General features: G+C 49.6%; 2 protein-coding genes and 2 long non-coding RNA genes across 9 annotated transcripts; 2 read left to right on the top strand and 2 right to left on the bottom strand.

The window, feature by feature from the left end:
- The first annotated feature begins 34,845 nt into the window (after positions 1 to 34,845).
- Positions 34,846 to 38,111, top strand: LOC125753494 (zinc finger protein 831-like). Its single transcript, XM_049100343.1, has 3 exons — positions 34,846 to 35,053; positions 35,871 to 36,016; positions 36,749 to 38,111. The coding sequence occupies exons 2-3, from the start codon at positions 35,918 to 35,920 to the stop codon at positions 37,586 to 37,588; spliced, it is 939 nt and encodes a 312-aa protein (XP_048956300.1). The 5' UTR covers positions 34,846 to 35,053; positions 35,871 to 35,917; the 3' UTR covers positions 37,589 to 38,111.
- Positions 38,112 to 56,483: 18,372 nt separating this feature from the next.
- LOC125753495 (uncharacterized) lies at positions 56,484 to 60,590 on the bottom strand. Its single transcript, XR_007405474.1, has 2 exons — positions 59,829 to 60,590; positions 56,484 to 57,614 (listed from the first exon to the last, which is right to left on the bottom strand). It is a non-coding gene; the product is annotated as an uncharacterized LOC125753495 (long non-coding RNA).
- Positions 60,591 to 72,535: 11,945 nt separating this feature from the next.
- EDN3 (endothelin 3) lies at positions 72,536 to 102,746 on the top strand. 6 transcript variants are annotated; one of them, XM_025470570.3, is made up of 6 exons: positions 72,536 to 72,677; positions 78,924 to 79,079; positions 82,122 to 82,410; positions 97,569 to 97,742; positions 98,706 to 98,783; positions 101,091 to 102,746. In XM_025470570.3, exons 2-6 carry the CDS (start codon positions 79,073 to 79,075, stop codon positions 101,125 to 101,127), a joined length of 585 nt encoding a protein of 194 aa, XP_025326355.1. In that variant the 5' UTR covers positions 72,536 to 72,677; positions 78,924 to 79,072; the 3' UTR covers positions 101,128 to 102,746. The 6 variants fall into 6 exon arrangements, with proteins under 6 accessions (XP_025326355.1, XP_025326356.1, XP_035561705.1 ...); XM_025470571.3 differs by lacking the exon at positions 72,536 to 72,677 and adding an exon at positions 72,947 to 73,006; XM_035705812.2 differs by lacking the exon at positions 72,536 to 72,677 and having other exon boundaries at positions 78,261 to 79,079.
- Positions 73,437 to 80,096, bottom strand: LOC118352216 (uncharacterized). Its single transcript, XR_004808996.2, has 3 exons — positions 79,818 to 80,096; positions 79,119 to 79,255; positions 73,437 to 76,276 (listed from the first exon to the last, which is right to left on the bottom strand). It is a non-coding gene; the product is annotated as an uncharacterized LOC118352216 (long non-coding RNA).
- Positions 102,747 to 142,195: the final 39,449 nt, after the last annotated feature.

The raw sequence follows: 142,195 nt of genomic DNA on the forward strand, positions 1-142,195 counted from the left end.
TTGCATTTCAAGTGAGACTTTCTAGTCCCTGGGAGCTTAAGACCCATGAGCAATGCAGCCCTGTTACCGTTTTCCCAATATCACAGTTACTGACCCTGGGGTGCAAAAAAGAATCTCATAATTAGGTTTGCCCTAATTTTGTGTTTATATGCACATCCCTTTCTCTCTGGCCAATGACATATCAGGTTTTATTTTTTTATTCCTGAAATTCTTTGTATTAAAAAGACCTGCTCCATTAACTGAGACCTGTTCTATTTACTCTGATACCAGGATACATTAAAACATTCCATGGTATAAAGAGTGTTCTTATAGATTTCCTTAGAAATGCGTTTTTGCAGAACTGAATAGAGAACATTGATGTGGTTAAGGTTAATTATTCAGGTTTGGCTGGGCACATTGGCAGTCGTGCCACTTCTGCCGGTACACAGGCTAAAATTGGGACACTGAAGAGGAGCTGAGTGTGGCCCTGTGCCCGGATGACGCATCCGAAGTCATATTGATTGAGGGGGATGTTTTATTGAACGATAGGAACTATACTGTGTTTATGGTTTTGCAATTTCCTGCAGCTGGCATGGCTTGAAACAGTAAACACGGTGAAGTTCGGGGCCATGTTTCACAGTGAGATTTTAGAAACTCTCCCAGCAAACTAGTGATAAAGGGACTCTTCATGTCCTTTGCATCTGGAGAAACGAAGACCCAGAGAGGCGTCAGCGACTTGCCCAGGGCTGCCTGTGTAATAAAGTTGATGGTCAGCAGTGTTCCCTAAATTCACATAATTCATGTGCCACCTCTAGAAATGTTGCATCTGCATGTCACCTGTGTGAATGTTTGCTCATGTTATCCTTTAAACTCACTCACCAAAAACGCAAATACATTTATTTTAAAGAGAAACTGTTTCTCCCTGCGGAAAATGGAAAGCCAACATCACGTGCCATTAAGAGAGTGCCACAGGATAAAAACACTCTAATGTTCTATGGTAAATAAATTCTAGCTCCAGTCTGCTGTGGGCAGAAGGCCAGGAGCCCTAGGAAGACCCTCTGTTGGAAAGAGTGGGAAGTCTTGAGGTGCATTAGAGGTCCATTAGCACCCAGTTGAGATTTTCTTCTTTCCTTGATGAGAGGGATTACAAGGACACTGCTCTTTCACTGTGTGATGTAGTTTTATTTATTTCACTCTAAACTGTGAATTGCCTTTCCCTGAGACTTTGCTGGCTGCCACACCCTTTTCTTGACAAAAGGAAGGACCCCCATCTGTTTGTGTTGTCCTAATCTAGTGTTTCTTTAACTTTTATAAGGCCTTGACCTATATAAGATTTAAACTCTGCATTCACCAGAGTCAGCTGCAGAGACCATGGGATGACCTTCTGCACAGACCCTCCTTGAAGCCCCTCCCTTCTCTGCCTCATTGGGGGTGTGGAGCAGGGGCTGCCAGGGACCTCCCAGGCAGCTTCAAACTCTGCATTTCTGACATTTCCAGACAGTGGCCCTGCTGCTGTGGCGCTGTCTGCTGAGGGAGAAGTGGCAAGAAAGGCCCGGGAGGCCAGGTGCCAGGAGAGGACATGGGAGAGGCTGGGTGCCCTTCAGGGCTTTGCAGACATTCAGGAGGAGATTGACCTTGCTTCTGAAGAAGATGGGGACCCGCCGAACAATTTGGGTGCCAGGAGGAGGGCAGCGGGGAGACCGTTCAGTGGAGGCGTTAAAAAGATCACTCCAGGCGCATAGATTGTGGCAGATGGGGCAGACATCAGGAGACTGATTGGAAGGCCCTGGAGACAGGCTGGGTACGTTTGTGTTTAAAAAATCTTGGGAAAATTGATGCTCCATCTAGAGGTATAAAATAGTGAATTATTAGTTTTTAATTATGTATGTAACCATGAATGATACTTCCTTTAATGCATCAAAGTACAGTAGATAAGGCTGATGTTTTCTTTGACCACCACCCCTATTCCCAGTACCCCCTCAGATAAAACTGCCTTTGGGAATTCATCTGCCAGATGCTTATCTGTACGCGTGCGTGCGTGCATATTTAATGTGACTGGCACATGCACATCTCATTGTGCAACTTGCTGCTTGCTTTACTCAACCACGTTTCATAGTTTTCTACACTGTTCATAAATACAGAGACCTATCTCAATCTTGCAGATAGAAACAGAGCCTCTCTGGGTAGGAGTACTCTTGAGTTACAGAGCTGTTCTAACTGGGGAGTCTGGCATTGCCAGCATTTCACTGTTGCGTCCTGCTCCTGGGATCCACTGTTCAGACTCCTTGGTCTGAGCAGAGGGTTTCTCCAGGGAGACCTGAGAAGAGGGCTCATTGGGTCTCTGGCTGCCATGTTGCACATTTTTGATAGATCTCTCTGAATTGTGTCCCAGTTTACATTCCCAGCTCTAGCATTTTAGAGTACATCTTCTTTTCCCTGATCTTCTCCCACTTAAAAAAAAAAAAGACCTTCAGATGGGTTGAAGATGCCACTTCCAGTGCCTGTGGACAGCATGACCTTCCAGCCCAACCCCACAGCCCACTAGGGGGCCATTGCCCAGACAGACCACGTGGAAGGCTGGCCTTATCCAGTGTGGAAAAACATGGAGGGATGACAAGACTGTTTTTGTTTTTGTTTTGTTTTAAATCACAGAGAAGTGAGTTTCTCTTGACCAAACTTTAAGTCCACTGGGTACAATTTGATGTTCTCTTCCCATATTAATAGATTTGTTCCTCAGTCAAGGCACGACGTCTCAGTCTGCTCTGAGAGAGTCCATCACTGCAGAGGACACAAAGCCATGCAGGACTTCCTCTGTGCCTAGCCAATTCATTAGACCCGGTTAGCAATTTGCGGAAGAGATTAATTGATTTGCAGGCTGCTGAGCCCCACGTGTTATTCAGCTACCTCCTAGAAAGCTCAGGCCACCCGGGAGCTCAAGAGAGCAAACAGTAATATGTAAAGGCTTTAGTGAGAGGCCGAGCAGTATCTTCGCTCTGCATTATAAACAGAAGGCAGAGAGATGGATTTCTTCATCCTTTCTGGTTTAGTGTGGGATTTGGGGCCACAGTCCAGACTCCCAGGATAAAATGAGAAGGCTCACAGAGCTATGTCTGCCAATATGATAGCAATGTTTCTCTTTGCAAGCTTTTATTACCCCAAACAGATACCCTGGTTGCCTTATTCTGAAATGTTGCCACTGGAGGTGGAGCTCTACACTCTGCATGTGGTGGTAAGAAGGACGGACTCTGGGTGTGGGGAAAAGGGGACACCGTTGAAACTGGCCCGAACCAAAACCTTTGTTATCTCATGTAATACAATGGCTGCTGGCTTGGCCGAGTCCTGAGGTATGGGTGATGCCATCCGGATGTTGTTTCCCTCCACCCCCGGCCCCTCTTTCCTTTGGGTTATCAGCTGCAGCTCCTCTGGGACTTGCCCAGTCTGTCCACATTCTGCCTGACTCATAGCCAAAGTCCCAGTCTGGATTTTGCTGGCCTGCTTGGGGCCATGTGTCTCTCCTGAGCTAATCACTGGGGATTCAAGTGACCAGGTCTGAGCCATGTACCCGACCTTGTGGAGAGGGATGGATAGGGGCCTTCTTTGCCACAGCAGTTAAGGGTCAAGGAGAGCTGGTTTCTCCAAAGAAGAGGGGGCAAGGCAGGTAAACTGTACAGATATCCAGATTATGTCTTCCTCATGGTTTGATGCAGTTCAGCATATGCTTGTGAGCAGTTGAGTTGCCTTATGCCCCTTGAGAGGGGAGAGGAGGAAGATGACGTGTGCCTTCTTCTCAAGGAGCTTAGGGACTATTTGGTGGACGGAGGTACCTTTGTGGCATAGATTAGAGTCACACAGCCTGAGGTTCACATGCAATTACTGGGGCCTGCTCTGTGCCAGGCAGTGTGTGGGAGCAGGAAGAGAGGCAAATAAGAACATGACGCGGCCCTTGTCCTTAGGGAGAGCCTAGTCTGGCAGAGGGAGCCGACACAGACTGGTAAACAAGTCATTACAAATGCAATGCGGTAAGCTCGCTGATATGATTAAGCTTCCAAATGAGGGACTCTGACAAGGCCGGCTGGAGCGAGAAGGGAGAGTAGGCTAGCATAAACAGGAACATAATGAGGAGGGGCCGCCACACTTCCGACGCCCATCCTGAAGGCCCCCACTGCAGAAGGGAGTGATGGCAGCATGCAGCAGATCCAAAAGGCTGGCACTCTCTGTCATCCCTTTTTTCCTCCTTGGATCATAAAGAAATTTTGCCATATACACTAAACTGCTGGAAATGGAAGTGCACAGCACTTAACTACTATTTACTTATTTATCTAAAATGCTAAGTGTTTCCCTTGGCAGTCACTAATAGATTCCTGTAGAAATGGAGCGACACATTCTGAATTCTGATTTCTGCGCCAACAGAAGATGGGAAGGCAAAAGTGGCTCGTGCACTCATGGCTGATTGAGTCCAGGAGCTGGGAGGGCAGGATGATAGCGTCCTTGAGGGAGAAGTTGAAATATGGGTATTTGAAAGATAAATATGTGTTTATATTGAGAGAGAGAGAGATCTTTAGTCCCAAACTTGAAATGGAAACTGTCCTGCTTTTGAAGGATCTTCTGAAAACCATTCTCAACCTTGAGTTGGAAGAGCCTCTTCTTAGCAGATCCCACAAAAAGGAGTCTGAGTCTTGTTTTAGAATTTTTCATGTGAAATGCTGAAGCCAGTAGCCAGATGGAGTCAGAGGACGAGGCAGAATGAGAAGTGATGGTCTCTGGCATGGCATGGTGTTCAGCAGACCCAGATAGGGGGCGAATTATCAAGGATTCAGAGCTCTCACCCTGTTGCATCTTTCCCTTCCCACCTCCACATTGTACCTGGTCTTCAGGTGGGGCAGGTTTGGGAGACAGGTTTTGGTTTTGGAGACACATGACCCTTAGGAGTAATTCTAACTAAGGCATTTGTGGCAAGTTGAGGCAGAATGGTGACACCAATGGTGAGCCTAGAGGAGAAATAATCCTAAGTGATATGTAGAGTAATGTTAAAATGTATCAGTCATAATGAGAAGGTAATTCTTTTCTTAATTCCCCTTTAAGGCTCTTGAGAAAGTCTTGTTTTGATGCTAATACGTCTTCAATGCCTGCCTAAACCAACTCTTTAGTAATCTCCCTTTTAAATAGAGAGAGGTTGGGCTTCAAATCTAGCTAGAATTTGAGAACACATTTTTGTTTTTATTATATTTATATATACTGGTACCCTTTTATGCCAGACATCTCATCTTACCCAACTGCCTTGTACAAAATACCTTAGAAGGCCAGTAATTGCAATACCCTCCTCTTAGCCTTTATTAGGCCAAAACTAATACAGGGGAAGAAATTTGAGTTTTGGATTCAGAAGAATTTGTTTGAGTCCTTCTTAGGCAAGGACTCATCCCTTCTCTTTGCTTCAGATCCTCATCTATAAAATGGGGTTGTAGGGATCCCTGGGTGGCGCCGCGGTTTGGCGCCTGCCTTTGGCCCAGGGCGCGATCCTGGAGACCCCGGATTGAGTCCCATGTCGGGCTCTTGGTGCATGGAGCCTGCTTCTCCCTCTGCCTGTGTCTCTGCCTCTCTCTCTCTCTCCCTCTGTTACTATCATAAATAAATAAAAATTTAAAAAAAAATGGGGTTGTAGATAGATATCAGAGGTGTTTACCTGTACTGATTCATTTAACCTGACCCTTGAAAGCCCCACAAAGCTGGTCTAGGAATCTGCCCACAGGGCTGTTGAGAGGCTCAAGCTATGTGAGATGGTGAGTAGAAAGGTGCTTTATCAACCATAAAGGACTTTGTAGGTGTGGTGGCTCTTACGATTGATGGGACTGTGTCCCAAATTTCTACCCCAGGTCTGGAGAAGACTCTGCAAGTCACATGAGTCAATGAATGGTGAATTTCGTTGGTATTGGGGAGATATGTGGGGGCACTTTATGCTACATGGTTGCATAGGTGTTCCCCCCAACTCCCAGGTGAGACCCTTGAAGGTAGAAAAGAGAAAAGGATCAGAATAACCCTCTGTGCCCTGGCCATATACCATCTCCCTGACAGCCACCCCCCAGCTCTACTTAGGGGTGCTGCTTTCCTCTGAAGAAGTGCATCCACACTGGCCTTCACCCCAACATTGGATGCTAGCAGGGAGCACAGGAAATCTGCTCCAGCAACAAGCATTGCTTTCTGCTTGAGCATTTGGAGAGTTTCCTCCAAGTGTTTTTCCTCATCTCATTTTCAGTATGGCCCCGTGGGGTCGGGTGGGGGGCGTTGTGGCTGTCCTCCATCCCAGTTAGGAGGCCTGCCCAAGTTCTACATTGAGAACAAGAAATGCATGTTAAGCTCCAAGATTTTTCCTTTGCTAGAACTCTTAATGTTTTGGCTTGTTTATTTCCTTAACTTCTAGAAATGTGAAGAAGTAATTGTCCCTCCATGTAGATGTTAGTGATCATTCTCAGTCACCATCACCTCTCCCTTTCCTGCTACGAGGCACCTGGCGTGCCGGGAATGGACAAAAGCCATTTCTCTAAGTACTCGCATTTGAAATTATTAAGTGTTCATTAAGCACCCCCGGGTGCAAAGCACTCTCGGAGATGTTTGTTTCTCAATTTTCTATAATTTCCTTATTTTTTTTTTCCCCTAGCTAAAGGCAGATTGAAAAATGAACTCAGAGCATTTGAGTCTCTGAATCATAGTTAATGTGCGACGCCCCCTCCCTTAACTGCGCTGTTTTCCTTCTGCCTCCTCTTGTCTCCTTTGATTTCTTATGAATCCGATAAAGTTCTTATTCTTTTTAACCCCTACTCAGGGACTGGAACTTTTGCTTTTACTCTTGACTACCTGCCAGGGAGAAATGGGTGCAGAAGTGCCCCCGAGCAGCCCCTGCCCCCAACTATGGGTGAGACCAGTGAAAAATCAGGGAGGCGACACTGGCAGCCTTGGATGGGCATTCTAGGCTGCAGGGGCTCCCTGCGGTCTGAGCCCTGGTGCAGGATGAGCTCAGCTAATCTCCTGCTTCTGCACTCCCTCAGCTGCACCCCCAGGCCGACCCCCCACTGATTGGCATTAGAGGGCAGAGGGCACTGTGTCCTTATGTGGACCCTTCTAGAAGGAACAAGAAAGCCCAAAGCCCCCCCTCCTCTCCACCCTCTCGGCTACGTGATTCGGGTTCTTACATGAGCAGAGAGAAAGGCTCTGTTTTTTCTTTTTCTTTCTTTTTTTTCTTTTGACAACAACCTCACATAACCTCAAAAGTTACCCATGAATTTACCAAAACTTTTTATGAAACTATTTTAACCTCTGGTGGGGGTTAAAAAACAAGCTCTGCGAATTTATTACCCGGAAAAAGCGAAGCACGACTTTTTTTATTTGATGTTAAACTGTCTTCCAAACTTCAAGGGAGCCCCCTAGTGCTGGTCTGCGAGGAACAGGAGACATAGCAAACATTTGCAGTTCTGCTTCTGCCCTGGCTCCTGATCACACTCAGGTGCGGGTCTGGACACAGACCGGACCTTGCTTCACGAGGGTGGGGGGCACACAGGGAGCTGCTTTGAATACGAGGGGGGGCCCCTCAGCACAAATTCGTCTCATGCTCTTAGGAGTTTAGGTGGCTGAACTAACATGCAAGGCAAAAGGGAGAGGAGAGTTTAGAGACAGGGAGCCTTGGTGCTTCTGGAAACAGGCTGGATCCTTGCTGGAGAAAGACTCCTGCTATTGTCAGAGCAGGAAGACCCCTCCTCTATGCAGTTCCATTGCTTGCACTTAAATGCTGTCCGTGTGTGCAAGAACAAGAACGATGACAAACGAGAAGAGGCAGAAAGAAGCCCCAGCTGAGAGCAGGAGAGTCGGAGAGGGGAGGAAAGGGGGAACATGAGAAGATGGGAGCAAGAGATGGGAAGGACCACGCCAGGCGCTCAAGGACCTTGTCGGGGCTCAAGGACCATCCTGAGGCATGTGATATGGAATCCAGGATTCTGTTGGGGGCTCAGGCTCCCTGTCTTTGTACATGGAGCAGAACCTCCGAAGCTCTCTGTGCCAAGTAGGAGATGTTTCTATCCTCCAACTAGAAAACATACCAGCTCTCTTTCATGTTGTTGTCCACGTTTTTAAAAGCACATGCAAAAATGTTAAAAGCAAACCTAAAACAGACATGCAGGAAAGGAGAGAGGCTGTGGCGGGCTGCCAGCAGGGGCCACAGAGCCATAGGAATCAGGAGGCCGGCCTGCGCTGGTGGGGAGGGGGGGGCTGCTGACACACCCTGGCTCATGTCTGTGGCACTGCCCGCCCAACACGGCGTCTGGTCTAGGGGGTGGGTCTTAGCTCCTCTGCACTTCAGTTTACCTATCTGTAACCTGAAGCTGATAATAGCAGTAACTATTTTGAGTTTGTTTGCCATTGAGTTCCCATTTGTATCATATATATAACTTAACATATAATAATTATAATTTATAACTTAATCAGATCTAATTTAAAATGGAGCTGTATGGTGAGCATGCCAGCTCATTGTTATTAGTCTATCTTTATAGAGAAGCCAGAGACACAGAATTTTCCATTAAAGAAAATCTCCCAATTTTTATCTGATAGTAATGAATTCACATTCAGACACACATATGTGCACAGTGGTCTGGACCCCAAATGCAGTGGGTCATTTGAGACCTTTACCTTACAGGCTGCCAGGAGGAACAGGGAGAGGAGGGAGGAAGGGAGGGTGCTGGCTGCTGTCTACCACCCTGGACATCCAGGGCACTTGAGCCAAATGCTGAACCTAGTGTGGTCATGCTTCTATTGCGGTGAATGGATTTTGGGGAAGTGGACCCACTCCGCTCGCCCTGGGGAAAATATGGAGGACACACACTGTGAGTACAAGAGCACAAGGAAATCTTCAGGAGCCTATGGCCATGTGATGGCATGACCTCCTATCTTTGTCCCTAGAGACTGTACTCTTTCCTTCTGATGTGTGTTTTTTGCCCCCAGACATCTTGGTGCTTCAAGGCTTGTCTCGGCCTCCGTCAGTGGCATCCGTTCCCAGGCTGGCTTCTCTTAAGTTCCAGGGGGCAACACTCTCCTGCACCATTAATGGAGAATATGAGGGCTGCCCCTTCTGCCTGTGGTCACCTCTGGCTTTCCTTTGTCCCTTCCTGCCCCAGTAATGGGGCCTATCACCCATGTACTCTTGCTACACTGTCATCGTGATGAGTCTGGCTGCTCTCTGTGCCTGGCCTGGCCCTGGCAGAGGCAGCTCCCTTCACTCGGCCGTCCATTCGCTCATGGCTGTTTACTGAGCATCTACTGTGCATCCAATATTGTTTCCTGAAGGGCAGATCGAGCACACTTCACTGCATTCCCGCTGTCTCCTAAAGTGTTGAGACTTTCAAACTTTCCCAAGTTGAATAGAGAAAACAACAGAAATTGCATGCTACAGTGATTCCAAAAAGCATTCTAGTGAGCACTACTGAGAACCAAGGACATGCATTCCCATTTATCTTCGTTCAACTGGATTAAATGTAATATGTTATTGGTTTTTAAAAATCCACATATTAGTGGTTCAAAAGAAATTGGTTTTGTATGTTTTAATATGAAAACAATTATTTTCCTTTTAAAACTGCTTCCTGCATCTGCTGGGCTCCCCACCCTTTCCACCCTGTAGACCACTGTACACTGTTCAGGGGAGGGGGGATTTATTTCCACTTATTAATTTTAATCTTCTTTGCCTTTTAAAGTCTGTGTTGTCTTTATTTTCAACTAATTTGGAGTCATTTAAGTAGCATTTTATTCTAGATCAATGCATATTTTTTTTTGTTTAAGAAACAGGGAACATTATTAGTGAGTTCTAAGTAATTCTACATTAATGCTAAGAAAACCTGCTTAGCCTGGTTTGTGCCAGAGTCTCCTTGAGGAGGAAGAGGCTCTTTCTGATTTTGTGTTTGCCTGTCCTCACCCCTTCTTGGATGTGCCTCAGCTGGCGTAGCACCACTTGCTTTGGTCCTGACACCTTGAGGCTCTTGATGCTTCTGAGGACACAGGACATATTTCTTCTTTGCTTCCAGTCTTGCCACTCAATAAATTTGAGGAGTCACGAAGCAGTCATCTGTGTAGTTAGATAAGGAAGAAAATGATGATTTCTCTATTATTTTGCTTAGAAGAATGGGAAACTAGATTAATCAATGTCTGTTGGAAATGTCTCTTTATAAAAGAAACTGGCTTCTTTCATCAAAGTCATGATTGCGGCTCTTATGCAAACACATTAGATGTTTTTCCAGGGGCTGAGAGCAGACAATCAAGGTTTGAATTTTAAATCTGTCATTAGGTAACGTTAAGTAAATCTGTAATCCCACCTCTAATATGGTTAAGAGGGTGTTCGGGGTCAGCAGGTATTCACGGCACCCGTCCCTCTCATTCTTAGGGGCACAAGGAAGGTGGGTGAGTCTGTATAAGGCAGGGGGACGTTTTGGTATGGGTCACAGTTCTTGGTGATAAAGGACTGAAATCCTAACTCAGAAAGGTTTAAGCATCAAGAAGAATTTGCTTGCTCATGTAATACAAAGCCCTTGGTAGCCTTGGCTGGGACTCAAGTGATATCACCAGGGCTCTGATTCTCCATCTTCCTATCTGAGTTGGCTTTCCTCTGGGTTGCTTTCATCCCATTTCATCCCATTTGCTGGCCCTCCGGGGCCCTAGCTGACATCCTACCCACTTAGCACTTGTGTTAGAAAAAGAGCAGTCAGACTGAAGTCCTGGCATGACTCTAATTTAGTGAGGTTTGGGTTACATGCCTGGCCTTGAACCTTCTGTTTGGCCGGATGGGTAGAACAGGCCTGTACTTGGAGATGGGAGAGGTGATCATAGGCCAGCCAATTTATTGAGATGGGATGTTCCCAAAGGAGAATTAAGGTGGCTGGCTGGCTGCTGAAGTCAGGATGACAGGTGTTCATCATAGCTTCTCTTGCTTCCTCGGTGTGGGAGGTCAGAACTGGGAGGTCAGGTTCGTTTTGCATGCAGGATGCTGCAAGTTAATGGTTGTGGAGGCTGTAGCGGGGGCTGTTGGTGGCCTGCCCGGGTCCCCTTTCAGGCCAGGCACTGCCCCCCACAACCTATCCCGACATGCTGCTGCCCGCTCTTGTCTGTGCCCTTCTCCAAAGGATTGCCCTTGGCTGATGGGACTGCCTTGCCATCAACAAGCCCGTGGCACTGACTGAGGGGGCCAGACCACCCAGCCCTTGGTCCCTGGCTGGGACACTCAGTGTGATGCAGTTCACACTATGGGTTCAGGCAGAGGCTAGGCTTCTCCAGAAATCACATTTCTGTCCAGCATCTTCCTGCCTCTCCAGCTTCTATCAAGTTTCTCCTTGGAGCACCCTCTGAATACATGACTAACACAAGAACCCAGGATAGCAGCTCCCCACTGCTTTAATGCCCCGAGGTAAGGCTACCCTGTTTTCTCAACACAAAGATCAAAAGGAGTTTGGGGGCCAACCTGAGATACAGTAAGAAAAAATATAGATGAAACAGGTAATTTCTCCTTATGATACTCAATTGAAATCAACTGGCATATGCCCCTTTAAGTCACCCATGATGTGAATTATTTAGCAATCTTGTGTCTTCTCCCATTTCACGAAGCCATTCTAGCCAGACTTTTGGTGTTCGTCTTTGCATGGCCTTTGTCACCACGAGAGCCACCTGCCTGAGTCAGGAAGAGTTTCCAGAGCACAGCACCTGCACTTTCACCTGGGCACCTTGAGACTTGGCACTTCTGGAATCTAAGTGCGATGCCATCACAGCAGTCTACCCAGGGCCCCTTTCATTTCCTCTGGCAGATGCCTGTTTGCAGTTTGCACCAAATCAACATGGCCCTGCTTTGCTTTTCAAGGCAGTCCTCAAGAGACTTATTTACAACAATTTCCAGTACTTACAACTGTGTCCTAAGTGCCCAGGAATAATGACTAGATTTTTGTTAAATTCCCTACTCCCATGGCCTTTTTCAACACCAATTTTATCAGGTGCTTCTGTCAGTAACCCAAACCACCATGGACTGGCATGGTGTCAGGCTAGTGTGCCTTCCTCAACTGTATTTTGTAATTCAAAATGAAGTAACTGGGCAAGTTCCTCCTAGTGGGAGAATTCATAAGGATTTGATCATTAGGCGGCTCCATCTTTTCTGAAAGGTGAACTGGGGGGGCAGCCTCTTCTAGTCAGGCCTGTGCAGTCCTTAGCATAACGTGCCCTCTGCATCTTTGGAAAGGGGCTAAAGTGGGACCAGCGAGTGTTGCTTAACTCGGATGTGACATTCTGAAAGCACAGTATCTCACTACAAACAGATACAGAAGAAGACCCAACATCTGAGTGATGAGTCAGGCGGACGGGGATGTTCGCAGCAACGCTAGCTTCCCATGCGCTATTATGAAGAGCCCCTCGCTTTAGCCTTCTCTAGTGTGAACATCTCTACTCCAAAACTCTGGGTCTGCTCAGCGCTTGGTCACATGGTGATTTGCTCAAAAAGTCTTATGGTATCTAGTAACCATCATAGGAATAATCATAGCTTGTATCATTGGGGCACTAACCATGGACTAGTATTATTCTGAGCCATTTTATCATCTCTTGGAAACTTCTGGACAGAAACACAGGTGCTATAATTATCCTCATTTCACAGATGAGGACGAAATAGGCACAGAGTCAGTAACTAACTGACTGGCTGGTGGTCATACATCAAACAAGGAGCAGGAATATAGGTGGTCTGACCCCGTCCCAGGTCATGAACTCCTATGCCGCTAATTCCAGACCTCACTAGTTATCATTGAAAGCCCCAAAGTATAGCATGTTTACCTCTGATTTATAAACAAATATTCTGAAAGAATTTTAGTTATCAAAAAATGTGTATCAGTTGTAAATATATACATATATCTTATTTTTTCACTTAGTTATGCATCTTTTAAAAAATTTTTCGGTTTTTAGGTAGTTAACATACGGTGCAATATTGGTTTCTGGAATAGAATTCATGATTCATTGCTTTACATACAACACCCAGTGCTCATCACAAGTACTCTCCTTAATCTCCATTCTCCATTTAGCCCACCTTCTGCCCCACTTCCCTCTATCAACCCGCAGTTTGTTCTCTATCATTAAAAGTCTTATCTGATTTGTTTCCATTTCTCTCCCCCCTCCATGTTTGTCTGTTTTGTTTCTTAAGTTCCACATACAAATGAAATTATATGTATTTGTCTTTCTCTAACTTATTTTACTTATTATAATATATTCTAGCTCCATCTGTGTTGTTGCAAATGGCAAAATCTCATTCTTTTTGATGGCTGGGTAATATTCCACTGTGTATATATACCACAACTTCTTTATCCATTCATCACTTAATGGACATTTTGGCTCTCTCCATAATTTGGCTATTGTAGATAATGCAGCTATAAACATTAGGGTGCATGTGTCCCTTCGATATCTGTTTTTTGTATCCTTTGGGTAGATACCTAATAGTGCAATTGCTGGATTGTAGGGTATTTTTTTTTTTAAAGATTTTATTTATTTATTTATTCATGAAAGACTGAGAGACAGAGAGAGCCAGAAACAAAGGCAGAGGGAGAAGCAGGCTCCATGCACCGGGAGCCCGATGTGGGATTCGATCCCGGGTCTCCAGGATCGCGCCCTGGGTCAAAGGCAGGAGCCAAACCTCTGCGCCACCCAGGGATCCCATTGTAGGGTATTTTTATCTATTTTTATCCTTTTAAAAAAAAGATTTTATTTATTCATAGAGACAGAGAGAAGGAGAGGCAGAGACACAGGCAGAGGAAGAAGCAGGCATCATGCAGAGAGCCTGATGTGGGACTCGATCCAGGGTCTCCAGGATCACGCCCTGGGCTGCAGGCGGCGCCAAACCACTGCGCCACTGGGGCTGCCCATCTATTTTTATCCTATATCAGAGGTAACCATGCATATATTTACTATACAGCAGTAGCTAACTTATGGTCAAATATATGTTTACCTATGATTTAAATTAGCTATTGCTATGTAACAAAGCACCCTAAATTCAGTGGCTCATAGCAATAAGTAGTTATTGTTGTCTGTGAGTCCTTGGGTTAGCTGGGCATTCTGCTGACTTGAGCCAGCTCGGCCAACCTTGCTGAGTTTGCTCACACATCTGTGGCATTAGCTGGGGGGATGGCTTGTGTAGGAGGGTTTCACTCACATGCATGGAAGTTGGCTGGGTGTCAGCATGGGGAATGAGAGTGAAGGAAAGAGTATGTTTTCCAACATGCATTGATTTCAGAAAGAGAGCAGATTCACACCAACCTCTTGGGGCCTAGGTTTGCAACAGGCACATTACTTCTTTTGTATCCTACCAGCCAAGGAGAATCACAAGACCAACCTAGATTCAAGGGTGAGGAAATTGACCCCTTGGGCTCCCATGAGAGACCTTAAAAATCATATTGCAAAGGGTGTGGATACAGGAAATGGTGAAGAATTAGGCTGTTTTTTTGTTTGTTTTGTTATCGGCTTTCTATTTAGGACACATGTAGCAATTTAGAACACATTTGTCAGGAGCTCTTTAAAAAAATGGTTCATCTTTTCATATAACACATAGGCTAAGGATAGGTGGTCTGGGCTCGTACAGCTGGCCAGGGAATTCACCAGTTACTCAGGATCCTTCTGTTTTTCTGCCCTGCCGTCCCTACCCTGTGCTTTTATTCGGTTGGTAGCAGGATCTCTGCACTCCCTGCAGCCCTCAGGATTGCATTACAGGCAGGGAAAGGGTTTTAAAGCCCAAGAGGAAATGCTTTTGCCAAGCTTTCTTGAGGGCTGTTGACAGTCCCTACTTCCATCTCATTGTCTACGGCTGGGTGGGTCACTGGTCCATCCCTGGCTGCAGGGGGTCCAGAAAAAGAGTATTTTAGAGGTGCACTAAACATTTTTTGGGTTCCATTGGTAAGAGAAAATGGAGAATAATAGTGGATAGACAACTGGCAGTGCCTGCCCCACAAGTGATACCAGCGTTCCGTCTGAGGCGGTAATATAGAGTTTATTTAAAAAAAATAATCTAGTTTAAGTGAAAGAGGGAGTTGACTAAACATTTTTATGTAATCAACAGTGTAGATTGGGAGTCTGTAAACTTTTCTCTATAAAAGGCTGAATAAATTATTTTTTGTAATTTAAAAAAATTTTGCTAGCCATACAAGCCCTGTTGCAACTATCTAGCTCTGCCATTATAGGGCAGAAACAGCCTTAGACCTTAGGCCAATACCTGGATGTGGCTGTGTTCTGATCCAACTTTAGTTATAAAAATAAGTGGAGGGCCAAACTGACTGCAGGCTGTAGTTAGCTGCCCCCTGGTCCAGATAATTTGCAGATACGGCAAAAACAATTAAGTCTTAATACTTTCTGCAGTCAGCAGACGTCGCAGATTCACCAAGGTTTTATGTGGCAATCACAGTTTAGACTTTTGCTCTCCCTCTGCCTGTATCTCTGCCCATCTCTCCCCGCCCCCCTCTCTGTGTCTCATGAATAAGTACATAAAATCTTTAAAAAATAAAAAAAAAGACGCCTGGGTGGCTCAGCGATTGAGCATCTGCCTTTGGCTCAGAGCATGATCCCAGTTCCGGTTTCGAGTCCTGCATTGGGCTCCCTGTGAGGAGCCTGCTTCTCCTTCTGCTTGTGTCTCTGCCTCTCTCTGTGTGTATCTCTCATGAATAAATAAATAAAATCTTTAAAAAAATAGTTTAAACTTTTGCACTAGTGTTTTCCATTACCATGGTATTAAACACAATAAAGCTTTGCTTCTCTCATGAATATTGAAAGTAAAAATTATTTTAAAAGATACATAGCTTATTTCTCTCTAAGACAACCATCTATGTAGGTAGTCTGATCTAGTATGGTGGCTCTATGGTGTGGTAGAGACCCAGATTCCTGCTGTCTTCTTGCTCTGTTCTCCTCACCATAGGTTTTCTTTGTGCTGTGGTGTAGGATGGCTGCTGCAGCTCTTGCCATTAGGTCTGCATCCAGCCAACAGAAAAAGGAAAAGAGGAAAGAGAAGGTATCTACCCTTCTTTAAAGGACATGCCTTGCAAATTTCATAGGTCACATCCTCTCACATCTCTTTGGCCAGAACTTAATTACCTGGTCATACATGTTTGCAAGAAAAATAGAAATACAGTTTTTAAGAGAGCAGCAGTGTGCCTCAGCTAGAAAGTGGGTTCTTGTTACTAAGAAAAAGGACCAGAAATAAGGAGGCAAGTCACATGCTCTGCTACATGAGCTAGATACACAGGCTGAAAGTCCAAAAATATTTTCCTTTTAAAGAGAAATTTCAGTTAACATTCATGCAGTGATGTCATTTTCCACATTCTATTGACATAGTCGGATTTCCGTCTGTGCTCTGACCATGTGCCTCTTTAGGCAGTAGTAAAATCTTGTTCGTGAGTGTCTTCTCTATCACAATAATGAGTCGAAAAAAGAACTACAGATAGAACTTGGAAATGCTCATTAGAGGAGAGCATGTTTTTATCTGTTTATCTGCAGAAGGTGAAGGATCCCACTTCAAGAGTCTTGTTACTATACAGCCATGTGCATGTTTACAAGCTTGGGGACGTGCCTTCCTTTCCTGAGTATACACATTTGGATACCTCTGTTTTGAACCCTTTTGCCTGCACCCCCCTTGCCCTCTGATTGTAAAACAAGGAACATGTTTTCTTCCTTGGTCCCCAAGATTCCAGGCACCGAACCTGATGGTGGCTGGTTTTATCCTTGTCAGTTCCATTCAGTCCTTGCCGCTTCCCACCATCGCCCACTGAAGAAATCTCAAATTATATGGTGAGCTTCAGCAGTAGCTCCCGGTAGTGGAAACACCTTGCTGTTATTTATACAGAACAAGGCGTGAGCCTGTCATAACTGCATGAGAGTGTCCCATTATCTGTACACATTCTACCGTTCCTTCCTGGTGCCCCCACCAATTACCCAGGGAGAGCTCACGGGTATACTTGTATACCCTCTAAGAGAAAATTAATATCACGTGTAACTGAGAGCAGAGAAATGCTGTGGAGCTGGCTCATAACCGAGGATGCTGTGCTTCCCCTCATGGTGAAGCTCCTTGTGGCAACATGGCTGAAAACACAGATACCTTTCATCATCATCTTCAGATTCCCTTCAGACATAGGGCCTGTCACCTTCAAAATTCAGATTTAACTGTTAAAGAGCAGTACCCCTTTAAAGAAAAACCCTTGATGAATGCAAATTGACACTAAATGGAGTTTAAGAAAATGATCAGGGTTTTTAAATATGATTATAATCAGTGAGAATAGTAGAGCAGAGTCAGATCATTATTGATCTCACTCGTGGGGGTGGGAGGGAAGAACTGCTGTGAATTAATCAGACGAGATTTTCTGGAAAGCCTGTCCAACTGTGAGTCCTCCCTGGGGTCCACCTCCACCGTAGGACCTTCCCTCTGCCCCCCCAGGACGTTGGATACTTCGTTATCGCTTGATGAGCTTCCCCCAGGATCTGCAGTCCCATCAAAGGGGAAAGTCTCTGTGCAGGATTATATTTGTGATCTGGAGGAATGAGGTGGAAAAGCAGCATATGGTTTGAGTTTGGAGCCCCTCTGGTGCTGTGGGGAGTGCGTGCAGAGCGAGGACACAAGCGCCAGCACCAGAATTAAGGGGGCCTGAGGTGGCATCTGTCCATACACTGGACAACAGGAGAGCCACACAGCAAAAACCAAACCCAAACCAAACCACACCAAATAAAAACCTAATCTAATCAGGAAATAGCCAAGAATTTCAATTCTACTAAAACAGAGGCCTTGAAAACCATCCTTTCAGAGGACGAGTGGCTACCCATGCCTCTTCCCGATCCTGATCCCTCTGGTTCAGTAACCGTTGAAGTACCACGTGCCCCTGTGGGGACAGGGGTTGGATGAAAAGTTTATTTATCACATCTAAGTCACTCCTCTGCCCCAAAGATGTGACAGGAGTCGAGGAGACACTCTGTCAAGCCCCTCTCCGATGCTCCTGAGGATCAAAACTGACCACTGCTGTCCTTGTGTGCTGGCTGTTAAGGTGATAATCCCTCTCTCTGGAAGTGTGTGTGTGTGTGTGTGTGCGCGCGCGCGCGCGCGTGCACGCACTCTCACACACGCATGAGTCTTAAACCCCCCACTCCACTCCCACCTTTGGAAAGGAATAAGAAGAAGACAACCCAGATCACCATCCCACCCTCACTGTCACCTTATCATGAGCAGCTCTCCATGCTGCGGGCTCTCCAGTCCTTCCTAAGGTCAGCCAGGGGCCTCGGGGTCCCTTGGGAATTAGAGGGTACAGAGGTATATGGCTCCTCTGCTTCTTCTGCACCTCACTTCCTTTCACATCAGGCTTCATGAGACTCAATTTTTCAGCTCTTCTGCCCTTCAGGCACTTTTCTGTGGGCTTTTGTCAGTGCTGATGCCAAGAACGGCTTCATAACAAGCCAGGAAGAACTTCTCCCATAACCCTCACAGTGTGTGACCCACGTGGACACTCAGAGGGCCCTACCCTGGGACCCAGGCTCTGCAGTGAGGCTCAAAGGCTCAATCCTATGGAACAAGAGCCCGCATTTTCATTTGCATGAGGCCTGCAAATATGGTAGTTTGGACAGCACGGTGGCCCGAATTCTGCTGAGGAAAGTGGCTGTACAGGAAAATGGGGCAAGGCATATGTGAGCTTCAGGGTCCATTTTGGAGGAAGGAGGCTCTCATGGTCACATCTCAGAGGAGCTTGTGACTTGTACAAGCCCTGGAGAGTGAGGGAGAAGGTGTGGGCTTCCAGAAGGTTCTCAGCTTTTGTCTAGGTCTTGAGACATCTAGAGCAATGGAAGGGAAAGACCACCCTTCTGCCATAAAGCTCTGCCCCCAGGAGACAAGTGTGCACAGTTCTTCAGATAGCATCTGGCACACTGACCTTTTCTCTTTTCCCCAGTAAACCATTTATTTTTTATTTTTTATTTTTTTTTACCATCCATTTATTTTAGAATAGTTTCAGATTTAAGAAAAGTTGTAAGGATCATTCAGAGAGTTCCTTAGAGCCCACACCCAGTTTCCCCTGTTTTAACGTATGGCATATTTGTGATAATTAGTGATCTGATAACTATGGGTAAAGAATTACTAACTAAATTGTATAGTTTATTCAGGTTTTCCTATTTTTTTTTCCTCATGTTCTTTTTCTGAACCCGGATCCCACCCAGGCACCCCATGGCATTTATCATCATGTCTCCTTAGGCTCCCTTTGGCTATAACAGTCTCCCAGACCCTCTTTGTATTTGATGACCTTAGCAGTTTGGAGGAGGACTGGCTGGGTATATTGTAGGATGTCCCTCTATTGAGGTGTCTGTTTTTCCCATGATTAGATTGAGGGGATGGTTTGGGGAGCGAGACTCCAGGGGGAACGTGCCTTCTTGACACATCGTATCAGAGGGTGCATGCTCTTGGCATGACTCACTGAAGCTGATGTTGACCTTGACTATCTGTCTGAGGTCTGTCAAGCTCTCCGCTGCAAGGTCACCTGGCCTCTATGCCCAACCTTCGACTGTGTGCCTTCAGGAATTTGGCTTCTCTCTCTCTCATTCCACCATTTTTCCATGGGTTTCCTTTGGTGGCACGACTCTGCCCTCTGCCCTCAAGAGTCTCCGCATTCACCAGATTCTGTCTCCTGTGATGCATGATGTAATTAGGATTCCTGGAACAAAAATAACCCAGAGCTGCCCTGAAAGACCCAAGTTCACGTAGTCTTTACCTGAACCCAAACGTATTGGAAAAGTAAATTACTTTTATTTTCCTTGAAAATATTGAATGGGAACTGCATTAAAATCCTCACTGAGAAAACATACTCAAGACTTATAATCAGAGGAGACATACTAACTACAAAATAAATCACCATAGAGTACGTTTCTACACTGAAACCTACTTTAAATTTTATTTACCCTGTGCTATTTCATAGGCTTCCATTTCTGCGCCTTGAATTTATTAGCGGGTGGGCAGAGCCTTCTCAGCCTCAGTGACCTTCATGATCATGGAGCACATGCGCCTGATTCTGTTCCAGGGAGTACTAGGCAGCCACATAGAGCGATGTTCAGTGAAAAAAAATGGAGCGCCTTGGGTCCTTATGTTTGGGGAAGAAATATTTCTGAGGTAAATAGACTAATTTTTTAAAATAGAATTTTTGAAGGCTGTTTTTGCATAGTGAGGTTAAACTGTCTGGAACAGACCAGAAGGCTATGGGATACAGATTTTTCAGCTTAGCTGTCCATCAGCCCCTTACTTTCTGTCTGTGTACTGTGGCCTTCTGGGTCCATTTGAAGTCCTCGTGAATTCATCCCTCCTTCCAGGCCTGCCCTTCAGGTCCCTGAAGCATCATGAGGTTTTCGAGCAGTGGCTTCATGTCTTTCTCTGCTGTACCTAACCATGGGACAAATCCAGAAGTGAACACTTGGATCAGACATTTCATCATGTCCTTTTGCTTCCTTTTCCCTCCTCAAGCAGGCACAGGAGAGGAAATGAATACCCAGGCGTTTTCCTGGGGTGCTTGGTTTGCCCCTTCAGTGAGCCCTCCTTGGGGGCAGAGTCCCCTCCTCTAGATGTGACTTATTTTCTTATGAGCCCTTTGCCCTCAGGGGAAAAGAGATGTTCCTGGCAGAGAAAAGCCAACTCTTGTCCTTTACTGAAAGTAGATGCCATTGGTGAGTTTACCAATAAGAGCCGGTTTGTACTATTTTCCCTTCTGGCTTAAAAAGGAGAATAAAGGAGGGAGGTTACTCCCCCCCCTCCCCCACCGGGTGTTAAAGCTCTTGTGGGAGAAGTTAGGAGCATGACCTCACTCTCATTTAGAAAGCGTCCCTGCACCTGCCTGTCCTGGAGTGCGGCCACCTGGCTGGGAACTCTAGAATACCTTTCTACAGAATGCTGTTATCTGCATCATGCCATTTCTGCTCTGCTCATCCTTCTTTCTCGCGACTGTTAGAGCCCAGCCATGGTTTTTCACCCAGAAAAAATCTTCCCAATAACCATTGTACTTGACGGCTTTTCTAGTGGCTGTGGGTTAGGGGACCTTCTGGGGAGGAAGATGAATAGCTTGGGGACCTTGGAAATACAGGAATGGGAGAAATAATGAGATCAGATGGACTAATAATTTTCCAAAATAGACTGAAGGTGTTTTTCCCGTGGTGGTGTTAAAATATTCTTAAAAATGGGGGGGGGGGGGGCTGCAGGATGCTTGGCTCTCTCTCCTTGCTTTGCCTTTGGGCCGGGCTGTTGAACGTTCTAGACCTGTAAGTAGTTTCTCCATCAAGAGTAGTTGGGGCTGGGCTGCCTGGGGGGGGCGGGGGGGGGTGTTCAGTCAGTTAAGCGTCTGCCTTCGGCTCAGGTCCAGATCCCCAGGTCCTGGGATCCAGCCCCACATTGGGCTCCCTGCTCAGCGTGGGGATCCTGCTTCTCCTTCTCCTGCTCCCTTTCCTCCTATTCCCCCTCCCCCGCTCATGCTCGCTCTCTCTCTCTCTCTCTCTCTCTCTCTCTAATAAATAAAAATCTTCTTTTTTTTAAAGAGCAGTTGAGGCCATCTGATTGTAAGGGCATCCATGAGGTGCCCTGTCATGAGATGTTTTGCTTGATAATAATTGCTCAGTCCAGACCCTGTTAATCCAGTCGCCCCTGGATTAACAGTGTGCGGTATCTGGAGCTGGTCAGGGGAAGAGGTGGCTTCCCAACCCAGCACCTTCAGTGAGATGATATTTCTGGGCACAGCCAGCCCCCAACTAGCTCTCCCTTTCCCTACACATTACGGTATGGGGGACAGAATTAGCAAATGGAAACACAGAGCACCCAGCTAAAGTTGAATTTCAATGAGAGACTCCTAACTCCGGGAAATGAACGAAGGGTCGCTGGAGGGGTGGTGGGTGGTGGGATGGGATTACTGGGTGATGGGCATAAAGGAGGGCAGGTGGTGAGGTAAGCGTTGGGTGTTACACTTTATGTTGGCAAATTGAATTTAAATATTAAAAATAAATTTGAATTTCAGACAATGAGTATATTTTTTCAGCAGAAGTATGTCCCAAACATGGCATAAGACATACTTAGGCTAAAAATTATCCATTGCTGAACTGAGATTCAGATTTAACTGGGCATCCATATTTTCTCTGGCAACCTTTTCCTAAGACCCTCAGAACACTCTTTCTGGCTTAGGCCTCCTTGGGGGACTCCATGTATTTCAAAATTTACCCTCAACTTTCTTTCAAGTTTGATTCCACTTCTGAATCATGATCACATGGGGGTTCCTGCTCATTCCCACCCTGTCTGCGTGGAGCCCTTCTTATAGCTATGCTGATTTTGGGGTGGTAGAACTCCTACTTGATTATCTCCTCTGAGGGGTGGGAGGCTGGTTCTAATCCTGGGCATCCAGACCCTCTGGAAGCCCCCATAATCAATCTATTTTGATCCCTCTCCACTTCTTCATTCTTGGAGTGTCTCTGCTGGTCTTCTCTCTGGGTCCTTGGCCTCCTAGCCACACACCCCGACCAGAGGACAGATAGGTGGAGGGGTCTTCCCCAGCCTTTCCCCATTTCTTTACCACCTTCACTTCATTTCTTTACAAAAGCTAAAGCATGGAAGGAAAGGGGTTAATTTTCTCTTCTTGTTGAAATTTGTGAGGGAGAAAGCATCAAAGCTGTGCTATTCTGGCTCAGAAGATGTACAGGGAAGCCGTAATCGGTGGCGAGCTACGATCTTGTGTACAGGGTAACATTTCTACACCAGAATCTATTTTAAATTTTATTACCTACCTCATGCTATTTCACCTCTTCTTGTCCTCTCCCCCTTGTATTTATTAGAGGCTGGGTATGGATTTCTCTCCCTGAGAGAACTTTCATAATAATGAAGTGTACTTGGCAGCAGCTCACAGTGAATACAGGATTGGAGGGTATTCTGCAAGGAAAATGGATAGCTTTGTTTTCCTCTGCATGAGAGAAATATTTGAAGTGAAATAGACTAATAATTTCTCAAGATGGAAGTTTTGAAGGTTGCTCTTGCATAGAGAAGTTGGAAACTCCTTGAAGGTGATAGTGTGTGGGACATCATAATCCCGTGTGTCTCTTTCCCTGGCAGGCAGCCGGGGGCTCTCTGTCTCTGTGTTACCAGTGTCCTTTGGGGCTGGAGCCCACTTGCCATTTTTCTTCTGCTTTCTCCTCACTGACTTTTTTTTAATTTTCATGAGGGGCCTGAGTGAGCAAGTCTACCAGAACCCGCTCTTGGTGCTTCCAGCCCGCATTCGTTGATGGATGTTCATGCAATTTTCTCATTATTTTCCTGTCAGCATTCACAGAAACAGTGTAAACTACTTTATTTCAAAACCATTATGTTAGTTTACTCCATGATAATTTAAGTTATGTATTCTTTCTCTGATTTGAATTTAGTAATAACATATTTTTAAAGACAAGAGGATTTCCTGAAGGATTTTTCAGGGACAGCGACTACAGTTGCAATTTGCCACACCCCGCCCCCCCCAATCTCCTTTCATTGGACCCTTGATTTCTGTACTTAATTGAATTTTCATCTCATTCTGCATGTATTCTAAACAGACCCTGTGCCTTCTATGGGGAGGAAATTTTGGAGAGCTGATCTTACCAACCTAGCTGTCTTTCCTTCAAGAAAATGAGCAAGTGGACAGCTGTGTGGTGAGGGGTGCCAATGCCCCCACCCAGTGCCTGTCTAGGGCCGCCACTGGGGAGCATTTTGGGAGTTGCTCCAAGGCAGGAGTTCCCACAGATTGTACCCTCTCCCCATAGGGGGTTCACGTGTATTAAATTCTGTTCTTGCTGCACCCCCTCAGCTCCTGTAGGTCATTTGTGCAGAACTGTGAATCTACCTCAAGATTGATCTCCCACTCCCCTCTCTACCCCTTCTCCTGGTAGAATTTCTGTGTGCATGATGTTGTTTACAGTCTTTGCCAGACAAGAGTCGAAGGGCACCTCCCGTTTTCTCTCAGACCATGGATTTCCTTTCCTATATTGCTTTACAGCTGCAAAACAGATGCCTTTAGGTTGGGGTGGTGGTGGTGGTGGTGGTGGTGGTGGTGGTGGTGGTAAGGTAGAAGTCTTCATGAAAGTTATAAAGAGATTTTTGAAATGCCTCAAAGCTTGGACTTTCTAGATGGTTCCACTGTCTACTGCTATTAAAAAATTCTGAAAATACCATTTCTTGATTAGTTGGGGTTAAAAACAATTTCTGGGGCAGTCTTCTCTCTTTTGTATTCCTTTTCTTTCCTCCTGTTGTATTGGTGGTCTTACCCATATTTCCAGGTAGGCTTTTGGTTGCAAGTGTACCTGAGCTTTTGAATTTCCAGACTGATTAAGTTCAGAGAAGGCTAAAGGTGCTACTCTGAATCTGGGAGAGTGTTTCTGAAGTTAAAAAAAAAAAAAAAAAAAAAGTCCTATACCTCAAGTTCCATCTCACAAAAGAGGATTTCTAAAGCTGGTATGAGGATAAAAGAGTGGCTTCATAGAATTCTGTGAGAATTTGGCCCACGTCTTCCTATTGTTCCTCCTTCCCTCTTTGTTGCCCCCCGTCTCAGCTTCCCAGGCACAGGGAGCCTGTGAGTGCCAGTTTCCATAGTCTTTCAAGCAGGGCACAGGTGACTCTTGACATTTCTTTCCCTGCTTGGGGCTGAAAGAACTCATGACCATCCCCCTGTATTTTTGTATCAGAATCCATAGAAACCACGCAGAGGCTTTTGCTCAAAAAACACTACTTGAGCCGCATCGCTGCAGGATTGCAGTTACAGGAATTCTGCTTCTTTTGAGGTGGGGATCTTGAGAAGAGATGAAGCCAGGTTGCAAATATTTCAATGATTAGCATAGTCCACACAGTTGGGGTTCTGACATTATTAAGAAAAGCACACATTTTTGAGTAAACTTTGGTATGAAAGTTTTTAAAGAGTATTTGGGGGTCACTTCTCTCCTTTCCCTTTATCCTAGTCCCCCTGCTCTCAAATAGTATGTAAGAAATGCTATTGAATTTTGTCCGTGTGCAGGACTTTACATTATTGGAATATTTTAAACAGGCTCTCCCACTAGTGTTGTTTAGAAAAAGTATCTGAGTGGAAGAGGGTTTCCAGCTCTCCAAACACTTGCCTTTCCTCAAGAAAGCAAGGAGCACCACACTGGCAGGTGTTCTGAAGTAAGAAATGACCTCAGTGCCACACAAGGTAGCATATCTAAACATGCCATGGAAATAGAAGAGCGTTCCCTCCCCCTCTTTCCCTGGTTTTCTCATCAAATTAAGTTTTATTCGTCTACAATTTAGGATTGAGGGAAGAGCTAGATTCTCCCTGAACATTTATCTTTTCACAGAGACTGGGCTGAGAATGTTTTCTTTCCTAAGGTGATTGGAAAACCAAAATTGATGAGGCCAACTCCAATATTTTCTTTCTTGTCTTTGTTTCTAGTTTGAAATTGGTCCATTTTTCCCCTTTATCAGGATTAATGAAGTAGAAAAGGGAAGATCTTTCTTCCCAGCTATTATCATTGAAATGGATCAATTTCTTCTTTTTAAGGATGCAAATCTTGAGGAAAAATGAGCTCTCTCAAATACCTCAATTATATTTCGAGAAATGGACTGTCTTTTATAGACTCATTCAGTAATGAGTAGCATTGAAAATAATAATTCAAAGAGTAGATACTCTTGATTTCCATCTTGGTACTATAGATTTCAAATGGTATTTCCAATAATTGTATCCCCCCGCCTTCACCTCATTGTCCACATTTGCTCTGTAAATTTTAGGTACTTGATTATGGTCTGGGCATAAACTTTTAACTTAAGGATTGATTTTAAACATGACTTTCCACTAAACATCTTTCAGGGAAAGAAAAATTCTCTGAGAAGAAAATCTTAAATTGATTGCCTTTCATCAAAGAAACAGAAAAGACATGAGTTACCACTAAGAACAGTTAGTTTCTGAAATATATGATTACTAGGAAGAGACAAACTTTCAGAAAACTGCATTAGGAGAGGGAAATACTCAGGCATATCATGAGGTTTTCAGTAAATGTATTTGCCTGTCCCTTGGATGGATCCTTACAGCCACGTTCTCTCTGAAGAACCAGGTTGGGCCTTCTTTGTCATGTTGGCTCCTTCAGTGGTTTTGTGAGGTGACATTTCAGTGGGTCCTTAGACTGGTTGCTCCTGAGACTCAAGCCAAACTAGATGTCCTTGTGGTATGATTCATATCTCATCTCCTTTGTGGCATTTACCACAATACCCATCATTGTGTAATCATGTCCTAATTTTCTTCTCTTCAGCTCCTCATATGCTGCATCAACTAGGTAGAATTGAGCTTCTTCAATCATTGACAATAAACTCGTATTTAATTCCAGGGTGAGGGAGCGCTCTATTCTTTCTCTTTGTCTCATTTACTTTCTTTCTCACTGGAATCTCTTCCTTTGAATTCTGCACATAACTAAGCTTTTAAGTGACTGAAATATCTTAACTAGATTTTTTTTCCACGAACATAGTTTAGGGAAAATGCCTCCAAGGCTAACGTTATCAAAGCAGCTGTCTTTGATTGAAAGAAAAGAAAAGGTAAAGAGAACTTCTCTGACAGGTACTTTCTGAGATAAAAGGTTTACCTAATCGTGTTGAAGAAGTAGAATAGCTAAATATTATGTGAGCATGGTGATGTAATTCTCTGAAATTCAGTAGATTTTGATTTTTTTTCCTTTATTCCTTTTTAGCCTTTAAACTTTTGTTAGTCTCCCATGAGTGGAATGGGAGAGGTGGGGCTCCCTTGGTGTTGGTCGTGCCCTGCTCTCTGTGTCACAGATCACCTCAAAGTGTTTTCCTAAGAGAAACAAAATGGCAGCCTGAACTCCAGGGTTCCCTCATCCACCAACTCCCTCCCTGCCTCTCTGACGAGAGCTAATGGCTCTGTACCATTATTTTTCCTGTCAGAATTAATGGGGAGATATTCTTTTCCTAAAGCCATTAGTTAAGTAATATTGCTTACAGAATTGCTGAAACAGGATAACACCTCCTTCTCCAGGGTGTAAATCTTAAGAAATGATGAGACAATTGCTTAAACACATCAATTATATTCCAAAGCCTGAACTTTTTTCTCTACACTTTCATTTAGAGTTAAGAAACTTTGATAGTAATGGTCCATAAAGTGGATTCTCTTGACTCAATTTTGGCACTAAATAATTCAAATAATATTAGCAATTTTTTGTTCTCCATTTAGTTTCCTTCTTCCCCACAATCTGTCCTCTCTTCATTTTAGAGCTTTCTCTTATTGTCTGAGTATGATTAAAGTTTCAACCTACCAAAAGATTTTAAGCATACTTTCCCACTAAATATGTTTTTTTTGGAGAAAATGGTAAGTGAAGTGTTCTCAAACTGATTGCCTTTCATCAGAGAAAGAGAAGAGAAATTTGAACCATAGAGAAAAGTGATTTTTGAAAAAAAGAGATTGAAAAATGATTACTCAGAAGAGGCGAAATTAAAAAAAAAATTAGGGTAGTGCAGAAATGCTCCAGATCTGGTTAGAGATGGAAAAATGTATTTTTCTCTTCTTTGGTAAGTCTCCCCTGTTCTCTGCCTGAGAAGCAGAACTTTGATTACGCACTGCAGTGTGAGGCTTTAGATCCCTCTCTCAGCACTTGTGTTCTGACCGAACTGACCTGGCCCTTAGCTTTGCCCGAACACGCCGGGCACACCTGGGGGCTTTCCTTATTATGTGCAGTGTGAATTTTGGGGCCAGGGCCATTATTTTTCTCTTATTTTTCTTTCAAATAAATAAAGCAATACCATGCTTATTGCAACAAAGAAAACAACCTCGACATATCCAAGGAGAGCTTGACAGTCCCCAGCCTCTTGGCCCCCTGTGGCTGCCAGAGTTCAGCTCATGTTCCTTGCACAGCTTCCTCTGTGTACATACAAATCTGAACAGATACTTCAGTCTCTTGTTTTTACACAAATAGTCATCCCATTTGTAGAGAACTGCAGTTCTTTTCTTTTTCATCTATCTTACATAAAATTCTAGGCCTATATATTATAGATAGATTCATTGATCGTTTTAATAATGGCATAAAATCCTACCGTATAAATGTACCATAATATTTTTTATTCAACCCCCACCCCCATATCCATGGATGTACCCGTTGATTACTGTCGGTTTTCTACCACAGCCATTGCTGCAGGAAACATTCTGGCTCAATTTTCCAAAACATGGGTCAACATATTTTTTATAATTATATATTTCACTGTATAAGATACTACCAAAGTGCTTTTCAAAAAACACGTTTATTCTTCCACAGTTTTCAGCTTCATTTTTTAGAAGAAACTTTGCTCCTGTAAGAGCGAGGCCTGGGTGAGGCCTAAAGTCTTACCATCACTGTTGGTGCACTTGAACTTTGTAACTAACAAGGAAGGGGTCACAAAGTGACCTCTCCTTGGCCAAATTTGGGCCGTGGGCACATTAGTTGTTGTTTGAAAATTTTTTCATTATCAGTGTTAATAAACAAATGGAATCTAGATTTTGGGTTTCTCTATGCAAATGGACAGATGTGGCAAACTGATCCTTCATAGTCTTAGTTGGCGGAGCTTAGGGTCAGCTGTGCCCTCAAGCCTGGGCATGCTCTCTGCTCACCACAGGCCCCAGCCCCAGGCAGCCTCCTCTCTTGGTGTTGTTTGCCTGGCCTCTGCAGCATTTGAGTTTGTGATGCTTCATTTAAAGCAGGGCATTAGCACTGTGACTCTGCTGACCTGCAGGCCAGGTCCCTCCCTGAGGGGCCATCCTGGTCACTGGCTCCCTGGCCTCTTTCTCCTTGTATGAGATGCCAGGGGCATGCCCCACTCAAGTCAGGAAGACCACGAAAGTCTTGGCACATCACCCCCAGTTAAGAACCTCTGCTTTGGACAGATCACAAAATCCATTTTCCTCGGCCAGTTTTGAGGTCAACTTTTCAAAGCATGGTCAGAGCCATTTTCATTATGTTTCTTTATTCCATAGGCCTGTGTTTCACTTTATGAAGGTACATTGTTAAATTCTCTATACGACCAAGCTTTAAAGTCCCTGAAATGTTTCAAACCAGCCCCATGCACCGAGTTTGGAGAAAATATCTGACAGGAGAAAGTGATCAAAACACGTTCCTTTCATCTCAGGAACAGAAATGTAGAGATGCTGTGATTACAGGTGGTTTCTGAAGTAAAAGCTTTACCTAATTACACACACATAAAAGGTACAATTTCTAACTAGTGTATGAAGAGGCTGAGTAAGTCCCTGAAAGAAAGGTAGATGCAGCCTTTATTCACTGGGCGCCTGGCACTAATTTCTTTCTGTGAGTTCATGGTGGTGCCTTCGCAGGTTCCCCTCCCCTCCTTGTCCTCACCCGGAGGCCCCTCGGAAGGCCATCTGTGTGTCAGGAAGACAGGAGAGCTGGAGAGAGGTCTCTTCAGGGCTCTTCTCCCCCGGTTCCTTCCCTCTCCTCTCTGACAGGAGCTAATGACTTCTCTACATCTTTTCTCATTAGAATTAATAGAGAAGTATTAATTCTTTCCCAAAAGCTATTAGTTAAGTCGTAGTGCTCCAAAATTGCTGAAACAGAATAATTTCTCCTTCATTCTATGGTGTAAATCTTGAGAAAAGATGAGAGGACGTTACGGGTGTATCAGTTATGTCCTAGGGAAGAGACTTGCATTAGACAATTCTCATTTAGCAACAAGAAAATTCCAGAATGATGGTACACGAAGTAGATTGGCTAGGTGCAGCCTTGGCATTAATAATGTTCCACATGGCATTTCTTTTATAATCTTTTTTTCCTTATGTGATTTCATAATCCTATTTTTGCTGTGTGTTGTAAAGTCACGTTCTTGCCTGGACATGATAAAACTTTTAACTGAAAGCAAGTTTTTAAACCATGCTTTCACTAAACAGTTTAGGTGAAGAATTTCCATGTGGGGAGGGTTCTTGTCCTGATTGCCTTTCATCAGATTTATAGACAAGAGGGGTACCTGGGTGGCTCAGTCGGTTAAGCAGCTGACTCTTGGTTTTGGCTCAGGTCATGGTCTCAGGGTCATGAGATCCAGCCCCACATCGGGCTCCATGCTGGGCATGGAGTGTGCTTAAGATTTGCTCTCTTCCTCTGCCCCATCCCCCTTTCAAAAAAAAAAAAAAAAAGATGAAAACTACAAGGAGAAGCAGTTTTTGAAATAAAAGATTTGTTAGTGATTCCTTAGAGGCAGACTCTCACCAGACTGCCTTAGGGTGGCACAGAGGTACTGAGACTTTTCTCCCTGATGACGGTGTCCTTGTGGTCCTCCCTCCCATCCCCTTATCCGTGGAACTCAGGTCTCGAGCTGCCGCCTGCTGGCTTGTGATCACCTTCTGATTAGGATTGCTGCCCCCCAGGCTCTGCCTAAGAGGAGAAGTCGTGCCTTCCATCACCCTCAGCCATGTCTTCTCCCTTCCAGAGACCTTACTAATGAGGCTTGTAGCAGGATTGAGGAAGCAGATGAATTTACTTGCAAAAATATTTTAGCACACTGTCTGGCATGAAGCAGAGCCTTAAAAATTTTGGCTGAGGGATCCCTGGGTGGCGCAGCGGTTTGGCGCCTGCCTTTGGCCCAGGGCGCGATCCCGGAGACCCAGGATCGAATCCCACCCACATCGGGCTCCCGGTGCATGGAGCCTGCTTCTCCCTCTGCCTGTGTCTCTGCCTCTCTCTCTCTCTCTGTGACTATCATAAATAAATAAAAATTAAAAAAAATTAAAAAGAATTTTTGGCTGAATAATCACATGAGTGAATGGTTGAGACTTGGTAGAGAGAGAACCAGCCCCCGCAGGTGGAATGTCCACATGTTCTTGCAGTGTGAATGCTTCTGCTGTCTGCCACAGGTCTCGGTGGGGTCAGGGCCTTGTTTTCACTGTCTCATGGCTCCTTATACTTTTCCTCTCCTAGTGTTTACCACATTTGTTGATAAATTTTCTGCATCATTTTTTGCTTGCTGAATCTCTCCTCCGTTAGACTGTAATTTCTATGAGGGTGTCTGCTTCGTTTGCCACTGAATGAATTGCCTGTGTTCAGCATGGTTCTTGGCATAGGGTATTGGCTGTACTCAGTACTCAGTAAATATGGGCTCAGTGAATAGTTAGTCTTAAAAATATGGGCTCATAAAAGGGCTCAACAAATAGGGACTCAGAAAAACGGGTTCAACAAACATTTGAATAAATGAGCAAACATCTGCCGATATAGTGACTACTATATATAACTATAACTATATATATATAAGTTCTACCCAGCTTGTTTTAAGAAACTACAAATTTTTCTTATTAACACGTTGTGCATCCTTCAATGGCACAGATGCTCCTAAACCATTTAATCTCCAATCAGCTCATAGTCTAGGAGATCACTCTTGTGTTTTTGTTCATGCTTGTAGCTTGCTTAGAAGGCCAACATGGTAGACTCATTTTTACCCCTTCCTTACATATAATTCAGAGTTTGGTCTCCAAATTGATGGAGTTTTTGGTGTATTGGGGCAACCAAAGGAAATGTATCCATTTACATTTTTTTGATAATGATATTTGAGTAATATGTCTATTAGCATTGCACTGAAGAGGTCGACGGTTCTGTGAGTTTCATCAGCCTGCTTCACTCCATTTTCTTTCTAATTATTTTATAGTTTCGGTAGCCTTCTCAAGATGGCTAAATTTGCTACAATGTTTTAAGCAGTCTCTTCCTCTCAGCATGGCTTGGCAATTATTTCTGAGGGAAATTATTAAAAGCACAGACTTTCATCGGGGGAGAACATAATGGCACTCAGAGCTCAGATGAGAAGTAGTTTCTTAAGAAGATTCACGTAACTGTGAAAGAGTGGTCGAATTTCTGAAGATTGTGTGAAGATGGCAGAGTCCATAATTTCTGAAGATGCAGGAAGTGATTCACAGAGTGATGCCGTGCCCTAAACAGGATCACATTCTGTGCTGTAACATTTGGCCAGGGCACTACTTACTTTTTGAAAAGGGCTGTTCACTTAAAAGCGAGTTAGCATCCTTTTTCAATAATCCAAATTAGTTTAACACACTTCAGTGACATTATTTGGGCATTTTTCACAATTATTAAAGATAACTCACTTTTCTCTGTAGACTGTAGGTCAAAAGGAAATTAAATCAATGGATTTTCTCCCTTCATGCTCTCAGATGAGTCAGAAAGTATTGGTCAAATGCGCACATGGCCTTTCCGTTAAGCTTCAAAATCCAAACAACCTGCTGAGAAGACATTTGGCCAATCTGATTATTTTCTCTATACTAATTGGTTTTCCTTCTTCATTGAATTGAATGAATTGTCTGGTTGTTTTGTCACTGTGAGGACACAGCTTAATCCACTTAGAGTGAGGTGCTTGTGCTTGGTAAACCAGGGGGCTATAGAAATGTTTATCATCATTATTATCTTTTGGTGATTTTTTTCGTGGGCAGTGGTTGTGGGGGGAATGAAAATATAGCTGGAATCCATCCATTTTCTCTGTTTTGATGTCCACTGACTTTGCTAACCTTCTCATCTGGCCACTAGATTACCCTGGTAAGCCCCAGTGTCCAGACAGCAGCTCTATACATCTTGAGAAGATGGGGACCCCCTGCCTGAAACAATGGTTTCGTTCCAGTGAATGCAGAATAAAATCTAAGCCCCTTTCCACAGGTACCTGCACACTACAAAATCTGAGCCGCTGCTGGCTTCCTCCCCTTCACTGTGTCTCCTGCCTCCCTGGGGCTCACCGTCCTTCCTCCACAATGAATTTCTACTGGTTCCTCAGTCCCCCACCTCAGGGTCTGTGTATCTGTTCCTCCTTCACCCAGAATGGCGTTCAGGGGCTGGTTCTTTCTCGCCCTGAAAATTTCATTTCAGGTGTTGCTTTTTCAGAGAGGTCTTACTCAGTTGTGGGCAACAGTCACCTGCCTACCACTCTCTGTCCTGTGCGCCTCATTTTCTGTGACTCTCTTTTTGAGCCCCGGCTCACAGTGACTGGAACATGCTCCCTTCCTGTTTACTGTGAGTCTCTGTCATAGCCTCCTGTTGGTATTTACTCTCTGTGACAGCCTCACCCTATGTTCATTTCCTTCCTGACCCCTGGCACAACTGGGAATTATCAGGTGACTGGTCTTCATTTATCTTCCCCATTGAAGCAGAAGCTCTTGAGGGCCAGGGCACCTCTGTCTTGTTCCTCAGTGATTTGGGAGTGAGCAGCATGGTGCCTTGTTTCCGTGAATGGGCCCAAGACATGTTTGTTGAGCAAATGAATGGAATACCAGAAGCCTGCTTCTGTGTCAATATGCTCAAGTGAAAATTGTATTAAAGGAAAAATGACTACTTCCTTTCCCAAACCGTTGCACTTTCCTATAGATTTTCAGAGTTGATTTGCTCAGGATTGATGCACTTTCTAATCTAGTAACCTACCCCTCGAGATATAAGAAGCAGGTCTGTACTTCCTAGTCAGGAGATTGGAAGACTCCTCGCACAGAAGCTGACCGGTCATTGTGAAGACCCAGAAAATTATTTCAGGGTTTCCCACTTAAACATGGCAAACAGATAACCCTGCAGGCTGGCCCTGGTTGACAAAGTGTGCATGTAAAGAGCTCCCAGTCAGTTGTATGGTGCCGGTTTCCTAGATGTGGGCGGATATTTAAGACTGCAGGATACCTCAGGACAGTCTTTAATATGAATGGGGAAGATGAAAACAAATGAGAATGAAAGGAACTTGGAAGAAGGAGAGACCACATAGGGAGAGGCAGATTTTAGCAAGAACAGTGGCTACAAATCATTATTAATATTGCCAGAGACACAATGGAAGATACTGGAGCCATGAAGTAAACAACAGAATACTCTAAAGAGAGAAATAATAATAGGCACTTAGAAATTTAAAACATGATAGCAGAAATAGGAAATTATGAGTTAGAATAGGAAAATCCCAAAAGTAAAATAGAAAGACCAGTAGGAGATAGGAGAGAAAAGATAAGAAAAAGAGGATTAGACGAGAAAGCCCAGTAACTTAGCAAGAGCAGCTCTAGAAAAGCGAAAAGATAAAACAGGAGAATAAATATCAAAGAACTAGCACTATGTTTTCCCCAAACTGAAGGACATGATTCAGATTGAAAGGACACATTGAATGCCCAGACAATGAATGAAAAGAGACCCAGGACCATGGAGATACTGAACAAAGGAGGGCCTGGGTGTTTCCAGAGAGACAAAAAACAGAAAGGTTTTGCCCAAAGGATCATGAATCATAAATCATGTTGGCTCCAGACTTCTTAACAACTAGAACTCAACAGAGCTGTGCCTTTGGTTCTGAAAGCAAATGAATTCTGATTCAGAATGTTACACCCCAACCAAGTGGCAGACTGAAGTCTAAACATTTTTATTTCATGTACCCTTTCTCATGAAGCTGCAGGAAACTGCATTAGGAAAACAAAGAAACAGAATTGGGGGGCTCCAGGAACCCAGGAAGTGAGGAGAAGTGCCACAGTGGGGTGAAGGGGATCCAGGGAACAGTGGGCCACTTGGGGCGGGTCAGAGAATTTCAGGAGAGATCTTTCTAAGGAAAGGAAACGAAACCTTAGACAATTGAGAAGGAGGTGGGAGGATGGTTTTAGGACTAGGTCTACGGACAACCAAGCAAAATTAAAAAACAAGGTAATTACTAACTCCAGGGAAAATAGTGTTGGCCAGAAAGACTGTAGTCACAATCCATTATGCAGTCACAATCCATTATGCAGCTCAGCAGTGAGACATGGTCCTGAACATGTAAACATTGAATAGGCTCCTAAACAAAATTATGACATCATAGTTACATAACTGTTGAGAGGAGACGGAGTGGGAAGTGTGCATAGGTGATGGGTGGGAGGGATGAAGGTCCTGGATCCAGGGGTGCTGGAGAAAGAGGTGAACGCTCCTCCCCCCTCATGAGAAGTCATAGGCTCTCCTCCAAACTGGAAAAAAAAAAATCAAGAAGTAGTGCTATAAGCATGTTATTAAAAGTGAAAGAGATAAATATCAAAAGAATCCAAAGCAGGAAAAGGTGAGTGGGTGGGCAAGCATGCTATTTTTCTTAATAAGTAGAAAGATTCAACTTTTTGAGACTCTGTGCATATGTAACTTTAATCAAAATGAAAGCAAATTTGAAAGTGGATCTCATGCTTTTCTCTGGTGGCACAGCCCTTCTAGAATTTTTTCTGATCTCATCCTATGATGTAATCCATCCTCTGTGCAATTCTGTGGTCCTTCTGACCTGTATCCTAGGCCACTAGGACAGAAGGAGAAGTGAGTGCGGATGAGGCCTGAGGGGAAGCAACTGCTCCCTTGAGAGGGCCTGCTGTTTGGTAGATGGTATCAAGGTTCCATCTTTGCTGCCCTCTCCCTGCCCAGATCACAACAATAACCACCACCAAACAATAGCAACACCAAAACAACCTTGCTTCTTGGTGCCCAAGCTCAATGGAGACAAAACTTCATTTGCCCTAGAGACAGAAATATCTACCCTTGACCCTGGTTGCCTGGCCAGAAAATTCAAGCCAACCTGAAATGAACCTAACCTGGCCTTAATATGGCCAGGAAGATGGCTCTGGTGAAAAACAGCCATGTGAAATTTTTTTTTTTTTAAATGTGTGTAACTTAGGGGTTTTTCTGCCGTGGGAACTGGTTTTACCATTTCTTAGCATAGTGGAGATGTTTTATTGGACTGTGTGAAGTGGTTCAAGGTAAGTGGAGTTCCTGTGCACATTGTGGGAGACATGCGTTAATGAGCTCAGAAATGTGCATGAAAACAAAGTCCTAGGGAACCACCATTTGCTGATGTTACCGCTTCCAGTGTGTATAAATGTGCCTCCCTGTTTTAGGTCTGAATTTGCAAGACAAGCCATCTCGTGCCGCTTCAGAATTGCCTATGGGTTGTGGGCAGAGAGAGGAGGAGGCTGGCCCCAGACAAACCTCGGGAAGCTTCTCTCCCAGCACAAGTTCAAGGGCTGGCAGTGGGATAGACCAGGTAACCATGAAGGTGGGAACTGTGGTTCTGAGCTGTCTCTGTCCATTGGTTGTCTAGATTAATGGCTCTTCTTTGCTTGTTGCAGAACTCACTTCACCACCCAACACACAAAGCCCAATAGGTACACAAACACCTCCAGACATCATGCTCTGAAAGGATAGGATGATCACTAAAAATCCTAAAAACAATTTTAATTTGTACCTGGGTAGGATAGAGATGCTGCTGTGCTGAAGACATCACTGTGACATGATTTCACCACCAGGCAGGACTGCGGGTGGCGTAGGTGCGGGGGTGTGGTGGGGCATGGGGGGTGTGGGTTGAAAAGCACAAAAATGCTAATCCAGACCACACTTCGAAAAATGCTCATCTGGAAAAAGTGAAGTTCAAGGTACTATAAAATAGCACATATACCTCATGAGCAGTGGTAACTTCACATTGGATGCTCAGAAATGGGGAGATAATTGAGTGATTTGGTTTTTCACAAAGCCAGATAAAAACACAGAACAATCTCCGCAACCTATTTTGTGTCAACAAGGAGTTTTACTCAAGTTAATGCACCAATTAGTTATTAATGGGAACTGATTGAGGGCATCCTGTTGAAGTTCACGCTTGGTAAAGAATCATTAAGAACTCAAGACCTAGTTTCATTGAGGACCACATTTCTGACTGCAAGTTTTTTTGTACCAATTAACCTTTTCTCCCCTGTTTGTTTTCCTTTGCACTTTTTTGCAGGAGATTTTTCCAGCTGCCGGTGGGCATGGTGACCGCTGCCCTCAGAGCATTGCTGCTGGGTCAGAACTGTCTGAGCACTCCGACTCTTGCGTGGCAGTAGCTAATGACAGCCTTCTGTGTCAAGGCAGAGGTCTCAGCATGGGATTGCTGGAGACCCAGCCACTGCCCTCCCATGAGCAAGTCTCAGTAGATCTGAAACCGTACATTTTCTCAGATGCTCAAGAGCCTTCTTCCTTTGAGTCCAAAGGAACCTCTCCCTGCCAGGATGTTGTTCCCTGTGTGGCTGCCATTTGTGTTCCGGGGGAGAGAGCAGGTTGCGCAACTCTGGGAATTCACATTGTAGAACCACAAGACCACAGAGCTACAGGGGAGGCTCTGACACAAAGCTCCCCAGATAGAAAAGCTAGAGCAGAGGGCATGTCACCATCAGTCCTTCCAGGGAGACCTTCATCTGGGCAGAGAATTTCAGGTTTGGTTTTGTTGGGGTCAACTGGAAAAACTCGTCTTGAAATACCAGCATCAGGACCAGGCTCAGCTAGTTCATATCAAGAGGAAGGGGAACTCAAGACATTTTTTCCTCCTGGGGGACGGTACGGGTATGGGGAGATGATAATCCCCTGCCCTCCTTTAGGAAATGACAGTGGGAAATGTCAAGGCTCTGGATTAACTGCTGTAAAGGACCGTGTGGTTCCTTCTAACCCAGGGCAGCCCAGAGAATCCCCTGAAGCCTCTTCAAAAACGGTCAAGAGGCGGGGTCTGGAAGGACTGAGAAAACAGACTCGAGTGGAAGTCAGTGACACCAGCAGTGATGATGAAGACCGGTTAGTGATAGAGATGTGACACTTCCGATGCTGGTGGTCGGAGACCAGATACTGTCAGGCTGGCAGGACAGCTGAACTCGATTTCACCAAGTACCTACATATGAGGAAAGCCATTTGGGGATCTTTCCAAGACATCCCCAGCCAACTCCAACCCCCATGTCCCAGATCCCCTCACGGTATACCACGTGCCAGGCAGGGCAAAGGTAGCCATGGAGCCTGGTCTAAGGATGCTTGGCACACAGTGACTGTGCTCGCCTCTCAGCCGCGTCCTCTGCATCGGTCCCCATTACCTCACCCCGTAAGATGGCACTAACCAGGACAGCCACAATCGACATATTTATGAGCAAGTGAACCTGTAGAGTCAAGTGGACCGACTTCCTCCATCAGTAAGCTGAGGGTTTGCTTCAAAGGTGGTAAGCACACTTGGGTAATTGGGGTAGCTTGCAGAGGAGATGGGGTATGAATGTGGGGCAACAAGATGCATCTGCTCATTCTGGAAACAAAATCCAGGTTCATTAAAAACTGCAGTTTGGTTAGAATAACTTGTGTCTTCAGTGGAAGTTGTAAATATACTTCAAAATGCCTATGATCTAGTAAAATGCTGATTATCTTTAAATGTCACACAAATGGCCAGTGCTTACGTATGATCCAACAACATAAGCATGTACTGCTCTTGGGCCCCGTGCCTTTTCTGTTGAGGCCTCTAAAACCCTTGGTTTTTTAGTTCTTGCAAAGGAACGCTGTGTTAAAAGTGAATAGAACAGTCTCTGTAATGAGTCATTTTTTTGAGGGGGAAAAATTCACTTATTTTTCTCTGATTCTTTCTGTCATATTGTGCTCTGAGCAATTTCAATTAGAGGGTTACATTTTAGTAATCTCTACAGCTTAAATTGATGCCTGCTCATCGTGACGGGAGCCTTTTAGATTTCCTCCAGAAGCTTCAAGGATACAAACCTAATTGGAGTTTTGACGCTGTTTTACATCTCAGTAATTTTATTTTGGGGGCTTGGTGTTACTTTGCTGTCAAATTAAATCAGCCTCTGTATTGTGCAAGTCAGAACAGCACAGATCAAATTCCCCCGTATTCCACGCCAATGCGCCCCTGTGCAGAAGAAAATAGCTGAGCCACGTCAGCCAACTGGGTGAGCGAAGCCTCACAGTTACTGTGTTCCTCTCCTCCTTAAATGGGAGAGGAAAAACTTAGATTTACACTCCTGTGTTTCAATAAAACTTTATCCTTGCCTTTGGTATGATTTTGTACAATTTGAAATTTATAGCTGAGCTCTTTTGGCTTAGTGTTTGATGTGATGATGCTCATGTGACATCTTGTACTTCAGAAGCAGCACAGCATGTCACACACGTGAACACACTTTAACACGTCCTTGCCCAGGACCAAGGATGGTCAAGTTTCAAGTATTGTCATGTGAGTTTTCCAATTTTAGAGTTAGTCATAGGAAACTTCAATGGAAGATCAGCTTCCTCTGGTGACTTAGCATATGTCTGTGACCATTTCAGATGTGCTTATAAATATTCAAGTAATTTGAGGCCCAGCCATGTAAAACATAAGAAGGGAGGTAAAAGGATGCTAGGTGTTTACTTTGTGTACTTTTCTTTTTCTCTGTTATGTACTTTCTGAACCAAACAAAAGTGATGTGGTGATTATCTACCCTTTAATGACCAGTGGCCCTGTAATGAGAGAGGAGGTCTAGGAAAGTGGCCAAGTCTTGGAGGGAGAGTGAAGGCTTGACTTTATCCTTACTGAGCTGGGAAATTTTGGGGTAAGACACATGCCCTCTGCACCTCAGTTTCTTCAGCTGAGAATCAGAGTTGGGCCAGAAGAGCTGGATGCATGTCTAGGCTCTAATCCTTGTCAGATGAGCTCCCTCTTCTTTACCTGTGGAGGTGTAGGGGCTTGGAGGTGGCCCCCATGGGGAGGCGTCCCCCACACAAGACATTTCGCCGGGACCTGCAGAGAACCAAAGCATGAACACCTTCCATCAAGTATCGCCATGAAGAATGTGAGCTCAGATAAACTCCATATGATTTTTTTCCCCACAGTTCGAGATTTTGGGGGGTATAATCATCTAGTTTATAAATTTGGCTCATAATAGAAAAAAGCAAAACCAGAACTCTACCTTGTGAGAGGAAAGCAACATGTCTGTAGGCTGAATTGACTGCTTGGTCTGGGGATGCACTGGTTAGGGGAAGAAAACTATCTTCCAGGTACTTCTTTTTTGGTGGTTGCTACGCTGTCAGCAGGATTGCTGATCTAAATCAATAAGTCATAGCTCCAAATAGCACTGACCTCCAGATGGTGGTGGAAGCTCTGTCTTTCTAAGAGCCACTGTTGTTGGTTGCCACATTGCAACCTGGATCCAATATGGTGGAAGACTAATTCTGTCTCTTTGACTTCCTGTGTCTCTTCCCAAGGCGAGCAGGTTGCCAAACCGTCCTATCAGCTGGCCATTTAGCTAGCGGTGGCAATGTTCACAAGTGCACCTTACTTTATATCTGCATGAATTTGTGAAAAGCTATATTACAGTGGATTTTAAAAAGTTTTAAAAAATATTTTGAGTGATTCTAGGGGAGTAGGCTATTGGAAATCCTCCTAAAGTATAATTCTTTTTAAATGGAGAATCCTTTTATAAAGCAACAAATACTCTCTGATTTTATAAATCCTAATTTTCGTATGGGGCTTCTTAAAGAGAAATGCAGTTCTAGGGCTACATTTATCAGGAATCTATAACCCAGTTTGGGCTATTAAAAATAAAATTTCAATATTATCCATTGATAATTGCTGCAGTTTTTACTCTTCAAGTGCACACTGTGTAGTGGTGATGGGAAACATTTATTTCAGAACAAGGCAAACTGGAGTTTACAGAACAGGGATTCCTCTCTCTCCCTTGGGCCGTTAATTTTCTTGTACCTTCAGGTAAAGATCTTAACCAATTGGTGCTCAGTTTCTTGCCCACCAGGGCTGCTGGCATAGACTAAAGTCAAGTGCACTTTGAATTCTTTGCTGTTCTCTCAGGGCAAGGTATACAAGTGCCATGACCTGTAATGCTCAAGGCTCACCAACTGGTTTATCTCTCCAGCTGCACCTGCACCTGGCCAGACATCCCTCATTAAAGATGCATGGAGGAAAGAGGTTTCACCTCCTCCCTTGGCAACCTGTACTGTTAAGTGACTTTTGAAATCACATGGTGTTTAACAACCTGGATCCTCTTTGCTGTAAGGCATGATGGAGGACAGCTCACCCTTCTGTTATGTATATAACCTTTGAGATTCTGGATGAAGCTAGTATCCCTTTGATTCACAACCCTAGAGAACCTGTGGTTCATTTGCCAAGAGATTAACAAAAGATGGGTGAGGGGTGCCTCTGGATTCTAATCAAACCCTGCCAATAGCATGATGGGTAACTGAGGGCAAGTTACACTTTCTCTTCCTAAAATCGCTCTTCTAAGGCTCAGATGAGAAGAGTAGCCTTGCAAGAATGCATTGTGACCACAGTTCTTGGCATGAAAGATGAACGAGTTGCAGCCTTATGCCAAAAAGTATTTCTTTGCATTTACATTCATTACTTAGAATGATCACATTATTCATTTTTTCCCCAGCATAGAAATTTGCATTTTGCACAAAATTTGCCTGGTGCAGCAGATTTTTATAGTTATGGAAACTGTCATCATTATTGGAATGTGCTGCTGCTCAGCTCCCCAGACATAATTTAATATGGTGAGGAGAAAATGGTCTGCCTGGCTCCATGGCGATCAGATTTCTACAACTGCAGCAAACAGAACTTGTGTATTCTTCCTCACTTCAGTTGTGATTCCCATAGTTCTCTTTGGCATTTGAAACACTACATTTCTTGACATTTAAGCACAATTTTGCATCTTTATCTTTCAGAACTCATTAAATATAGGTGTCTGTCAGGACCCAGAAAATCTTGTGTGCTAGATTTGTACCTGTGCAGTTCTCTTCAGCCATGCTTTGTACTTAGCAAGCACATGTATAATTCAATGTGAAGAAATCTAGGAACATTTGAACATACTGCTTCACCACTGGAAGAAAAAAGGAGCCAGGAAAAATAGTCCATCTTTGTCACTTGGAGCCCTAGAGGATGACTCATCTATATGCGGTCAGCTGTTCAGAACTTACTATTTTCTTGATTGTTCATAATCAGGAAAGCTGTTGGCTTCTTGATTGTTTGTTGAAAATTTTCTCCTTCTTTATATGATTAAATTATTTTTGTTTTGATAAAAATAAAATTGAAAAGAAAAATGCCTTGTGTGATTTATTAACATTTTAACCAAAACTATCACAGGAAGTATCCTGTATGAATTCAATATCTGGTTAGTCCAAGTAGTTAATCAGACATCCTGTCTGCCATATTGGTATCCCATTCTACTCAACAAAAGGATTAGTTAGGTAATGGCAAATTACCATATTTTCTTGTGCTGTTTCCATGACCCATGTGTCGCATGTGTCCTTGTCTGCCATATTTTAGACTTCTTAACTTAAAAATGTGTTTTTAAATTCCTAAATGTAGCTAAGTTTTGAAGCCACATGAGGGCACTATCCACAGTGCAATATCCAAAACTTTTCCCCTTAGAACGATGTCTCTTAGATATTTAATATTATTCATTAACAGAGGAAACATTCGTAATTCAAAACAATGCCTCCTCACAAAGATAGTTGATGTATTCTTCATAAGAATAAGTAGACTTATTTTATATACCAATGCAATATTAGTCTTCTACATCTCTACACCTCGTGAAGGCACTTGAAATCAATGGAGACACAATACATGGGGAGAAAAAGTACGAAAGGAAATACAGAAGGCACAGCTATACTTACTGATGGATCTGAGATGCATTTTTGCTAACTCATCAAACTCTAATAAGTTAACCCAGTATTTCCAAACTTCAGTCGTTTGAGAATCATCTTGATGTTTTTTGCCATATGGGTATATTATTTACTTAATACTTTTGTTTAACTCCTCTTGTTTTCCACACACTGTTTAAGAAAATTTTTATTATTGAAATACAGTTGACATGCGATGTTATATTAGTTTTAGGTGTACAACATGGTGATGCAACAGTTTTAAGTAATTCCTAATGTTAAGTGTAGTCACCATCTGTCACCATACAACATTATTACAATATTATTGACTGTATTCCCTATGCTGTATCTTTCATCTCTGTGACTTACTCTTTAATAATTGGAAGTTTGTACCTCGTAATCCCCTTATTTCTCCCATACCCCTACCTACTTCCCCTCTAGCAACTACCAATTTGTTCTCTATATTTAAGAATATCTGTCTGTTTTTGTTTTTTAGATTGTGTATGTAAGTGAAATCATATGGTATTTGTTTTTCTGTGTCTGGCTTATTTCACTTTGCAGTAGATACTCTAGGTACATCCACGTTGTCATGGATAGCAAGATTTCATTCTTTCTTATGGCTGACTAGTATTCCATTGTGTATATGTACTATATCTTCCTTATCATCCTTGTCTTAAAGAAGTGATTATTGCCTTAAATAATATCTGTGAAATATCAGCCTGAATTTGATAGTTTTGTTTATTCTCAGATCTGCATTAAGTAAATTAAACTATTAAGGATTATTCATCCATGGACCAGTTAAATAACGTCTTCACACTGCCAGTGGTATATCCCTCACACTTGCAGAAGCATTAAGTGAATTTGAAAGGTATGTGCATTGTTATTTTCTTTAGTTATTCTGGTTTCTAGTAAGCACAACTGTCTCGCCATTTTTTCTTCAAGCCTAAAGAACTGGTGACCAGAAGTAGAATTGTAGGTTTATCAGATAATTTTCATCAGTCAGACTTTATAGGTGAATAATTAACATTCCAAGTTCAAAGGTTTATCACATCTTTCAGTTGCAAAGGAATAGTCACGTAAATGTCTTGTGATACACATTTTTTGTTCTGGTGGTTGGTTGGTTGGTTGGTTGGTGAGTACCAAATGATATACAGGAAAGCATGGTTAGGGATTCATGCTGAACCACAAGGACTACCACCAATTCTGCTGAAGGACATGATTCCACACTTTTGAAATTGAAGCAAATGGATTTGGTGCCAAGAATCATGGAGAGCAGCTTTCCAGCATCCTGCATGGTTACAGCCTGTTGATCTTTGGGCTGTGGATGTAGAAGGACTTGCTCTGTGGCGTCTAGGAACTTTATTTCCAGCTGTGACTGACATGTGTTTTCAGTCTCCCTCCCAGAGGCAAATTCAACACCCTTTGTGATTGAGCATTTGGTGATTTCTGCCCAGAAGTAAGTGAATTGTTTTTCTGCATAAATGCATGAGTGAATGGATTCCTGTAAGAAATTGGTAGTTTTGTACATATAGCATCTGGGACAGAGTGACCCAGTCCTGTCTGGCCGCAGTGGAGATCTGGTTGTCTTCTGTGTGTATGTAGTGTGAAATGGGGTATAATTCATCAGAAATGAGGCCTCGACTCCATTATAAATGAAAGGCTGGCTATGCAGGCTTGTTTTTTCTAGATGCTAGTGTTCCAGTCAGACGTCTTTACTTTAAGGATTTAAGGAGTCCTCCTTAAAGTAAGATTCCCCCCGCCACCCCTGCCCCACATAGACATAGAGGTCATATGTTGAGGACCTACTCAGAAAGTCCTCTTCTTGTTCAATAAAGGAGTGGAGTGGGCCAGTGAGCTAGGAAATGAGATGGCCACATATATAGCCCAGGAGGGATCTCCTTGGAGCAGGGTCCATGGTGTCTTCATCTGGGTGTTCTCAGCAGCTGGAACAGTGCTTGGCTCCCAGCAGGTATTAATGCACATTTGTTAAGTAAGCGGATGAAGTGGCTTACTGCTAGTCAAGGAGAGGAAAGAAAGACTCCAAGATGAGTGATTGGCCCAACCCCTTACCTCATTATCAGAGATGAACAAAAACACATAGTGAAGTTTCTATCCACCAATTTTGGAGTGTAGCAACACTTATCTCCTCCATCCTGTTTATTTCACCAATATTTACTGAATGTTTAAGTATGTAGTAGGCATGGGAGGACATAAGATTGAAAAAGGATCCATGGAGCTTTTATTTGGGAGGAGGGAGTGTCCATTCATGAACCAACCAGACAGGTATATAAACAATCTAATAATCAGATGGTGCTAAGTTGGTATTAGAGTATCTCACCCTAATTCAAAATGTTTAATGCAAATAAACATTTTTCTCTTACTATCCTCAGTAAAGCAGGAGAAATCATCCTCTATATTAAGATCTATCCCACTTCGTGCCAGCCACCTCAGTTCTCAGAGAATGTTGCAGAGTGATCTCACAAGTCTCATGCTTATATGTTTCCTTACTTTCTTGGTTGCTTCAATTAGTGTCATGGTGTATCCTGATGCAAGCATGGTGACTTCATGTTGATTGACAGGTACCCTAGCACACAGGGATGAATGTCTTTTGGATCTCACAGTAGCAAGTAGGCAGTTTTAGACCTAATTTTCCTTGACAGAAGCCATCAAATATTTGATACCTTGATGATATCAGTCTTGGATTCTTTTTCTCAGAGGTTAAGAGCTCACCATTAAGGGCAGTGGTTCTCAAAAGAGGGTGATTGGACAAAAGGGGAACATTGTACAATGTCTGAAAACAGTTTGGATTTCTCAGCTTGGGGTGAGGGATGCTGCTGGCCTTTGTAGGTGAAGGCCAGGAATGCTGCTCAACATCCTGCAATGCACATCCTGCAGTGTGCATAGGTCAGCCCCATGCAAACGCATCCAGTCCACTAAGCGACTAGCACTGAGGTTGAGAGCCCAGGGCTCAGGAGGTAAGGTTACAATCCACGAGAGACCCAAGAACAGCTCGGTCCTCATACTGGTGATGACCCTGGACCCGAAATAGAGTCCAGGCTCCATGTCCCAGGCCAGCACCCTTTCCACGGCATCACAGGTGCATGAGGACATGCTTCCAGAGTCTGCACACAGTAGGCCATCCCTTGGTTATGGTACAGTTTACCCAGAATCTCATTTGGTTTTTCTACTCTTCATTCCACCTTGAGGAGAAAGAACTAGGACAAGGGAAGGTAAATCCATGCCAACAGGTGTTTGAATGTCGCATAGACATTCAGAAAATATTTCTAGAACGAGAACTTGGATTTTACTGTGAGGGTAAATGCAACCCAAACTCTCATATGGTCTCCTTGGACCTCCAGAGCCAAAAGGAAAGAAAAAGAATGCATACTGATCTAGGCACCAGGAAGTTTTCAGATTTGACTAAGGTGAGCCAGTTTGTTGGCTCGTGCTTTCTTCTGTTTAGGAGGAAACAGAACCAGAGGATTTTGTCCTGGTTTGAGTTGGAGTTAGTTGTAACTAACACCTGGAGTTCAGCCCTGAAGTCCAACATTCTTGCCATGACACAACCACATTCTGCCTCTGAAATTTTCCATTATGTCCTACTATCCTTGCTAAAAGTGCAAAGAAAAGCAGTAAATTGTATAAAGAATCTCTGCCTAAGGCTTTGAAAATATTGATGAATTTCTGGTTACCTGGAAATTACCCAGAAAATTAAATTATCCGGACTACCCCGTTCCCCAGATGTTCTAGTTAATCAAGGCTTGATTGTGTTTGTTTTGCAAAAAGAAAACTTCTGTCCTAAGACATTTAGACTCAAAGAGATGTGAGCAGTGCCTATGTGGTCCTATAATTTATGCACTTGAGTTGCTGTTCCGTGGGCAATTTGGCAGGGATCACAAGCATAGACAAAGAAGATGCTAACAGCAGAAAGACATCACCAGAAAGCCTGTGGAAGACAAACACTTCACATCTTCAATTATAAGACAACCTGATGCAGAGAGAGAATAAATTAATTTAAAAACCTCCTGCACAAAGAAAATAATGGAAAAATACATCACAAGTAGTTATCCCTTTTGTGCTAAAAACAAGTGATTTGAAGAAAATAACTGCATGGGGCCGAATATGTTAGTCTTATTATCTTTTTCTGGTTTTAAATTCTTAGGGGAGAATCAGAACAAGGAAAAAAGAAGCTTTCATTGTTTCAACAAACATCCATTGGGTATTTGGTATGTTGCCAGGCACCAGGCTACACTTTCTGTGAGTTTTTCTACTTTTAAAATCACTTTCAATAGTGTGAAAGTTCTAGATGCCTCATCGCCAATTCCAGTGGTGGTTACAGAAAGGCCATTTCTTCTAAGATTTTTGCCAAAACTGTTATGGTTCAACTTAGAGGTACAGCGGGGGCATATCACCAGGATTTCCCCCACTGGAACCTGAGTTTCAGGGGTTGGCTCCTCCTAGGCTTTGGAGAGCATCCATTTGCAAGGAGAGGTATATGAGAGTTTCAGGTTGGCTTTTCCTGGAAACAGATCCCGAGTTTAGTGTTGGAGGTTGGTTTGGGAGGCCCCTTGGGATGATCGACACCTGTGCAAAGTAGCATAGGGGAGCCGAAAGGGCAGAGGGAGGCATGTACTCTAACTCAAGGACAGCCTTGGCCAATCCATGGATTGTGTTGGAGAAGGGCTGTGCCCCAGGGGAGGCAGCTCTCTGTAGCCCAGGCAGCCCTTGGAGAGACCAGAAGCTAAAAGGCTGCCTGCAGACAGCACTCCCAGAAGCTGGGGCAGCAGCCCTTCACTAGTGGGGTTGGGGATTGAGGTAGCACCTCACAGTGTCTACCCCAGTGAGGCTCCACTGCAGGCCCCTGACCTCCCTCTGTCCTTCCCTCCCTGTCTCTCTCCTTTCCTCTCTTCCTTCCTATGCAGCAAATATGTACTGAGCATCTGCCATCTGCCCAGCACAGCCTGGTAGAGAAACTGTCATTAAACAAAATATTACATATTACTTACAACCTAACAGATGCTAACAAGGGACTATGCAGGTGAAAAAAGAGAAAATAATCTGGGGGAGCCAACAGAATCAGGGAGTCTTTGGGCTGAACTCAGAAGACTGACCTGCCATGAGGGGAACAGTGCTCCTGGTGAAGGATCTCTGAGTTGCAGGAGGAGAGGACAGGTATGGCCTGTGGGCCTTGGGAAGCAGGAATGAAACTGTAGGGCAAGACTGAAATCTGAAGGATTCTACGGGCAGAGTTATGCACAAATTCCAAACCGTGCTTGGGGATCTAGGAAAGTTCTTCTGGGACTGGAAAGCTGGAAATTGGTTTAAAACATGAATGGCAGACCTGCCCAGAAAGTTTGTCTTGTTTTTGAGAATGGGAGGTACCTAAGGTTAAATTAGCTTCTTTCAATGTGTCCCAAGGGGGCACTATGCAGAGCTGTGCAAAATTCCACACAGATCTCTTTAGTTTTTTGTCATCCCATTGAACCTGGCCACTGTAATTTTCACCAACAGACCATCTACATGGGCTAATCTAAGCTATAAAATGAAATACTTAAAGGATCAGTCAACCATGGGATTTGAGAACTACAGTCCGTAAACCTTGTAATGAAGGAGTAGGTGGCTTGAATCGCCTTGCAATTTTTGTGTTCATCTGGTTGAAAAGATGAAAGAAAAAGGTCATTTCAATGTCCAGAAGACTCCAAATGTCTGCCATCCAGTGTTATGTCTTGTGGGACTCATGGAGTAAGCAGTTCCTTTTCTGACTTATGTAGGAACAGAATCGAAATCAAGTAGAATCTGATAAAATTCCAGAAGAGACTCATGTTTGGAATCCGCCTCTCCCTCTCTGTCCCTTGTTCTGTCTTCATGCAGAGAGAATGGTGGAGAAGCATTTGAAAAACAAGCCTATTTTGGGCTTGAGGAAGAAGAGGCTGTAAGGATTTGTGGTCTTGCTCAGGGCTCTCTTGGTGTGCCCCTCTCCTGCCCCATCGGGGCTGCTTTATTGCGTTCAGTAGGCTGAGTCCTTAACATAAAGTTTGAAAAGCTTAACCTTTTCAATTAGTAGCTGAGCTCTCCCCCACAGAGATCATCCAATTAAAAAACCAATTCTTGGGTCAGTGTAGATGAGTTGTCTTTTATTTGGCACTTACAAAAGTGGTCCACACCCGCCAAGGAGCGCATGAGGGGAAAGCACTTCAAAATGCGCTGTCTTCAAAGTGTCAGAAGATCACACGTCAGGGATGGGAGCTTGGGAACAGAAGGTACATATTGGTCTTTAATTAAGGAAACTGTTGAGAATGAGGAACATTTAACTTCTTAAACCACCGATGGCTTCAAGGCAGCGTGGAGCCCCTGGGTAACAAAGATAGGCTTGTTGTCCCAGCTGTCCTGGTACCTGCCTCGGCCTGTGCCGCTGACCCAAAGCTAAACACTGCCCAGCAGGGGGGATTAGAAACGACCCATGGGCTCCTCACACTGTGACAACTCAATTTTCACAAGTGGTCGAGAAAGTAAAGCTGCAGTCCCCTCCCGTGCCGGAGAAGTAAGAGCCCTCCTCCAAAAGAAGCCCGCAGCCTCAGGAACATGCAAGGACAGCGCACAAGGAACGATCAGAGCCTCGTTGTGCAGGTTTCATCACTATTTCATCTGGGGGAGAAAAAAAACTATAGGAGGATGGATGGAGGAAAAAAAAGCCTTAAAGATCGTACTTTGATTTTATAACCAGATTGTTGGAAATTACTGACAGATTGAATAAAATAATATGCTTTGGAGCAGCAGGGAACTTAAAGGTAGAAATCTAATTGACTTCTACCCTAAACCTAGGAGCTGGGGTGGGGGTGGGGGAGGCTATATTATTAATCACCATTGTGGTCACTGCTTGGTGGTTTCCTACGCTGCGGGAGGAAATGTAGCTTTCAATTACATACATATGAATTTCAAATGACTACCTGGTGTACCAGAGAGAGGAATTCATGTGGATGGAGAGCTGTGCCCCATGTGTGTATGCATTTGAGCAGAACCATGCCACCCCGTAAAACGATGCAATTAGGGTATTGGGGGTGAGCACTGTGGAGGTGTAAAGCCCCAACCTCTAGGGGCCCCACCTTGCCAGCCCTCTGCTGAAGCGCATGGTACTTTCCTTCCTGCAAAGCCCTTGCAATGGCCCCGGCCTGAATAGGTTTCAGATCTGCCTTGAATAAGAAATACCCCTGGATGCATTCAGCCATTTTCTACCCTGAAAGTCAGAGAGACAAAAGGCAGATTGTGTCTGACTTTAAATGATATTTCAGGAGTTCACTAATGTCGAGATAAGATGAGGGACAGGAGGAAGGCTTTTCTGAATTAATATGAATTCTTTAGCATCCAAGTTTAGATCCTCTTCTATTAAGCTTCCAGAGTTTTCCTCTGGTATTCAAACAAAATATAAGGTTTTTGTGATGGAGTTATTAGTGTGGATGCTGGTTTCCTTTAACAAGAAAGTCTTTTGCTTCTATAGAGAGTAGGACCACATCCCCAACAGCCTCCCCGCCCCACATTCACCTGGGCTTGATGATGTGCATAGTGAGTAGCTACTGTGAGCCCAGCTGTGGGGGACATCGAAGACTCGGAGATCAAGACAGGCTTGTTCTCATTCTGGAGGATCCTGTCTTAGCCCCGGCACATGGCTGACATGTGGTAGGCTCAAAACAAGGTATGTTCGGTTATACCATGTAAGCTGGGGGGCTCATTTGTGGATTTACTCATATGGCAAGCCTTTCCAGAGGTTCTACCAGGTGTAGAGCCAGGGTCACCTCTGCCTAGTTGATAGATAACATAGAAGACTGCATGAGAAGAAGCTTGACGTCTGGCCTAACACACAGTCTTTGGACTCAGACAAACCTGGGCTAGCGTTTCCCTCTGCTCTGACGCTCTGTCTGGCTTGGAGTCCTCACTCTGTGCCTCAGTATCCCCTTCTATAAACTGGGTCATTTGGAAGCACCATGCATACTGGTTGCATTAGTTGAGCACTTTGCTTGGATTATCAGCAGTTCTGGCCTCCGGACTCCTTGAGGCCCTTAGAAATGATGGAGAGCTCTAAAGAGCTTTTGTTACAAAATCCCTGTTACAGAATAGTGATCAATATTTATTGTATTAGAAATTAACACTGAACACATGCAGAATTATTTATTAACTCATTTAAAAATAGCAATAATAAACCCATTATGCATTTTTAATGGAAACCAGTGATATTTTCCAGAGTATTTAGGGAAAAGAGGGGCATTATTCATCATTTTTGCAGATTTCTTTTAATGTCTGTTGCAATATCACACTCCATGTAATCTCCAGAGAACTCCACTGTGTGGTCCTAACAGAATCTGAGTTTTATTGCTTATTTATATATTCACATACGTGTGTGTGTGTGTGTATGAGAGAGGGAGCACAAGTGGGGCTGGGGAAGGGGCAGAGGGAGAAGCAGACTCCCTGGGAGAAGGGAGCCCGACGGGGCTTGATCCCAGGACTCCAAGATCATGACCTGAGCTGAAGGTAGATGCCCAACCAACCGAGCCACACCCAGGTACCCCTGAATCTTATTGCTAAAATAGGATCAGAGCCTTGAAAGGGCCTGGGGTCCCTAGAACACCCCATAAGGATCACTGTAGGAAGTCATTAGATTTTTGCTGCAACCTTCCAGGGCAAGGGCAATTTTCATCCCCATTCTGCAGATGAGGAAATCGAGGCACAGAAGGGTTAAGAGGCTTGCCTGAGGCCACACAAGTGAAGCAGCAAAGCTGGCATTTACACCCAGCTTTCTGCCTGCAGGGACTTCCCACTACCACCTCTCCGGCAGACAGCCCATAGTGATGCCTGATGCATGATGCTCCAGGGAAACAGGGGCTCTGGGGCAGCCCTGAAGCAGGGTGACCTCCCTCTGAAACACAGAAGATCCCGCCCCAGACCCCAAGAGCCAGTTCATCTCAGTGCTCAGTGGACAGAGGGTGAATACTGGAATCGAGATGGGAGTCTTTGGAAAATTGTAAGATTTGGACCATCCCTGAAACACCTGAATCCTCTCTAGAACATCTCCAGGGATCAGAAGTCGCCCACAGAGGATGAGTCTATCAGATCATCTGGAAAATTCTAGAAATCCTCAGCCATCAGAACAGCTCTCTACCATCATGGGTTACCTGGTGGTGGGGCCAACCCACCATACCTGTTTGTGGAGGATGAATAAGGCAGGCTCATTTAAGGGCCAGTGCAAGAATGTCACATCAGCTCATGTCTCTCATGCTTTGACCAAAAAGGGGGCCGTTGATCCAAGGGCTTGTAGCTGAGGGGATGCTCTGAGGCCAAAACAAATGCAGAAGAATGTTTCTCACGGCCACCCACCCCCGTTTTTTTAAATCTACAGACCATTTATTCTTTATGGCTCAAAATGCCCCAGACTTTGCAACTCACCTGTTTCCATTTGCCAGTTAAAAAGAAAAGACGAGGGAAAAAAACGGCCACATTAGAATTCATGGGAAGAAATAAGATTGTTTTTGAGACACTGGCAACTGGATTTCTTTGTTTTATTAGCATACGTGAATTATTAATTCAGCACAGAAAAAGCATAGATCTTTGTCATATAAAAAATCATCAATACCACAAGGGACCTTCACAACCCAGGATAATAATGATATCTTACTTACATTTGCATAATGCTTTACAATTTACGAGGCCCTGTCATATACCCCATGGATTTAACTTTGATAGCTGCGCGGAATGGAGATTTTGCCCTGGGTGGAACTAGCAGGATAGCACAGGATTTTACTTCATTACTGTCATGCCCCAAATCATGGATAAACACTCCAGATCCGATCTAAGTGCCTGTGGTGGAGAACTCATTAATAGTTAATATTTTTTATTGTATTCTTAAACTCAACGAAACTTTTCAGAACTTGCTTTCCAGAACCAAGAGGTCCAGGCCCAGCTTTGGGGAGTGGTCCAGGTTGAGCCTCCTGAGAGCCTTGTTCTACGAATCCTAACTGGATAGAGCCTTTTGGCAGAACTTGTCCTGGTTCTGTTGGGGCTTTCCCAGTTGAAGTGAGGAAAGCCCAGCGCCAGACCCGCTTGCCTCCTGGGCCCCCTGCACAAGACAACCCCATATGCCCACACATACCCTGAGCCAGCCTCTGCCTTTTCTTCTCTTTGGTTTTGCTCCCAGCTGCTGCTTGCTCAGAACGTAATGTTCCACAAGTGCCCTCGGCCTTACTGACCAGAACGGTCCTCAGAGCCTGAACCCCGAGAACTGCTCTTCTCACCCCCTCCTCTGCTGTATCAGAGCAGTGAGGCAGGAATGGGTGCTTGGAATGGAAACACGCATTCTCTCTGGGGGAGGTCCCCTTAGTGTGGCCTCCTTCTATCACTATAGGAGCAAAAAGGCAACAGAGATGCTGGTTCCTTTCCCACCAACCCACATGACGGTGGCTTTGGCCCATGTCCTTGCTTGGCCAACTGTATGCTCTCAGCCAGGACTCTGAGACTTGAGGGAGACACACACAGTCTCTAGGATGATTAAAGCCTGCCTGCTCGAGATCCAGCATCCAGGTCGTCTCTGTGGCAAGCCCTCTGTGGCTTCTCGGTTCCCTGTGGGCTGGCCTGCTTTCTGAGCCTGATTCCCCAGTTCTGTGAGCTAACCAGTGTCCTTCTGATCAATTTGTTCCATGCTTAAGCTAGCTGGAGTTAGCTTCTGATGCCTGCTACTTGTGCCTACTGTGGCAGATCAAGAACAATAACATTATACCACCCCACCAACTAGCTGTATCTGTTAGTTTATCCATCCATCCAGCCAACCAGCCCTTTATCTCTCTCTCAGTCCTCCCATTTATCTAGCCATATCTTTCTGTCAATCCTCCCTTCCATCTATCCACCCATCTCTCCATCCATCCAGGTATCTTTCTCTTAATTCACCTGCCCATCCCTCCACCCATCTAACTATTTATCTTCTTTTACCACCTTATTGCACTCTGTTTCACTTCGACCCCACTGACCAACATGCAAATGTATTAATCACTTTGTTTGTATTATTTTTAAGATATGTATTATTGGTCTATATGCATGTCTATATGCATACACTCATATAAATACAAATCTTAAGTGTATTGCTCAATAGACTTCACATATGTCTATATTCATAGCCACCACCAGGATCAAGGTACAGAAGACCCCCAGCACCCAGAAGGCTTTCCCATGCTCTTCCCAGTCAATTACTGCCCCACCCTGCATCCCAACGGAACCAGTATTGTAACTTCTATTACAATAAGTAAATGTTGTGCATGTATTTCCAATTTATATAAATGATCTTGTCATATATCTTGTTCTATTTCTTGATTTTTAAAATTAACTCCTATGTTGTTAAGATTCATCCATGTTGCTAGGTATTCACCTTAACCATCACTTTTAACTCATATATTTACTTAATGGGATAGCCCTACCAGCCTATCCCTGTCCACTCTCCAGGTTGCCTCAACTCCCAATGCTGGCACTGTAAATGTCTCCAGTGTGTTTATGCATGGGAATGTACTGGGTTTCTTAGCTGATACTTTAGAAGGTCAGGTTTTAAATCCCAGGGTGGGAAGTTGAGGGTTTACCAGGTGAACGTTTTATATGTGTTATGTCCTTGATACCTTTGCTAAATTTGTCAGTGCCTCCCTCTCCACAGACAAAGTTTTGTTGGGAGATATGGCCATCCTTTCTAGGTGTAAAACCTTCCCCCTCCTCACCCCTGCCATTCAGCAGTCCAGAAAGTCTAAGTAAAGTCTTTGAAGGAAGCCACGGAGACAGAAGCAAGAATGAGAGGACAGCAAAGCTAGTTTGTCCATGGAGTCTTCTGCTGTTTCCCACTATGCTGTATCAGACCAGCAGCCGAGGAACATGGTAGCCCCAGCCCCGGAAGACACAATTTGCCTTTGTTTGGCTTCAGATGAGTTCCATTGGTGAAAGAATTTATGTAGGTTTGTAGATGGGGTGTTGAAGAAACGTGTTTTCCCTGCGGAAACCAAAAGTTTATGGACAAAATAGCCCAAAAGACAAAGACCTTGGAAGCACCCTTCTGCCTGTGAGGCCGCCTGACCCACCCTACGGAGCAGACTTGTTAGGACACAGTAAAGCCTCCTCATCCTGTGCAATTTTGGGAAGATCCGGAAGGTTATACTGAGGTGGATTTAGTCACTGAAGCTGATAGAAAAAGAAAATAAATGAATAAAAGAAAATAATCACTCTCCTCCGGATGTAGCATGAAAAATATCAACATAATCCTGATTTCATAATAATTCAAACCAGATGAAGAGAACTTCTTATCCAACTTCACCCCAATCGCTCTAATTTCTAATCGATTATTGTGGAAATGGCATTTACAGAGTTCAGGAAGCAGAGCAGACTAGGAAAATGTTCCCAGTTTCAAGACACACAGCCTATGGGAGGGAGTGGGGAAGGCGACAGGCCCAGGCTCCAGGGTTAGGCAGGACTGCAGCCAAATCTGTAGTGTGTGTGTGTGTGTGTGTGTGTGTATCAGTCATGCAATTTTAGGCAAATTTCTTACTTGCCCCAAGAGTCAGTTTTCTCATCTGTGAAATGGGGGTAGGAACTGTTCTGCTTCTCAGGGTTAAATGCACAGAAAGTTCTGAATGCTGAGAGATGCCTCAGAAACCAGCACTCACAAGATGCTCACTAAAAATGAGCCGTCTGCTCAGGTGGTAGCCACAAAGAATGGAGCCACAATGAACAACAAAGAGCCACTGAGGTCAGTCCATGGTGTGGTCATTACAGACATTCCTTTTCAAGTAATGTGTCCACTGCTAGATGTTTGTCCTATAAACACATTTATGAGACCACCGATACATTTTTATGAGAAGACAGTGCTGTTTGTGGCCATGACAAAGTGGGAACAACCTACGTGTGCATCAACAGGTCAATGTGAAATAGTAGTACAACCTTTCTGTGGATTTCTACAGCATTAAGAAGGCATAGACGGGTATGACAGGGAGGGATGACCAAGTCCTGAGAAGAAAGGATGTGACACTGTTTATAGGATGCCTGCATTTTCATAAGAATAAGAAAGAAACAGTACCGACATAAAGTTGAGTGCAGAAGAAAATAGAGAAATATGAATCAGACAGTTGATGGTGACTTTCTAAGGGGAAGGTGGCACCATAAATCACATAGTGATTAATTAATTATAGAATTAATTGGCCAATGTGGGTGCCGCGAGGGGGAAAGGGGTTCTGACCAGAAGTTGTGCAAGCCACCTGTAACACCTGCCACCCAGGAGCTGTCCTCCAGGATGTTGAAGAGCGCTCAAGACTACATTGCTGGAGACAAAATTTAAGTTGAGCCCACTGGGTTTGTGTTCCTTTCCTGGAGCCCACCATTTACTGGGATGGTGATTAAAGCCAGGCCTGGATGAGAGAGGTGGGACCTGTTCTATCAGAAGCTCAAGGACAAGAGGCAGTGCTTGGGGACGTAGCCTTGTCCAGGCTCCTCTGGGAGGAAGGGAGTGTGGATGTTGGGAAGGTGGAGCCAGCGGGCTCCATTGCAGCCCACTGCCTATTTGCAGCACTGGAGCCCACGTGCCTGCATGTTATTGAGGGAAATCCAGTGACAGATGAAAGTATTGGAAGAAAGGGTACCTTCCGGGTCCCTGTGGGGGATGCTGGAGGCCACTGAGGACTCAGCAAAGCAGTGGTGTTCTCAAAGAGAGCAGGAGGAAGGGGATGCTGGGTCTGGATTTTGAAAGGGTGCATGTTTCCTTCCTTGCACTGGGGCGAGGGAGCGGTACTTTGAGGAGCCGGCAACGGGAATGTGAGAGAGCGTGATGCTCCAAGACGGAAAGTTTGCTTTTCCTGATTGGAAGCAGCTGTGGGCCTTTGACTCTGTAGAGAGGCAGAAAGTTTGGTGTCTTGATGGTGTTAGAGGTTACTCCAGATAATTTCCTGCTGCCTGGGCCCCACTGAATTGGAACTATTTTTCAACCACTCAGACATCTAAGACTTACAGGATTTCTGAGGAGGTCCCGGAGCATCCCTCTAAATCAATCTTGCAGTATTTTTCCCTGGGAGTGCTTGAACGATTCAATTATTGTGTGAGCCCCCAGCACCCAGACCATGCAGACTCATTCACCGTCTTCCTCTCAGAGCGATTTGGGTTGCTCGTGCTTCCAAGCAGAGAAATTATCCCTTCGAGATCCCCTCCCATGATCTAATTCTCAGGAGCCGTGGGAGGGTCTCTGCAGTGTAAACAGGAGCTTAGAGTAGGGTCTGAGAAGTTGCTAGAATGATAATCAGATTAGGGGACAATGATTTGTAACTCCTCTGGACAATACCTTTGCCCATCCAACTGGGACAATTAATAGCGCCTACATTGAAGGGTTAGATTTTTAGCAAGTTTTCTAATTTAAGTAATTGTTTTAAAAATTTAAAGTTGTTTTAGGTTTACAGAAAAGCTGCAAGGAGGGTACAGAAATTCCTGTAAACTTTTCACCGAATTTCCCCAATTTTTAACATTTCACATTTCCATGGTACATCTAGGATGAGAATGCCAACGTTGGTATGTTACTAGTAACTGAACTCCACTGTTCACTTAGATTTCACCACTTTTCTCCCAGTGTCTCTTTTGAGATACCCAGAACAACACATGACATTTAGTTGCCATGCCTCCTTAGGCTCCTCTGGGTTGTGCCAGTTTCTCAGACTGTATTTGGTTTTGATGACCTTGGTAGTTGTCTGTTGGAGAACAGGTTAGGTGTTTTGTGAAGTTTCCTCCATTTGGGTTCATCTTTTCCTCATGATTAGGCTGTGGTTGCAGGTTTGGGGGAAGAAGACTGCAAAGATGAAGTACCTTTCTCATCCTATCCTCTCAAGAATGCACACCATCGTTTACCTTGATCATACAGGGTCATTTTGAGGATTCAATGAGATGCTTGGAGGAAGCTTAGGAGAATCCCTGGCCTATAGCAGGTGCACAATGATGTTAGACAAATGGATTAATAGTGCAAGTGGTTATTGAGGATTTTCATATTGTCAGGTTGTGTGTCTGTTTCACATAAAGATGAATCAGCCCCTATTCTTGCCCTCTGGGACCCCAAGTCTGGAGTGTGGACAGTGTCCTCCACCCCCAATCCAAAATGCTTTGTTCACTTTGCTTTGTTCAGCTGCTTCCAAATTAGGGCTGTGGCTGCTGGCAGCTGGGGTCTGTGGAAAACCAGAAAAATGAATCAGCACAGTAGTTTCTGGCCTGGGATGAAGAGCCCAACAGACAAAGGGACAGAGGCTCACAGAGCCACAGCTCAGCATGTAGTGGGGACAGTGAGCCTTGAGAAGGGGGAGATTCTTTCTGAACAGCTCCCAGGAGAACCTTGTGGCCAAAAGGAACCCTTGCGGTGGCTTTTCCATGAACTTCCCACGTAACCTCAGAAGGATCCTTCCAAAATGGCCCTCTGTTGGTCTCCTTGTACGTAAAATGGGGACCGCAATAGTTGGTTGGCCTTTCTCACCAGGTTCTCCTTGAGTTCAGTAAATAATATAGATACAAAGACAAAAGAGTCCTAGGCCTCAAAAGCCCCATCTTAGAATACTGTAAGACTCAAAGGTCCAAAACACATCACAGGTGCCTTTAAATAGGAAGTGGAACAAGAATGTAAGGGTCTTGTATTATGGGCTGGATGGACCTCATCTGTCTTTCTGTTATTTTTCTCCACATGCCCCAGGGACGTGGCCACCAGGGTCATCTTTGGGCAGAAAGAACACTACTATGGAGGTTCCTAGCTGCACAAAACGAGACACCTCTCCATCTTTCCCCAGAAATGGGCAATTTTTAAATGACAAACTGTCAGCCAAGTCACAACCTGGTGAGGGGGACCTGAAGAAACTCCATCCATGCACTCTTTCCTGTGGACAATCTTGTGTGAGATGGTTCAACAACTTTGTTTCAAATCTGCAAGCTTGATGGATTTAAGAGGAACATCTAAAAAATCCCCAACACTGGTGTTCTTGGGTTCTGTAGTTGCAGTAAAAGTCCAGCTGTACCCAAATGAGTTTTTAAGTTTTTGGTTGAAGAAGTAGTAGTAATGGACTTGTGTGCGACCTGCCTTTTGCTCTTTGCAAGTATCAGAACATTCTAATTATATTGTCCTAATTGTTAAAGACCTCATGGCACTTTTGAGATCATGGGTAAAAAATGGGTACTAGGGAAAACAAGTTATTTTTTTATTTTTGAGGGCAAGGGGAAGATGCTAGCTTAGCATGAGGCTTAGCACAATCCTTTAGGATTTGTTAATACTCCAGAGCTTACCAGATACCCTCTCAGTACAATGCTGATGGGCAAGGCTGCACAAAACATCTTGAAGTGACATTATCTTGCACAATGTGTGCACTGAAGCTCCAACTAGATATAAATTACATTTATTTTTACCACTCTCTTCTAGGGAAGAGTCCAGACCTCAGAGAGATGTCAACCAGTTCTATAGGAAGTCTGGAAGACAACAGAAAATCGAGGGTCTGCAGGCTCCCCTCTCCCTCACCCCCACTGACAAGAGACAGAAGCTATGCCTGGGTCAGGCAGGTGGCCTCAGAAGGATAAAGCACTTGCAGTGAACATACACTCGACGTTTTGTTTGCAGACATATTGGCCATCTGATCAGAGTTTGTGCGAAGGTACCAACTGCCCTCAGTCCATTAAAGCTCCCAACCAGAGATTTGAGTTACTAGAGCCTTTTCTACCTGAGTGTATCTGAACTGGGTTTTGCCTCTTTTTTTTTTTTTTTTTTTTAAAGATTGTATTTATTCATGGGACACAGAGAGAGAGAGAGAGAGACAGAGACAGAGACACAGGCAGAGGGAGGAGCAGGCTCCATGCAGGAAGCCTGACATGGGACTTGATCCCGGGTCTCCAGGATCACGCCCTGGGCCAAAAGTGGCGCTAAACCACTGAGCCACCTGGGCTGCCCGGTTTTGCCTCTTATAATCTAAAGAGTTCTCTAATTTCTAAACATAGAGCCTGGGGTGCAAAAGAGTGCTCATTAAGGGTTTGTTGTCCAGCTGACTGAATGTTTTCAAATGTGTGGTGTGGTGGAGCAAGGTTTCCCAACCCTGGCATTTGGGGCCAGGTACCTCTTTGTAGGGGCCGCCATGTGCATTATAGGACATTAGCAGCATCCCTGAGCTTCACCCACTCGATGCCATAGCCAACATCCCTCCCCCCAACCTGTGGCAATCAAGTCCTCAGACCCTGCCAGTTGTCCCCCCCCCCGAGGGGGGGGGGCAGTTGCCCCCTACTGAGAACCACCAGTGCAGACAAATCTGCAATACCTCATTCTGAAGAATTTATGAACATCTCCTATAAAAAGTACCACGTGGGTTGAGCAAGGACACGAAACAAAATAAGATGAAATGAATGAAATGTGTTACTTCAGGTTTCGAAGAGGCTTGCCATCTCCAAATGCAGGTGCTGAAGCTGATCCAAGCCATTTACATTCCGGGAGGTCCTGGGAGATAAATCTGTGTCGTTCGCCCGAGGCGGCCCGTCACTACCGCTCACCCGCTGGTCTGCTGGGGACTCATTTAATTTCTTGCCAAACACTCCCTGTCTTGCTCAAATTTACACCCTGTCTCTGTCTTCCTCTCTCTTCATAATGAAGGGGTTTCAAGTGGGTAGAAGTTTGCTTATCATCCTAATCACGCTTATTTATTTACAATGTCAGATTCCCCTCGAGATGACAAATTTGCCTTCTGTCAAAGTTACGCAGCTGAATGTTTATAGCAGATCCTGTAATTAATTGGGTTCTGTCACTAGAATGCATGTGTTCCTTTCCTTTGGTTTGCAGGTGTGAAAAATCTCCGAAACGGTCTTGTAAGGCGAAGCTCCTGCGTGCATCAGCCTGAGGGGACCGGGCCTTGGAGGCCAGCCCTGTGGCCCCTCAGCTCCGTAACTGGCTTCTGGCATCGGGCGGCCAGACCCCTGACGATGCAGTCCCTCTCCTCTGTTGAATCTGGACAGCTTTGAACATTCATTACACCACAGAATTGGTCCCAGCTTATTTCAGAATTATTCTTTCCCAAAGCTTATTTAGACAACCTCTGGCCTGCCATTTGGTTTATGTAAGTATTTTCTCCAGAGACCCATCCATGCCCTGCTTCCCTGGGTGTCTCAAGCTACTTCTAACCGTGAAATCTCATTCACGACTCTATTGTGACACAGAACAAAGGCCCTAAGTCTGCGTGCGACCTCATCAGAGGTAAGAGGCAGCATTGCCTTCAGCCACCCTTTGCCCACAGTGCTTTTCTGTTTCCCAGAAAAGTGTCAGAGTTCCTAACTCTGTTGTGGAAACGCACCCATGGCAAAAACCAAATCAAGGAATCTTATAGTAGATGGCACTCTGCCTCAGTTTTGCCTTTAATTTCATTACCTCTGATTTGCCAATTTTCCTCCCTTAATCCCCTGAGACAAGTTTCCAGGGATTTCCCCCACCGAGATCCCTCCCCAAACACACAGACTTTGGGGAAGGGAGAGGGCAGTGGTCAAGAACTTGTGTCAGGCAATAAGAGGAGATAATCATATATTCCTCAATGGCACAGAAAAAGGTTGAATTCAAATCAATTTAATTAGTCTATGGAAGAAAACAAACTAGCAAGACCAATTGCCCAGTAAAACATGCTAGGTTTTTAAACTGATTTGATCAAATTGATAGATGCTCCAGAGGTCCTACCTGGATGAACTCATATAAACATATATCTAAAAATTGATCTTTTAAAAGAAAACCTAAGAGACTGATACAGAATAAATATTTAAGGTAAACAAACAAACAAAAAAAACCTGTGCAAGTAGCAAATAATCTTGTTTCCTGTCACTGACAACTCTGTAGGGCAATTTACTCTTTATTCTCTCTGAACATCACAAGAATCCTCTAATTTGAAATATTTTCCAAATGTCATTAAATAATGCATCTCTTTTCATTAAATAATGCATCTCTTTCCAAACAAAGCCCAGACTGGAATGGAAGCCTTCATTTATCTAACTATTGGGATCTGACATCAAAATTCCCCTTGGCAGAGAAACTGGTCCAAAAGAGCCTGTTCTGTTAAAAGAACAGGCAAGTTTGAACATTGTAACTCTCGTGACCTCAAAGCAAAGGAGATGAAACGTGCCTGAGAATCTCAGTCACAAACCCACACAGATACTGCTCTTCTCAAGACATGGGGGGCAAGGGGCACACTTCCTCACCTCCGTGTAGAGGGACCCCTCCTCCCGGGGAGCCAGCCTCCAAACATCGTTGAGACAACATAACCCAGGCTTTCAGTGTCCCACCTGGAGGAAGGAAGGGTTCATTCTATAGAAGAATTGTGTCTGGGCCACAGCCACATCTGCATCACCACTGCCCCTCATTTCCAGAGCACCAGTGCTGGCTGTCCAGTCCTGGATTTGAATGCAACCTGCAGCCACACTGGGGTTTCGTGCCTGCTCATGTCATTGTCACATGACTGCCCTTCCCCGTCCTTTCTCTTAGTATTTTTTATAAGGGATTTGGAGCATCTCTTTCCCTCAAAACTTTTATTATCTTGAAGCCTTCACTTCTGTTTTTCCTGAAGTTGCCTTTGGAGAACCTGTAGCCGACCGGGCCCATGGCTGACACTATGGTTACTGTCACATTCCAAGTGTGCCCACTCCATGCTAGGCACCTTGTGGCCAAATTACAGTGGCAACAGGTTGCAGATCCTGTTTCAGGGCCCCTCCCTGGGGTCACACGCTTGGCTTCACCGTCCTTTCAAGAGTGGGTGGGAGAAAGACTCTGAGCAGGTCACTGCAGACCAGCTATGCTTTGTAGAGGAGCTGGGAGGAGGAAGAAATGATGTGCCTTGATTACAATCTTCAAAGACTCATAGGAGTTATGCCCTTCTGGCCTAGCCTAAAGGGTTCTGACCATTTCACTTGGCCACTGCTAGCAAGAGGAACTTTTTTGGGGGGGGGAGGTGATGAGAGCTTTCTCCCCCTCCTTTTAAAAAATGTATTTCTTTAAACTGTGGTAAAAACTACTATCATATAGAATTTATCATTTTTAAGAATACAGTTCAGTGGCAGTTAGTACATTGACATTGCTGTGTGACCATCCCCACCACCCATCTCTGGGACTGTTTCATCTTGCAAAACTGAAACATTAGCTCTCCCTCCTCCCTCCCCCTCCTCCTCAGCATCCCAGTTCCACCACTCCCCTGCCCCCACCCAGGGCACCCACCATTCCATTCCCATCTCCAGGAATTTGACCACTCCAAGTAGTTCATGAGAATGGAATCGTACGGTATTTGCCCTTACATGACTGGCTTGTTTCTCTCAGGGCAAAGTCCTCATAGTTCATCCTCTTGTAGAGGGGTCAGGACCCCCCCACACACACATTAAGGCTGAATAATAATATTCCTTTGTATGTGTAGACCACGTTCCATTCATCTGTTCAGCCATCTGTGGACATTAGGGTTGCTTCCACCGCTTGGCTCTTCTATTGTGAATGGCGTTGCTATGAACGTGGGTGTGCAAATATCTGTGTATATGCCTGCTTCCAATCCTTATTTTCTGTTTTTTTTTTTCTGATAGTAACCATCCTAACGGGCATGAGTTGGTACCTCATGAGTTTGGCTTGTATTTCTCTAATGATTAGTAATGTTGAGCATCTTGGCATGTGCTTATTGATCATTTGGATATTTTCATTGGAGAAATGTCCTTTGCCTATTTTTGAATGTTTGCTTTTTTATTGAGTTTAGGTTTCTCTGCATGTTTTGGATTCACTTGCTTATCAGAGATGTGACTTACAGATATTTCCTCCCGTTTTTCTGTGTTATGTGTTCTGTGTGTTGCCTTTTCACTCTGTTGGTGGTGTCCTTTGACGCACAAATGTTTTTGATTTTGATGAAGTCCAAATTGTCTGCTTTTTCTTTGTTGCCTGATCCTTTGGTGTCATATCCAAGAGATCATTGCCAAACCCAATGCTATGAAGCTTTTCCCTCATATTTTCTTCTAAGAATTTTATAGTTTTAGCTCCTCTGTTTGGGTCTTTGGACCATCTTGAGTTTGTTTTTGTACGTGGTGTTACATAAAGGTCCAACTTTATTCTCTTGCATCCAGTTTTTTCGGGACTGTTGAAAAGATTCTTTTGCCATTAAATAGTTTTAGGACCCTTGCCAAAAGTCATTTGAGTATATATAGGAGTTTCCCCCCCGCCAGACATGCCATTAGTAACTTTTATTGTATTTACACATTATTTGAATTTGCCATGTTTTTATAGCATCTGTGTGATTTGGGTTCTTACTAGCTATTTCACTAGATTATAAATTTCTCCAGAACAGTGCCCAGATTTTCTTATTGTTTTGTGTCCTGGTATTGCCTGGTGGCCTTCTCTTTTACTTATTGGGATTATCTGACCAATGTAGTCAGGTGTGCATATACCTGAGTGACCTGGTGGGTGGATCTACCTTGATCCCTATTTGAAACTCGCTGCTCTTGGGCATGTCTTGCTGCTCTTGGCTCACTTTGCAATATCCTCACGACCTGGTACAGCCAGCCTCCTCCTCTAGGTCTAGAAACACCTTGGTGGTGTCCTGCCTACTGCTTACTTCTCAAGTGTTGAGCAAACAGGTGAGCCAGTGGATAAATGGTGTTGGGAATATGGAAATGGCCCCTGGTCTCTGGACATCCCCCACTATCAGTGGGAGGCCATGGCCTGGTGGGGGTAGCACTTGGACTCTCTTTTCAGTCCCTTCTTCTGAATCTCCTTCCCCTTTCCAGCTTTAGACTGTGGATCACCTCACATCCTAGTCTCTAGGTGTCTTCTCAAATCCACATTTATTTCCAAGGTGAGCTTATCCCCAAAGGTATAAATGCAACTCATCAGCTGACAGCTCCCAAGTTCAAATCTCTAGACCCCCCGCCATCTCCCTTGTAAGACCATGGTTAAGTCTCTGAGCTTTTCTGAACCTCATTTGTTCATCTGTAAAACAGATAAAATGACCTTCCTTACTGCTGTGTATTATGGATACTGCGTGTCAATGTCTGATGTCCAGCAGATACCCAGGAAGTGGAAAGTTTATCTTACTAAGGTTCCACTGTAGGATACTCCAAGATCACTTGTATTATCAGACATCCCTAATAATGAACATGTGGGGATAAAATGAAAGCAAGAATTAAAATAAGGTAGATCCCAGCATCTCTTTAGCTGTTCAGCATGCAGGGAAGGTAGCTCAAAACCACTCCTAGTCTCCTCGAAGTGTGAAGTATTTGTACTGTTTGTACTTTTTCTTGTTAATCTGTTTTTCCAAAGGTTTTCATTTGTCACTTCCTTTTGTCTTCCATCAGTTCAGAACAGGGATGTTAACAGACACCAAGATTATTTCGAGCTGTTAATGGCCGTGGTGTTGAGAGACAGTGCTGGTGAGAATGAGGGGGTCATGGAGCTGATGCCTGGGGCCTGTCTGGGGGGCTTTCAGAAGCAGGCTGAGGCAGCCCAGCCTAGCACTGCACGTCCACTGGTGGGTGTGCGGAGGGTGAGGGAGGCAAGGTTGGAGGAAAGCCCTCTCAGGACTCTGGGTTACAGGTCAGCCTTTGAGAAGAACTTTTCTCTCTTTCATCCCCAAGACTCTTGTCTGGGAAATGTGCTTCGAGTTTGAAGCAGAATTGAGGGGTGGAATAAAAGAGAGGATATGATTGAGCATGAAGCTAAAGGCCTTCTACTATGAGGGCACAGGGGCTGCCCACCCTCCAGTTCCTGCTGCGGACAGGGTGTGAGGCATCCCCTTCACTCAGACAGAACTTCCAGGGTCCAGAGCACTCCCACACCTGCCTGTCCCCCTCAGACGGAGTTTCAGGCCCCAATCTTGGAAGACATTTTGTGTCCTTTCCATTATGCTTCTGCCTCCCTCTTGAGTTCAGAACTGCAGACTCCCTAAGCATGGTTTTGCTCTTCATGGGGCCAGTGACCTGTAGGCAACCTCTGTGCAGTGGTCAGAAGGTTCGTTATAGCCTCACTCTGTCACATGCCTGTGTTGCTTACCCCACTCCACCTCGTCATGGAGGCAGCTCCTCGTCTCATATCCTCATAAGAAGAGGGGACAACAGCACAAGAGGATGGTGGAAGAGAGAGAGAGAAGCCACATGCAAATAACTGGTATTACAGTATGTTATTGGTCACTTTCCTTATTGATGCCATTAGTCTCTTACCATGCCTGCTTTGTAAGTCTTGCTTTATCATAGGTGTGTATGAATGTATGGGAAAAAGCATGGGTAGAGTTTGGTGGTATCTGTATCTGTGGTTTTAGGCATCCACCAGGGGTCTTGGAATGTACCCCCCACAGATAAGGGGAAGATTCCCGTGACACAAAATCCATTTGACTCTGCTCCCAAAACATTTCCTGAATATGATTATGATTCTTTATTCCTGCCACCATGATCCCCTTAAGCCACCAGCATGTCTGTGTGGTCTATACAAGCATCCCAACTGATCTCCCTGCTTGTTCTTGGTCCCATTCTCTACATGCTGCTAGAGGGCCCAGAGGCAGAGCCCAGATCCCCAGAGCATTACTATCAGGCCTTGAAACCTAATGGCATTGGCACTGCTGGATTTCTAACTTGCATGGAGTCAGCAACTCCTGTACTTCTGACCATCTCTCCCTTGTGAAGCAGCAATGTCTACCTTGTGCCTGTCCCACTATTGTATTCAGGGAGCAGGTAAAAAGTTTCCTGGGGGCACCATCCATCTGCAGATGGAAAATTATTTTGCCTCAGGATGGATCATAGCCAACATCTCACCTATCCCTGATTTAGACAATGTAGATTATGAGATTGGGGGCTTTTGAACTGATATGTAGACATAGATATTTAGACATGGAGTTGATGTTGTAATGGGCTGAGACTTTTGGGAATTTTTTTTATAAAGATTTTATTTATTCATGAGAGACAGAGAGAGAGAGAGGGCGGGGGGGGGGGTGCAAAGACACAGGCAGAGGGAGAAGGAGGCTTCATGCAAGGAGCCTGATGTGGGACTTGATCCCAGGACTCCAGGATCAGCCCTAGGCCGAAGGCAGGTGCTAAACCGCTGAGCCACCCAGGGATCCCCACTTTTGGGAATTTGGGTTGCAGAGAGTGTGCTTTGCATGTAGGATGGATGCAAACTGAAAGGTTCATGTCCACATGGAACCTGTGGACATATTTGGAAATAGCCTTATTTGGGAAAAGGATCTTTGAAGATACGATTAAGAGATGAGATCATTCTGGATTAGGGTGGGCCCCAAATCTGATATACTTATAAGAGGAGAGGGAGGAGTGCAGCAGGGAAGAGAAGGGCAGAGTGAGGTTGAGCCTATGAGAGCTATGCTGCCCCAACCTGGAGCTGCCAGCATCTGGAAGGCACCAGAAGGAGTCTCCCCTAGAGCCTTCAGATCTTGATCTCAGACTTCTAACTGTGAGACAATAAATTCCTGTTGTTTTATGCCACTAATTTTGTGGTGACTGGTTACAGCAGCCACAGAAACGTAGTGAACTATCCTCCATCCTTCTGTCCCGCTTTCTGTTTGTCAAATGCCAAGCTTGATTCCACCCCTCTGGAATCTTTGTGCTGGCTCTTCTCTTTCCTGGGATTCCCTTCCCCCAGATCTGTAAATATCTGCCTCTCCCACCATCTGAGGGTCCACCTTGACATCAGCTACCAGAGTGGCCTTTGCCAGCACCAATGTGGATGGCTTCCCTAGCTGCTCAGCACTGCCTCTCAATCCCTTCCAGTTCATTCCAGTCTAATTATGTTCTTCCATGTTCTTGATCTCTTTGTCCTCTGTATTCCCTCAACAGAACCGTAAGCATCTTAAGGGCTGGGACTTTGTTCCTTGGTGCCAAAGACAGTCCCTGTGTCATGGATGGTTGTTAGTAGATTTGCTGAGTGAAGGAATGGATGGATGGATAAAAGGCAGAGAAGGCCTCTGGTCTTGCAGACCTCATATTTTCTCACCTTGTGGACAAAGGGAAAGATGGGGGCTCGAGGCCACCAGCAAGCCTATGACAGTCTTCATAGTGCATCCTCGCGAGGCCCTGGGTGCTGGTAAGACCTCTGCCTATCACCTTTCTGTTCTCTCTTCTTCTAACTAAAGACTCTTTTCCAAGGGTCTGGGGTTCCCATCTTGCTTGATCTTTGGCTGTCTGTGCCCCTGTCGTCCACCAGTGCCTAGAGGCCAACAGCTGGGCCCAGCCAAGCTCACATATCCTTGATCTGCAACTTGCTTTGTCTCGGCCTCTGCCCTTCCCTCTATTGTTTTTCCTTCTCTTCTTTCTAGTCCAGAACATCTTGTTCTGTAAGCCCACAGCAATCAAGGAATATTCTATCCGAGGCAGTGTAGCTCCAAAGTGGATGGATGGGCTGCTGTTAAACACAGATGTGAGTGTTGGATGAACCAACAGGCCCACCAGCTCCAGCAAATAGCATGGCTGTTTGTAAAGAATGTGTATATGGATTTAAGTTATCTGAAGTTGTGACTCACCCACCTTCTATCTCCTGGAGAGACTCCTGTTGGGGAGGAGTTTGAGGGGGCCCTTAGGCCCCCATAGAAAACAGTGGCATTTCAGCTTTCCCCACTGGCCCCTAGCCTTGTGGCTGGGCAGCCTACCTTGCTTCTGAGCAAATGGGGGAATTGAGGAGGAGGTGGCAGCTGGAGATCCCTCATAAGGTCTGGTGGCATCACCAAAGGGTCCTATTGATCCCACCTTGCATGTTCCCAGCCTCTGCTCCCAAGATGGTGAACATGGCAAGTCAGCTCCTGGTAGAAACAGGCTCACAGGTCCCTAAGACCGAAGGATTCCTGCCTTCTTTTCTAGAGAAGGGGCTGGGTCCACTTACCTTTAACATAAACCCTAAATATTAGAGCACATTTCAAAAACCAGTCACTCCTGGTTCCCATATTTGTGGATGTCAGCTCACTTCAGCAAACTCATTTGATGAGCTTTAGTTGGATGCCAACATCAGCCAGGGACTGAGAGAGGCTCAGGATATGAAGGTGATAATGACACAGGCCTCACCTTCAGGGAGCTCCCCTTCTATCACAGGGGACATGTCAGGGCAAGGGCGTGCGATCTCAGACAAGGAAGCATGAGAATGTGATGAGAAACCTGGATGTGGTGTCAGACAGACCTCAATTCTGGCCAGGAAGTCCATTTGTTTTGAGCTTTAAGCCCTAAGGCCAGTTACTTAATCTCTCTGTCTCCGTTCCCCAGATGGTAAAAAGGGATCATAAGGATACTTCCTCCATGGTTGACAGGAAGATTAAATGAGATGAGATGTAGAAAGAGCTTAGTGTGGTGTCTGGCACACAGCAGAGACAATAAACGACAGATTTTAATCATAACAGATGATTTGTATATAATTCTATAGACACTCGCTCACCGGGGTTCGTACCTGGCCATGTGGAGGGTAAACTGCATCCCTCCTGTGTTTGCATCATACTTAGTATTGTGGTGCAAAGCCGCTCCAAATTGCATTTGGGGAGCCAAAAGTAGAAGTCTTGGTTTTGAGATGGACTGTCTTCTGGAATTGTCTCCAGACTGTCTCCGTGGTGTCCCCAAATCTCAAAGCAGACATGGTACATCAAAGTTTTCTACTTTATCGGTAATTCTTACACTTTGCAAAAGAGGACTCTGGGGTTGCTTTATGGTTTGTGTCTGGGAGTGCCTGGCCTCAGGTTCTGTTGCTATGCGGTAGTGAGGAGCCCACATAGGGGGAAGCAAGGTTCACTGGGTGAGGGGAATGGAGGGTGGAGGCAGCACCTCTCCCGGGCAACCGCTTCGTGACACCCAGGCAGCCCTTTGGAATGAACACCCAGCAGGCCAGCCTGGCCACACCCTCACCGATGATCAGCCGGCACCGAGAGGCCTCCAGCCTTTGCCCAGAGGGAGGCTGGGTGGAAATCCCCAGAACGGATGGGGAGACCTGGTTCAGGCAGGTGCTGGCACCAGCTGCGGACCTGCTCATTTGCATGCATTCGCTCTTCCCTGCCCCCACCCTCACCAGCACCAGGGACCTTCTCTGAGCTTTTTCTGATTCCCAGGCATGGTTGGACTGCCCGACCCCACACTTTGAGCTCAGCCTTGCGGTCATTGTCACAGCTGTCACCTTACTTTTGTTGGGCTCATGCTGTCTCCCCTGCTAAAAGATAAGCTGAACCAAAGGGATAGTGTCTATGAGCACAGTGTTTGAGGCCAAGGATGCACTCAGAGTGTGTGATGGATAAACAAGCCTGAGCAAGTTTGGGCCACTCCACTCCTGGGGCTCCAAGGTCACCCTCATCAGCAGCAGCATTGCAGGAAAAATATCACCAACGTAGAGCTGTTGAGTTGAGATGTGTGTACCATTGCATATGTGGTCCTACTTAGAATCCTCCCAACAGCATTGTGAGCCAGCTGAGTGTCACTGTTGTCACCATTTTCCCAAGGTGGATGGAGATTTGGAGAGCTGAACTGGGTGCTCACAGGCAGTGCGTTGAGTGGTATCTGAACCTGAGCTGGGATGCTATGCGGTATTCCCCCTCACCCACAACTCTGCCAAGGGTGTGCTCCATTGGGGCATGGGAGACAGGTTAGGTGGTGCAGGGCCATCGCATTGACACTACTCTCATTGTGGTAAGGCCACTCACTAGTTCTGCCTTGATCCTGATCACCGCCAGGACAGTGGGTCTCTGCAGACAGCATACCTTGAACATTTCCTTAATGATGACTTTTTTTTTTTTTTTTTTTTTTTTTGCATAGAGGGCGAACCGAATGCTGAGAGCCTTTGGCACACAATCATATCTGGCTAGATGATTGATGAGGGTGATCTGCACTTTATTTAATTTTATAGTGACATGGCACATGAAACTGGTTTCCATTTGTATAACTGACATAATCTCTTTCTAAAGCAAAAATTTTGAGGAGAAAAGTTATGGGATAAAAGATACTGAGTAGTGGCAGAGGAGCGCCCAGGCTGAAGGATGTGTGTGAAAGGTCTCCTGCATGGTCTGCAGGCCACGCTCAGATTTGACCTCGCTTTCTCTGAATGCCCATCACCCTACAGGCCGCAGGACCCCACCAGCCCTTCACCACAGCTGTCTGGCTTTGTGCTCCAGCAATTCCCTGCCTTTTCCCTTCATCTCCTGGGTAAATCACCGGTTCCTAAAGTGCAAAGACTGTGTTGCACTTCTGCATGCCTCTAGGCACCGAGCATACTGCTCCCTGGTTCTGGTGATTGATGGTCTCCAATCTTGTGGGCTATGAATTAACCACTTATTCACACATTCGAGGAAAAAAAAGGCCAACATAACTCAGAATTTTCATATTATAAGTATCTCTTGACATCCCAATCCTTCTGGGGCTGTGGTGGCCACAGCAGGGAGTGGGGATGTGTCTACCTCGGGCTGCTAAGGCTAGAGAACATAGGAGGGGATGCAAGCAGTAATGACCTTTCTTGAAAAAGTGAAGTGTGACCAGCTCTGGCAAAATATATACATATTTATATATTAGTTTCTTTGTGAAATAATAACCCAGTAGTGATAGTGATGACAAATTAGAAAATACTGAGGTTGTAAGTGGAAGACACAGACTGGCGCTGCCTTAGGACATAAAGACTTGGTTGTCAGATGCAGGCCTGATTCGGGTGGGGCTTGGTCCAGCACTGTAGATGATGTGACTGTGCACCTGCTTCTCTCTTCTCCATTCTGTCTTCCATGGCATTGCCCTCCACCTTAGTCTCCACAGGGAGGGACGATGGCTTTTCTTTCCAGAAGCCAAGGCAAATGTTGCCTGGCACATCACTGGCTCTGATGGGGTCCTGTGCCCATGCCTGAATAAATTCGAGTAGAAAAGACTGGAATTAAAGTTCTGAGCCTCCCCCCTACCCAGCTGTGTGACCTTTGGCAAGTCATTTCTCTTCCCTGCATCTCATCTGTGCTGTGGGGATGATGACGGTATCCACTGGGTAGGGGTGTTGTGAGATCTAAATGAGAGAATGAAGGGAAGGCGTAAGTATGCCCCTAACATCTACTGTCAGGTCCTGAGACCACTGCAGTGAACAGGGAGACCTGGTCAGTGCCTTCTAGCAATGTCATGGTTGTGGGGGGCAGACACTCACCGGATCATCCCAGAAATAGGCATTTTGTCACAATTCTGAAGAATGCTATAAAGGATCAGTCCTGGTCTTCCCAGCCTGAGAGGCCAGGAGAGCGGCCTTGTTCTGGGGCCCAAGGGAGGTCAGATGACTGTGAAGAGTAACGGATAGGCCAGCCTTTTCGCTGTCCCTGGGCTGTGCCACATTCACCCCACACATGGTTCTCTCTGTCTGGAGCTGGGCCATCTTAGTCGAGTTGGCTTCCTTTAGCCTCTTGGACCTCGGCTAACCTCCCTCTACACTCTGTTCAAAATGGGGCCCCTGGCCCTGCCCTCCTTGTCACTGTCTAGCTCTCCCTTCATGCATTTTTCCTCATAGTCACTTGTCGTAACCCCCAGTCACACTAGTTAATTATTTGTGTTTTTATTGTTTATTGTCCTTCCCGCCAATAGCAAGCATGTGGGCATCAGAGAAGCACGCACCTTTCTCACGGTGCTAGCAGCGGCATGTGGGGTAGCGCCTGGCTCCTGATGGGGGCCCAATGGAAAGTCATTGAGTGAGTAAAGGAACACACTTAGAACCCTTTTAAATGTATTTTCACTGAGCTACTGGTTGACATCTCTGGAAACTAAGAGTTGAATCCTAAGGTTAAAAAAAAAAAAAAAAGTCATGTTATTTCTCTTCCTTTCCCCTGATCCATCAGCACATTCAGGCAGGAGAGCTTGCTGCTCTCCAGCTCTGGGAAGATATCAGGTCAAATCCTGCCCTCTGTGCATTTCTGAATTTGAGTTATGACTTCCAGACTCCACAGCATTGCTCTTTTGTTTAACTGGCGTCCTGCTGAGGGTCTTCTCTTGTCTTTTAGAAAGAAATCTTGCCTACACAAGAAAATGTGGAGCTCATTAAAAACCCAGATTGTGAAACTTCTTTCAGAAGGAAATGCGTCTGTGCTATAACCCAAGAGGTTCTGAGGAATCTCTTCCTTGTCTTCTGAAAGTTCTGGAATTGGGGAATCCTGTGGCCCTTAGGACTCTGTCCTGCCTCTCCCCACTCCTTGACCAGTGCTCCTCCCTCACCCCTCGTTTCTCTCCCGAGTCCGGACGGTCCCCAGGTGTGAGGGAGACCGAGATGAGGAGGAACAGTGAGCGACACACCCCAAAAGGTAGGGTCGGCCAGCCTACACATATATTTTTCCTCTGACCCTAGAAACAAAAGCTTATGTATTTCCATGTAAGGGAATGAAGCTAAAAAAAAAAAGAAAAAGAAAAAAAAAAGGGAATGAAGCTAGCTGTGTGAGGAAACCCTCCACAAACTTCAGTGACAATGAGTCACCTGTGGTCTACAAATTCCTCTGATTTGATTCCCTCAGATTCTGATGCTTTGTGACTTGTTTGGGACCTAAATTCCTATTCTAGTCAGTTAAGGCATATAGATTCCTCAGGAGCAATGTGCCATCTTATACCTGTTGTAGGATTTCAGTCCCTGCCTGTGGTAGGTTTTCACGGGCCCACTTCTTTACAGCTCCCTTACCAGGCCCTCGACCCCATAACCTGGCTGTGCCCCCCAAGGCCCAAGAGCAGAAGTTGCTTTGGCCTCTGGGATGTCCTCAGATGTGGTATGGACAGAGACCTGAGAGGGGTTGGTGTGTTGGGTATTCTCTCTCTGCGACCGTGGAAAGGACACACCTGATGACCTGGGGAGGATGAGAAATGGAGCCAAGCTGAGTCATTTCTTTGTCCCGCCCAAAGTCAACCCAGATCCCCAAACAGCCAGCTGAGTGCCAGCATGTCCAGCAAGACCTCAGAGCTGCCTAGCCAGCAAATGCTCTCGTTTCACTGTCCTTATGATCAGGGGGATGTTTGTGATACAGATAACAAATACACCCCCCCGCCAAAGACTTCTGATCTATCAGGAGAGAAAAGTATCTATACAACAACAACCACAACCACTATGACAGCTGGGTAACATTTATTCAGTGCGTGTTGATTTTGTGTTAGGCCAACATGCAATATTTACCTACATTCTCTCATTTAACCCACACAGTGACCCTAGTAGGTAGTCTACCTACTACCATTACTACCATTATCCCCATTTCAAAGATTTTAAAAAAAGTAAGTCTCAGAGAGGTGAAGTGACTTGGCCAAGATCACTCAGCTAGCAAGGGTTGGGGTAGTCAGGCTTTCTATCCAGGTCCATTTGGCTCCAAAGCCCATGAGTGTTACTGTTATGCTTTACTACAAGTCCACAGAGGCCATAAGCAGTTGTAAGGGGGTCAGAAGGTGTTTCCTTTAAACAAGCAAATTAGGTAGAACTTTCCAGAAGGGGCAGCATTTGGGTTCTGAAGTGGCTTTGGATAGGATTCATGCAGTGAGGTGGAGGGTGGAGGGAATGGAGGAGTGCCTTGATGCATATTTTTATTCTGCAAACAGATCAAGCTAGCATTTGATAGCTTCTGGAACCAAGTTTCCCAAATCCAGGGACTGGTTGCATTTGGTGGACACAGGAACTCACCAGGTTAAGAGCTTTAGCAGGATACAGTTTGTAAAAAAATTTCTGTGATAAGAGTCAAGGCTACTTCACGGTGGCTAAAACCAGCAGGTGTGTTGTGGTGTGTTGACTTAACTTGCTCAAAAGCATCTCTGCCACGAATCTGCTAGGATGCCTGACATTCCCACCTTAGGGAGACGCACAGGTGCCCAGTGAAAGCGCACATGTTGGAGATAAGTGGAGAGGGTGTGTGTGTCTGAGTGGCCTGGGTGGGAGCTCTGGGGGAGGGGGGCGGTGGGAGCGGCTGGGACAGGTATGAGTTGGAGGCATCTGAAGAAAAACCTGAAATGCAGGCCCTGGAGTATAGGACAGATTCCTAAACTAAATCTGCCTCTGCCGAGGGCTGGTGCTGTTGAAGATGGAGTCCCTGTGCACCTCCCTCAGGAACTGGTCCCTCCGTGGTGCGTCACTCGGCCAGACAGCCGCGAGGCTCCGGGCTGGCATCCCATCTGATGGCCGTCTAACGTGCCGCTTCAAGGTTGGCACAACCCTTCCTTCCCTCCACACTGCACCGTATCTGCTGGCACAAGAAATGGTTTAGAAAGAGCACTCATGTCTTGTCTGCTAAAAGTGTGGAACCTCAGATCTTCTGGACAAGTTTTAAATATTTATCTTGGTAGCACTTCCCATCCCCTGACCAGGTCAACCGGCACGCCGTCCTGCTGGTGCTCTTGAGACGACCACCAGCAGGTGCATCCATCGCCAGCTGATACCATGACCCCTTACCTCTGCGCCAGCCACCGTCACAGTAAGTTGAGCTGAAACATCGGGATGCTTTTGCCTGTAAGTACCAGAAACCTCATTTGAACTGGCTCAAAGATGGGAACGTACTGGTGGATGGAGGTGAAAAGTCCGGGGTGTCGTGTTGGATCCAGGGGCTCAACGCTTAATCTCAGCTCCCTGCTCGTGTTTTCTACCTCAGTTCTTTCTGTGTTGGATGGATGTTTCCCTCCTGGTGACAAGATGGCTGCCAGCACCTGCAAGCTCCCCTCTGGTCCTCTCAGCAGCTCCATGGAAAGAATTCAGAGTCCCAGGACTGAATCTCATTGGCTCCCACGGGGCCAGGCTTGGCTCACAGCGCCGTGTCCCCAACCAATCATTGTAGTCTAGGTTGTGTTAATTTCCTTCAGCTGCTATAATTAATTATGACACACTCAATGGCTTAAAACCACACAAATGTATTATAATTCTGGAGGTCTGCCTATCTTAAAAGTGACGTGATGCTCTGGTCAGTCCACAGACATAACCCTGGCCCTGGAGCCCCACACAAGCTACACAAACTGTGGGGAGAGGTGGTTTCTCAAGGGAAGATATAGTCCAGACCTGAAGGAACAGGATATGGAAGGGGTAGCCATGGAAAACACAGGAGGAACTCTGGAGTTCTTTTAAACAGTTTTTGCTAGACTCATTGTTAGATTCTTTTTTTTCTTTTTCTTTTTCTTTTTTTTTTTTTTTTTTTTTTTTTTTTGAGGTGAGGGGGATCAAACCAATTTCTTTTAGCCCTTCAACACATGTAATTGGCAGGGCTGAAGTTTGGAATACATTGTGATAATTTTATTTCATTGGGAACTTTATATACAATTTATGTCACTCAAAGCAGGGAATTTGGAGCCTCATACCTCCTGCAGTGCATCTCACAATGAGCCTCATGCTGACGAGGAGGCGCACAACTAGGACTTGGATAACATAGAAAAGCACTTAATTATCTGGTTTCTGAGCAAGTCCAGGGTTCTGCTGGGTAGGTTGGGTGGGAGGAAGAAACTCCAGGACAATGGAATAGTACATAATGTATTATGTTACTCTCACTTAAATCCTCTAAATTTAAAAGAAAACAATCTTCAAAAGAGTCACAAAGCACATGAAGAGGCAACTTGAGGCGATGCTTATCCAGATACATCACAATATTCTTAGCGGTTGGATTTTGATTCAAAAGTGAAGTGAGAGGTACAGTCTTAAAGATACAGCCGCACATCTGCCAGCTTGGAAGAGGTGGCTGGAAAGTCCACAGAACGACCCTGCCACGCACTTGGCCAAGGCCCACGACCGGCCCGAGAAATCACTCTGCTGTGGGGTGCATTTGATGGCAGAGGCGGCGAAAGGTGATCATGGAGGGTTGGCAGACCCTGGAGGAGGAGAGAGGCCACTCAGTGTCTGCTGCAGAGGAGACAGGGTCCTTCAGGCGACCTTGCATCAGAGAGCGTGGGAACAAGGAAGCTAGACAGATGGAGAGGTGAGCGCTCATCAGTGGTACACAGGAGAAAACAAGTATCATTACTGACCCCAGGTGTGCGTTTGAGAGGCAGCTGCCTAGTGGTTATGAACCCTGCCCCTGGAACTGGATAATACTGAATCTGAATCCTGGCTTTGTCACTTTAATAGCTGTGTGACCATGGACCAGTCATTGTGACCTTTTTGAGCCTCTAACCATTAACCTTTCTTCATCGGGAAAATGAGAGTAATGATAGCTCAGGGTTTTTTGAGTTGTTACAAGGGCAAAACCCTCACCATTGGCTCACGGTCGAATCAAGTGAACTGTTCCCTTTGCATGCTGTGTAGCCTGAAGCCCACAAGGGCTGGTACTGTTCTAGCCAGGATTTTTTTTTTTCCATTGCAAATGACAGAATCCCAAGTAAGCTTAAACAAAAAAGAAATTATGAGCTATTACAAATGCAAAGTGTAGGGAAAGCATGGATTTCAGGCCCAGATGGATCCAGGGGCTAGAAAGAGAACACCAACCCAGTCTCTCCAGCTCTTGAGTCCACATTGCTCCATACTGGGTCCATTCTCACAGGGTCTTTCTTCGTGGTGGCAAGGTGGCTACCAGTAGCTTCAGATACATTTCCTTTCTTCTCCACAGTCCCAGGGAATACATTCTCAAGCATTTTAGCTAAAGTTCTGAGACTGACTTGCTGGTCCAGCCTTGCCCAGCCCTGAACTGATGGCTGTAGCCAAACAGACAGGATCTCTGGATTGGCCAGATCTCAGTCACAAGTTACTACCTTCGAGTCCTAGACCCACTGACCATGTGGACAAAGGATGGGTGGGTCCTAAAAGAAGAACCAAAGTGCTGTGACCAAAAGGCAGGGAGGGGATTCTGGGTGGAAAAAAGTAACCAATATTTCCCACAGGAACCTTCAAAGTCATGACTAAGGCATCAATCAATGCACCATTAAGTGGCCAAACAATCCAACAGAAACAGGACTCCCAGACCACTCCTGATTTTCTCAGGTCCTCCTTTCTCCACATACCAAACAGCTGGATCAAACCACAAGAGCCCAGAGAGAAAGCCCTTGGATTTCCCAAGGCAGCATCAATGATGTGGAGAGGGGCATTGTCCTGTGCCTTTTCCTTATTATAGGACAAGTGATTTGGATTTCCAGAGTTCCTCTGTACCTTCAATTTGACAAAACACATATATGTGTTTTATTAATTTCCACAGATTTTTTTAAGAGTAATTTTCAAGAATGATGAGATTTCCCCTTAACAGGGCAAGGAACAGTTCCCTGCTGTTGTCCACTGTTCTCTACGGATTTTGCAGTCAAAGTGCTCTGCTCCTCATCCTCCATCCCCTGTCCTCCCTCCCCTTCCTGGCTACCCCCACCCCTCCATCTTGTCCCTCCTCCTTGCCTAGTTTAATGAGATCTTTCCAGACCTCCATTATGAGCAAACCAGCTCTGGGATTTTCTAAGTCTCCAAACCACCTATACAATGACTACTTCATATTTTAATTCAGGTTACTTTTTTAAATTTAATTAATTAATAAGTTAATTTAGAAAGGAATTCTATTCACCATCACACATGGAAAACCAGTATCGCTTGCCATAAATAAAAGATAAATGTAAAATTAAATGAAATACTGATGAATTATTGAAAACCACATCTGAAACTAGTGATGTACTATAGGTTGGCAAATTGAATTAAATTTTAAAAAATAATAAATTGGGTAGTAAACAAAAAAATTAAATGCAATTAAAACAATGTTACCAAATCCCAACTACAACAACAAGAACAACCAGATTCAATACTGGGTGAAGAACTTGAATAGACATTTCTCAGAGTAAGACATACAAAAGGCCAATAGACACATGAAGAGATGTTGGACATCATTAATCATTTGGGAAATGCAAACCAAAACTACAATGAGATACCACCTCACCTCATGCTCATTAGGATAGCTACTATCAAAAATCAGAAAAATTTAAAAAATAAGTTCTGGTGAGAATATGGGGAAAAAGGAACCTGTATGCACTGTTGGCAGGAATGCAAAATGGGACCTCTGTGGTAAACGGTATGGAGGTTCATGCAAAAATCAAAGCCAGAGTCACCATGTCATCCAGTAACTCCAGCCCTAAAGGATTGAAAGAATGCTCTGGAAGAGTATTCACACCGTCGTGTTCATAGCTGCATTCTTCACAACAGCTAAAACATGGAAGCCACCCAGCATCCGTCAGTGGATGGTAAAAGCCAAGTGTGGTCTATACCTACAAGGGAACACTATTCGGCCTTAAAAGGGAAGGACATTCTGACACCTGCCACAACCAGGATGAACCTTGAGGACATCATGCTCAGTGAAATAAGCCAGACACAAAAGGCTTGTCCTGCTGCGGGGAGGGGGAGACGGGGAGTTGGTGTTTTCAGAGGGATAGAGTTTCAGTTTTATAAGATGAAAGAGATGTCTATGGAGAGAGGTCGTGTTGGTGGCTGCACAGCGATGTGAATATATTTAATATCCCTGAGCTGTGCACTGAAAATGCTAAAGAGGGTAAATTTTATGGAATACATATTTTACCACAATGTAAAAAAAGAAAGAGAGAGAGAGAGAGAGTAAGAAATCCTGTCTGGATTCTGTGTCCTGCCCGAGGTCTCCAAGCCTGTGGCCTCTGTCTCTCAGCACGAAAAGGAAGATTATATGAGACATTCTTGATGGAGGCGTTCTCCCGGGAGTGGTCAGAGGCCAGAGGAAGAGCGGAAAAGGGGAGAACATTCTCACAGGAGAGCGGGTGTTGCTGAATGTCAGGTGAGTACCCACTCCAATCATGGGGTTCAGGGGGCTGACCTGGTTGAAGACCAGTTAAAATTCTGCCCCCACCGACTGTCCACCTGGCTGTCAACTCTTGTCTCAGCTCTGCGTGGTGTCTTCTGGTCTCAGCAGCCTATATCTTTGGTTCTCTGGCCCAGACTCCCTGCTGTCACCTAGATTAGAAGACCCCAAGAGGTGGGCCAGTGCCAGGCTGGTCTCCTGCAGTGCAGGTGCCTCCCGAAGTGCTCACCCAGGTGTGCTGGTTTTGTCCAAGCTGTGGAAGGCAACGGACTCGGGGAGTGGTCCCAGCAGCTCAGACACCTCCTGTGTCTGGGCACACCCAAAGACCACCTCCTACCCCTTTCTCTTTTTAGCTCATTGGTTGATCTTTCTCTTTTTCCAGTCATCCCTCAGTCCAAGACATTTTATTTTGTAGGTGATTGATATGTTAATTCTAAGGGAAGGGATAATGATGAAGTGATCCAAGTTTGTAGCCCAGCCGGAACAGAAGATAATCCTAGTCTTGGGTTTTTCTAATTTTCAAAGCATGGAGCACCAAAAAATGAAGCCGAACCCCCCCTACAGAGCTTGTGTCCTGCTTGGTGACAAATCACCCTAAAGGATACTGTCTTCCACATCCCACTCCTCTCCTTGACTTGGACTCAAGGACTGGGCAGGATGGAAGGGGTGGAGTGGGCTGGAGAAACTTCCCCAGCGTGGTAATGATTTACCCACCATTGACTGCAGCAAATGACCCTCCGTGGTGCTCCTGGGTTCTGTGGGCCACAGGGGAGGGGGCTGGCCTGTCCTCAGTGGCAAGTCTCGAGGCTGGGGCTCCAGTCACCTCTGGGCTCACTTCACGTGTCTGTGGTCGGCACTGCCTTTGCTGTGAGGCCTCGGGTTCTCTCCCTGTGATGGCTGCACATAGGCTCACTCAGGCTTTCTCCTAACATGGTGGCTGTGTTCAGAGGACCAGTGTCCCGAGGGAGGGAGCCAGGTGGAGGTTGTGGCACCTTTATGACTTCTGCTGCTTTCTATGGGAGGAGACAATGGGGAGAGTGTCAAAGGATTTGGGGACCTGTGTTAAGGTGACCACAGTGCCCTGAGACTTGCGCAACTCCAGGGCTGCAGGTCAGTGTGGCCTGGCGTGGGACCTGGCCGTGCCTGAGGTTCCCTGGGAAAGCCAACTCCAATCCAGCACAAGTTGACAGGCTTGGCAGTGGCCCTGCGGGGACTGCCCAGTGCCATCTGGAGCACTGCCTCTGTGTATTGTCCACCCTTCTGGTCAGAGAGCTCTGGTAAGGGCGGGGCTCTGAGGCTTTCCAGGTATTCTCAGAGGTCAGCAGTCCAGGGCCAAATCATTCGTTCATTCATCCGCTCACCCACAAATCTTCCTGGAGTGCTTCCTGTGTGCCCAGGCACCATTCACAGCTCAGATGGTATTGGTCACCACAAAATAAGGCAACCCCTGTCTTCTGTGCTGCTCAGGGCAGAGGACAAGACTCAGGTGAGCCTCCACACATCACACTGGACACTTGGAAAGCCTTGAAGGGAACCGGGGTCGGGCGGGGGGGGGGGGGGGGGGGACTTACTGAAGCCCCTCTTCTGTGCAGGGGGCCCAGGCCGCTAACCTGCTTCTGGCTTGACTTTGCTCCCCTGCCACTGCCCACACCCACTGGCTCTGAGCTCCTGGGAGAGGCAGGGAGACACTGCCCGTGCCCGTGAGTCACGAGTGTAAAGTACGCCCAGGGCCTTGGCAGGACGGTCTGTGCAAGGGCAAGGTGTCATTAGGCGAACATTGAGAAATGTTGCTTTCCCATGGCCCCTGAGATAAAAGCCAGCAGCCTCCGAAGCAGCCTGTTACCGCTGGCATTGCTGTGGGTGGGAGCTGCAGGTCCAGGGGCAGCGAGGCGGCCGGGTGAGAGTGGGAGCGCGCGTGTGCGTGTGCACACGTGTGCATGTGTGTGAGTGTGCGCGCGCGTGGCCTCGGGACAGCTGCCCCCGCCGCACGGCGCCCACCGCGCCCACCGCCCCCGGCGCGCCGCCCCCGCTCCCCCCCAGCGCGGGGAGGCGACCCCCGGCGCGCCCCGGGTTCAAAGGCCCCGCGCGGCGGCCCCAGCCCCTCCGGGGGGCGGGGAGCGAGGGGGTGGTGCGGGCGCCAGAAAAGCCCGAGCCCACAGCCGGCCCCGCGCAGGGATGGGCAGCGCGCGCTCAAGAGTGTGACCGCGGCCGGGACGCAGCGAGCGAGCGCCGGGCTCCGACCCCGCAGCCGGAGGGCGAGGCCGCTGGGCCGGCCCGGAGCCTTCTCTCGGCCACAGGCGTCCGCGCTCCCGGCCCGGTGCCCCGCGCCCCACCGGGGTTCATGGAGCCGGGGCTGTGGCTCCTCTTCGGGCTCACGGTGACCTCCGCCGCAGGTAAGCGGGCGGGCGGGGCGGCGCGCCTCTCCCGGCCGGGCGGGCGCACACAAAAGGACCCGGGGCCGGGGGCGCGCGGAGGGATGGATGCGTCGGGGGAGCAGCCGCGGCCGGGCTCGCCACCCCCGGAGGCGCCTGGGGGCGGGCCGAGGGGGCCGGCGGGAGCGCGACTGCCCGGGGGGGGCTCTCGAGGTAGCAGCCCACCGGCAAGCCAGAGATGCTGCCCGCCCTGGTGGCCGCGGTGAAGGTTTCAGACAGTTGGGAGCTTTTCAAAGAAGTTTGCCAGCTCTTCCGAAACCGTGCGAAAATGATCGCGAAGTTTTCAACGGGGGCGAGTACCTTGCAGACTTTGCAGAAAGTGAAAATAGCTCGCAAGCTTTCCACCAAGTATGCACATAACTTGTGCAAAGTTTTCTTGGAAAACTGTGCAAATTTTTCAGAACGTATGGCAGAGGTTGCAGACGTAACAGAAAGTGCAACTGGCCCGCAAACTTTGCAGAAAGTTTGGTTGTCCCCTTCCCCCCGGGTTTTTGGGAAGGGTGGTGGTGGTGTGTGTGGGTGTGTGTGTGTGGGGGGGGGTCTGCACACCCAGGAGCTCAGGAGCCTCTCAATCTGCCTCCTGCAGGATTGGTACCTTGCCCCCAGCCTGGGGACGCTGGCAAAAGCGGCGTGCCCGGGACCCCCCCTACAGCCAGATCTGAGGGGGACATCCAGGAGCCTGTGGCCATGACTGCAGTGCAAGGTCCAAGTCCCAGAAGCCCCGAGCAGGAGAAAGAACCAGGTCGGTTTGGGGAGCAGGCATCCAAGGGGGGTCCTGTGCACGGCCGCGCCAGGCGCTGTACCTGCTTCACATACAAGGACAAGGAGTGTGTCTACTATTGCCACCTGGACATCATCTGGATCAACACTCCTGAGTGAGTCAGCCTAGCCCTGGGTGGTGGGAAGTGATTGGGAGGGCCGGCCCACATCTTCGCTCCTGGAGGTCCTCATCCCACCCCTGCCAGGTCAGCCCAGAGCCGACCCTGGCACAGCCTCCAGCTCTTGCTGGGGCCTCCTGCCAGCTCAGGCCTGGTCTGCAGGTCAGGGGTGTGGCTCCCAGCCCCTCTGAGGGCCTGGCCTGGGAGAAACCCAATCTCAGAATTTCTGATCCGGTGGAAGGGGGAGCCCTCCCTCTGAGACAAATGAGCTGGCCAGAGGGATTAGACACCTGAGAAGTCCTTCTTGGATGGAGGAAAGTTATCTCCTGCCCCAGGGGCTGAATGGGCCCCCTGCCCTCGACCCTACCAGGCTCCAAGGAGTTTCAAATTCCTTGAAAGCAGCCTGCTCTCCAGAGAGTGCAGGGGTGGGCTTGACAGGGCCTGGTGGAACCTTCCCAGGAAATGTGAAGTCCCACAGGGTACCAGGCTCCTATCCTCCCAGGGCTGGAGTGCTGACTGGTCCTGCCACCGGGCTGACCCCTGTCACCCATGTTGCCCACTGCCACCCACTGCCACCTGATGCCACAGACGGTCTCTCCTCCTCCCTTCCAGCCCCTGAGAACTCTTATTGTGGGACCAAGGCCAGTGCCACCTGGAGTCCTGGGGTCTGCCTCGCTGTAAAGTCAACCTTCTTCCAATACCAAGGGGTCGAGAGCGCTTGGTGGTGGGAGGATTTGACAGTGTCCCCCATTCACTTACTCCATCTGGGAACCTCCCTCTGCAGAAACATCACCTTACAAACAGGAAAGAGGGCTTGACCTTGCTCTGGTTACCTGCCCTCTGGGCTTTGCCATCCTGAACTCTAAAATCTGGGACTTGGACCAGATGTCTCCATGTTCCATTGGAGACACCAACAGGTGTTCCTGGGACCTTGTGGGACTCCTGCTGGTGCCCTACTAGGGATTCTTATGGAGGAGCTTTCCCTGGGAATGGCAGCTTTGCTGTTATGTTTGGAACCACCTTGATTCATGTCCCCATGGCTTCCTTCACCCTCAAACCTCTGAGCACAGTGGGTGACAGCTTTGACAGGCTCCCTTACCCACCTTGTTTCATGAACACCTGCAGAATGAGGGGCCAAGGAGGGTATCCCTGAAGGGTCAAGTAGCTTTCAGACCAAGTGACAGCATCTCGAAGCGCATCTGGGATAGATTTGGAAAGTGACCCAATTACACCAGAATGGCAGACAGGGCTGGCTTCACTAAACCACCTTGACACTTGCTCAGGGTCCAGGCTCAGAGGAACTCATGCTCAGTTTAACACTATCCTGGAATTCTTAACTCTTTTTGAACCGGAGGCTCCAGTTTGCATGTCCACGCAGAGTCAGCCCAGGGCCAAGAGGATGCAGCCTCACCTTTGTGAGGAAGAAGAGTGTGATGGGCAGTGGGGGTGGGGCTCCTTCTGTTCTCAGATAATGTCCAGAGTCTCCTCTTCTTGCAGCCTCCATCACCCTGACACCTGTCCTTTCTGATTCCTAACCCCCTGGCCTTGTGACCTGACCAAAGTATCTTCTCAGAATCCAGGACGCAGGGATTGAGTCTCACCTTTGCTAGAGTCTCAAGCTGTCAATGTAGAAGGAGAAAGGAAAGCCAACTGAATTGGGGGCAGGGGGGCTGGGGCAGAGGAGAGAAGAGAGGAGGAAGGAGAGGGTTTGGAGTCTACTTCCATACTCTGCTTGTTGCCAGGCTCCTGGCACCAGCTGGAGGACTGACTGCTTGCCATGTGCCTGAGAAGCTCAGCAAATGCCCTCTGATCTGTTTGAAGCCCTAGCTCGTAATTCCAAGTTGTCTTATATGAATCCACGGACCTTTGACTTTTTCTAGGGCAGCCAACTTGCTGACGTCCCCCTCACAGTTAGATTGACCTCCTCCCCTCCTTCCTGACCCTGATTCATTGTAGACACTAGGAAAGAAGGATTAAATATGGTGTTGAGAGTTCTGTGTGCAACAAAAATGACAACAGCCAGATGAACATTTTGAAGTTAGACAAGCAAAATAGTTTTAAAAGGAAGGTTTTTCCAGATGCTCTTTCTCTTTTCTTCCTCCCTCCCACCCCCTGCCCCATGGTTGCCTCCCTCCTTCCCTTTCTTCCTTTCCTTCCAAAACTCGATAGATTCATAGACAGATCCATTTGCTATCTTTAAACATCTTGGACAAGATTGTAATGTGAGAAAATGGGCTCTAGGGACGGAGAATGTGGGCCTTTGGAGAAATGGCAGGATGAAACATCGCTGAATTGGGCTGAAAGTGGAGAATAACGAGCTCTTTTCTGGGTTCCCGTCTGTTTCCCTACCCACTCCCTGTTGCAGACCCTCCTGGTCTGTGGAGACTTCTCGAGCGTGTAATATGCATCCAGGCCCTGTCCCACAGTCCTCCTCTGCCTGGGAAGGACACCTGCAGGGTTGCAGGTCACTTGCACTGCATGTAAGGACCTGCAAGCTGCAGGTGGGACATGCAAAGTACTGCCGAGACTCTTTATGTATCTTCTGTGGAAGGTCAATATCCAGTGAGGGCCTGAGAGACCAGGGACTCCTGAAGTGTCTTGTGGGTGTAAGAGATGAGGTCGCTGGCTCTCTCTCATCCCCCTATGTGCTTACTTCTTCCAGACCTCAGCTTGGTCAACCGTCTCTGCACACATCCCGTGTTCAATAATGCTGGTTGGCTTTTGGTTAAGCCCTGCTGCCTGGAGGTTCGTCCTTTTCCTCAGTGTCACTGAGGTTCTGATCTGCATGCTTTCTCCCAGGAATGAGGCTTCTTGTTCCAGAGTGTGTGGATGCTAACCAGAGGCCCATACAGCCCGGCAGACACATGTGGGAATGTGCATTTTTTGAGGGGTGTTGCCCGTAACTTCCGCTGTAGCCTCCAGGAAGTCTGTGGCCCCAAAGAGGAACCAAATGTGTCTTGGACGGCTTGCACTTCCTAGGCCTGTGGAGGCGGCTGAGGCCACAGCTGGTCCGTGGCACCGTGTGGGTTTCATGACTTTCTTTAGCCATGTTAGGGAGCTCTCCCTCTCCCCCCCAAGCAATCCCACCACTGCCAACAAAAACAGAAACAAAACTCCAAATCAGAGAAACACAACCCATCTTATGATTGTGGAGAGTTTGCCAAGAATAAGATAACTAGGGAGAAGTAGTGAACAAGTAGTCCACGTGCTTACATGCTTGTACACCTGGGGCTGTTCGCCATGATGCTTGAACACCAACCAGGAGTGTCCTAGGACACAGTGTGGGATTGTATTAGTCGGGTTCTCCGGAGAGACAGAACTCACAGGATGGCGTATGTGTGCATGTGTGTGTGCAGACATGCCTGTATAAATACACACACACATGTACACACACAGCAGGTGATGTTGCAGCCTCAACTCTGGAGGCAGAACTCCTCCCTCTTCAGGCACCACTGGGTTTTTCCATGAAAGCCTTTGACTGATTAGACAAGGCCCATCCACCTCCTGGAGGGTAATCTGCTTTACCCTAAGTCTACTGATTTAAATGTTAATCACATCTAAAAAAAAAAAAAAAAAAAAAAAACTTCTCAGCAACCTCTAGATTGGCATTTGACCAAATATCTGGCTCTGGTGGCCCAGTTAACTCGACACATAAAATTAATCCCTCTCTTCCCACCACCATCCACCTGGCTTGGGAGTGAGCCATCCATCAAATGGCCGGTGGAGCTGCAGGATACCCAGCAAGGAGCTCCTCTGTGTTCCTTCCACTTTGTTCCGGGAACTGAGAGAACCTGCCATCTGCTAATCCGGCCAAGCACATAATGAGGGAGAGGCATTGTGTACTGTGATGATGGTGACCATGTTTTCCAAACAAAACTCCAAGCCATGTGATCTCATGACCAGGAGGAATGTATTTATGAAAAGAATGGTGTGCATGTTTGCAGTCTCAACTGTGGTGGAAAATCTAGACTCTACAACCCCTACTCGTGGGAAGGCGCCAGACCCAGGCGCTCTGCTCTGTGTCCTGGCTAGCTGTGTCACCTGGATGTGTGGGGCCTTCTCTCAGTGTCCCCTGGGTGAGACTCCAATGCCAGTCTGACTCTGGGATAGTGATCTCACAAGATGACCAACCTGCCACCCTGGCTTCTTCAAAGCATGCTTCACTGACTCAGTCCAGCAAGAATGACATTTGTTTTGGGTTCTTTTACTCCCCAAAGAAGTAGAGTAAAAAAAGAAAAGAAAAGAAAAGAAAATGGTAATTAAAAAAACATTGAAACTTGTATTTTAATGTATTTTGCCACAAAAGGCAGCAATACCACAGATTCATCTCTGTCCCTGTGTTGTTCAAGAAAGTCATGTTCACATTTCCAAGAAGAGGCATTCCAAATGTTAGAACGTTCCAGTGAAATGGATGGATCCAGAACCCCAGCCTCCTGCTGATGTGAGGCCAGCTGTCTCCCCTCTGTGATTCCCCCGACCCATGACCCATGCTGGAGATGCAGGTGTTCAGGCATGGAGACAAACTCTTCCTGGCCCTCTTCATAATCACAGTGCTAAGGAGGAGGAAGAGAAGGAGGAGGAGGAGGAGGAGGAGGAAGAAGAGAAGGAGGAAGAAGAGGAGGAGGATGGCCAACGTTGACACAGAGTGAGGATGTGTGAGGAGTACACCAGAAAGGAGATGGGACATGGAATCTATGAACACTCAATATAGTGAAGACATGACCATCAGGATAGCTGTGCCACGTGGGGACTGTAAACCCTGTTGGGGGTGGTGGCCAGGGCCCATCCTGCCTGTCGTACCCCATTCTGTGGTTGGCCAATGAGTACAAGGTTCTTTCTCTGGCACAGTGTAGGTCACCTCCATGGACCATCCATCCTGGGTCTTGCCCCAGCTCCTGAGTTGGAGCCGCACTGAGCGAGCTGCACCCTTGATGGCCAGGTAGGCTGTCTATTAGCATTCCATTAGAATAAGGTGTATGGACCTGGGGTAAAGGTGTGCCTGGCTGCCTCTGCTGCTGATAAGTAGCCTGATAAGGATGCTGGCCAAAGGTTGTTCCAGGCTCAGTGAGACTTGGTCCCGCCCTTTCTACCTCTCCTGTTTTCTATTGCTTCCCTCTACCCTGGAATGTTTGGGGCTTGGTGTCCTCTGGAGGCGCTGACCAGAGGCTCCCTCCGTTAGTGGGGTGGTGCGGGCGGCCACTGGGCTCTGGCCTTTCGGGATGATTTCACTGATGAGTTTAGAACCGGTTTGTTAAGTGCTTCCTGGTGAGGGGTCTGTCTGCATGCTCCTGTGCTCCCCGGAGCGAACATGGAGCCTTGGGGTTTGTGGACAGAGGACCCTGCCCAGGCCTGGAAGGCGCCGCCAGGAAGCGATTCCTGGAGACACTCTGCACACTGGTTTACAGAGAACCACTCTCGGTGCGCCAGTGAGCAGGACCCGTGAGAGAAGCTGCTGTTGGCCAGATTGGACGTGAGTTTGGACGTGGGGTTCTGACCCATGATGGCTTTGCTTGACTTTGTGTGAGTTTGTCTCCCCGTGTAACTATTTCTGCATCCTCTGAAATCTCGTAAATGTTTAGATCCTGGTTTTGAGTTCAAGTTGTGTATCTCTGAGGAGGCAAGATAGGTCTTTAGAAGTAGAGGGCCCTGGGGCTAAGTCTCAGTTTCTGGAAGAGGCTGGTGCACACCAGGCAAGCCCACCATAGGGGTCACAGAGACTGAGATCCCCCTTCTGTGCCCCAGGGGAGGTGTGAGGAGGCTAAGGTGGTGGGAGCAGAGATGGGGTAGGCCTAAACACAGCCAAACCCCACAACGAGGGAGTGACTTGAGGCGAGGGGCAATTTGCTTTGTAGCAAGAAGGTTTGGAACGAAGGGCTTGACCTGGTGTGACCCTGGGGGGAGAATTTGGATTTCTGCTAGATGAAAGGGACCTCACAGCTGGGAACTTGGCCTTAAATCTGAAGGCAGGTGAAAGGCTCTGACATCTCTGGTGTGGTTTATTCCTGCAAGAATTTAAAACAAAGGAAGCTGGGAGCAAACAGCACTTTCCTCCAGGAGGCCCTGCGGCTGTGCTGGAGGCCAGCCCCACTCTCTGCTCCAGCGCCCTGGCTGGCCCCGACCCCCAGCACCTCCACGCACCTTTCATACCTCTAGGCAGCCCTGGGGAAGAAAGCACTGCTTAGCCTGCCACATTGAGGAGGTGGCCGGCTCTCATTCTGTGTCTTGTTTCCGATAGAAACAAAGTTCCTTCGAATTGAATGTGCACATACTTTCCCCTACATGGGATAGGAGCCTGTCTTACTGCGAAGGAAGAGCTGCTCGTCCAGACACAGTTTGGGGTGCATCTAAACCCCTGTGTCCCCAGCAAGTGCGGCTCAAATGGACTGACAGCAGAAAAGGGTATCCAGTTGCCCTTCTCAGCTGCGCCAGCTGGGAGACTTGGGACACCAGAGCTTTTGGAGAACTTGTCTGAAGGCTGAGAGGCATAGGCCTTCTCTTCTTTTACGGCCTGCTCAGAGCTGACTTAGCAGGATGACTCAGTGGGCAGTAAGCCCTGTGTCCTGGCCCAGTAACTTCCAAAATGAAACAGATTCATTTCGGGAGGCCGTAAGAGGCAAGGAAGCCCAAAGTGACAATGGCACAAATGGCCCTGTTCCGCCTATGACTCGGGAAGTGTACAAGTTCTGCCAAAAGTCGGAAGCAGGTCAGTGAGAAATCAGAGATGTGTGTATCTTTCCTGGACTGTTTTCCATGGGTTTCTTGCAGGGTGGAGGCTGGGGTGAGGCCAGGGACACACTCCCTCAAGGGTGTTCTTCAGGGATGTGCCCAAGAGTCTGTAGTAAACATAAATGGGATATTAAGGCAATATTTTAAAAAAATTAAAGCAGAAAGTTCATCATTAACAAAATACCAACATTTGTAGTATATGATCCCACACCATGCCTGCCTCGCTTGCCTCCCTCACCTTGCCCAGAGATCCCAACATTGGGTTCTCGTTTGGGGGTAAAGCCTGTATCCCTGCAGGGACTCAACTATTGTTAGTTTGAGGCGAGTGACCAATGCATCAGAGCTCCCTGAAGGACACGACCCAAGGACGCAAACAACTTGATTAGGAGGAAAAGCAGTCTTTGTTACAGTCGAGCTGGCGAGTGGGTCTTTGTTCAGTAGCATTTTCCAGCCTTACAGTGAAATCTCTTCAAAATTAGCAAGGGTGTCTTCTCTGGCTTACTGTGGATTATTTAAAGGATGTATGATGGTGTCTGTATTTTCTTTTTTTATCCTCCTGCAAATACCGCCACCCCCCATCCTTAAAAAAAGTACCTGCTCCTTATTTTACCGCCACTCTTTCCACGGCTGGGAACTATTTTGAGCCACATCTGTCTGCAGCTTCGCATAAACTTCTAATGAGGCCATGCCAGACAGACGTAGAATTGCCTACATTCAACCTGGAATCCGTTAGGGTCACGGGGGGGCTGGGGGAGAAACTCCAGCCTTCTCCCCATGCACGCCTTTGGGCCGCGCCAGATGGAGGGAAACCAGCTAATCTGTAGGATTTTGTAGACGCTTTCATTCCCCACATAGTGGTGGTGTTTGTTTCCCTAACTTCCTTTTTGAGCCGTAGCTCCTGGCGATCTCACACCACACTGCAAGCAAGGAGCTTTTTTCTGTTCCTCTTTCCTTTGACCCCTCGTGCCTCCGTGTCTCCTTTAGTGGGTGTGTGGCTGTGTTTTCGGGAGGGATATGCCTGTGTTCTAGGGAGCTGGTGGCCTGAAAAGGCCAACAGACTCTGAAAAAGTCTGTGGCTTTGGCGTTACTTTTAAGTTTGTTTATATGGTAGTGGGACATAACAGTATAGGCAGAAGCGTTACATGTACAGGTGTTGAGCCCCGGAGCCTCTTGGCTTGGGGGGCAGGGACCCCGCATTTAGCTGTGGTTTTATTATTGGAGTGAGGCATCATGCCAGCTCCGGCAACCATGCTGTTTGGAGACCGAGGGACGCAGGTGTTGGAGAGTCTCTAGGTAGAACGTGGAGCTGGATGGACATTTCAGAGACCCAACGGCCCTTTCCTTTCTCAGGCCCGGAGGGAAGGTGGTCACTGGGGACCCTCACCGAGCTAGTCTTCTTCCGTTTGGACCAGAAATGCGGGTCTTCCTAGTGAAGCCACTCGTGTCACTTCTGGTGTCTCGATCATTTGTGCAATCTGGTTTCTCCCTCATGCCAGTGGTGTGGCTGGCAGGAGCTTCCAGTACCTCCCCCTCCATCTCGAGATGTCTTCTCTCCGGGAAAAACCCTCTAAGGCTGGCCAGTTGAGGGCAACAGTAGAAATCCAAGAAATCAGCCAAGAAACCAATACATGTGGGAGATGGGATGTGGGCCAGAAGTAACAGGTAATTTAGACCTCACTCCTTCCTTCCCTCATTCATACAACACGCAGTGATTGCTGAGATACTGAGGTATTTCTGAGCACAGCTCTGAGCCAGACACTGCCTCCACTGCCCTGGGTGTGGAAGGGAACAAGGCAGAAAGGGTCAGTGGCTCCAGGTGGAAAGGTCTGGTGTTGCCAACCCCAGGGGACAAGAAGCAAGCCACATTACAGTAGAGTTGTGGAATCAACCCTCATTCTTGGCTCTGATTGGTGGGGGTCAATGCTCAACAGACTCTGAACATGCCTATGATTCTGGTGATATTCCCAAACAGTTCAGTCCTGAATGAACCCAAACGTCCCCACTCCCTGGCCTTTGGTAGGGTAGCATCCTTAAAAAATAAAAATAAAAAAAATAAACTACCAACACACAACACATTGCTCACTTTTGATGTTTTCAAATACTGTAGGTTCACTGGCTGTTTGGGGGGCTGTAGGAGGAGGACTTTCCACACGGGCTGGTGGTGGGGCAGGCAATCTCTGTCTTGGGGTCTTCCAACTTTAAGACGCAAGGATCTTCTGCAGTGGAGGCAAAGCTACAAATTGCCAGTTCACTTTACATTGTTTGTGAGCACAGGGCCTCTGTAGTCGTCTTTAGAACCAGAAAGCATGTGTGTGTTTTCTGCTTGTATAACAAGGTTGCTGAGGAGCTGTATTTCCTGGCCTGTTTTCTTTCCTGGAGACTGGAAGGGCCCCCCGTGGGTTGTCTGGCATGAGGCCTGGCCCGCAGCAGACTTGCACAAGCGTTTGAGGAGTGGACAAGGACTAGTTCGCTGGAGGGTGAACCTTCTGAGGTGGTCAGCCGACAGTCTGGGGCTGGGCTCTGAGCATCTTGAAACGGAGGAGAGTGAGTGGTATGCTTGCTCTCACCTGCCCAAAGGACAGTAGGAGCCAAAGCAAACATTTTATAGGAGAAAGGACTGGGAAGAAAGGACTCCAGCCAGCTTGGTTTGCTGGGTTTTGTCCTGACTTTGAACCCACTCTTTTGTGTTTTGTGGCAATGAAGAAAATCTCTGCTTGTCCCCAGCAACTGGGGACTCTCTGGGTCTTCCTATTAAATCTGAGAGATCACGGTCACTTCCGTCTCAAGAAAATGAGTTCTGGATCAGCTAGCCATCACTGGTCACAAGCCATGGAAAACCTAGTCTAGCTAACATGATGCCAGAGAAGTTTGTGGAGAGGACACAGACAGGAAGAAGCAGTGCCAACAGCGGGAGAGGGACTGGGACCAAGGGCCCCCAGGGCACAGATGCATGGACACCGCGGGGCAGGGAGCAGCTCCAGGGTACTTTCAGAGGTTGAGTTGCCCTCACCAGGCGTCTTGGGAGAGACAGGGTCTCATGTGCCCAAGTGCGGTCACCTTATGAGTCCTTATACAGGGGCAGGTGAGGGACATTGACGGAGGGTCTCATGGAGACCTCACACAGTGGGGAGGGATCACCACCCCCATCCCAGGAAAGAGAAGCACTTGGATTCCGGGAGATGAGGCAGCCAAGCTTGGCCTTGGGCTCTAGAGAATTCCGGGCTATCAAGTCCTCTGACAGGGGTGTTCCCATCTCCTCACCTTTGTGCTTAGCAGGTGCTCTGGGTGCTCGTGGAAGTGAATGGCCACATCCTGTAGTGAGTGAGCCTCCTGTCGTGTGGGTCAGAGCAGAGCGCTTACCTAGCGCCTCTTTCTGGCTAAGGTGACTGAGGCAGGGAGTGAAGGTGAGCCACACTTTCTTCCTTGACCAAGAGGAAAATTCTAAGCCTGGATGAGCGGGTCAGTGATGCCTGCTGCTGAAGGAGTTTAATAAAGTCTGAAATGGAGCCGTCGTTGGAGACCATGCTGGGCTTGAGAAGTTCTCAGGAGAGGAGTCACAGGTATCCAATGGCTGCAGGTGCTGGCCTGCCAGTGGGTGGTCGTTCGTGTCCCAGTCCGGGGGCGGGACGGGTCTGCGGATCACGCCCTCTGTTCCGTACGGCCCCAGGGCCACAGGTGAAACTGCCTTTGCTTCCCATTTCAGCAGGGGGAGTGTGAACAAAGGGAATAGGTCATCAAGTTGACTTTCTGACCAAAATGAGACAATCTATTTTTTGCGGAGACGCTCAGAGGGAACACGGACTTTTAAAATTGTGAGCAACTGTAGTTATAAAAATTGTATCAGGTCCTCATTTTGTCACTCTGTCTTGTGACCTGTGTGGCTTTGCTCTATGAGACAAGCCGCCAGACTGGGTGGTCAGGTCAACTCAGATGCCCCCTGAAGGTCAGGCAGAGAATAAAAGTGAGCAAAGCAGGGAAGGTATAGAAGCACCGGGAGTGGCAGGGACTGGGGCAGAATGGAGCCTTTCTGCCCCATCTCTGACTTTGTGGCTTAGCTCCAGATGATCATTGTCATGGTGGAGAGCGGGGTTGGCGTTAGTATAGCTTCTAGTTATTCAGGAGAAGCTGAGAGTTGGGATATTCATGTAAAATTTTCAAATTAAAAGAAAAAAACCAACCCTCTGTTGATTGGTTGAAACCCATAAAATGCTAATTTGCTAACCCTTACAGTAGATGAAAGCTGTGTGGGTATGTAGGGTCACTTGTCTGTCTTGTTCATCGATGATCCCCCTGAGTGTCATCTAGTGCCTGCGCATCAAAAAACATTCGACAGATATTTGTTGAATGTCTCTCAATGGAAGGAAGTAAAAACCGAGTTTTCAATGACAGTCTCATAACTTTCCTCAGAAATTAGATTTTGACCAATGAGTCTCCTTTTGGCTGGCCTTGGCGAATGTCTGTATCTCTCCTTTAAACTTCAGGTATAGCCACCGGTTTCCTGACCAGAAAGATGGAGGTCACTAATTCATTTATGAAAAGGCAACACTGAATTTAAAAACAAAATCTAAAAAAAAAAAAAAAAAAGCCAACTTTCCTTATTTAAAAACTTCTTGCTGAGAGAAATCAAGTGCTTTCAGTGCGATATACAGATGAAGAATGAATATGGGGGATTTGGAAGTTTAATATTTAATAACATTTATATATGACATTTGGGAAAAGCGGTAAATAAGGAACACTGTGATAAATAAGACTCTGGCATCACCATCACTGATCAATAATGAATGTACGTAGGTTGAGGGACAATTTATTACACAGAGACACATAACGCTAGACGTCGCATATGTAGGTATGCTGGAAGACTATTTTGTTTTGTCTAAGAGCATTTGGATTGATCTTCTCATCTGCTTCTCTTTTGTATGGAGCTCTGTGTTACAACTGAAACATGAGCAGATGGAAGAGCTGCCTACTTTTTATAAAGAATCGCATTCTCCAAGCCCTCCTGTTCAATAGTAGCTACACCAGTTGGTTGGAGAGTATGCTGATCAAAGGTTCTCAGCCAATTGGACTTCATTTTTGTGGTTCCACCATTAGGTCCTTCCAACTCACTGTTGAAGAAACATTAAAACATGAGAAAGGGCACCAAGACAAATGAAGTCCAAGTGCTTCTTAGATGGGCCGTGCAGATGGACAGAGCAGCCAGGAGGAAGCGTGGCAGAGAATGGCATTGTTGTGCCATATGGCACTCTGGCTCCTTTATTACTTGGTCACACATCTCAAGTGCAGGCCGAGTAGGTGGGATTTTTCTGCCTGATGACAACTCACTTGAATTCCCAGGCCACATAAGCAACAACAAGAGCTATCATTAATTTACCGGTAGCCCTTTGCTAACTATTTTACATGCAGTGAGGCGCATCAGTCTGGCCAACAGCCCTTTTGTTGATCAGAAAGCTGTCGAGAGGGTGGAGTGACCATCACATAAGGGCTTGACAACCCAATAATGGAATCACCAACTAACCTTTCTCTGTGCTCTGTGTACCTTGCACATACCTATATATATTGGCTTGTAATGTTTCTTCCACCTGGTTTCCTACCCCAGGAGTAGGACATGAATCCTGAAGACCTTTCTATATCCCCATCACACTTAGACTAATGCTAGAGACATATATATGTATATGTATATATGTATGATATGCTCGGCAAATGTTGGAGATTTCTTTGTAATGAATTTTGTGGCTGTTGAACTTTACAGGTTAGAAAGAATCCAGTCTTACCAGACTAGATTATCTCACAATTACTACCAGCTCCTCAGTCAACAGCCTTCATTGGCTCAGTCTCGTGCTGGGTCCATGGCAGGTACAAAAGAAGACCAGCCTTCTACTCTTGAGGAGCTGGTGAGCCGCATTTAAGTCTAAACAGTGTAGTCCCCTGTCCTGGGCTGTGTGGGTTCGACGGCTATGTCTGACCTTCTTCTGGCCATGTCTCCCACTCCATGGGATTAAAGCCCCTTCTAGAACGTGCTCCAGGTAATCAGGATCCTGGAATCCTTTACCCAAATGTCCCCAAGCCCACTCCCAGGGCCTGTGCAAGTAGGTATGTTCCAGAGTCTGACACCAAGGGATAGGACAGGGCTCCAGGAACATCTAAAGCCCTCAGGGTGGCCAAGGGGTGGATGAGGCCCCCTTGGTGTAGGACAGCGTAGGGTGGAAGAGAGGGTGCCAAACCTCCTTGGAATGGCCACATTGCAACACTCCAAGGAGACCCAAGATTCTAAATTCAAGGTTGGACTTCCAAGGTGTTTTAAAGCTATATTTGTTCAGGTAGAAAGATAGAACTGTCTTATTTAAGAGCTTATCAGATTGATTTAAAAACTTTGAACCACTGTGTTCGCTTTGGCAGCACATATACTAAAAACGTTGACCCATGGAAGATGGGCCTCCATTGGACCTGGCTCTTTGCGGTCTCGGGCACCTTCTAAACCTTCCAGTTGCTCAGCTTCTGTCCTTCCCCCAACCCCGGCAGAAGTCAGCCCATGGGAGACCACACTTGGATGCCCAGGGCTTGTAGCAGGGGTTTCTCATCCTTCCTGTGGGGAAGAGGACGGGGTGCTGTGTCTCTCTGTAAAGTAAACACTCTTTGAAAATCATGAGGGCTCATTTGCATACGAGCTCTTTGCACTTGGCTGCTGAGAAAGCCTTCGCATTTCTCTATTAACAAATACCTCGTTGCCTCCTTTCCTTAGTTAAAACACTCTGGAGTGTTTTCACTGAAGTCGAGTGGCTCTGCACACACAAATGCACAATCAGCTGACAGCAATTTCAAAATTGCAGGTCTTGCTGTTGATGGAAAAATGGGAGCTTGGTTATTCCTGTGTGTAATTTTCACCAAGAAATGGGGACTGGGTTTAATGTCAACGCTTTGAGGTCTAATGCAGCCCAGTTACTGGACAAATACACCTTTAGCCAAATCCTGCCTTATAGCAGTGTCTGTATATGTCTTGTCCCCATGTGCCCGCCCCTGGCCCTGTTCCTGAGAAGAAATGGGGTGTCAGCACATGTTCAGCTCAGAACAAGACCAGACCCTGCTTCCTTTCCCCATCTTGGGGGCACAGACTGTTCAACTCCAGGCCTTCCTCAAGGGCAGGAAGAGCCCACCTTCTACTGATCGGGTAGGAACCCACCACAACGCAGAGCATGAGAAAGGAAACGGGGTTGCGATGCCCCTTGTTCTGGCCTCCAACCCAGCAAGGGGAAGTTGGTTCAGAGCATCAGGTCACGGAGAGTTGCCCCCCCACCGCCACTCGGCCCCCACCACCCTAAAAGGGCTCCATAGTGTGTTTCGAATTAAAGTAAATTCAATTTTATTTTATTTTGAAAACGCAGAAAGGATGTCAGAATCCCCTTTGAGGCGGATGATTGGTGATACTCCATGGGGCTCACAGAAACCAAGGTGGTTCATCTTGGAAAACCAGGCCCTATTGGAACAGTAACTTTTGGCCACAGAATTTCCTCTGGTAATTAGCAATTTGTCCCCCAGTCCTGTTCAATAGTGCTAATGAATTAAGTATATGCTTTTAACTTTTTCCACCACACTGCCTCCGGGCAGTCTTCTTCCTTCTCTGGAGAGCGATGGTTTGGATGCACATGAGCATAAGAAAGAGACAAATGTTAATGGTTCCAAATGACACCATCACCCTCCTCCCCGCTCCAACCATAAATGAGATTGGTAAACAGCTTTAGACTTTTTAATAAGACTTTTTAAATAAGCCTTTTCCCAAGGCCAGTTCTGTCCTTGGCTGTGTCTTACAGGGCGCAGGGGGTCCTCTGATGTTTGTGTTTTCTAAGAAACGGCGTTGGGGCCAGGACACGTCTGTAATTGCATTTGTGTATTCCCGTCAGAGCAGACAGCGAGGCGAGGCGACGTGCGCACAGAAGACACTGGGCCTTGAGCTGACAGGGTGCGGCCGGCGGGCCTTGGGCTGGGGGCTGGGCAGGCCTCTTCCGGGTACGGAGGGCAGACCCAGGCGTGGGGCACCAGCATGTGGGTCATCCGGCTGTCCTTGCACAGGGCTCAGGAACAGGGAGACACCCTAGAACTGCCCAGAAGGGGGCACCCTGGACATGTGAGAGGGTGGGCCCAGGGCAGTGCCCACCTTTCCTCCCCCACAGCTCTCCACCTCTCTGGCCCCTCGGCTCCAGGGCACTTTGGGGTGCTTGGGGAAAACAGGGCTTAAGATTGCCTGCAGAGGCTTCCTAAAGCCCAAAGCCTGGGGGAGCATGTGGACGCCAGTTCTGGAAGTGTGGCTGCACCCCATCACTCCTGTGGCGGCCAGGGTCTCCCAGCCGCGGCCAGCTCTGTGGAGATGCCCCCTGAGTGGGGAGGCCAGGCGGGCTTGTCCACATGCAGCCCTGACGCTGCTCTGTCCTTTGCAGACAGACTGTGCCCTATGGACTGTCCAACTACAGGGGGAGCTTCCGCGGCAGGAGGTCCACGGGGCTGTTCCCGCAGAGCCCACAGCCCTCCAAGTGGACACAGCGCTGCGCTTGTGTGCAGAGCCAGGACAGCGCCTGCTTGCACTTCTGCACCCGCACCCTGGCTGTCAGGAGGTAGGACGCTCATCTCCCGGCAGATCTGCAGCCCGGCAGTCTGCTGCGTGGGTCGTGGGCAGGGGTGCAGGGTGTGGGGTGGGGCACGGGGTCTGGTGGGGCTTGGCAGGCCCTGGCTGCTGTGGTCCTGCAGGCCTCCCCGCAGCACCTATGCACCCTCAGCTCCAGGAGGGTAGGTGGGCACTGTGTGCAGTCTCCTTGCTGCCTTTCAGAACGGAGCCCACAACGTGGCCGCGGCTGTGTCTGGTCTCCAGACACACTTCTGGACGGCCCAGCACTTTGCCAAAATTTGAATAAGTTGCCAACATTTAAAAATTGAAGAATTACCCACCCCTGCCAAATGTGTATTTTTAGCTTCTTCAAAAACAGCAAATGGGACCATCTGGTCTTATGGGGCCCCACGTCCCCTCCTGGCCAGTAGAGGCTGGAACCGAGGCGGGTGCCACTCACATCTGAGGGAGACATGCTGCATGCGTTCACCTGCGTTACCTGTCATCTTACTTTGGGGACCCCAGGGGCCCTTGAGTTTGAGACCCTGTAGCCTACTCTGGCTGCTGAAGAGAAGTTTGTGAGTCTGTGCAGACCTGAATAAATGAGCACTCCCCAATTTGGAAGACCCCTCTCCAGGCTTGACCCAGAGAGGCCATTCACATTGGCATTCACTCAATGGGCAGGTGCCATCGTGGTCAGGGACCCAGGACTGCTGTTGGAAACCCCAGTGCCAACCTCATTTCTTCTTGGCTTCCTAACATCTGATGAATAACTGAGGAACAAGTTGACATTGTGCTTTGGTCAAAATCCACCCACTGTGTGCTCAACCCTAGGAAACTGCCTGAGACGTGGTCCTTGGGGAATGCTGCTAATGTGCTCGTGGGTGGGGAAGAGGAAGTCCTAGTTTGACACTGAAAAACCAGCCACATGGAAATGCAGGTTGATTCATTAAAACCAGCTCTCTCCCCACAGGAATTCAAGGACAGCAACAAATCCTGACAAAGAGGAAGAGCCAGCCAGCCGTGGCAACGGGGGGCTGCGTCCAACGAGGTGAAACTTCCTTCTGAGGCATCACACCCTTGGGGACATGGAGGATGTGAGGGTGGCATGTAGTCTGAGAGGTCAGCCAGCGGGAGTCCTGGCATGCATGGGACGCTGCATCACAGGGGACTGGGCGTTGGGTAGATTGTCTCTGGGGACAAAGCAGGCTGAGGCTAGGACAGTCACTGTCATTGCCCTTCCCCTGGCCAGTTGACCCCTTGCATCCCTTGTAGCTTTAGAGCAGTGACACCTGGCTCTGCATTTTGCTGGGCCCAGACACAGCTAGCTGGCCACTACTGCTTAGAGACCACCCGACCCCACCCCACCCCTGGCTCATCTACCTGGGCCCAGATGTCACTTTTTCTGGAAGCAACATGTGGTCGTTCCACAAAAAAAAGAAATCATTTATTCTTTTCAGCAGCTGATTCTGGACAGAAGTGAATTATAGCAGCTTGGCTTGGCAGCGAGCCCCCCATGTCCCCCCACTGGTGTTATTTTTTTTAACTCGCTTGTCTTCTTTGTAGGAGAGATTCTGAGGGTTTCCTGCAGCCAAACTGGGTTTATTTGTCATTCTATCAATCAGAAATTGTTATTAATGGCTCGCCTACACATCTGCAATGGGATGGTAATTTATGTCCATAATAATAGCCTGGAGGTGGCTTGGGTCCCTACAGGGACTGATCAAGGGAAGATTAAACCATGCTCAGTATACAGGAGGCTTTCCAAATTGGTGGCAGTGGCTTCCAGGCATCCAGAGAGATCCGTCAGCATCCATAATACAAATGGAGAGGAGGGGGCGGGTGAGGCGGCCGAGAGAGACCCCAGGAGAGCACGAGCCAGGCTCCAGCTGGTCCCTGCCTTGCCTTTTTGGTCTTTCTCCTTTTTCTCTCTTCTCGCCCCAAACCCACACTCCTCTCAGCGAGGGCGGGATGTGATTAAAGCCATCCATCCTTTGCATCATTTATTCATCCACTCATGCATTCATTCAGCAAAGATGCGTCATGCACCTGCGTCGCGCTGGGCACTGTTCTAGAAGTCGGGTACACAACGGGGAAAAGGCGATAGGTCTGTCTTTGCAGAATTTAAACAGAGGGAAAGCTGACAGCAGACAGATGCAGTCGTCCCCTGATCCACGGCCTGTGGTGGACACCTGGGACCACGGGCACCATCGAGCTCTGTCTGGACTGTGTTTTCTCCTCCACGGACACACCTATGGGAAAGTTTGATTTATAAATTGGGCACAGGAAGGAGTGACAATAACCCATAATCAACTAGAAGAAGCATCACAATCTACTGTAATAAAAGTTACATGAATGTGGTCTCTCTGTGTCTCTCAAAACATCTTGGTCTGTGCTCACCCTCCTGGTGATGAGGGGACACGATAAAGTACTGCGTGAAGCGATGAGGGAGCTGGATACACAGGCCTGTGACACAGTGTGAGGCCACTAGGGACCTTCTGACACTGGGTCAGAAGCAGGGACGTCTGCTTCTGGGCCGCAACTGAAACCACATGTAAGAGGGGGCCCCTGTGCATACAACGGTAGAGTGAGATGCATGAAGGAGAACAGGAGGGCAGGGTCAGGATAGGACGTGCAGGCGGTGGTTGCTGTTGGGGACTGGGTGGACAGGGTGGTCTCACTGAACAGGTGTCCTTGGCTTTGGGACCTGCAGGAAGTCCGGGTGTGAGGCAGGGGGCTGAAGAAGGGGAGGAGATTTCAGGCAGGGAGAACAATAAGGGCAAAGGACTTATTGTGGTAGGACTGTGCTGGGTACGTCCAAGACAGGCAAGAGAGCCCTGCACAGAAAAAGCATGAGGCTGCTTTCACTGTCGCTGCTGTTACTGTTCCGTTGAACGTCCAAAGGACGAGGAAGGTAGCACAGGTGTCCTTTCGGGGCCTGGAAAGGTTGTCCTTCCAGGTCTTTACAATTCACATAAAGCTCCTGTAGGAACTTTATTTGGGAAGAAAAGTCTTTTTCTTATAAGTCATGGTCTCTACCTTCTTGCGAGACTCAAGTGAGTAATTTCTAGTCTCCCGTTCTCAGAGTGGAAGCTGCCCCCACCCCGAGCTTGCGATAATCAAAGATGTGACCAGGCTGCGGGGCAGCTCCCAGCAGTGGCGTCTACCCGTGTGACTTATTCACACCTTCCTGGGCGGGTGGCAGGCTCTGAAATTGCCCAGAGGCGCCAGGGTGAGAAGGCTCAGCACGAAGCAGGGAATGGGGCTGGAGAGGGAGCGGGGGAGTCACCTTTTTCAGGTGGGAAGAACCCTGCGGCATAACATCCCCTTTTGTCTTGCGCCCCTTTCTCCAAGTCAGGTTGAAGCCAAGGACAGATGGAGGGAGCAGGCCCTAGGCCTCCAGCACCAAACGCTTGCCCGGCAGCGCCCCCCGGCCCCCGCCCCCCGGCCTCCCTGGCACCCTGCTGGCCTCTCTGCTGTGTCAGGAACCCCTGCTGAAGCAGGCCTACAGCACCCCATCTCGGGGTCCCTCAGGCCCTGCTCCTTCCCGCTTCCCGTTCCCACCTCCCAGAGGACAAGGAATCAGTTGGGCCCCAGGGTGGGCAGCAGCGAGAAAAACCCACCCGGAGGGTCACTTAACAATCCACCCCGACCCCAAGAATGCCCCGGTCCCAACGCCCCGGTTTCTCTAATGGGTAAAATGATCCCAGATGTGCCCCGAAGCCTGACGCCCACGGCTCGGGTTTCAGGCAGGAAATTGTTTCTGGAGCGGCTCGGCCCGGTGGAAAGCCACTGGCTGGCTGTCGGCTTCTCCTGGAGAATACTTGGGTCCAAGCTCACGTTGCAAATGCGAACACGTGTCCCCGGTGTAACCGACGGAGCGGGAGCACGGGCACGCGACATCCGCGTCCCTACACACGACGGGCACGCGGTGAGTGCTGAGGGCGCCCGCCGGCGATTCTGGAAGCCGATCATAGCTACAGGGGAGTTGAGGACTTTGAAGCTTCTAGGATGTCGACAGGGATTTTCAGCTGTGCGTGGCTCCCACTGGAAGAATGTCACCTGAAAAAGAGAGAGAAAAAGAGAAAAAAGAAACCTTGATGGTTGTGCCCAGGAAAGGAGTAAATGAGAATCCGTGGGCCTTGAACCCAGGGCAGGCGGCTGGGAACCTGTGCCCGTTCGGGGACTGGCTTTCTGTGGTCGTCGTGGACAGTGAGGCCAGGGGACCCCAGGCCTTGTTCCCGGGGAGCTGCAGTAAAGGCAGCCAGCTGCAGCTCCAGGCTATTTGGGCGAATATTTGCTTTCATGAATAAATGTGGATCTTTGGGGAATGGCTTCAAAATAAGCCACAAATGCAAACTCTTTGTAAATTATGTAAATTCCTATTTATCTATATAATTGGCAATCACTGGGGATTGTAATGCCCGGCAGTTCACGATCTGTTTCAGCTGTGCTTTTACGGCCAGCGCAAGATTATGGTGCATATCTGACGGAGCGAAGCCGTGGCCCCGTCACCGCTGGGGACAGGCCACCTCCCTGAGACCCCCCTGCCCCCCGCCCCCTGCCCCCCCGCTGGCAGAGAGGCAAGAACCCGCATTTGAGGCATGCCCGGGTCACCACGCAGAGAAATTTGAGGTGGTGGGTGACCAAGCGTTGGCCTTGACCAAATGTTAAGTTATTATAGGTCTAAAAGTGAGGATCGACCATGAGGAAACCGAAGGGGCTGGTTTGCTGGCAGGATTGTGTACAGTTTAGAGAAGCAATTATTTATTGTGAGACTTGACTTCTTTACTTCAACTCCTTTATGTGGACCTGTTCAAAGTAAAGCCGCTGCGCATAGATTTCAAGTTGTGTTCTGGATCCAAACTCCTATTCCTTAGAGCTTGAATCACATTTTTAAAACGCACATGCAGTGTTTGGCTCTGTGGCAAGATGGTGTCTTGGAGAGAAGTTCATTCGTTGTGCTAACACTCAGAAAATACTGTCAAATGCATAATAAAAAAAAAATCTAGAAGTTTGCTCTGATTTGTGGGTTTTTCTCGCCGGTGTTATATGCATGGTTACACATCGACTTTTCATGGACCTCTGGAGAGGATGGAGGGAGTTATAGTCCAGGAAGTAGAATCCATCCAAAGTCAATTATGGAGGGAGGTGAACGTGGGGCTGCTTGAATTTTAAGGAAGGAGCGGGATTTGGGGACCTTCTGAGGAAGATAAACAATTCAAGAGAGTCGGAAAGAGAGAAATCTGGGGAGAGACTTGGCTCCTTCTCCTGGCACTGTCCCACTCACCTTGGTGGCACCACAGGGCACATAAGTGCTAGAGCAGGAGTCCGGGGACAGAGCAGCTACTGGTTGACCTTCTCAGCCCTTCAGATGGTCATTTTGCTTTGTTGCTTACAGTTCTCGAGAATTAGCAGCCACAAGTGACCACATTTTGTTTGATCTTCTCCATCAATTGCAATGGTTTTAAGCCTTGAGGACAATGAGGACATCTTGGGGGTTGGAAGTGTCAGGAGACCTGGGTTTCTTCATTTTCTTCCTCCTCCTTTCCCTGTTTTCTCCCTCCCTTTGTTTCTTTTGCAGCAGGGGTCCGAGACCACCCAGGGCAGGGACAAGGGCAGAGGCTCCACTGAAGAGCAAAGGGAAGCCCAGTATTTTGAGTGGGTTTGATCACATCCAATCTGAGAAAACCCAAGAGCCTCTTGTTTTCACTAAACTCATTTTCGGGAATTTTGACTTTGATGAACCAGTAGCATTGGCACTAATCCCCGCTACCCCCCTGCCCCCGCAGGCCATGAAGCAGCATAGCAGTGGCTGCTGGGGTCCAGGGGAGGCCCAAGCAGGACCCGCCCGTGGACCGGTGCCCAACGAGGTGCTGCAGGCCCAGAGGGAGGAGTTCCAGGAGCTGGGAGCCATGGAGGCAGGAGTGCTGGGCGCTCCTGGGATTGGGGTGGAGGAAGGGAAGGGGAGTCCACGGAGCTGTGAGCAGAACCAGCTGCAGGATGGGCAGGGCCTGGTGCATCCTGCCAGGCCGTGGGCCGTGAAGGCCCACAGGAGGGCCGGCTGCATCCAGAGAGCTGGCTTTGCCACCAAATCACCGAGGGACCTAACCTTAAGCCAGGCCTCAGTTTCTTCGTTTATAAAATGGGTGTGATGATCCCAGCCTGCCTACCTCATTGCTTTATCCAGCGGTCCAACCGGAAGAATCTATGTAAAAGTTTTTTAAACCCTCAACTCACACAAGGCATGAGACACAGCCTCCAAGTCTCCCAAGTTTGCCCTGAACTAGCCACCAGCTCCTATTTGCACTAAACGTTTCTCATGGAAGCACATCTTTGAATTTGCACTGTTCCTCCAAGTAATAGGATTTGATTTATAGAAATTGTCAGAAGAGTTGATTCCCCCCCTGCCCCAGAAGATACATATTCTCTAAATCCCTAAATTCTTTTATATGAATTCTTAAGTATCTCAAAGCTTGAGCCGATCGGTTACCTGTTATTCAGGCCATTATAAGCCCTCCTGGGTCCCTCAGTCATTGGTATGTGATTTCTTTTTTTCCTTCACTGGCAGGAATGCTCAGAACTGTTGGGATCTGAGTGGTATTTAGTGCGGGGAAATTTAAGAATCGGTTGCCGTCAGGGGCCAGGAGGAATGAATGCAACCACGCTTGCTCCAGGTGTGCATCATTAATCCTTCCAGAATGATGTACCGAGAACCCGGCAACAGGTGAAGTGATAAACAGAAGAGGCAGAGGTATGGGGGGGGGGCTGCCCTGCAGCAGAAGGCACCCTCCGTGACCAGGAGGGCTGTTGGTGCAGCCTGGGGGTGGAAGGAGGGCTTCTTGGAGGAGGCTCGTGAGGTGCCCCGGGTCAGGGGCGGAGCCTGAGCAGAGGCTTGGAGAAGACCTGGGGAGGCTGAGGAGGCACAGGCCACAGTGGGGGGGAGCGGGCGTGGGCGGAAGGGTGAGCCACGAGGAGCCGCCACCGCCTTCGTGACACCAGGAGCGCGGCCGCCTCTGGCCCCCCATCCCTGTGCACCTGGAACGGGCATCGTCGGAGCAAGCGGCGCGTCCCCAACAGGTGAGAGTCAAAGGGGAAGACGCTTGTCTGGGCTGAGCCTGGTTTTCATTTTGTTTTTAGCCTCGCCCCCGGCCCACGTCCCCCAGCACTGGTGCGAGACAAGAGGGGCGCTGCCCGAGGGCCGGGGGGCGGACGGTTTCCGTCTCGGCGCGCGATGGGTCTGGGCACACGGTGGGGTTCGTGGGGCTCAAGCCGGGCGAGCAAACACGTCAGCGTGGGGGCCCAGAGGGCAGGCAGCCCTGGGACGGGTGCGTTAGGCGTCGCGGGCCCCCGGCCACCCTGCCATCGCCACCGCGGCCGTCGACGGCCGCACCTGCTGTGTGGTCCGGGGCGCTCGTGCGGGGACGGGCCGTGGGCTGGACTCGGCCAGCGGCTGCCCCCGGCCGGCCCCGGGACAGACCACCGTGGAGTGGAGACTTCCGCGGCCTCGTCCATCTGAGGATGTGATTGTGTTGATGCGTCCGGGTGCTAGTTTGGTGGACGTTCGGGGACGTTCATTCCCTCCCGAGGTCAGTGCGGCCACCTGGAAGTCTTCTCTGGACCCCGCTCCCCGCTCCCCCTGCCCCCTGAGTCCTCTTCCTCTGGCGCCTTTAGGAGTTCTCTCGCTCTCCCTCTCCCTGCTGGCTGCGGTTTCAGTAACGAGTGTCTGGGTGGGATCTTTGTTCCCTCCAGTCTGTGCCATTAGCACTTCTTGAAAGGACTCTCCCGTCTGAGGATCCTCCTCCCCCAGACCCTTCTTTTATTTTTTATTAAAAAAAATTTTTTTTACACTTTTTTTTTTTTTTTTACACTTTTTTTTTTTAAGCTCGCTTCCCAGCACCGCTCTTCCCTGTGCTCTGCTTCTTCTGGAGGGCCTATTAATGGCACTTCATTGAAAGTACATTATTTTCTCCCTTACCTGAATATCTCATGTTCTCTACTTACTTACTTCCTTCCTTTTTTGAAGACTGATTTATTTATTTGAGAGAGAGAAAGAGAGAGACAGAGACAGCAAGCAGGCACGGGGAGGGGCATAGAGTCCACACCCGGCATGGACCCTGAGATCGCAACCTGAGCCGAAACTACGAGTCGGAGGCTTCTTTGACGGAGCCACCCAGGTGCCCCCTTTTCTTTCTTATTGTGAGTCTGAATTCAGTCCTGAAAATCCACACCTATCACTGGACTATTTTAGGTTAACCTAAAGCAAGCAAGTCTTCCCAAGAAGCTGGCTACCAGTCAGTCCACACCTGTTTCCAGGGGGTTCTTCTCGTGCAAGGCACCGAGAGGGGCCCAAACGCATGCTAAGTCCTCCCATTTGTCCAAAGTTATGTGTCACTTTTGTAAATCTTCAATATAATTCCACAATATAGGTGCTGTCATCATTTTCATCTTACAGATTATCAGGAAAACCAAGGCCCAGATAGGTCACTAGCCCGCAGTTCCATCACTGGTAACTAGCCCTCAGCTTGGTACAAAGTGCCCACTCGTCCTAGTATATGACTAGTTAGTGGCAAGACACAATGAGGACAGAAGGCTCATAATACTCTTATGAAGTTTTTTTTTAAATTAAAGCATTTAATAAATGATAGTCTTCCATGATTCAAAAATTAAAACTACCCCCCAAATTGGCCCACCCCTGCTCCTGTCCCACTTGGCTGGAGGTGATCGCGTTTCCTGCTTTCTGGTCTACCTGCCGCTGTTTCTTTGTGAAAATATGGGCAAGTACAAGCACACCGTCTGGCTCTTCTCTCTTCTTTCTGCAAAAGTTACTGTTCAACACTGTGATTTTTTTTTTTTTTTTTGTGATTCCGCTTTTTTAGATTCTTTTTCTGACACCAAATATGCATCATTTTCTACCCCAATTCTCCAATGCTGTGACACCAGCTGGGTGTCCAACAATTCAATTCAGTTCTGACACTACCTACGCAGAGTGAGCGTCAGATCCTCCAGGCTGGAGGCTCAAGTCTGTAAGCCTGGCCCCCTCTTCAGACACTGGTGCAACTGGGGTCCCCTGGTGACCCATGCTCCTGCCCAGCTGACTACAAATTTGAGGGTTCACACAACCCTTGCCCCCCATCAGTTTCGATAATTCACTAGAGTGACTCAGAACTCAGGAGAACTCTCCTCCCATTAGAGCTTTATTGTAAAGGGCACGACTCAGGAAGAGCCGAATGGATGAGATGTGGAGAGGGGGCTTTAGGGGGAAGCGGGTGGCAGAGCCACATGGAGCTTCCATCACCTTCCTAAGCCAACACCTTCCCAGCACATCCAAGTATTCATCAACCCAGAAGCTTCCAAACCTCACGAGGGGGTTTTATTGAGGGTTCATTAGGTAGGCACAATCGATTAAACCCCTGGCCACTGGTGATTGATTGAACTCAGTCTCCAGCCCCTCCCTCCTTGGAGGTCATGGGGTACAACTGAAGGTTCTAACCATCTCATCCTGGCTTGGTCTTTCTGGCCCTCGGGTCCCCATCCTGAAGACGTCTACCCTTCCCCCATATTTATTTTCTCTTATATCAAACCCACACTTTCTTTGACCTTGCTTTTAGGCTTAATATATCTAGGAGATGAGTATAGCATGGTGTATCCAACGGTACTCATTGATGGACAGTTGGGTTACTTTCAATATTTTGTGATGATAAGTGATGCCACAGTGAATGAGGCCCCAGTGTGCCTGCACGCACGGGCACCTCTGCCTGTGGGATACGCTCCTAGACGTGAGACTGCTGTGGGAAATGTACCTGCTTCTGTGGTTTGGGTAGATATTATCGTATTTGAGGAATGTATCATTATCATTTCCACCCCTCAGGTAGAGGAGTCGTCTACCTGAGGCTTAAAAAGGAGAAGTCATTTCCCCAAAGTGAAGTAGCGAAGGAAGAGGTAGGAAGGACACAACTCATTGTGTGGTGGGGTTGGACAAGTGTGGTGGCTAGAGTGGAAGACGCTGTTGGGGGAGAAGTGAGACCAAGAGGGTTTAGGAGTCAGAATGTTAGGAAAACAGCCGGTGGGATGAAGACTGGACCAGAAGGAAGTGGTTGCCATTGGAGGTTGTTGAGAACCATCCCCTTCCTAATCACATTCCTGAAGGTGATGGGTTTCTTTCTGGGATTTTGATAACACTGGGAAGCAGTGGGAACCATTAACAACACAGTATGTGTGTTCCTTTGTCCTTACTGTCACTTCTTTCCACATTGGGCTAATTGATTGTTGAGGTCAGCAGCCATTTGCAGACCTGCCCTCTCCCCACCGTCTCCTAAAAATAGCTTTTGCCTCCTTTCACCAAGATGGGAATCTTTTCCTCATTGAGAATGTGAAACACAAGGTCTGTATCCATGCATGCCAGGCATTTTGGGACATCTGCAAAGCCCATCTGCAAAACTTACCTGCACCCCCAGATTAGACCTCTGTGGCTCAGTTTATGCCACAGAACCCCACTGCTCTGCCATATTTTGTTGGACCAGGGCTGGAGACTGAACAAGCCGTGGGCCAGGAGCTTACAGTGTGATGGTCAGATGTTAGGGTTGAAGGACCCCAAAAGGGGCTCCCTTTTCTGCTGTCTACACAGAGTACTGAGACAGATGGGCTCAACAGACAGACGGAGGAGCAGGGAAGGAACACTCCTGAAAGAGCCTACCATCCCCGAGCCTGGTTCTTGGTGACACTTTGTCTCTGGTTCAGCTTCTTGTGATGACTGGCTGTACTTGCTTCGTGGATTTCATGCACTCACATTTTCCTTCCTCTCATAATCCCTCCAGTTCCTGAAGCTCATGTAATGGGACAAGAATTCTATGGTCGGGTGCCCTCTCCTAACCTACCAACCAGAATGCAGTGATCATGAGCTCTTACCGCTTCAAGTCCAAGGGAAAAGGGAGGGAGCATTGTCCCCAGTTGCTCCTGCACCTACCTGATCCTGGCTCCATTGTGATTGGGCCAGCCTGGGTCACGTGTCCACCCCCAGCCAGTCACCGGGCCAGGACCATGCAGTGTGAGGACAGGCCTGGGCTCTGATTCTTAGGAAGTCCTTGGACCAACGGAAGTTTGGGTGCTCTTCCCAGAAGCAGGGAAAATGGGTGATGGGCAGCAAAATCCACAAGGGCGTCTGCAGGTGCCTCGTGGTCCAAGGCTGCTGGGGAGAAGTGATGATTGAGACATCATGCCTGTCTTGAATTAAGTGAATTAAGTGCTTCTTCCAAGTGAAACCATGGTTTTCATCAATCTCCAGCCCGCCAATATGAAATGTGTCTTGACAGGCTTGCTCGGAGACTTCTTTCCAAGCACACATCTCTCCAGCACTTGTCACTGGAGAAGACCTGGTGACATCTTTATTTCTCTCCATGTCCCTTGGCCCAAGCACCAGCCTAGTGTTATAAGTAGGGCGAAGAGATCGTTCAAAGGGAAAATACACATTCTTTTAAAAATAGTGTTAGAAGAGGCTTCCTCCCAGTTGCAATGCAGCTACGAGTTTGAGGCCAATGAGGTCCCTGCTTTGGCAGTCTCGCAGGCTGCTGAGTTATGGGATGCCCGGGAAACCTTTGCCCACAACCATATCCCCGACAGACCCAGGGGCAGAACACCCAGAGTTTCAAAGCTGAACCTTCGATATCTTAAATATTCATGCACTTAGTTACTTGGATCAAAAACCAGTGCAAACATTTTCCTACTAATTAATTGACTAAGCTTGGGGATTCAGGAGCCCTAATTACAGGGATAGGTTAGAGATCAGGAAACCACTATATGTTAGAATTGCATTGAATCTTCTCCAAAGTTATTTGGTAACTAATGCTGGCTCAGGCATTTTAAATGTGATGCTGGGTTAGAAATGGGGTAGGATAAGTTCTAAGAGGGTTTTCCCTTTCTCTTGGTTTATATAAACATTAATCCAGCATTAAAAAACAAAACAAAACAGGGCAGCCCGGGTGGCTCAGCGGTTTAGCACCGCCTTGGGTCCAGGGCCTGATCCTGGAGACCCAGGATCGAGTCCCATGTCAGGCTCCCTGCATGGAGCCTGCTTCTCCCTCTGCCTGTGTCTCTGCCTCTCTCTCTCTCTCTCTCTCTCATGAATAAATAAATAAAATCTTTTAAATAAATAAATAAAACAAAATTAAAAAAAAACCCTAGTTCCTAAGAACTTATTTACCAGGCCCCTTCTCCCTCTACACTTCCCACGAGCCAGGCCTCCCCCAGGAGCCACTTGTCCTCAGTCCCTGTCCCCGCTCCTGCCTCGCAGAGGCCCTAAGGCGCTGGCCTACGTGAGTTCCTCCTCGGAGCTGGTAGGACAAGAAGCCAGAGGGGGAGGCGAAGGTCAAGGTCAGAGACCTCAGGTTAATTCGGTTGATTCACAAATAGCTTGTCTTGCACATAACTTTGTCATTTTTGCTTAGTGCTTCTTCCTCCCTTTGCCTCCCTCGTGAGGGTGGAGCAAGTATCTACCGTGGTTACTGCCATAAACTCAGTACTTAGCCAAGCACTTGGCCCTTGGTTGCATTCCTCGGACATTCGTCCAGTGAATGAAGACACCACGAGTAGCCCAGGGTCCCTGCTTTGGCAGTCTCGCAGGCTGCTGAGCAAGCAAGCACACGGATTACTGGACCAGGGGCTCGGTGACAGGTGGGACGCTGAGAGGGCAAAGGGGAACAGGGTCCCCTCTTTGGGAAAGGACACAGACAGAGGCCTGTCAAGCTCGGTGGTCCTCCATGGGTCTCAGCCTGTCTTGACTCAGGCCGGTGCTGCCTGTCTCCTTGGGGGAGCACCCAGCCTGGCCAGTCCTCCGCGTGCCTGCCTGGGCAGTTGGGGTGCCACACCCCGAGCCGTTGGCAGAGACCCGTAGGTCCGGCCACTGTGGCTTTCTGAGGTCTCCTTGAATACACAACAGTGCTCACCCCGCCGGTGCCAGACCACTTGGAGGGACTGTGCGTTTCTGGAAGGCTAATTATTTTCCTTCAGAAATTGATGTGGAATTTAGCTCAGTGAAAGAGATAATTCGAATTTTCCTATGATTTTTAAGAAACACTGGACTTTATTAAGAAAAATTATTATCATTCATTTGGCTTGGTCGTGTTAAATTTTACTTCACCTGCATGATTACGTATTAATAGGGTGGGGTTACAGTTGGCCGGTTGACATAATACTAGTTTTGAAGTCATTTAATGAAGTGTTTGTCATTTTGTTTTGCAAGTTTTTGTTTGTATTTTGGAGCCCGTAGACAAAGCTTCCTGAGCCCCAGCCCTGCTCCTGCAGGCTCGTACGATGACCTCAGTGGGGACCTGGCTCTGGCTGTGTAAACGTGGGTCCAGGTACTGCCTACGTTCAGATGACCAGTCTCGGGAGACAAAGCAGCCTGCTGCACACTTTGTTAGTCTTTTTTTTTTTTTTAAGATTTTATTTATTTATTCATGAGAGACACAGGCAGAGACACAGGCAGAGGGAGGAGAAGCAGGCTCCCTGCGGGGAGCCCGATGCGGGACTCGATCCCAGGACCCCGGATTCACGCCCTGAGCCGAAGGCTGGCGCTCAACCATTGAGCCCCCAGGTGCCCCGTTTCTGTTAGTCTGTGTCACGTAGCCATGGCTCTGTAGCAGACCATCACAAAATTTGGTGGCTTTAAAAACTAGCCATTTATTTTTCCCCGCAAGCCCACAGGTCACCGGTGCGGCTCTGTGGCCCCGGGCCGGGTGCAGCCGAGCTCAGCGGGCTCACTGGGCTGGGGGTTGGCTCACGCCTGGCTGCTGTGGCACGGCCTCGGCGGGGCGGGGGGGGGGGCTCGGCCCGGCCCCATGGGACACCTTGACCCCCGGCAGGAGGGCCTGGGCCGTTCTGGCGGCAGAGCGGGCAGCCAGAGGGAGGCGGCGGCGGTGAGAGGACAGGCGTGCGGGGCTCCTGGGTGGGCGCCTGCACCCCTGCGTGCAAAGCCAGGCCGAGGCAGCCCGGACCCGAGGGCACAATAATGAGCTCGGTTTCTCGGGGCAGCGACTGCGAGATCACACTGCAAAGGGCACGGCTGTAGAGGAGGTGGAGGATGGAGTTGGTGTTTATCACAGCTGAGCAGCAAATCTGTCATTTGTTCTTATTTCAGGGAAATATTTAGCGCAGGCGAGATATGGTACTTGGTTCCACCCAAACTCGGGCTGTGCCAAGCAGTGCCATCTAGGAGCCTCCACCTTATGTCAAAGAACAAAGATGCAAAAGGCACATTGCTACGCTGATCTTTCCCAGCCTCGAGCTGTGGGGCATCCACGTGTGCGTGTTGGTGCGGGGTTTTACCGGAGGTGGTGAGGCCTCGGGCCGCGGGGTCCGTAGCTCTGCTCTCGGCTGCCAGTCATCTGACTCGGAGCAAGGGGGTTAACCCCTGTGTCCTCTTGGCCTTGTAAGCCAGGATGGCAACACGAGCCGCACACAGGGTCACAGGGTCTCAGGACCTCACACGCCTCAAGGGCCTGGCGTGCCACCGGGCCCACTGAACACACGCAGTCAGCGTGAGCTGCCACTGTCGCTCTTACGGGCTCGCGGGCCCAGCACCCAGTCTGCGTCCAGCGAAGTCTGTTGAATGAATGAGTTAATGGTGTGAGAACCATTTTTCCGAGAGCAGAGAAGTGTCTCCGTGGGTGAGGGAGAGAAGACAGGACGTCTGGTCGGGCCCTTGGGGTCCCTTTAGGATCAAAGGGGCTCCCTGACCCGTCCCCCGGCCCAAGTCCCAGGCCTGGGCTATTACCTAACGAACAGGCGACCAGCCCGAAACTACTGAAGGACGGGAAGAAGGCTTTTTCTAAGAACTTTGAAGTGTCCTTTTCTCTACTAGAGTGGCAAGAGCATGATGACAGCAGAGGATAACAGACTATTGCTGGAGAGGGTCCAAGCCCCTTGAGCCGGGTGCGGATGAGGGACTGGCTGGAAGCCCTCTCCTGATGGACTTTGCTGGAAGGCAGATCGCTGCTGGAGGCGGGGGCATCCGTGGGAGAGGGTTAGAATGTTCTCAGGCGGAGGACGGTGCATGTCTGTAGACGCTGGCCACATTTGAAACGGGACACTTTGGCTCAGGAGGAACCTTCCGGGCATGGGAATTCCTGAGCCCAGATGGTGGGAAAATCCTCTGAAAACTTCGGGATTTGGGTCTGTGCAGCTGGGCAGCAGCTGCGGGCCTGGAACCGGAGCTGACCCCAGGTGGTACCACCTGCTCCACTTAGCGCATTTTCCCACCCTGGTCGGGGCGGCCGGGCCTCTCTCACGGCGGAGTCGCGGGGAATGCGGAGAAGGCCCAGAGACACTATTTGTCGAAAGGATCAAGGAGACAGGCGTCCAGCCCGGGAGCCTCCCGGAGGCTCGGGGTTAATTACCGAGAAGGCCCAGAACGGCAGAAATCTGCGCTGTTTTCCCCGAGGCCTCAATTAAGTCATCCTCTGACGTCACGGGCTCTGCACCTGCAGAGTTGTGTGGTCAACACTTGGTAATGTGGACTCCATAAATTGAGAGTTTATAATTGTTCTGACAGGCCGTGGATTGGATCCTCTCTTTGAATTATCTATGAAAAAGCAAATTAAGAGTGTAATCCTGATGGCATGGGACATACCTAACCTACTTACAGGACTAAACTCCATGCTCTTGCAGAGCATCTGTTACTGTGTCATAAATTAATAGGGTAATTGCCAATGCCTGTCTTTTAGGGCCACCAGAACTCTGGAGGGTGACATTCTCTCGGTTCTTGTTGTACTTGAAGTCACACACGGTAGCATTTCAAGTGGCTAATTACTGTTTCCTTTATGATGCACACGGAATACTTGTACCCACACTGATACCCAGAAGGCGCTAAGGGCTTATGTCTGGAGTCAGGGGGCCGGAGGCCCAGCCCTAGCTCTGCTGCCTGCTTCCCTGGTCAGTTCCTTAATCTGAGCCTCAGTTTCCCCAGTTGTAAAATGGGGATGATAAAAGGACTCACACCCTGCCAGCGGTCTGAGCCAATGTGCCAGGTACATATGCTGACCACCTTGGAGGCGGGTCCTCCGGCCCCAAGGACGGCAGCCAGGGCCTGCATCCCGACCGGTACTCTAAAAAGCACCAGAAGCACGCGGCGGGCACCGCTGCATTCCTGACTCAAACTTTTAAGATGAGTGCTTATTGTTGTAAGTAGAATTGGGCTGAAAATAATAGTACCAACCTCTGGGGTCGTTCGGAGGGCGAAATGAGTCAATGCAGGGACAGTACATAGCATATAACCTCGGCGTCTGCTAAGTTCTCACAAGTGATGGGGACAGCGGGTGTGGTGCCGGGTTGCCAGACTGGGGACGTGAGAATACAGGAGACCCGGTTCAATTTGAATTTCAGATCAACAATAAATAAAATTTTAGTAGAACTATGTCCCGTGTGACAGTTGGGACACACTGTGTTGAAAATTACTCGTTGTTTATGTGAAATTCAAATTGAACTGCGTGTCCTCTAGCCTATCTGGTAATCCTAGATCGAGGGGGATTTACGTGCTCGGATTCCAACAGATGTCTGTCTCTGGTGTGGTTTATCCTTTTATTCCCTAATTGAAAAAAAAAATAGCAGTTTCTGAGCACTAAAAGTTATTTTGGCAATCACCAAACCTGGCAACAATGCAGAAGAATTGTCATTGTCTTCGCATCCCGGGAAAAGCGTAAGCTGGAATGCTCTCTTATGTAAACAGTTTGTCAAAATGATTGAGGAACTTGAAAATGTGCATGCCCCAAACTTTAATTACAGAAGTGTTCATCACAGTGTTACCCAAAATAGCAAAATAGCTGGGGAAAAATAAACCCCATTGCTTAAATAATGCTAATAATATGAAATTTCCCCCGAAGTTTTCCAGCAAGGAGCGAGACATTCTCGGGTGGCTGTCACTAAAGGTTTTGGTGGAGTGACACACAAATGAGCAACAAAAACGTAGCCAAACGTAGGCGTGGCCGTGGTCGGCGGGGAACAGACGCTTCAGAGGCGCCTGTTCAGCGGCACGGGGTGTGCCCCCGGGGGTGCGGACGCGGTGGCTCACAGCCCAGCCCCAGACAATCGGCTCCGATTCCTTGACCAAGGGCCTGAAGCTCAGTGAAATTGGAAGTCAGAGCATTCGTTGAGGCCTCAGGAAGCACATGGAATTCAGACCAAATCCCTCTCCCAACGCCGCGTGCCAGGGCTACCGTCGTGGCCAAAGTGAGGCGCTCCCACCGGCGTCTGGGGTGGCGTGAGGGTTCAGAAATGTTCGGGACAGCCCGCTGTCCTCCTGGCTCGTCCTCTCTCTGCAGAGGTGGCCTCAGCGTTTGCTGGAGCCTTAGCGGGGTGCAGGGCGGCCTGGCCAAGCGCTGGCCACAGGTCACGGCCTGACGTCTGGGAACAGGTGGCATCTGTGGGCATGACCGACACCCACAGACCTTGGGGAGGGGCGAGTCTCCATGAGACTTCCTGGAGGGCAGGGTGTGGGAGGGTTGGCAGGGCGCCCTCCCTGACCTGCTGCTGCTGCCCACCCACCCCCCCCCCCCTGGGAGAGGGGAGCAGGAAGGGGCTGCGTTTGCACAGGTGCCGGAGACGGGGCTCGAGCCGCCCAGTGTCGTCGGGGCCCCAGGGCGCGCTCCCTTCCTCCGTGGCAGGCCCAGGGCGGCTTCCCTGGGAGCCCAGGGCCCGGGCCCGCAGCACGTCCAGGCTCCTGCAAACATGTTGTGACTTCTTATAAAATCAGAAGAAAAATGACTATTATAATCATAATTAATATCTGATAACAGATCCAGCCCGGATTGCATTCGTCTTCCTAACAGCACAGTTGTAAAATATACTAACGCTTTATATGGAGGAAGGGGACCGGGAAGGCGAGGGCGCCGGGGGCCCAGCGCCCTGTCAGCCGCGACGTCTCTGCAGACGCATTTTTGTGTGCAGCTTGGGAGGAAGAGGGAGGGCCCGGGCCCAGCCCGAGCGTGCGAGGGACCCTGCAGAGGCCTGGCAACTGCAGAGAGGCTGGGTGGGGGCGGCGAGGGCGATACCCCGCTGGCATCCGAAGCGGGGGGCCGGGGTGCAGCGCAGGTGCGCCGGAGCCTCTTGGCCAGTGGTGCCGGGGCGGCCCGAGGGGGACGGGCTGGGAGCGGAGCCGCTCCTCCAGGTGGTGTGGCACGTGCTCTGACCCCCTGCCTTGCTTCCCTGGGAAGTAGGGGTGGTTCGTGCTCGTCTCGGGGGTTGGCTGTGAGGCCCGAGGGGGTGCGGCCAGTAAGCGCTCAGAGGAGTAAACGTGACAAGGGGGGTACGGAGACGAGGCATCTCCGTGTCAGCTACGAAACCAGGCCCAAGGCCTGCGGGGCACGGCGACCCCACCTGGTGAGGCGCAGGTCCCCTTGGGGCCCTTGTCGGCCTCTGGAGGGTGATCCAGCTGGAAGGACCCCGGGTTATTGGAATGTGCGCCAGGCCCCCCGGGGGCTCCCAAGTGCTCATCTTTCCAAGGAACCACGTTGCACGAATAGCAGAGACAGGGCGACAAGTCGTGGGGCGTCCCCTGTGCCAGCAGAACACGTGCACCCAGCACATGAGGGTGGGGTGTCTGCCGGGAGCGGATGGGGTGACAGGTGCCGATGAGAAGGAAGGGAAGTCCAGCCCTTTAAACAGCAGGAAGGACGCTCAAGCCGGGAGTGGAAACCGTTGTTCAGAACCTATGGGGGGCAGGGCTCTGGGCTGGCCCCCACCTTCTAGAACCTGGTCCCAGGGGTCCTGGCATCCAGGGAGCCCTTTGTAGGGCGCTCAGAGCTCTGAGCACCAGGCACTGCTGGACCCTGGGGTGCTAAGCCATTCTAGAGACTGTGGGGTGGCCACTAAGTCTGCTGGCCCAGAGCTGGGTGGCTGGGGTGTGGGTCCCGGCTCCCCGCTTGTGGGCTCTGGGACTCAGGGCACGTTACTCAAACCCTTTGTGCCCCGGTCTCTGTATCTCTGGTTTTCGTGGGAGCGAAATGAAATACTATGTCTGAGTGTTTTGAAAACTGGCACGGGGTGCGTAGTGACCAGGAGGGCTTCTTGGAGAAGGCAGCCTTTGAGTGAGGCCTCGCGGCGCGCCCGGCAGGTGTGCTCATTCCGGGGAGGGAATTTCAGGCCGAGGGCAAGGCGGGGTGCGAGAGCAGACGCGGGGGCTGTGGCCGGGATGTGTCTGCGTGCAGGTGAGTGTGCATGCTAGCGTGTGCACGAGTGTGTGAGAAGGTGTGTCTGTGCATGTGTGCGGGTTTGCCGAGTGGAGTGCGGACCTGGGCCTTGGAGATGGGCCGGGGGGCAGGGGGTGAGGGACTGCGGTCCTGCAGGCTCGAGGGGGCCACGTGAGGGCGGGCGGGGCGTCCCCCGTAGGTCTCGGGAGCCACGGCGAGTGGGGTCACATGTTAGAAAGGGCACGTGGGGCCCCAGCAGGGGACGGAGTGGCCCAGAGCTGGCGGGCACTGTCGCAGCCCCCCAGCCAGGCAGGAGGCGCCCGAGGCCGGAGGGAGCTGCTGGCTCGGCTGGGCCAGCCCGGGGCCCCAGCACCGCCCAGGAGCATCCTCCCCAGGACAGATTTGAGGCTGCTGACATCTCTCACCCCATCCTGTCCTCGGGGGTCCCTCGTAGGGGGAGCTTGGCTGCAGCTTGGGACGCGTGGAATAGGGCTCTGTCCCGGGCAGCCCCGGGCAGCTGTGGGGACAGCTGTGCCATGTGACGGGGTGGCTGCACTTCAGGGAGGCGCCTGGAGCCCTGTCGTGTGGTGTCCTCCCACCAGGGCCCAGGCTCGCCCCGACAGATGGATGCTCTGTGGAGAAAGCAAATGAGAACAGGGTGTTCTCGGGGTGGCAGCTGGTGGCAGCGGTCGCGTCTGCTTGGCGTCGGGCATGGGGGCCTGCGTGGGGACACTGCTCCTGCTGGTGGTGGTGGGTGTCAGTCCCGGGCCAGGGCCTCGGCTCTGGTCTCCCTGAATTCCCGCCGCCCTCCCAGCAGCAGAAGAGGAGGCAGGAAAGGCAGGGGAGGCGTCAAAGCGGTCTTGGGACCCCGGAGCCCACAATCTGAGCCCCTCCACCACTTCTAGCCCGGAGTTTCCACTGATGTTTTGTGCTAGATCCTTCTGCCTCATGGGGGCTGCCCCAGGCCTTGTTGGATAGTCCGCCCCTCCCCCCCGGTGGTGACCACCAGAGATGATTCCAGACATTGCTGGATGAGCAAAGCCGATCCCAGGTGGTGCGGCAGGTCAGCTTTAGGGAGGGGAGAGGACGACCTCTAAATCCGTCCAAGCCAACCCCAGCGCCCACCCTGCCCAGGGGTCCGAGCTGCCAGAATGAGCTCAGGCCTTGTCGCTGGCTGGGTGGCCATGCGGCCTGGGCAGGAGGCAGGCAACGATCTCCCAGGGCTCGAGACGTCCACACCTTGCAGGTCTGCATCTTGCTTCACTGGCGCTTCCTCAAACAGAGCCCGAAGTAGCCTTGGGGGGTTTACACGAGCCTTTGGAGCCTTCACGCAACGCTTCATGAGGCCACAGGCCGTCCTCAGGTGACACTGACTCAGGTCGAGGATGTGGCAAGATCCCAGGGATCATGAGTCACCTGCACCGTGTAGGCAAGCGCGTGAGGAGGCGGGTACCACAAACCCGGCTGGTGAGGTCAGAGTGGCAGCCACCTTTCTGGAGGGGCGCTGAGGCCAAGACGTGGCGGTCACGTGCTCTTGGATCCAGCAGACCCTCATGGGAAGTCTCCAGAAGTGCAGGTGTGTCTGCGGAGGGCTGTTCACCGCAAACATTACAGATACTGAAAAATCCAGAGCAACAGCACGCTTGGGGACAGCAGCCTGCGTAACAAAAACCCCAAGACATGTCCCCCCTGCCCCGCCCAGCACCGGCCTCCTTGAGACGAGTGGTAGGTTAATCCTCAGGGATGTGGTATTCTCAGAACGGAGGAGGCAGGCACACCACGTGAGGATGGGGGCAGACACCGAGGGATGAGGCTCTGAGCCAAGGGTCACCAGGGGTCACCAAGAGTCATCAGCAGCCCAGGGGGGCCCAGAGGCTGAAGGGGAAGGCTCTGGAGTCTGGGCGGGTGGGGGCTGCTGGAGGGCTGAGAGCGGGGCAGTGACATCGTGGGATCTGAGCTTCAGGAAGGCCGCGCGGGCTGGAGGGTGGGGATGGACTGCACCATGGGAGGGGCGAGGAGGTGCATCAGGGAACTGGGGCCGCAGATCTGAGGAGGAGGCAGGAGGACCAGGCCTGGAAGCAGAGGCTCCCTGGAAGGGGCAGAGAGGTGCAGGGACGGCTCTGGGGCAGGAAGACGTAGGTCAGAATCGCTGCCGGAATGAGCGGATCCAGCTGTTTCCACTCTCTGCTTGGGGTTCATCAGGGAGGGAGGGAGTGTCCGCTTCTTGGCTGGGGGAGCGCAGGGCTCTGGAGTCACAGTTGGCCCTGACGACGTGCTGGTGGGAAACAGGGCATTTCCCCAACAGGATGACATGAAGAGCAGCCGGTGATTGCTGAACCGCAAAAATACAGGGAAGCTAAGTCAGTGGCTGCTCCGCAGACGAAGAGAAGACTGCAATGAGCTCTGCGATTCCTAACCCTCCCTGTGTCTGTAGGATGAGCAACATGACTTCGTGGCTTTTCCCATAAACACATTGGCTTCCCCGTCTCTGGAGTAGGAGCTGGCCCGTGGCTTGCATGGGTCAACCTGACGGACACACTAATACTGTGCCAGCCTAGAGGCCCGCGCGTCCGGAGGCCTTGTGTGACTCTGATCTCTCTTGGGACCTGCCTAGCTGCCGATAGAGTGAGGCTGGAGTAGCCCACGGGGGATGAGAAATCCCATATGGGGGAGACCAGTGACCCAGCCACGGCCATCCTACACCAGCTGGCAGCCAGCCAACCCCAAACAAGAGAGCCAGGCAAGATCAGTGGCGAGGTCCACCTGCCTGCAGCTGACCATGGATTGAGTAAGCCCGGCTGAGTCTAAACAACTGGCTGACCCGTGGACTTGTGAACAATAATACATGTTGATTATTTCGGGCCATTGACTTTGGGGCTTGTTTGTTGTGCAGCAAATGCTAACTGATACGGACTGAATAGACCAAGACAGAAGACTTGATTTGCCCCAAATCATGCCAGGGTGTGTGTTGGATCCTAGTGTAGATCCAGGGGGAACCAGTCCCCTAGTGACATAACCAGAGTCACCAGCGGCCGGGGGGGGGGGGGGGGGCGATGGATTCAATGAGCTAAAAAAAACCTTTCCAGGAGAAATAAGCTTCATGTCATGACTGCACGTGGCCTAGAAAGCCTGCAGCGGCCGTCACGTCGCGGACAGAGCAGCAAGACTGCTTCCAGACGTATTTGTAGCTCAGGCTCTGTTTCTCAGCACCTCAGGGGCTCCTGGCTCGTGGGGATGAACATACCAGGCGAGAGGAACACAACGGAGGCAATGATTCCCAACGCAGCCCTGACTCACTTAGTGGGGCACATGGCTGGGGGGTCCTCGGGGTTCTGGAAAGGCGCAGCTTAGCGGGGGGGGGGGGGATACGGACACTCTTGTCCGACTCTGCTCTGTCACCAGGAACCACAGCTCCGCATGGCGAAGGGAGGCATGTGGCAGGCGGGTCCTGGCCCCGACCGGGTGCTCTGCTGGGCGCCCCCCCCCCCGCCCACGGCCAGCTTTCCCATCTCTGACGCGGGCGAACAAGCACGCGTCCCTGCGAAGAAGCTGGAGAACAGTGTTGCCGGAGGATGGGAAGGCCCAGCATGGAAAGGTGTGGCATGTCCACGTCACTACCGTGGACGTGGGGGCAGGTAGGGGTCCGCCCCCGAGCAGTGGCGGCCCTCTGTCCTCATCACAGGAGGAACACAGTTACACCCGACCGTGGGAACCAGAGGACAGAGGTTATGGACAGAGGCCGCGCTGAGCCTTTTCAACCCCACACCCCCTCCTCTCAGCACCTGGCAAAGCCTGGCACGTGCTGGCTCTTGGTAGTTGCTGAATCCACTAGAAAACATATAGCACCGATTCACTGAGCACCTGCTACGTGCCAAGTGCTGTGCGTAGAATCCATCAGCGTTCTCCAGAGAAACAGGACCAGGAGGCCACACGGATACATGTCGACAGCTGCATCCGCGTGTGCGTGGAGGGAGAGAGAGGGTTTTAGGAACTGGCTCACCCAGTTGTGGGAGCTGGCAAGTCTGGAATTTATAGGGCAGGGGAGAAACTCGGGTAGGATTTCTGTATTAAGCTTGGGGCCGAGTCCTCCTTTTTCAGAAAACCTCACTTTTTGTTCTTAAGGCCTTCAACTGATTGGGTGCGGCCCACTCACATTGCTGAGGGGGGTCTCCTTGACTTAAAGTCAACTGCGTTAATCCCGTCTATAAGATGCCTTCACAATAACACCCAGGGGCATTGGCCCAACAGCTGGGCACCGCGGCCTGGCCAAGCTGACTCGACATGACACGTTATCCCTCATCCTCAGAGCCTGGCCGGTGAGCCTGTATTCGGGGCCTGTGGGGGCAGGATCCTGGCGTGGCCCCCAGGACGCCCCTCTCTGCTGTGCCCTGTGTCGTCCCTTCCCTCCAAGTGTGAGTAGGCCCTGGGAACGTGATGGGGTGTCACAGCAGGGGAGCTTACGACGTCCCTGGCACAGGGACGGGGCAGACATAATGAGGCTCTCCATCGCTTGACTGGTAGTCGGTTCAAGGGAGAGCGTGGGGTGGGCCTGAGAAGCCTGTGTCTGGATGTCGGAGGCGGGGCCGGCTTCGGAGACGGAGGGGCCCTCGCGGGAACCGTGGGTGGCCCCTGGAGCCAGCGGAGAAATGGGAGCCTGCGCCCGATAAGCACAAGACGCTGGAGGAGTTGGGAGCAGATTCTTTGCCTGAGCTCCTGACAGCGCGGCCTGGTGAGAGGCCGAGCAGACCCCAGCCCCTCTGGCCTCAGTGTCCCCCCCCACCCCGCCGCTCGGTCCTTAGGCACCTGTTCCTGCTCACCAGCCCATGGCTAAGTCACCGGGGAGGACAGTGACAGACCCCGGCGGATGGCCTGGCCCGAGGACGTTCGTTCTGGCCGGGGCTGCTCCCCGAGCGAGTGACCTGTGCAGGGACGTGGGCCTCACGTAGAAGGACCCGCCCTTGACTTAGTGCGTTGCTGTCCCTGTCTCGAAATTCTTAATCATTTTTCAACAAGGGCCCACGTCGCATTTCCGTCTTGCGTTGGCCGTGCCTCTGAGGCAGCCAGAGAACACGTGAACTCACCAGGTTCCAGGCCCAGGGCTCAGCAGACGGTCAGACAGACGAGCCCCTGCCCTCGGGGGGCTTCTCACATAGTAAGAGAGTCAAATTCTCGCCCCAAATCACCATTGTGATAAGAGCTCACTCTACAAGGTTGTGTGAGAGTCTAGAAGAGGGAAAAGACGGGCCTGGGGTCTGCACCCTGATTGGGCGAGGAGGTAACCAAGCCCAGCGGCTGGGGATCTCCAGGCAGAGGCAGTGGCGTGTGCAAAGGGCCTGTGGTCGGGGGCTGTGGGGCATTTGAGAAAGAAGCGTTGAGGGAGATGTAGCGAGGCAGGTCAACAAGCCACACAGGCTTCCGAGCCTGAGGTGGGGGCGTCCCTGGAGGGCGCTGAGTGGGGGGGTGTAGAGGATGGGGGAGCTGCGGAAGGAGCTGGGAGGGAGGCAGGCAAGAGACAGGGGTGTCCTGGGCGAGGGCTGCAGCCGTGGGACCCATCCCCTCGGAGCCCAACCCCATCGTGGTAAATCCCGCAAGCTCCACAGGGCTTTCCACTTTCAAATGGTTGATTAAGAAACAAAACAAAACAAAAAATCAGGAGAACATTTCAAGACGTGAGAAATGGCCTGAGACCCACGGTTCAGGGGCCACAAACGAAGTCGAATGGAAGGAGCCGGGCCGTTCCGAGCAGGGCTTCCCGCTGGGTTCTCGACGCCGTAGCAGAGCCGAGGGGTCGCTCAGCAGGTGCGGCCTTTTACAGGAAAAGCCTGCAGGCGTCCACCCGGATTCTGGAATCTCCCTGCTGGGGGTTAAGCGGCCCCGCCCCGAGCACCCCGCCTGCAAAGCTCCAGCCTCTGGGGCTCCCCGGGATGTCTCCACCCACCAAGGGCGGACAGCGGGCGCTCGGGGGCCTCCTGAGCCTGGGGACAGCCCGCTCCGGGTCCAGCATATCCCGGCTTACGTCCCGCCCGTCCTCAGGCCAGGCCACCCCACCTCTGGTCTCAGAGTCTCAGCTCACGCTGCTTCCCGCGCCTGCACGCCCCCCCCCCCCACCCCGCACCGAGGCATCAGCGGAGCGTTGGCGTCCGGTCTGGGTGAGCTCCCCACTCCGCGAGGCGGGGCTGAGGCTCCAGGACAAGCTGGTGGCCTGATCAGTCTTCCGGCTGCTGGGACACAGAACCACCCGCTGGGTGACCTAGAGCAGCGGGACTTCATTCTGTCACAGCTCTGCAGGGCGAGGCTTAAAATCACGGTGGCAGCAGGCCCGTGCGCCCTGCGGAGGCCCTGGGTAGGGGCTCCTGCCTCTCTGAGCTTCTGGGGAGCTCGGGGCATCCCGTGGTTGGCGTCACACGGCCCCTCCCCTGTCCGGGTCTGGCCTCGTGTCTCACCCTGGAGGACGCTTGTCCTGGATGGAGGGTCCACCCGGCTCCTCGAGGCTGGTGTCATCTCAGGCTCCTTAGTGACCTCGCCAAATACCTTTTTCCCAGATAAGGTCACACTTACAGGCCCGGGGATTAGGACCTGGCGTCTTTGAGGCCATCAATCAGCGCACTACAGTTTCCTGGCTCAAAAGTATGGTTGAAAATGACCTTAAAAAATGACCCTTTTATATATTTACACAATTATTGAGAAGAAAGCGCAGAGTGTCCTCATGGACTCCACACCCCAGCTCCCCTGTCAGTCGGATTTCTCTAGATGTCCTCTCGTGTCCTCTTCTGTTCCGGGGTCCCCCCCAGGACACCAGGTGACAAAGGGCGGCCACGCCTCCGTGGGCTCCTCTGGTCTGTGGCACTTCTCAGACTTTCCTAGGATGTCCCCCAACGTGGGCTCATCTGATGATCATCTCGTGGCTAGACTGGGGTGACGGTTTGGGGTGAGGGGACCACCAAGGGGGGGCCCTTCTTGTCACCTTGTATCCCGAGTCCACGCTCCCACCCAACCCCCGGGCCAAGGTCACACTTGGCAGGGTTTCCTCCCGTGCGGCGTCTAGCCATGCTGTCCTCCGCGGGGAGGCCACCCGCCGGGCTCGGTGGCAGCTGGAGGGCACGCAGGCCGGTTGGGATTCTTCTCTTCTCTTCTCCTCAGTTTGTTTGCTCGGTCATCTCTCTAATCAGCATGGTCCCTGGGTATTTATTCTAACCGGGGGGTATAGCCCAATACCGCTCTATTTACTCTATCGCTCAAAGCGCTCCGGCTTGGGCCACGGGGAGCTCTTCGTTGGCCCCGAGGCTGCCTTGAGCCGGTCCCGCCGCCGGGGCTGCTCGTCGTTACTGTTGCTGTTCACCGTTTCCTCGCTGTCCAGCCGCGTGCGACCCCTGCGCCCGTGCACACTCCTGCGCAGAATCAGCTGCCTCGGTGAGGGGCCCGGTGGTAGGGAGCGAGCTCTGGCTGCTGGGGGTGCTCCTTGCTGCGGGTGTTGTTGCTTCCGGCCCGCGGCACAGCGATGCGCGTGTAAACCCACGTGTGCACACGCACCTAGGAACATCCTTGTACCCCACCACCTGCATCTGTACGAAGCTCAGCGTGAGCGCACACTGGTGCCTCCAACTGCGGCACGTGTGCTGCGGACCGTTTTGGCCTCCTCCCTTCGAGTGTCCTGCTCTCGCCACGAGAAAGCTGCTCCGGGAGGTGGGGGGGCCTCAGCTTCTCCATCTGTAAACCACGGGCTTAGGGGCGCCTGGGTGGCCCAGTTGGCTAAGCGTCAGCCTCTGGCTCAGGTCATGATCCCGGGGGGGCCTGGGATGGAGTCCAGCATCGGGCTGGAGTCAGCGGGGAGTCTTCCTCTCCCTCTCCCTCTGCCATTCCCCCTGCTCGTGCTCTCTGGCTCTGTCTCTCTTTCAAACAAATACATAAAATCTTTTTAAAAAAATCTAAAAAACAAGCAAACAAAACCCCCCTCAAAACCAGGGCTTAGAAGAAGAGACTGTCTACCAGGGCGGACCCCCTAGGACACCAACTTAAAACAAAGACAGATAAATGGTTGACTATACCAGGTCATTTATTTATCTATCTATCTATCTATCTATCTATCTATCTATCTATCTATCTATTTATTTATTTGCATTTGAACATTGCGGATTTTTCCTAGTGGGTCTCAAAATGTGCTCCAGAAGAATCTTTTACCTTTTCCAGGGGTCATGTTGTCACTAAACAAATCTGTAAGGAGCAAAGCACAGACACGATGACATGCAAATATAAGGTGCTCGGGGCCTGCGGCAGGTGGTCGATGGCCGTGTGGACAGACCTCCCTTCTCTTCCCCTGAGGATCTTTGGCCAATCAGGCCCCTTTGTCAGGGGAGCCAGCAAAGCTCCAGGCCCGTGCTGTGGCGGGCCACCCGGGACACAGCCCAGAGATGCAGATGTCCTCAAAGATGGGGCGACTCAGAGAGACACAACATCAGGCTTGCCTGTGGTTCTTTTACAGGAATTCCTTGTGCAGGCTGCCCTTGGAGGGGATGACGGTGTTGACAAAGTCACTGGCTCGGGCCCGGTTTCACAGCTATCAGAGTAACTCCGAGCCAATCAAAGCAAACATTCATCATGGGAGTTGAATCTAGAACCATCTAGGCCTCTCCCACGGCACCGGGAGCCCCTCTACGGCCCTCACCCAGTGGCAGCGGATGAGTAGGTCATGCCCTGGGATCTTTGGGGCTCACCTCTGTCCCCATCGAGACCCGAGCACCACAGGACAAAGCGTCTTCTTGTGCACCATGTAGGTGGCTGAGGCTGTGGGCTCTGTTACCAGGAGGCTGCAGGGACTGGGGTCGTTTTACTTCACCTATAAAGTGGGGGTGATAATAGGCCCGACAGAAATACGATTAGTACTTTCACTTCCGAGACAAGGAACCTGCACGCTAGGAGTTGCTGAGCACGGCTGTGATTACCAGCAAGCCCTCCCTCCTTCCTTCCTTCTGTCCGTCTGTCTGTCCTACAATCACTGAGGACCACTGCAGTGCGATGACCGAGTGATGGTTCTGGAAGTCCTCAGATCGTCACGGTAGGAAAAGAGAAATACCGACATTTCAGTCCCATCAGATTAGGGGCGGTGCCAGAGGTGGGGGGCACATCTCCCCCGCAGACCCGGTGTGGGGCAGGGGCAGGGGGAGGCAGGCCGGAGGAGCCCGGTGGGGCGGGCTCGCGCGTGGACCCGACTGCCCGCAGGAAACTCAAGGGCCTTAGTGCGTGAAACTAAATTTTAAGAGTCAAAAAGCAACAAAAGAGAAATGACTTTCTCTACCCCCCTCCCCGAAATGATAGCAGCATTTCATAATCCTCAGGGCCTGGAATAGTTTAAACTTGCTCCATCTGACGGACCATGGCAATAACAACACTTATCTGGAAATCTTTCATCGGATGAGAGTCAGATGCTCTGCGCCTTTCTCTCGGAGGCGAGAGCTATTTATCCACCTGAGCCCTGACATCCGGGCTCAACCGGCAAAGGAATCCGGGGCTAGTATCACGGGCATAATCTCAGCAATCCTGGTTCCCAGGAGAGGATGGCAGGGCTGATGGGATCTCACGTGAGGGTGAGGTTTCTCCTTCGCCTCCCCAGGAGCCCCCCACGCTGCACCTCCCTCTGGCCCACTGGATTCCGGATGGTTCTATTTCTTTCAGTGATGGTTTAGAGCCCCTGGGGGGGCTCCTTGGGTCCCCCGGCACCTTGGCTCCTTACTGGACCCGCCTCCTCGGATAGCGTAGCTGCCGTTTCTGTAAAGGCCCCTGGGGCTGCTTGTCCTGGGTTCCCTGCTGAGCGCCCAGGCCGCCCCCAGCATTGCCCGCCCCTGGCACCCAGAGGACTCAGGCGAACAAAGTAAATGGGGCAGGTGGATGAACCGGGTGCACCCAAGGCCGCAGGCCCCCGGCTCCCGTAGCAGTGGCCCTCCCGGGGCCAGCCTGGCTGGAGGCCCCCGGACAGCGGGCCCCGCACTCCAGGGGCCTCCGTGTTCTCAGCTGGTGGTGCACGTGCGCGCACAGCCTCCCCACGGGCTCGTGTGAGCGTTCGGGGGGTAGTTGTCATGCCCAGGGCGCGACGACAGCTCAGGAAGCGACTATTTTTAATATGCTCAGTGTTATTATTATTAATAGTGGGGAAGAAGGAAGGGGCCTCGGGGGACGCCCATTGTCACGGGTTTATCGCCCGGCTGCAGGGCCCTGGGGGTGGCCCCGAGAGAACCACAGGGCCGTTTGCCAAGTGGCTCCTGGGATTCAGGAAAGCAGAAGGGAAGTGCTGCCTTGGCCCCGTGACCCCTGCCAGGCTCCCCGACCCGCTCGGCTACTGTGGCAGTCGGGCCGGGGGTGCCGAGTCAGGGCCAGGCTTCCTCTGCGCTGCTCCCATTGTCTCGGGACGAGCGCGGTCCCCGTCCGCCCCTGCTCGCCCTCCCTCCGTCCGCGCTGGGGACCACAGCGGAGGACTGAAGGTTGTGATAGAATGCTGCCTCTCTGCCGGAGGGGGGCGACTCGTGCGTCCGCCAGTGGGGTCCCCCAGGGGCTCCCGGCTGCTCTGGGGCAGGGGTGTGGCACAGCCTTGGAACCTGGGAGGGGGTCCCCCGGGCACGTCCCCGAGGTCACATCCCGGATATGGCCGGAGCTGGGGGTGAGGTCATCTGCAGCATATTTTACACTGACCGGACGCGGGCAGGCATGTCCCCCCGGCCGGACCTCGGGGGGAAGGAAGGAAGCTGGAGCCGAGCCCGGCCATGCCAAGCCCTGGATTCACGCCCTGCAGCTCAGCACATCCTCGCCCCATCCCGGGAGGAAGCGGGTGGTCAAGGGTATCGTGTTCGGGCCGGACGTGGCCACATTCAAAGCCCAGCTCCAACACTTAGCCACCGCGTGGCCGTGGACCCTTCTGGACCTGCGTGTGGGTCGCTTGGATGAGTGACTGAGAAAACAGCACAGGCAGGATTTGGGAGGCAGCCTGCACGCGATGCTCTTCTGTCCCTGTTGTAGAAATAAGTCAATGGAGGCCCAGGGAGTAAGGAGGAAAGACGCCCGAGCAGGGGGCCAGGGAGGTGGGGAGGGGAGGGAGTGGGCGATGCTCCCGAGGAGAGGCTCACTCAGCATTAGCAGAGAAGAACCAGAAACAGCAACAGAAAACCACACCGACATCCAGGAAGCTCCAGATTGTACGCTTTAGTCCCAAGAAGCTGGTAAAAATCTGCAGGCTCCTTGGCAGTCTTCCCTTGACTTCAAATCCTGCCCTATCAGCGGTACTGGGTGGCAGTAGGGTACCTCATCGAGCACCCACCATACTTGGGAAGCCTGCCCCTTTCCTGCTGACTGGCGACATTGTTGAGCTGAGGCCTGTGGGGAGATCCTCTGTGATGGGTTCATTGCTACTCCCAGACCCAGATGGTGCCCAGCACTCAGCAGGAAGCTCATACAGGCGATGGATGGATGGATGGGTAGGTGGGTGAATGGATGTGTGGATGGATGGATGGATGGATGGATGTGTGGGTAGGTAGATGAATGGGTGGGTGGATGGGTGGATGGATGGATGTGTGGGTAGGTGGGTGGATGGGTGGGTGGGTGGGTGGGTAGATAGATGGATGGGTGGGTAGATGGGTGGATGGATGGGTGGATGGATGCATATGCCCACATATCAGGGCCACTCAGTGCTTCCTTCCAGGGCATGAGCTTGTTGAAGCCAAAGCCATGTCAGAGGCTCATGGAAACAATTAATTGGTTCATCACCTGTACCTTTGTTGAGGGGACAAAGCCAGACACTGAAAGGGTGCCCATGTGGCCAGAGCAGACTGAAGGAGGAGAGAAGGCAGCCTGGGGGTCTCGGCAAGGTCTGGAATGTCCCTGCTAGAGCCACACACGTCTGGACTCCAGGGCCAGCCGGGCTGAGAACACCACCTTGCCACTCACCCACGACATTTGCTGACTTGCTGAACTTTGATGAACTTTGTGGTTTCCCTCAGAGCCCCGGGGGGTAGGGGGCAGGAAGAAATACCACCTCATCCACCGACTTCAGAGCTGGTCATGGACATTTGAAATTCAAACAGTTTTTTTTTTTTTTAAAATGTAAAGTAATACATGTTCATGATAGTGCAAAACAAAAACAAATTAATCAGGATGGAAGGAAACACGACACAAGGAGAACATGTCCCCTCCTCCTTCCCCACAAGGTCATATCTTGCAGTTACACTCACGCGTGTGCATGGATGTCTTACATTTCAGCTGCTACAGTGGATCCTCTCATGTGCGGTTGGCACCAGCTTTTTCTCCTGTGGATCTCCTGGGACATCCTTCCCTTGTCTCTGGATGAGCGGGGTGAGGCCCGACTACCGTGGTCACGGGGTCACACCCAGCCTGGGGTTCCCAGCCGGGGAAAACACTTCCATGGAATTAAGAAATATAGACCTGCCTCCTTGTGTGGAGTCCTCAGGGTGGGACACCCCTTGATTTTTCTTAGGGTCCCCCGACCTGGGGGTGTGGACGGTGGTAACAGGTCCTGCCGGGGAGACATACGGCTTAGACACATGGCCCCAGGGCACAAGGAGGGTAAATTCCTAGAAGTGCGGTCCCTAAGTTGGATGGTGTGAGGTCAGTATTTCTGAAGGATGTTAAATTGCTGACCTGTCAGAGGAGACGGCCAGTCCTTGACTCTTGGCACGGCCTCTGTTTTTCCCCAAAGTCTTGGACATTCTTCCCATGCAACCGTCTCGGGGCTGGGAGGCGCGGAGCCTGGTGAAGGGAGAGGCCTGCGGGGTGGGGGTGGGGGTCGTCTGGCAGCGGGGAGCGGGCTGCTCTTCTGGCCCCCCCGTCTGTAGAGTGGGGTTGCTGGCTGGGAGCACCGGCGCTGGCTGGCAGTGAGACCCACTGGTCCTGAGCCCTGGGCCCTCTGGGGCTGTGGCGAGTCCAAGGGGCATCCATCTGCGTCTTCAGGGAGGGACAGGTGGGATCAAAGACCCTGGGGTCAAACGTCAGAATTCATCCAAACACGGCACTGCGCCAGCGCCGGGGCGCCGGGTGCCCACTGACACCAGCAGCCCCGAGGGCTCAGGATCCTACGAAGGCCGCAGGAAGCGGAGGGCCACTCTGGCGGGTGCGTCGCTTATGTGGACGCGTGGCGGTCACGTCTGGGCCCACATCCCCCCAGAACCGTTGAGGGGTGCAGGGCCCACTGCTCTCGAAGGCCCACCCTTCTTTGAAGTAGTTTCAAATCCCAGAGGTGAGGTGGCCTGTTCCGTTGCCGACAGGCACACAGGGACCCCGAGGAGGCCGCACAGCTCGTCCCCTTCATAGACGGATCTCCACCACAGATACTTTTTTCTTTTCTCTATTTTTTTTTTTTTTTTTTTGCTTTACACAAAATTTCCTTGTTCCTTTTTCCATGGAATTAGGAACTTTGTCACGGCCCTGGAGCCAGAGAGCCTAGGACTGAGTCCTGACCTGCCAAGCTCGGGGAAGGGGGGACCAGGTGACCAGCCGGTCCCTGTGCAGGTGACACAAGACCTGTCACCGCGTGTGGCACAGGCCATGCGGCGCGCACGCAGCCGTGGGCGCCTCCTCCCGAGCCCAGGGCACAGCCAAGACGGGGGCGCAGCCTCCGAGGCCCCGGAGCTGAGCGATGGTCGCGCTGGCTGGTAGCTCATCTCTGCGCCTGACCTTCGCATCCAGAGACGCATTAACGGGCCACTTCGGGTGGCGCTTGGAGTGTCAAGCTTTTAATTAATGCGCTGGACTGAATATATTTAGCTGGACTATTCTGCTTAGTCCAACCAATTACCCAGATTCATTATACAACTTGATTGCGTTTTCCATTACTCAGTGACTTTGCTAAATGGGCGGCCAGGCCGCAGACGGGCCGTCCAGCGCCAATATTGATTAGAGGACACAGTTTATTACCCAGCGGAGGCGCCGCCTGGGGCCGTAAATCTCAAGCTGGACGTAGCTGCCCTGCGGTCTCCAGGTGGGGGACGGAATTGTATTTGGATGAAGCATTTTGGCCATCGACCCTCCTTCCAAACTTCCCCTGTGCCCTGCTTGTGTTTAATTGAATTGCTTTTCCGCTGCCAAGTCTCCCCGTAAATATAATCAGGGACTCCTCCTGCTTTAATAGCGGAAATGGGTGGAAAGTATTTTTCACCTTCTCCGCCTTCCAGAATGACACGACGCGCGACGAGCTTGCCAAGGAGCATCTGGAGGACCGGCCGTAGGAGGACGTCGAGGCGCGTTTTATCCCTGCGGGCTTCAGCTCGGGTCCTGGGCCAGAGCCGCCGTCCCTTGCCTCGCACGGGGCTGGGGAAGAGGTGGCCTCTGACCCTGGGGGGAGAGAGAAGCGGTCGTGAGGCCGCTGGCGACCCGGGGCCCGGACACCTGCCTTTATGGCTGTGACTGTGATCTCGAGGGGCCTTCTCTGCTCCGTGGCATCAAGGGTGTGCTCCCCACGCGACTGCTTTCATTTGTCACCCCTCAGAGTTGGGTCGGGCTGTTTCTCGAAGACGTCGGGTACGGCAGGGGGGACACAGCAATAAAAGGGGAAGAGGCACAATGAGTGGACTGTTTCCTTCCGCACAAAAGCCGGGGAACACCAAGTACGTGGCGGGCATTTGTCGTTTGCCAACCCCGGTGCTCAGATAACTGAGGCAGTGCGCGGCTTCGTTTCTACTTTTTATTTTTAGATGACGTCAGACTTAACAGGAGAGTCGCAAAAATTCCTTCGAGGGTTTCTGTCAAAGCCTCACCCAGCTTCCCCTCCTGTTCACGCTCAAGTGTTTTTCATTGTCTACAAAGAGGAAGCTGAGGCCCTGGGAGGTTAAGGAACCTGCACAAGGTCACACAGCACTGGTGGAATTTGCACCTAGACCTGGGGGTGGTGTGGCCTGTGACGGCTCAGGTGACCGTAAGAGCTGAAAATGGAGCCAGTGCCTGCCGTGCGACCACAGAGGCAGGAGCGGAGCCGCAGGGCTCTGCAAAGGGCAGTGTCTGTGCCCAAGAACAAAGGTGAAGTCAGCACCTCACGTCCAGGGTGCACCCTGCGTCACAGAGGTGAGAGGGGACACGACCCCCTGGAGGGGAGCAGCCAGTCCTCCGCCCACCGGCCAGTCTCCTCTGCTCTGTCTGGTGGGTCTGCTGGCAGCCCACCCCCCTGGAGACAATCAGCGACCGGAGCAGCTGATGGGGCCTGCGCGGACGCTTCTGCGGGCAATCCAATAGTGCAATTAGCAACCATTAACCTTGAGAATAATGAGCCATCACAAAAGAGAAAAGTTTCTCTTTTGCCAAAGCTCACCAGATAGCCTTTCAACAAACACCATTCTGATTTTCTGGATGCTCCTAATGAGAAAAGGAGCTGCTGGTGGCTTAAACACATAGACTAATAGGTCAAAAATAAATCCCATTTATTAAGCACCGACCGCTGCCAGACTCAGCGCGAAGTGCTCAGCGTCGACTTCGCTCCCTGAATCCTGTCCAAACCCCGGTGAAACAGGTGTTGTTACGGCCTGAAGAAAACAATTTTTAGATTTTGAAATGATTATAGATTCACAGGAAATTGCAGGATTAGTACAGAGAGGCCCCGTGTACCGTTCACCCAGCTTCCTGCAAGTGGTGACATCTTCCGTGACACTGGTTCCATCCATAGCCCTCACGCAGATAGCGATGGTTTTGTGCACACCATTTGCATGTGTTTTTGTGTGTATGATTGTGCTGTGTTTGTGTATGTTTGTATGCCGTGTGTGTATGTGCGCATGTATAGATGCATGTGGTGTGTGTATATGTGTCATGGTGCTTGCATGTACGTGTATGTGTATGGCACGTATATGCATGCATGAGGCATGGGCATATATGTGTATATGGGCGGCATGTGTGTGCTATGTATATGTGTGTGGTGCGCACGCATGTGTGGTGCACGTGTGTATGTGGTGTGTATGTGTGTGCACGTGTATACATGTGTGTTGCATGTAAGTGTATATGTGTGGTGTGTGCATGCATGTGCCATATGTGTATGGATGTGTGTGCTGCATGTACGTATGTTGTGTGTGGTGTGTATATAGATGCGTGTTGCATGTATGCACACATATACATGTGTGTAGTGTGGTTCTGTGCAGCTGACACGCCTACTCTCTTTCACAGGTGGGAAAACCACACTGTGGCGCCGCTGAAGGGCCTGGCGCCACGTGACACAGCAGGTAAGTGGCCAAGCCAGGTCATAGTCAGATTCCAAAAGTGCACCTGAACCCCCCACCCCACAAGGCTTCCCAACCGCCCCCCCTCCCCGACCCCGTCCCCACTGGGAACTGAACTGACAAGGGCAGATGACTACTTGTGGGTGAAATTAGCCCTGGAAACACCGCGCAGCTAGTGCACAGCTGGTGGTAAAAACGTCTTCTCGCTGATTTATCTCCTCCAAAGACGACACACAAAGGGCAGAGCTTCAGAAAAAAGTACGGTGTGAAGTCTCTTCCTGACTGTGCGTGGCCCGTGACGCGACGGGACAGGTGGAGAGTTTCAGGCGTGCGCCCGGCCTGGACGCGGGGAGGCCACGGGCCATCGGAAACCACCTCCCACGGCTCGGGCGCGGCCCCACGCGCGGGAGGGAAGGTACTTGCTCTCGTCCTGGGGCTTCAAATTAATAACAAATTGCGAAAGGAATGCACGCTAGGGACTTGCCTTTGTTCTTGGCGCCGTTAGGAATTTAAAAGGTCATTGAGCTACAATAAATAATAATAATAAACTCCTGTTTTGTGCTTGGGAGATAGGGATTTTTTTTTTTTTTTTTTTTTTTTTTTTTGGAGAGGTGGGGGTGGGAGGTGTTTTAATGGCTCTGGGGAGGGAGCCTGAAATCATTCCTTCCCTCTGGGCGGCAGAGTGGGTGGAAACTTGCTGCAAGTTAAATTAAAAAAAGAATCAATAGCATTTCAGGTGATTGTGAATTAGGGGTTATTTGCTGGGGCTTAAGGGGATTCAGGTTAAAGCCTGAAGATGATCAATGGGCAATTACCGCCTCGGAGGAGGGGGGACACCGTCTTTCTGCAGGCGCTCGGCGGCACCCCCGGACACCCAGCGCGCGGCGTGTCGCGCACGTCAGACCCCAAGACAGCCACTCGCCGGGTCCTCCGGCCCTTGGAGCCCCCAGCCCGTTGCCCCGTCTCCGTCCCGCGCGCAGACACCGCCGCCAGGGAGGAAACGGGCCCCGCTCCCCATTCGGATCGGAGCCCACAAAGACGGAGGCGCGGACCCGACGCCGCCTCCGCGCCGATCAATCCTGCGGCTGTAATAACTACAATTTTCTGATTTGAAGGCAAAACCAAATAACCCAGAGGAGTAATTCAGGCCACATGCGGCCTTCTTCCTGAGAAGGAGCACAAATTGATTTTTCTTTTATAAGCCCAATTTTGTGCTGCTCATCGACCCCCCTCCGTCATTTCCGAGCAACCTTGCCTCCATTCTGCTTGAGGTACAATTAGCAGAGGATGGAAAGGTTCTCGCCTCCTGTTCTCGCCCTGCCCGGCACGGCGCTGCTCCTGCGCCAGGGCAAGGCTGGACGGTCACAGCCGTGGCCTCCCGGGGTCTTGGTTTCCAAGACCGAGGTGCAGAGGCTGCACCGTCGCCCCCTTCGCCTGAACCCCGAAGCCTACAGAGACCGCCAGCCCTGCCTCGCCCCGGGCCGTGCCCCAGCATCTCCAGGGGGCCGTGCCTCTCTGGTCCCCACACCTACTCTTCCTCAGAGTGAAACCAGAGTTGGGACCGTGGGTCCTCTGTCCTTTGTGTCTGTCTGCCCCCGTGTCACTCTTCCCCCTCCTCACTCCGCGGAGCCACTCCGGGCTTCTTTCAATTGGTGGTACTCTCCTGGGGGGTTCCTGCCCCAGGGCCTTTGCCCGTGCTGTTTCCTCTGCCAGGCCCATCACGTCCTTCCATCCTCAGCCCAGCTGCTGCCACCCCGTCACCCGCGCTTCCTATGACATTGTGTACCTCAGTTTCTTCCCGGACCTTACCATGCTCTGCAGTTTCGATCTTTTTGTTTACATGCTGTGATCCTCCTGCCCCACTGGGAACTGCTTCCTCACCCTGCACGACGGCCACACCCAGGCCCCTGGCTGGCACGCAGTAGGGGTTCAGGAACGTCAGTGAGGGAGGGAACGGGTTTTGCGATCAGACGAGTCTGAGGCCCTGGAGCAGAGCCAGACGCTCATTAGGGGCCTTTTGCAGCTGTGACATTTTCTGAGTCTGGGTTCATCTCTCTCAAGCTCCTCATTTTACACATGAGGAAGCAGGAGGTCCCGTGGGGTTGATCGTAATGGGAGGGTGCCTCTGTAGCTATTAGTGGGGTCCTTAGGCTGTCCCTTCTCTACTCCGGGAGAGCTGCCAGACGACTTTGGATCTGAAAAGGTGGCTGGTGGCAGGTGGCCTCTGAGTCCAGGGACGGGACTACCCGACCTTGGTGGTGACCGGGGCCCCGATGCGAGGAGCTGAAATCGGGGCGGGGAGCCTGGCTCCTCCAGCTGGGGCCGTGCAGGTCCTGAGAGGGAAGAGGTCAGAGGCAAAGCGGCAGGTGTGCGGCCGTGGCAATCTGCGGGGGCTCCCCGGGCTCTTGGGTGCACCCCCGCCCCCTCCCCAGCCCATCTCTGTGCACTGGAAATACTCTAGGGACGCTCCTCCCCTCTGGTGGGAGCCACACTACTGGCCAAAGCCTCCGCCGTCGGGCCTGTGGTTAAGGCCGGGCCACCTGCAGCTTGTGGGCCAGAGCCGGTCCCCTCGCACACACGGGCCTGGAGCTGACCCCGCGCCCCTCCCGCCGCCGGACACCGGGCCCAGGAAGACGCCAGCGGCGGGGCCCACACGGCGACCCCTCCGGTGCTTGGTCTTCCTGCGCCGTCACCGGCCCCCACCGTCCAAGCAGGGGCGGCCAGGTGGTGCTCCCACTCTGGGCCCAGGACGCGTCCCGGGAGCTCCCGGCCGCCTGCCTGCGCGTCCCTCACCCCCAAGCGGGGACAGGCCTGCGCCACCGGCTGCTGGGGAGCCACGTGGCCGCCCCCGCGCCACCGGGCCTGCCGTCCACGCCACCGGTGCTCGTCGAGAGTGGGCAGGGCCCAGCCGGGGCGGAAGCATGCTGGCCGCTCATTAGTCGTTATGGAAACGCTCTACCCCGAGAGGTCATTCAGCCCAAAGTATCAACAATTTCCCGAAAGGTTTTAGCGAGATCCGTGGGCGACAGGCATGAGGCATTCCTAGGGGAGAGTGGGCCGCTTGCCCAGCCATGTGGGGCCGGGCCCACGCATGTCCCTTCCGGTCTGACTGGCCTCGGCAGGGGAACAGGGCTGCACACAGGCCTCCCCGGGGCTTCCCGAGCAAACCCCGCTGCGGAGCTGGATGCGGGAAAGCATCCCCGGATGAGCAGCTGTACATTCTGACAATCATCAAATCCTAATAGCTACGTGCTAATAATATATCATCAAGTATTACTGCTTCATATTGTATTATTTAATTATATTATTCATGATCAAATGTGATTAACCTTAATTATTAAAAGTAACATAGAGAGTACCATTATGCATCAGGCCATCACAGTTTTGAGACCTATAATTCTTTTTTTTTTTTTTTTTTTTTTTTTTTGAGAGAGAGAGAGCATGAGCGAGCACAAGAGCAGGGGGAGAAGCAGAGGAAGAGGGGAAGAGAAGCTCCAGCAGGTGCCGTGCTGGGTGAGGAGCCTGACTGGAGGCTCCATCCCAGGACCCGGAGATCAGGAGCTGAGCCAAAATCCAAGAGTTGGACCCACGGAGCCACCCGGTGCCCGGAGACCTATAATTCCACTCCTAACCCTATAAGCAGACACTCATCATCCCCATTTTACAGATGGGCCAACTGTTGTGCTTTCTAGTATCCTTCCATTGTATCAGAAACGTGACTGGGACCCTGTGCCGAACAGGACCTTGAAATTCCCATAAAGGACCATCTCTTTCTTCCAGCGAATATTCATTCATCAAGCATTTACCGAGCTCCTCCTGTGTGTCTCATGTTGCTCTAGAAGGTGGGGAGGCAGGGCAGGCCAGCCTTCTCCTGGATCTCCACCACTCATCCTCCACAACCTATGTATCCTCTCTCCCGAGAAGCCTTCCCTGGACTTGCTGGCTGGAGCCAGGGGCCTCCCTGAGGCACGTGGACATTCTTTTTTTTTTTTTTAATTTTTATTTATTTATGATAGTCACACAGAGACAGAGAGAGGCAGAGACATAGGCAGAGGGAGAAGCAGGCTCCATGCACCGGGAGCCTGACGTGAGATTCGATCCCGGGTCTCCAGGATCACGCCCTGGGTCGAAGGCAGGCGCTAAACCGCTGCGCCCCCCAGGGATCCCGGCACGTGGACATTCTGCGCCTCCTCAGCATTGAGGGCCACCTGCTTGCCTCCATCTCCCCATCCAGAGCTGGGAACCCTTGGCAGGCTAAGACCGCATCTTTTGTCTTTGTGTTTTCCATGGACAACATGGGCAACTCGTTGATGATTTGTGGGATTTTATCACTTAGAAAGAAGCTTCAGGAGGGCTGGGTCTGTGTTGTTTCAGCAGCACATCCCCTAAAATAGTGTCTGGTCCCTAATGGGTGCAAAAAGCATGTTTGTGGGATGGCTGAATGGACGGCTCTGCATCTCAGCAGGTGGTTGATGGATGGGAGGATGGAAGGAAGGGCAGGTGGGTGGACGGACGGGAGGATAGACGGTCAGACGGTTAAGTGGATGAGTGGATGAGGTCTGGACAGCTGAATGAACAAAATGCTTATTAATAGGACAGGTTTAGATGATCACATGGTTGGTTAAAATGTAAGCATGGTGAACAGGAGGCTTCCCACCGGCTTTTTTCTTAAAAGAGAGACGGGCCGGGCCAGGTGGAGGGACAGAGGGGAGCCCTGCCTCTCCCACAGCTCCGGCTCCGCTCGGCTCCCCAACTTTGTTGCGCTGGTCACATTGAGGAACCACGGCGCGGAGAGGGTGCCCTGTCCTGGCTCCCCGCCCGGGCGCCGAGCCCTTCCCTCCTGCGTGTGCACACGGCTGAGCAGGAGATCGTGACCCTCCGCCGGGGTTTCCGCGGCTCACTGGAGAGAAACTGGTTCTTGGAGCTGTGACCCCTGACACATGTTATCCTGAGACCTCCCCTCCCGAGCTTGCGTGGCCAAAACGAGCCACTTCGTGGAAACTTCGGGGGTCTTTCCCATGGCTGGGCTGCCGCAACGGTGGCCGTGTTTGCACAGGCCTGGCGTCCACGGCCTCCACCTGCGCCCTGGCAGTGCACCTGGCCCTGCTGCCAGCCCAGTCCCGTTGTTAGGAAGTGGAAAGAGAAGGGGAGGAAGGGACAGAGCGCCAGGAGTCGCCAGGCCCCAGTGGCCTCGAGGATGGAACGGGCCTGGCTGCGTGCCCTCTGCAGAGCTCCCTGGTGTCATCTTCCCGGGAAGGGCCCCTCGACGCTGCGGTGGCCGGGCACCGGCGGGGTGGGCCGGGGTGGGTGCCCTTGTCCATGCAAACGTGTTCCGTGGACCCGCTGAACCTGCAGCTGCCAGGGAGGGGCGGCTGGGCTGAGCGCTGGGACTTCTGCTGGCCGTGCGGCAGCGCGGAGGGCGTGCTTTCATGCATCCACCATTCACCCAACAAACATCTGTTGAGCGCTGGGCTGAGCTCAGGGCCTCCCCACCCTCTGGGCCGAGCTCCTGAAGTCCCTGCATGGCCTGCATTGCCAGCCCGCCCTGTCTCTGACCTCGCTGCCTCCTGTCCCATCATGCCCCTCCCTTGGCCACTCTGGCCTTCCTGCTCTTCGTCCCCGGCCCCCTGCCCTGGCCCTTTCTCGCCACCCCTTCAATCTGCTCTGAGCATTTAGGACACATTCCTCATTTGCTTAAAATCTCCCTCCAGTGCTGGGCTCTGAGATGCATGAGGATGCAGCCTCGTCTCGCTCAGGGGTGAGTCGTAGGTGCCTGCACTCAATAGACAGTGATCAAGTGAGCGGATGAGGGCAGAGACCAAGGCTGGGCCCGCTCCCTGCCCTCATGGCGCAGGTGGCACAGCAGGGACACAGGCCTCACACAAATACACCAAAGTAAGCACACATTATGCCAAGGGGTCTGCAAGAAGAGGAGGGAACAGCGCCTTCTGGGGGAGGGAGGCTGGTCAGTGAGATCGGGAAGGGGTCCCTAGGGATCTGACATTTCCGTGGATCCTGAATGCTGAGAGCCAGCCCGCCCCCAGGGCCGCGCGGAGCATCCTGCTGTATGTAGGCCTAATCGATGGCCCAAGGCCAAGGCCAGGTATCCTATGCCCAACGGAGCACTCCTAAGTTCACCGAGGGTCAAGTACTAAATATTCATAGCGGCCTTTTCCCCAGGAGCTCAAACCTGGAGGCACCCACGTGCCTGGATGCGTGAGTCGAGGTCCATCCTGGCGACGGGATCCTGCACACGAAGGCTGCCACTGCCCGCTGCTTCTGCGACGTGGCCATCCCGCAGACGTGGTGAGTGAAAGACGCCAGATCTAAGAAGCGCGGCCCAAGGGGTCCCCTTGACAAACTCACAAAACACGGGAGGCGAATCAGTGCTGATCCATCAGGTCAGGGTGTGGTTGTCCTCCCTGAGGGGCTGGTGACTAGGCCGGCGACAAGTGGCGTCTGAGATCCGTGTCGTTGGGTGTCGTGATGTGGGGGCTGGTGACACAGGGCTGTGCAGCCCACACCCCGAGGGGTGGTCTGCCTGTAACGAGGTGAAAGAGGGACGCTTCCCTTCTGGCCACTCTGAGAGGCGGAGCCGTTGTCGTCGGGGCAGGAGAGCCGTCTGCCCTTACAGGGCTGTGTCACCCCTGGGCTGGCCCCCACTTCTCTACCCCGCCGCCCGCACCCCCGACCAGCCACCCCCTCTTACAGGTGGGGCGGGGGCTCCTGACAAAGCCTGCAGCTGCCAGGACTGAGCATCGGAGCCTGGAGAGAACGGAGACAGGCGGGGGGAGCCCCGGAGCTTCTGCCATATGCTTCCTGGGCAGACCGGACACCCAGAGAATGTAGGGAAGAAATTCAAACTACAGTTTTTGAAGTCATTTCAGGCCCGGGGAACCTCCCAGGCTAATTTCTGAGCAAGAGGTGAGCACCTGGCGCTGTGGCGGGTGCCTGCGTTGGGCCCCGGGTGAATCTGGGGGGGAACAGCCAGGGTGCCCGTCCCCCCTACACCCCCAGCCTCAGGAGATCCCAATCAGAGGTTCCCCCACCTAGCAGGTGCCTCCGCTCCAGCCCAGAGAGGCCCCCCAGGAAGCTTACTGTTAGTTATAGTCCGTTTCTGTCTCATTGTTGTTATTAACTCTTCCATTCAGGGTCAGGAATTTGCATGGTAAGGACTTTCTGGAGTCTTCTTCCCACGTAGGGGAGGGGTGGAGAGAGCTGCTGCCTCGCAGGCTCAGCCTCACAGGGCCCCCCTCCTGACAGCCTCTCCCAGGAGGTCCGGCCACACATCTGAATGCAGTTTTGTATGTAGGGTTGACATTGTGAAATAAAAGCATAATTTTTAATTTATAATATCAGGAATCCAATTTACTCATTCAATCACTTAATGATGTTGGCTGCTTGAAGAGCACGCTCTCGTTGCTCCTCTGTGGGCCTGGCAGCGCCAGCCAGCTGTGATGGCAAAGGCAGGCCTGCTCCGACCCAGCGGCGAGGCTGCGCCGCTCAAAGGTTGGTGTGGGGCTGGAGCGGAGGGTGCAGCCAGGTCTGCGGAGAGCTGGGCTTGTTGTCAACCCACCGGCCTATTTCCCATCCAAAGGGCAGCTCCGTTCCGCAGCATCGGGGTCCCCAAGCAGATGGGTTTTTTAAAAGTATCGAGGAACAGGGGTGCCTGGGGGGGGCCCGTTAGTTAAGCATCTGACTCTGGGTTTCAGCTCAGATCATGACCTCAGGGTCTTGGGATCAACCCCTGTGTCGGGCTCCATGCTCAGCACAGAGTCTGCTTGTCCCTCTCCCTCCCCTTCTCTCCTCCCCTCTGCTCACACACCCTCTCTCTCAAATAAATAAAATCTTAAAAAATAAAATACCAAGAAAGAAAAATAGTGAACAATCCCTCCCCAGGGGCCGGGGACCCAGCGTGGGTTCACCCCCGGCCTGGCTGGGGTGCGTCGGCTGTCCGAGCATCCTCCAGCGGCCCCCTCGGGGACGGCTGTCAGCCCCTGAACTTCACAACCTAAGCACCTGCCGGAAACTTTCTGCTGAGGGTCAGGACCCGAGAAGCCATTCCAGAGCCACCTGCCGCCGCCCTCCCCCCCGCATGGTCCCAGCCGACAGCTGGGAAGCTATACTTGAGGGATAAAGGTATTTCACTGTGGCATCCTTGGTTTCGTAACACATCTTATTGTTTGATTCTGGGGATGCAAACAGTCGATAGATTGATGAAGGCAAAATGACCTTGCAGGTGAGCAGAAACCTTGGACCTCCTCACCCTTCGGTAGCGCTGCCTTCACCCAAATGCTAATGATTGTCCTTTCAATTGATTTATGCAGGCCCTCCCCGGTGTGTTTGCACTGCACGGGGTGTTTGACATTTCATAGTCTTGCCTCGCCAGCCTGGGATCTAGGCTCAGCAAGCATGCTTCCAGGGCAGACACTAACCATTATTTAGAGTTTGATCTTTAGCTGACACAGCGGGCTCACGCACAGCATCCTTAATTGATGGAGCAAAAATCTAATCAGGAAGAGTGTGTGCCCCGGGAGTCTCATAAACCAGATTGCCAATGGGGTGCGAGCCAATCAATCCATCAATCCATATTATCGAGCATCCTCTCTCCCCCGGATCACGTCAGCCCTGAACCACATGCTGGAATCACTCACACGGAGGGTCCGATGCCCAAAGAGTTGAGAATCGCGCAGGGGTTATGAGACCCACTCGCGGTGAACGGCGAGCGGCCCAAGGCGTTGGAGGCAATGAGAGAGTCGGGACAGACACTTGACCAGATTTCTGGGACACGACATGAAGGACCACTGGGCCAGAGAGAGATGAGGGAGAAGGTGACGGTGGGGGGGAGGGGGTCTCTATCCGTGAACCTCCAGAGGCTGCCCCTTCCTCCTGTGCGTGGGGCCTCCTGACCTCCATTCTCTCCAGGCTCTTGAAAGGTTCTAGTGTGGCGGCCAGCGGGGGAGCAGGTGGTGGAGACAGTTCTTGGAACCGTCAGGAGAGGAGACACCCCCCGGAGCAGGGGCGGACTGAAGGGGCAGGGTGAGGAAACATTGAGAAGCCTGGATGAACGGCCAGGTGGGGCCAACCGCAGC

This window comes from Canis lupus, chromosome 24 (assembly GCF_003254725.2).
Source record: "Canis lupus dingo isolate Sandy chromosome 24, ASM325472v2, whole genome shotgun sequence".
Classification (NCBI taxonomy): domain Eukaryota; kingdom Metazoa; phylum Chordata; class Mammalia; order Carnivora; family Canidae; genus Canis; species Canis lupus.

Bases quoted from the DNA above. Each gene is read 5' to 3' on its own strand.
- EDN3 (XM_025470568.3), top strand. From the start codon at position 81,445: ATGGAGCCGGGGCTGTGGCTCCTCTTCGGGCTCACGGTGACCTCCGCC. The intron at 81,497-82,121 runs GTAAGCGGGCGG...TGCCTCCTGCAG, and splicing joins CACGGTGACCTCCGCCGCAG to GATTGGTACCTTGCCCCCAG. The intron at 98,784-101,090 runs GTGAAACTTCCT...TCTCCAAGTCAG, and splicing joins GGGGGGCTGCGTCCAACGAG to GTTGAAGCCAAGGACAGATG.
- LOC125753494 (XM_049100343.1), top strand. From the start codon at position 35,918: ATGGGTTGTGGGCAGAGAGAGGAGGAGGCTGGCCCCAGACAAACCTCG. The intron at 36,017-36,748 runs GTAACCATGAAG...ACTTTTTTGCAG, and splicing joins CTGGCAGTGGGATAGACCAG to GAGATTTTTCCAGCTGCCGG.